The 141,325-nt window shown below is 49.4% G+C and overlaps 4 protein-coding genes and 2 pseudogenes across 5 annotated transcripts; 1 reads left to right on the top strand and 5 right to left on the bottom strand.

Moving 5' to 3' along the window:
- Positions 1-44,019: 44,019 nt before the first annotated feature.
- Positions 44,020-53,319, bottom strand: LOC141584684 (keratin, type II cytoskeletal 8-like; annotated as a pseudogene).
- A 138-nt stretch (positions 53,320-53,457) lies between these two features.
- On the top strand, positions 53,458-56,005 carry CDK5R2 (cyclin dependent kinase 5 regulatory subunit 2). Its single transcript, XM_039469932.2, has one exon. It carries the CDS (start codon positions 53,678-53,680, stop codon positions 54,779-54,781), a length of 1,104 nt encoding a protein of 367 aa, XP_039325866.1. The 5' UTR covers positions 53,458-53,677; the 3' UTR covers positions 54,782-56,005.
- An 18,760-nt stretch (positions 56,006-74,765) lies between these two features.
- On the bottom strand, positions 74,766-78,721 carry FEV (FEV transcription factor, ETS family member). The gene is made up of 3 exons (XM_010336495.3): positions 78,670-78,721; positions 77,865-77,939; positions 74,766-75,923 (listed from the first exon to the last, which is right to left on the bottom strand). The coding sequence occupies exons 1-3, from the start codon at positions 78,719-78,721 to the stop codon at positions 75,334-75,336; spliced, it is 717 nt and encodes a 238-aa protein (XP_010334797.2). The 3' UTR covers positions 74,766-75,333.
- A 5,324-nt stretch (positions 78,722-84,045) lies between these two features.
- Positions 84,046-87,599, bottom strand: CRYBA2 (crystallin beta A2). The gene is made up of 5 exons (XM_003925518.4): positions 87,552-87,599; positions 87,207-87,371; positions 85,950-86,091; positions 84,703-84,845; positions 84,046-84,255 (listed from the first exon to the last, which is right to left on the bottom strand). The coding sequence occupies exons 2-5, from the start codon at positions 87,365-87,367 to the stop codon at positions 84,108-84,110; spliced, it is 594 nt and encodes a 197-aa protein (XP_003925567.2). The 5' UTR covers positions 87,368-87,371; positions 87,552-87,599; the 3' UTR covers positions 84,046-84,107.
- A 9,389-nt stretch (positions 87,600-96,988) lies between these two features.
- On the bottom strand, positions 96,989-133,544 carry CFAP65 (cilia and flagella associated protein 65). Of its 2 annotated transcripts, XM_039470182.2 has the most exons (31): positions 133,111-133,544; positions 130,078-130,180; positions 129,209-129,375; positions 128,833-129,032; positions 128,407-128,552; positions 127,692-127,914; positions 127,101-127,366; positions 125,907-126,107; positions 125,358-125,717; positions 123,699-123,836; positions 121,431-121,676; positions 120,376-120,600; positions 119,339-119,497; positions 118,959-119,109; positions 118,327-118,455; positions 116,356-116,569; positions 115,895-116,023; positions 110,454-110,630; positions 110,105-110,171; positions 109,830-109,940; positions 107,160-107,351; positions 106,901-107,059; positions 105,288-105,431; positions 104,715-104,828; positions 104,417-104,524; positions 100,501-100,545; positions 100,068-100,270; positions 99,479-99,607; positions 98,084-98,596; positions 97,257-97,394; positions 96,989-97,144 (listed from the first exon to the last, which is right to left on the bottom strand). In XM_039470182.2, exons 1-31 carry the CDS (start codon positions 133,542-133,544, stop codon positions 97,060-97,062), a joined length of 5,676 nt encoding a protein of 1,891 aa, XP_039326116.2. In that variant the 3' UTR covers positions 96,989-97,059. The 2 variants fall into 2 exon arrangements, with proteins under 2 accessions (XP_039326116.2, XP_074255097.1); XM_074398996.1 differs by lacking the exons at positions 128,833-129,032; positions 130,078-130,180; positions 133,111-133,544 and having other exon boundaries at positions 129,209-129,268.
- Positions 133,545-135,861: 2,317 nt separating this feature from the next.
- On the bottom strand, positions 135,862-139,391 carry LOC141584540 (cilia- and flagella-associated protein 65-like; annotated as a pseudogene).
- Positions 139,392-141,325: the final 1,934 nt, after the last annotated feature.

Genomic DNA, 141,325 nt, shown 5'->3' with positions numbered 1-141,325 from the left:
ATTTTTCTATTCTTTGTAGAAACGAGAGTTTTGCTATGTTGCCCAGGCTGGTCTTGAACTCCTGTTGATCCACCCACCTCAGCCTTCCAAAGTGCTGGGATTACAGGCATGAGCCACTGTGCCTGGCCATTCTTGGAGCTTAAGATGTACTTCTCAATCCTCTCTACTCAGTAAACGGCAAATGCTTTTCCAGCTATTCCCATTTTAAAAAGCCCTGGTGTCACCAAACCCATTGGCAGATCCTGTTAGTTCCCCATCAGTTTCTATCTAGAGTCTGATCACGTCACTTCCTCTTCCTCCATCATTACCTTCCTGGTCCAAGCCATCATATCTTGCCTTAATTGACTACAGCTGTCTCCCAGTTGCCCCCCTTGATTCTGCCATTACACAACCCCAGTCTATTCTGTATCCAGCAGCCCAAGAGATCCTTCTAAAGTGTCGGTCATGTGGTGTGCCTCCTCTGCTGAAAAGTCTCTAAAGTCTTCCTATCTCATGCAGGACAAGAGCCAAAGTACCAAGTACAATTAGTCAGGCGTGGTGGTGTGCACCTATAGTCCCAGCCACTCGGGAGGCTGAGGCAGGAGAATCTCTAGGACCTGGGAGGTGGAGGTTGCAGTGAGCTGAGACTTACAGGTTATCATGACTTAGAAGGCTTGATAAGATTAGCTGCCTGCCACCTCTTTCATCTCATTTTCTCCTCCAACTCTCTCTCATACACTTTGCTTCAGCCATACTGGCCTCCTGCAAATTCTTTGAACAACCAAACACTGTCTTGCTTCAGGGTCTTTGCATCTCCTCCCTCTGCCTGAAATAGGTTTCATCCAGATAACCACTTGAGTGTTGCCTCCCTTCATTCAGGACTTCACTGAAATATCTCCTTATGAGAGGGGCCTTGCGTGGTGGCTCATGCCTGGAATGTCAGTGCTTTGAGAGGCTATGGTGGTAGGATCACTTGATCCCAAGAGTTCAAGTCTGCAGTGAGCCATAAGCGAGCCACTGCACTCCAGCCTGATTGACAGGGCAAGACCCTGTCTCAAAAAATAAAAATAAAAAAAATAAAAAAAATAAAATAAAAACAGAAAAGAGGGCCCTTGGCAAAACATCCTGTATAAAATAGCAAACTTCCTCTTACCTTTACCTTGCTTTACTTTTCTTCATAGTATACATCTTATATTTGACCATATTTGTGTATTTATTTACTCTCTGTGTCCACACTCTATAATGGAAAGTCTATGAGAGCTGAGACTCTCTTGTGTTTTTTTTTTTTTTTTTCGGTATTTCTAGTGGCAAGAATGGTATTGAGTACATAGGAGGCACTCAGTAAATATAAGTGAATGAGTGAATAAATACATAAATGTCTATAGAAATGACTACTAACTTCTGTCTTAAGGCCCAACCTTCCTTCCTATGATCTTTCTTTTCTTTTTCTCTTTTGAGACAGTCTCGCTCTGTCACCCAGGCTGGAGTGCAGTGGCATGATTTCAGCTCACTGCAACCTCTACCTCATGGGTTCCAGAGATTCTCCTGCCTCAGCTTTCTGAGTAGTTGGTATTACAGACGTGTGCCACCATACTGGGCTAATTTTTGTATTTTAGTAGAGACAAGGTTTCTCTATGTTGGCCAGGCTGGTCTCGAATTCCTGACCTCAGGTTATCAACCCATCTAAGCCTCCCAAAGTGTTGGGATTACAGGCGTAAGCCACTGCGCCTGGCCTCCTATGATCTTTCTTGAAGTTCCAGCTGTCAGCTGGACATGTTTTGCTGTGTGCCTGTGATACCACCAACTCAAGCTCTGTTAATGCAGATCCATTATCCTATGTATGTATTTGCTAAGGGTTGAGACTTTGTTAGTTTACTGCTGTTTTCCCAATGCCTAACACAGTGCTTGGCATAGACCAGGCATGTGCTATTTGTTGAATCAATGAATGAATGACTTTCACCTCCAAACCAGTTCTCCTTAACTTGCTTTTTTTTTTTTTTTTTTTTTTTTTTTTTTTTTTTTTTTTTTTTTTTTTTGTCACATCATCATTTTCTTTGTCACTGAGGCTCAAAACTGCTGTCTACTTGGACTCTCACCTTCTCTTCTCTTTTCTATATTCCATCAGTGGCCGAGATCTGCTTATTCTTCCACTTCATTCACACGGTCAATATCCTAGTTCACCACACACCTCGAACCTCACAATGGCCATCCAACTAGTCTCATTCCTCTTTCTTCCTCTTCAATCCATCCCTATCCTATTATTCTATTTTTCTCTCCCACAAAGTGCTCTGATCATGTCATTTCCTCTGACTGAAGCTCTCAATGGGTCTTTGTACCAAATTTGGGTTCTTAATTGCAAACAACAGAAACAGACTCTGGTTCACTTAGTAGAAGAGGAAGTTACGGCGATGACATCAGGGAACTCACAGAATTGACAGGAAGCCTCAAGGATCAGGCTCAGGAAGCAGGCAGGAGCCAAGAGAAGAGAGGCAGCCAGAACTTTAGCTAAGTCCTGTCTCAAGTGCAGCCTGATTAAGGGGTTTGGGGTCTGTCGCCCACATGGCTACCATCATCCTGAGCACTGGCTGCTGCCGCCTCTGAGATGAATTATAAACAGGCCTCTTCCTCCTTGGGTCACTTACTGAAGATTTAGGATCCTGATTGGAGCACTGATTTGGAGCATTGATCTTCCTTCTAGGGGTCAGGAGAGCAAATATTTGACTTCTCACTAAGACTCTAAGGAGGCTCCACCAGCATACGAAGGGGGCTCAGGTGCTGGGCAGCTAAAGACTCCAGTGTGTATCCATATGCAGATTCCTGAGCATTGAAGCCCTCCACCATCTGCCACAAATGGTCATCTCCTGTTTTTCTCACTGGTACATCATGTTCCACTAAAGCATGACTTGTCCCTTCCTGACTCGGCCCCTGTCTTGGCTGGGCCCCGAAGATGGTCCCCCTGCTTTTTTTTTTTTTTTTTTTTTTGAGATGGAATCTCACACTGTTGCCCAAGCTGGAGTGCGATGGCACGATCTTGGCTCACTGCAAACTCCGCTTCCCAGATTCACGTAATTCTCCTGCCTCAGCTTCCGGAGAAGCTGGGATTATAAGCACCCACCATCACACCCGACTAATATTTTGCATATTTTAGTAGCAATGGGGTTTCACTATGTTGGCCAGACTGGTCTCGAACTCCTGACTTCATGATCAGCCTGCCTCGGCCTCCCAAACTGCTGGGATTACAAGTGTGAGCCACCGTGCCAAGATGGCCCCCTTGAATAACGCTTCACACCTGTGTATTGTGCCCTCCCCTTGAAGGGGCTGGTCCATGCTTCATTTTCACTGAGTGTGCTGTGGAAGCAAAGCTGTATGACTGCCAAAGAGAGGGCATAGGAAGCTTTGCAATTTCTGCCTTAGTCTCTCGGAATGTTCACTCCGGGATAAGCCAGCAACCATGCATGAGGTCTGTCAACCCTTAGACCACCATGATATGAAGAACCCAAAACAAGCCACATGGGAAGGCTGTACGGAGAAAGTAATACCTGGGCAGGCTGCATCAGTTCCAGCCTATTCAGCTGAGGTGCCAGACATGTGACTTTAAAAAGTCATCTGAGGGCTGGGCTCAGTGGTTCATGCCTATAATCCCAGCACTTTGGGAGGCCGAGGCAGGTGGATAACTTGAGGCCAGGAGTTCAAGACCAGCTTGGCCAACATGGCAAAATCCCATCTCTACTAAAAATACAAAAAATTAGCTGGACCTGGTGGCACGTGCCTGTAGTCCCAGCTACTCAGAAGGCTGAGACATGAGAATCACTTGAACCTGGGAGGTGGAGGTTGCAGTGAGCTGAGATTGCCCCACTGCACTCCAGCCTGGGCAACAAAATGAGATGCTGTCTCCAAAAAAAAAAAAAAAAAAAAAAAAGTCATCTTGGATATCCAGCCAAGTTGAGCCTTCAGATTCAGATTCAGATGACTCCAGCCTTAGCTACCATCTGACTGAACTGCTTGAGACCCCACGTGAGAACTTCCCAGCTGAGTGTAGTCAACCCACAGGACTGTGGGATGTAAATGGTTATTTTAAGCCACTGAATTTTGGAGCGGTTTGTTACTGAGTAATAGAAAATGGAAACGGCCCCTCTGTGGGCCCATGTTTCCCTCTCTCTGGACTGTCCCCCCGCTGTCCTGTCTTAGCTCCGTGTCCACTCATATCTGCTCTTGTCAAAATCCTTTCAGTGAGCATGGCACAGTGCAGAGGAGAGCCAGGCTTTGGGGTGAGCCTGTGGGATGGAAGGGGTTGAATCCTAGGTTAGTCTCTCACTATCCCTGTGACCTAAAGCAAAGTCATGAAGTTCTCTGGACCTCAGTTTCTGTATCTGCTCTATTGAAATAAAAACATCCATCTGCTGAAGTTGTTTTGAGGACTAGATGTAATATATGTAAAGTACCTAGATGTCTCACCCATTTAGTCTCACTGAATGGTGGCCTTTAGCAGACTCGGCCTTCTAGACTTGCATCAAATGGCACTTCCAAGGTCTAATTCTCATCACTTATAAATTATATGGTTTTGGAGAATTTTTTAAATTTATCTGAGCCTTACTCTCATGTGTAACACATCTAGACCCTTAAGCCATGTCCCCTAACTGGCATGGCATCAGAAACCCTTGGAAGAGGAAGTAAACCATGCTCACAGTTAGGGCTCCCCAGTATCTGGTGGGCTGGGGGACTGTAGTAGATGGCAGACTGCAGGGGAGGAAGAGCAGAAGCCGGAGAGCTCACCACCCTGAATGAGAAAAAGGTTCACTGGATGAGGAAGGGGCCTGCCGAACAGAGCAGGGGGAGGAGTACTGTTTGGAATGTTATGAGGCTGGGCATGACCATCGTGGCTCAGTGACCTTCCACCCTCACTCCTTCAGGCCTCAGAGCCTTCCTGGTGGAAAGGGAAAGATTTGGGGTATATGGCAAGAACAGGGTCACCAGGGCACAGAGTCACCAGGGCACAGACATCTCTGCTGTGGGAACTCCTTATGAAAGAGCTGAGAATGACAAAGAGAAGATGCTGGCTGGGCGCGGTGCCTCACGGCTGTAATCCCAGCATTTTGGAAGGCCAAGACAGGTGGATCATAAGGTCAGGAGTTCGAGACCAGCCTAATATGCTGAAATCTCGTCTCTACTAAAAATATAAAAATTAGCTGGGTGTGGTGGTGGGCACCTGTAGTCCCAGCTACTTGGGAGGCTGAGGCAGGAGAATTGCTTGAACCCAGGAGATGGAGGTTGCAGTGAGCTGAGATCAAGCCACTGTACTGCAGCCTGGGTCACAAAGTGAGACTCCATCTCAAAAAAAAACAAACAAAACAAAACAAAAAAACCAAAAAAAAAAAAAAAAAAAAAAAAAAGAAAGAAAGAAAGAAAAGAAAAGAAAAAGAAACAGAAGATGCTTTTCCACCTCAGGGAGAGAGAGATTCCAAAGAAACATGGGCCACGGGGCAGGCAGAGAGGCAGCTGGGCAGTAGCCCTGACTATGTGGGGAGCAACCCCACCCAGCTTCTTATCAGACTCCCACTGAAGGTGAGGGGTCATGGAGATCTGGGAAGTTCCAGAAGACAGCACACTGTATGATCCCAGTGGCATCTGCAAAAACAGGCAAGATTAACTTACAGAGTTGGAAGGCAGGATAGTGGCCAGTAATCCCAGCCCAGAAGGTTGAAGCTACAGTGAGCTATGATTGTGCCATTGCACTCCAGCTTGAGTGACAAAGCGAGACTCCTATCTCCAAAAAATAAAATAAAACAGAATAAAATAAAATAAGGAAGGATAGTGGTCATCCCTGCAGGGGACGCAGTGACTAGAGGGAAACAGGAGAGGGATTTGGGGAGCTGGTAATGATTTGTTTCTTCCTCAGGGACCTGATTACACTACCTTGTTCATTGTGTTAAAAGAGCACTTAGGATTTGTGTACTTTTCTGTGTGTTACTTCAATAAAAAGTTAACACACACACACACAGCTGTTTTGGGAAGAAGAGGAACAGTCCTTTCCCAGTTCAAGCCCTTTGAGGTGGCACCACATAAAGAACTGGGTAAGAGATTAGGCGGCTGGCTGGGTGCGGTGGCTCATGCCTGTAATCTCAGCACTTTGGGAGGCCAAGGTGGGCGGGTCACCCGAGGTCAGGAGTTCAAGACCAGCTTGGCCAGCATGGTGGTGAAACCTCATTTCTACCAAAAAAAAAAAAAAAAAAAAAAAAAAAAAAAAAAAAAAAACAAAACAAAAAACAAAAAACAAAAAAATTAGCCAGGCATGGTGATATGTGTCTGTAATTCCAGCTACTTGGGAGGCTGGGGCAGGAGAATTGCCTGAACCCAGGAGGCGGAGGTTGCAGTGAGCTATCACGCTACTGCACTCCAGCCTGGACAACTAGAGCAAAAACTCTGTCTCAAAAATAAATAAATAAATAAATAAATAAATAAGATCGGGGGCTGGAGGCAAGGACCACTCAGTGTCTGGCCAGACTTTTCATTGCTTTCTCCATTCATTCACCATTCACTCTGGTTTATTAAGCACCGCCTGCACCTTGAACACTGTACAACATGTGAGAAGATAAAAGATTAACAGCAGTAGTTTCCATTTATTGAGAGCTTTCTACGGAGTAGGCACTGAACCCTCACGATAATCCTATGAAGTATTATTATTACCCTCATTTATCAATTGAAGAAAAATGAGCCGCAGAAAGGCTAAGCAAGTTGTTTAAGGTCACAGAACAAAGAAGGTGCCTGGATTTTCCTCTGCAACGGTATCTATGTGGACCCAAAGCCGTCAGCACTTCACGGACCAGCTCCAGCGTCCTCTAGAAATCTGGGGACCGAAAGACCTGTTGACAAACTGCTCTACGACAGTAACGAGGCCTTAGAGCTGCAGCCAGACTGACTTGGAGTTTCGGCCGCATCCTCTTCTGTGACCCTCGGCAGTTTCCTTCGCTCTTTGAGTCTCAGTTTCCCCATTTGTATAACGAAGGTTAAAAAAAAACAACAAAAAACACGCTTTTCTCTCGAGGTTATTGTGGGTATTCAATGAGAAGACGTGTGTAGGGCCGGGTGTCCGGCACCCAGTGAGAGCCTAAAACAGTCATTAGGATTTCGGAGTCCTTATTACTCGTACGCAGCACACGACCATGGGCACAGGGTTGAAGGCGGCTACCTGCCCCTAGTCTCCCGATAGGAACCTTTAGGGACGGGTGGTCTTAACAGCCGGTGGGCCTTAAGAGTCCAGTCAATGCAGCCACATAACGGTCCTGGGGAAAAGCCCCGATTGCAAGCGCCAGCAGAGCAACCGACCTCAGCCGACCTCAACCTACCCGCCAGCAAGGCTGCCCCGGGTCAGCGCCAGCGACGAGAAGACGCGTTATCGCGAGATTTGTGGGACTCAAGCGTTTCCAGGCCGGAAGCGAGGGGCGGGCCCAAGGGGGCGCGCTTCTTTTGAAACCTGAGATGGAGACCGGCGGAGGGCGGGGGTGGGTTGGAGGTCGCTGACCCTTGTGGGAACCGATCTGGGGTCGCGGGAGGGCGGGGATGGGTCAGCGGGGACCTGTGAGTGGGGTTTGGCTGGAAGAGGTCACAGCTTCATCTATGGGAAGCTACCCTGGGCCGGCCACACACCGTGAGCCGGACTGACAAGGCCCCCCGCTGCCTTCTCTGAGCTCCCCGACCCGAGAAACGACTCAGCCCGAGCCTCCCGGCAACTTCCCTTTGGCTCCGCCTTTTAAAGGGCCTTTACGGTAAATAAACCTAGACGCATAGGGGAGCTTCCTCTTCCGTGCCCTCACTTACCCAGGCCTATTCTATGGCCGTGGAAGAGGTCTTAGCAGCGTGTTCACAGGATCATGATTTTTAAAATACATATAAGTAGCAAAACTAAGATATTTTAAACCAAATCTGTTCTTAAAGATTTAAAGATTTTGACTCTCAACAGGTTTAAAAACAGGTTTAAACAGACCACTGTCTCTTTCCACTGTGACTTTCCCTATCTGGAGGCATTGGAGTGGCTGTGGGCATTTTTAGGCATTTTAGAGTAGGGAATACACTGAGTGTGAGTTTATATGGTTCGTGCGTATGCTTATTTTTGCTAGCCTTTCAGGAATACCCCTAGTCCCCACTGTGCTGAATTACAAGCACAGTGACCTGAGTGTGCCAGAGGTCTTTTGGTCACAGATGCCCAGCCTCAAAAAAATGGGGAGATATATTGGTCACTGTGCAAGGTAATGTGACGTTCCTTGATCGCTTATGGCTTGTAACAAAAGGCTTGGTAGTTTCCCAAGTTTGACAACCATCCTAAAATAAGGAGTTGGAAAACTGGATCATTTCTAAGCTAGCAGTGATAGCAAATTTTGATCAACCGTGAGAGAGGAATGACTGAATTATCTTCCTTTTCTCTCCATTGAATGACAGAAATGTTGTTAAAGAGGCCGTGAAAGAATACACAGCCAAAAAAATGTAGCGAGAAAGTGTTTAGTGATATGCCAGGCAGTTAATTTAACAAATAGTGTTATTTTCAATTTTTTGTATGTGATGTTTTTGGTATGAGCTTTTTCACTTTTGTAGAGTGATGTAATTTCTCATTTTAAATATTTATATTTGTACCTACTTTTGTATTTTAAATTTTCTATTCTTTTTCTTAAAGAATACCATGAGATTACATAAGCTCAGGCCCCCGAATCTAGATCTGCTTTGCATGGTTGTAACCCCACCTAACCACTCTGCTCAGGGCAGGGGATGTGTTTATTCTCCTAATTTTTGAGATGAGGAGATGGAAGCCCAGAGAGGTCAAGTCTCTTGCCCAAGGCTTTGCTACTGAGACCAGCAGAACTAGAACTAGAACCCAGCTCTTTTGGTTCAGTTCAGACATCTGGTCACCCCAGGGAAGTGTCCTAATCTAAAACCTTTTGCCATCTTCAGGGAGAGGGGTTGAAGTGTATCTACTTGGCCTGCCTTTGGGTTCTGGATTGTACCTAGTCCAGATGAGAGGCCCAATGAAGCTAAAAGGGAAGGAATTGTCTTTCTAAAGTGCCCCCCAAATCTCAGATGATGGCAGTCCTCTCTGTGTTCTCCCGCCCACTTCTCCCCCAACAATGAAAGAAGGCTAGCATCTGGTAGGAGATAACTGCTGATGAACTTCAGCTGTGGGACCTCTCTATCAGGGTGGGAAGTATGGATTCCTTGAACAGAAACAGAATCCGCCGGTGAACCGGCTGTGCGTGAATATGCATGGGAACATGTCTTTGTTATTTCTCAAGCCAAGTGTATTTTTGGTCTGTTTCCCTGGAGACTTATAGGGAATAGGGAGAGGCCTTACCAAGTGCAGTATAATTTTGCCAGCTCGGCTTCCTTTCCAATTCCCCAAATTAGTCACCCCATCTCTCCACCTGGGCTGATTTTTCCAAGGTCACTAACAACTTCTTGGTTGTTAAATCCAACTTTTCAGTCTTTATCTTTAATCAACTCTCCCCTGCTGCCAGCATTCTGCATCCAGGCTGGAGTGCAGTGGCACGATCTCAGTTCACTGCAACCTCTGCCTCCCAGGCTCAGGTGATCCTTCCACCTCAGCCTCCCTAGTAGCTGGAACCACAGGCTCGTGCCACCACGCCTGGCTAATTTTTGTATTTTTTGTAGAGATAGGGGTTTTGCTGTGTTGCCCAGGTTGGTCTTGAACTCCTGAGGTCAAGCAATCCTTCCACCTCAGCCTCCCAAAGTACTGGTATTACAGGTGTGAGCCACGGTACCTGGTCTACTAGTAGTCTTTTCAAATGCAAATCTGATCCACTTCCACTTAAAAACTCATCAATGGCTCCTCATTGCTTTTAGGATAAAGATTCAGCTGAACCCATTCATCTCCAGTGCAGTCCCAGTCATGCACATTCATCTTTCATTTCTCCCATGGGCCATGCCCGTCCCTGACACAAGGCCTTTGCACATGGTCCTTTTCTTTATACCAACCATTTGCCAGACATTGTTTTGGTGCTGTGGATTCGACAGCAAACAAAGCAGGCACAAATTCCTGCCATTCTAGAGTTCACCTTTCCGTGGTTGTTTTTTTGGCTGGAATGTTCTTGACCTTTTTGTTTTGTTTTTGTGGGGTTTTTGTTTGCTTGTTTGTTTTTTCATAGGAAGGAGTTTAGGATTTATCTATTTTAGAATAATAGCTTTATTGAGATATAATGCATGTACCTTAAAACTCATAAAATTCAGCCATTTAAAATGTGCAATTCAATTTAGAAAATTCAGTGTGGTGAGCCAGGTATGGTGGCTCACACCTGTAATGCTAGCACTTTGAGAGTTTGAGGCAGGAGGATCACTTGAGGTCAGGAATTCGAAACCAGCCTGGCCAACATGGTGAAACCCCATCTCTACTAAAAATACACACACACACACACACACACACACACACACACACACACAAAACACATTAGCTGGGTATGGTGGCTGATGCCTGCAAATCTAGTTACTTGGGAGACTAAGGCAGGAGAATTGCTTGAACCTGGTAGGTGAAGGTTGCAGTGAGCCACAATCGTGCCACTGCATTCAGCCTGGGTGACAGAGCGAGACTCCATCTCAAATAAATAAATAAATAAATAAAATAAAGAAAAAGAAGAAGAATATTCAGAGTTGTGAATATTGATGGTACCATCACCACAATCAATTTTGAAATTTTTTCATTACCCCAGAAGGAAACCTTAAACCCATTAGTAGTCACTGCCCCCACCTCCCCCAGCCTAGACAGCCAATCTACTTTCTATCTCTATGGATTTGCCAGTTCTGTACATTTCATATAAATAGAATCATGTGGGCTTTCGTGACTGGCTCCTTTCACTTGGCATAATGTTTTCAAGCTTCCTCCATGCTGCCATGCTGTAGCATGTATTAATACTTCATTTTCTTGCCAGGTAATATTCTGTTGCATGATAGACCACATTTTGTTGATTCATTCATGGAAAAACATTTGGGTTATTTCCACTCTTTGGCTATTATGAATAATGCTGCCCTGAACATTCATGTACAATTTTTTGTATGAACGTACCTCTTCATTTTCTTGGGTATATACCTAGGAGTGGAATGGCTGGATCATATGGTAGCTTTATGTTCAACTTTTTGAGAAACTGCCAGATTTTTACAAAGTGGCCGCACCATTTTACCTTCCCACCAGCAGTATATGAGAGTTCCAATTTCTCCACATCCTTATTATTGTAGGTTGAATTGTGGCTCCCCAGAATTCATATGTTGAAGTCCTAATCCAGCACCTCATAACGTGAGCTTATTTGGAAATAGGGTAATTACAGATGTTATTAGTGGGGTTAAGATGAGGTTGTAAGATGAGGAGTAGGTTAGGCCCCTTATCCAATCCTACTGGTGTCTTTTATTAAAATGGGAAATGTGAACACAGACGCTCACACAGAGAGATTGGTATGAGAGACTGGAATTACACTGCCGTAGCGAAGGAACTACTGGAAGCTAGGAGAGAAACCTGGAACAGATCCTTCCTTGGGCCTTCAGAAAGAGCATGGCCCTGTCCATAACTTGATCCTGAACTTCTCGCCTCCAGAACGTGAGACAACAAATTTCTGTTGCTTAAGCCACTCAGTTTGTGGGTACTTTGTTATGGCAGCTTTAGCAAATGGATACACTCTCTGACACTTGTTATTTTCCATTTTTGTAATTATAACCATCCTACTGGGTGTGAAGTGGTATCTCATTTGATTTTGATTGGCACTTCCCTATGCAAATGAAGTTCGGCATGCTTTCATGTGCTTATTAACCATTTGTTTCTTCAGATAAACATCTATTCAAATCCTTTGCTCATTTAAAAAAATTGGGTTGTCTTTTTACTATTGAATTTTAAGAGTTCTTGATGTTGTCTAGATAGAAGTCCTTATCAGATATATGTTTTGCAAACATTTTCTCCTATGCTCAGGTATCTTTCCACTTTCTTTTCTTTTCTTTTTTTTTTTTTTTAGAGACAGGGTCTTCCTCTGTCACTCAGAGTGGAGTGCAGTGGTACTATCATGGCTTACTGAGCTCACCGAGGTTGCAAACTCCTGGACTCAGGAATCCTCCTGCCTCAGCCTCCTGAGTGGCTAGGACTGCAGGGTTGTGCCACCAGGCTTGGCTAATTTTTTGTTTTTAAAGATGGAGTCTCACTATGTTGCCGAGCCTGGTCTTGAACTCCTGGTTTCAAGCAGTCCTCCCAGCCTCTCAAATTATTGGGATTATAGGCTTGAACCAGTGAGCCCAGTCCTGTTTTCACTTTATTGATGGTGTCCTTTGAAACATAAAAGTTTTCCATTTTGATGAAGTCCAGTTTATCTATTTTATGACTTTACTGCTTGTGGGTTTGGTGTTGTATCTAGTCCCCTTCTGTCTTGGCCTAGCTCAAATGCCACTTCCTCAGGGAAGATTGCATTTCTTTAATATATGCAAACTATCTTTGCAATTACAATTTTTTTTGAGTGAGATTTATTTGGTTGTCCTCCCACTGGACTGTAAACTCCAAGAGAGTCTTCTCATTCTGTCCCCATCACCCAGCACAGCACCTGCTGGGTAGCAGGTGCTCAGAGTTGCTGAATGAATAAATGCTGACTTGACTCTGTGGGCCATTCCCTCCATGAAACGCTCCTTATTTCATCTCAAGAATGCCCCCCTCCTGCTTCTCCTCCTACTTCTCCAACTGCTTCTTAGTCTGCCTGCTGGTTCTTCTTCATTTATCCATCCAACAGATTGAGACCAAAGGTTAAGCAGGATTGGGATTGGGTACAGGCCCTCCTCTCCTCTCACCCTTCACGCTCTTTGCCTCTACTACCAAGACTTTAATGACCATTTTTAGGCTAATGACTCTCAAATCTGTTTCCTACCTAGATGGCTTTCCTAAGCTGCATATCCAACTTGCCTACTGGATGCCTCTAGTAGAATGCCATATAGATTCCTAAAATGCAACATGGTCACAGCCTTTATCTTTCCTTACCCCCGATCCCAATCCTGCTTAACCTTTTATCTCAACCTGTTGCCCAAACCTGAGATCCAGGCATTGCCTGTCTTAGATCAGTTTCCCCAGAAATAGGCTCTGAGATGAAGATCAGCATGCAAGTGATTCTTCAAGGGCGTACTCCCAGGGGAGAGCAGGACAATGTGGAAAAAGCAGGAGAAAAAATGGGGGTAAAAGTCAAGCAAGAGTGCAATTTTAGGCCAAGACCCACAGAGGTATTTGGCCTGATGCCACCGGGGAACACTTGTAACCTGCCCTGACTCCATTCCAGTTGTCTGGAAGAGTTTGTATAGAATTGGTAATATTAATTCCTTAAATGTTTGGTAGAATTCACTAGGGAAGCCAGCTGGGCCTGAAGAGTCCTTTGTGGGATGGATTTTAGCTACACATTCAATTTCTTTGTTAGCTATTCAGTTACTTTGACTTTCTGTTTCTTGAGATTTTTGGTAAATGAACATAAAGAATGGTGGATTTTGGGTTTGTGACAACAGATGAGATAGAAGATTAAGCAGGATTGGAATTAGGGGTAAGGAAAGATAAAGGGTGTGGCCATGTTGCATTTTAGGAATCTATGTGACATTCTACTAGAGGCATACAAAGAATGTGTTCATTTTATCTAAATTGTCAGATTTATTGCCATAAAGTTATTCACAAAATTCCTTTTTAAACTTTTTAATATCTTTAAAATCTGTTGTGATGTCGGTTGTCTTATTTCTGACATTGGCAATTTGTGTCTTCCCTCTTTTTTTCCTGATCAGTCTGGTTAGAAGTTTATCAATTTCATTGATATTTCTCAAAGAAACAAGTTTTAGTTTCATTGGTTTTCTATATTGCTTTTAAAATTTTTCTGTTGAATTTAGTCAGGCGAGGTGGCTCACACCTGTAATCTTGACAATTTGGGAGACTGAAGCAGGTGGATCACTCGAGGTCAGGAGTTTGAGACCAGAATGACCAACATGGGAGACTGAAGCAGGTGGATCACTTGAGGTCAGGAGTTTGAGACCAGAATGGCCAACATGGTGAAACCCTGTCTCTACTAACATATAAAATTTAGCCAGATATGGTGGCACATGCCTGTAATCACAGCTACTTGAGAGGGTGAGGCATGTGGTGGCTCATGCCTGTAATCCCAGAACTTTGAGAGGCCGAGGGGAGTGTTCATGAGGTCAGGAGATTGAGACCATCCTGGCCAACATAGTGAAAACCCCTCTCTAACAAAAATACAAAAATTAGCCAGGTGTGGTTGTGACTGACTGTAGTCCCAGCTGTTTGGGAGGCTGAGGCAGGAGAATCACTTGAACCTGGGAGGTGGAGGTTTCAGTGAGCCAAGATCATGCCACTGCACTCCAGCCTGATGACAGAATGAGACTCCCTCTCAAAAAAGAAAAACAAAAACAAAAAACCAAAGTGACAATCTATGCCATTTAATCAATGAAATTACATTAATGTGATTTTAAAAACATGATTAGGTTTGTCAGCACCTTGCTGTTTGTTTTCTATTTGTCCTATCCATTCTTTCCTTTTCCAGCTGCTTTTGGGTTGACTATTTTTATATTTTTAAAAAATTATTCTTTATTTTCTTAATTGGCTTTTTGCTATAAATCTTTTTTATTTTTTTTTATTTTTTTTATTTTTTTTTGTACAGGGTCTTGCTCTGTTGCCCAGACTGGAGTACAGTGGCGTGATCACATTCACTGCAACCTCCAGCTCCTGGGCTCAAGCAATCCTCCCACCTCAGCCTCTCCAGTAGCTGGGATTACAGGTATGCACTACCACACATGGCTAATTTTTAAATTACTTTAGAGACAGGCTCTCGCTCTGTTGCCCAGGCAGGTCTTGAACTCTTGACCTCCAGTGATCCTCCCAAAGTGCTGGGATTATAGCTGTGAGCCACCACACCTGGCTTTTAACTCTTAATTTCATTATTTTAGTGGTTGCTGTATGGTTTATTGCACACATCTTGAATTTATCATAGTCTATGTATTCAAGTTCACTAATCTTTTCTTCTTTAACATCTAATCTTCTGCTAATTTCTTTCAGTGTATAATTCATCTCACACATTGTAGCTTTCATCTCTGGATGATCAATTTAGGTCTTTAATTTTATATACCTTCTATGTGTCTACTTAACTTTTGAACCTATAGAATACAGTTGTAACAATTGTGTTACTGTCTTTGTCTCATAATCCTAACACCTATGTCACTTCTAGGTTGATTGATTGATTTTTCTCCTCTTTATAGGTGATATTTTTCTGCTTCTTTGTAAGCCAGGTGATCTTTGATCCGGTGTACATTTTACTTTTTGGGTGCTAGATTGCTTTGTATTCCATTAATTATGTTTGAACTTTGTTCTGGGGTGCAGTTACTTGGAAATGGTTTGGTCCTTTTGAGTTTTGTTTTAAGCTAGTCTATAAAGGAAATGTCAGCAAATTTAACAAGATTGAAATCTCTGACAAATTAAGCTAGAAATCAATAACAGAAAACAATGAGAAGATTACTAAGTATTTGGAAATTAAGCAACACACCTGCTAAAAATATTCTCATGGGCCAAAGAAATCACAGTGGAAATAAGACAATGTTTAAAACTAAATGATAACAGAGAAATGGCATAGCAAAATTGTGAGTTCGTTGAAAATGCCTACAAGGAAAAGAAAAAAAAAATCTGTGGGGGCATTTTGGTAATTGTTCAGTATATATTGGAAAAGATGGCATTCTGAAGCTATGGGGTATGATAATTATATGTCATCTAGATCAGTGTTGTTAATCACATTATTCAAAATCTCCTATATACTAATGATGATTTCTTGTCTACTTATTCTACCAGTTATTCAGAGCAATGTGTTAAAAAAAATCTCCAACTATATTATGGATTTTTCTCTTTCTCCTTTTAGACCTGTCAGTTATTACTTTATGTTTTGAGGCTATTTTTAATTGCATATGTAGTTAGGATTTTATATTTTCCTATTAAAATTTCCCTTTCATTATTATGAAATGTCTCTCATTATCTCTAGCAATACTTTTTTCCTCATGTTTATGATACCAGTACAGATATACAAGCTTCCTTTTGGTGTTTTCATGACTTACTATTTTTTCTTTTTTTAAAAAAAAATCCCTTTCAGGCCGGGTGCAGTGGCTTATGCCGGTAATCCCAGCACTTTGGGAGGCCGAGGTGGGCGGATCACTAGGTCAAGAGATCAAGATCACCCTGGCCAACATGGTGAAACCCTGTCTCTACTAAAAATACAAAAAATAGCCGGGCATGGTGGCACATACCTGTGGTCCCAGCTACTCAGGAAGCTGAGGCAGAAGAATCGCTTGAACCCAGGAGGCGGAGGTTGCAGTGAGCTGAGATTGCGCCATTGCACTCCAGCCTGATGACAGAGCAAGACTCCATCTCAAAAAAAAAAAAAAAAAAATCCCTTTCTTTCTTTTCCTTTTTTTTTTTTTTTTTTTTTTTTTTTTTTTTGAGAGGGAGTCTCTGTTGCCCAGGCTGAAGTGTAGTGGTATGATCTTAGCTCACTGCAACCTCCAACTCCCAGGTTCAAACAATTCTTCTGCCTCAGCCTCGTAAGTAGCCACCACACCTGGCTAATTTTTGTATTCTTAGTAGAGACAGAGTTTCGCCATGGTGGCCAGGCTGGTCTTGAACTCTTAACCTCAGGTGATCTGCCCACCTTGGCCCCACAAAGTGCTAGGATTACAGGTGTGAGTCTCTGCACCCAGCCAAAAATCCCTTTATTTTCAACCTTTATGCATCCTTGTATTTGAGGTGTGTCTTCTATAAATAGTATATAGTTGTTTCATTTCTTGTCCAGTCTGAAAATCTTTACCTTTAATTGATTTATATTCTGGTAATTACTGATACTCTAGGGTTTAAAGTATGCCATTTTACTATTTTTTCCATTTTTCACATTTTTTAAAAAAAAATCTCTTTCTTGCCTTCTTTTGGATCAATCAATGTTTTTCTAATTATTTCATTTTCCTCCTCTATAAGTTAGTAGTCACGTATTTGCTATTATTATTATTTTATTACTTTAGATATGCATGCATCCTTGACTTAATAAAGTCACCCTTGAAATTAGTATTTTCACCCTTTCTAAATAATTCTAGGGAACTTATGACACTTTAATTCGATTTAGCATTCTCCTGGCTTTCATGTTATTGTCGTCCTGTATTTGTTTTTTTAAACAGAGTCTTGCTATGTTGCAGGCTGGCCTTGAACTCCTGGGCCCAAGTGATCTGCTATCTTCAGCCTCCTGAGTAGCTGAGATTACAGGAATGTGCCACCACACCTGGCTACAGCAAGGCTTTTGACAGAAATGGTTGAAAGAATTCAAAACTTAGGATCTTAGTGCTGAGAGTGTGATATTTTGTGTTACTGGTCAGTAAGAATGTTTGTTACTTGAGATATGAGTCTTGAAGGTGATAAGAGTTGATTTATTTAAACAGAGTTAATTTTGGTTAGTGAAAACTAAAGAACTGATTTGTATTTTGGTCTGATGTATGGTTGTTTCACCTTTGCTGCAGAGGCACCTACGAGAGGACCAGCGTTCTCCAGGAAACTCTGTCCTTTAAAACCATGAGATGAATAATCTTGGTCTGGAAGATATTCATTGAAAGAAGCTTAGAATGTTTGCTTTTTGAGTATTAATTAACTGTACAGACATAAACTAAATAAGCTGATCCATTGAGTAACTGTTGAGATTATCTTTCTGGATGCTGAATAATACTAGCCCCAAATGGGATTTGACATTGATATATTCTTTCCTATTAACAAATCCAGTTTTCTTTCTTCCACCCATCCCCCCTCCCTCTTTCTTCCTTCCTGTCTTTTCCTTTCATTTGCTTTCCTTTCCTTCCTTTCGTTCTCTTTCACAATATTTTATTTTAAAAAATTGTGAAATGCATCATGCACACTTCAATGTGTTAAATGTATATGTACCATTTAAAGATTAATAGTCCAGTGAACATTTATGTACCCACTACTCAGGATGAGAAACAAATATAACAATGGTCTCTTGTGTTCCCTGTGGGCCCTTCCCCAATTCTTCCTTCTCCACAGAGACCACTTCCACCTGCCTTGTGTGGTAGTTATGTTATAGTCCTCTTCATAATTTCTAACACCTCTGAATTCCTATGCTATATATATATTTATATACATAGGAATTTACTCTCTATATAGTGAATTTTGTGTACACACACACACACACACACACACACACACACACGCCCCTTGATCAGTAAGGAATTTACACTTGCTACTTTAGATGAAGACCCCCTGGAGAAGGTAAGATGACACAGTGTCTGTGTCAGAAGTGACCTCATTTTCCTTGAAAGTTTACAGGGCAAAGGCACAAGTGAGTCTGTTATGTTTTGGGTGTTTGTCCTCTTCAAATCTCATGTTGAAATGTGACCTTCAATGTTAGAAGTGGGGCCTCGTGGGAGATGATTGGATCACGGGGGTGGATCTTTCACGAATGACTTAGCACCATTCCTTGGTGATGTTTTCTCCCAGTTAGTTCACATGAGATCTGGTTGTTTAAAAGAATCTGAGACCTCCCCCTTCTCTCTTTTGCTCCCTCTATCACCATGTGATATGCTGGCTGCCCTTCATTTTGTGCCATGATTGAAAGCTTCCCAAGGCCCTCAGAAGAAGCAGATGCTGGCACCACACTTCCTGTACAGCTGGCAGAAACGTGAGCCAAAACAAAGCTTTTTTTTCTTTATAAATTACCTTATCTCAGGTATTGCTTTATAGGAGAACAAGAATGGACTAGCACAGAGTTTATGGGAAATAGGACTCAAAAAATTGGTGACAGGGTGAAGTGCCACTCAAATACTGGCCATTGGGTAGGAATATGGTCAGGGAGAGTAGGCTACTCTTATTTTCTTATTCAAAGTTCCTACAGCCTACTTTCAGCTCTCAGGAATGGGTCAGAACAAAACAGTTGTGTGTGAATGAAATAAATATCTTTAAATAATCCATCTAGGTGGATAAGGGGGGAAGAACAGGAACTTCATCAACACATGGTATATTAGTACGTTTAAATACTGCTATAAAGAACTACATGAGACTTGGTAATTTATCAAGAAAAGAGGTTTAATTTACTCACAGTTCCACAGGCTTAAAGGAAGCATGGCTGGGAGGCCTCAGGTAACTTACGGCGGAAGGGTTAGGGGAAGCAAACATGTCTTACCATGGTGGAGCAGGAGAGAGCAAGAGTGAAGGGGGAAGTGCCACACACTTTCAAACAACCAGACATTATGAGAACTCACTCACTTTTAAAAGAACAGCAAGGGGGAAGTCCACCCCATGATTCAGTCACCTCACACCAGGCCCCTCCCCTGACATGTGGGGATTACAATTCCACATGAGATTTGGGTGAGGACAGAGAGCCAGACCATATTATTCTACCCCTGGCCCCTCCAAAATATCATGTCCTCACATCTTAAAGACAATCATGCCTTCCCAACAGTCCCCCAAAGTCTTAATTCATTCCAGAGTTAACTCAAAAGTCTACATCCAAAGTCTCATCTGAGACAAGGCAAGCCCCTTCTACCTATGAGTCTGTCAAATAAAAAATAAGTTAATAACTTCCAAGATACAATGGGAGTACAGGCATTGGGTAAATGCTCCCACTGCAAAAGGGAGAAATTGGCAGAAACCAAGGGACTATAGGTCTTATGCAAGTTCAAAACTCAGCAAGGCAGTCATTAAATCCTAAAGCTCCAAAATAATCTCCTTTGACTCCATGTCTCACATCCAAGGCATGCTGATGCAAGAGGTGGGTTCCCAAGGCCTTGGGAAGCTTTGCTTCTGTGGCTCTGCAGGGTATAGCCCCCACAGCTGCTTTCACAGGCTAGCACTGAGTGCCTGTGGCTTTTCTGGGCACATGCTGCAAGCTGTCAGTGAATGTACTGTTCTGGGGTCTGGAGGATGGTAGCCCTCTTTTCATGGTTCCACTAGGCAGTGCCCCAGTGGAGAGTCCGTGTTGGGGCTCCAATCCCACATCTCCCCTCTGCACTGTTCTAGTAGAGGTTCCCCATGAGGGCTCTGCCCCTGCAGCCGACTTCTGCCTGGACATCCAGGCATTTTCATACATCCTCTGAAATGTAGGTGGAGGTTCCAAAACCTCAACTCTTGCCTCCTGCATTCCTGCAGGTCCAACATCACATGGAAGCTGCCAAAGCTTGGGGCTTGCAACCTCTGAAGTAATGGCCTGAGCTGTACCTTGGCCCCTTTTAGCCATGGCTGGAGCTGGAGTGGCTGGGATTCAGGGTGCCATGTCCCAAGGCTGCACAGAGCAGCTGGGTCCTGGGCCTGGGCCATGAAACCAGTTTTTCCTTCCAGGGCTCTGGGCCTGTGATGGGAGGGGCTGCCTCAGAGGTCTCTGAAATGCTCAAGAGACATTTTTTCCATTGTCTTGGCTATTTAACTCTTCTTTACTTATGTAAACTTCTGCAGCAGTCTTGAATTTCTCCCCAGAATATGGGTTTTTCTTTTCTACCACATGGCCAGGCTGCAAATTTTCCAAACTAGTATGCTCTGCTTCCCTTTTAAATAGAAGTTCCAGTTTCAAATCATCTCTTTGTTCCTGCATATGAGCATACACTTTTAGAAACAGCCAGGTTACCTCTTGAATGTTTTGCTACTTAGAAATTTCTTCCAGCAGGTATCCTAAACCATCTACCTCCAATTAAAAGTTCCATAGATCTCTAGGGCAGGGGAAAAATGCCACCAGTCGCTTTGCTAAAGCATAGCAAGAGTGACCTTTATTCTAGTTTCCAATAAGTTCCTCATCCCCATCTAAGACCACTTCAGCCTGGACTTCATTGTCCATATCACTATCAACATTTTGGTCAAAACAATGCAACAAGTCTTTAGGAAGTTCCCAACTTTCCCACACCTTCTTGTCTTCTGAGCTTTCCAACTGTTCCAGCCTCTGCCTGTTGCCCAGTTCCAAAGTCACTTTGACATTTTCAGGTATCTTTATAGCTAGTATAAATAATTTTCTGTATATTTCATTTTCAAACTGCTATAAAGAGCTGCCTGAGAATGAGTGATTTGTGAAGAAAAGAGGTTTAATTCACTCAAAGTTCTGCAGGCTTAACAGGAAGCATGGCTGGAAGGCCTCAGGGAAATTTACAATCATGGCTGAAGGCAAAGGGGAAGCAAGCATGTCTTACCATGACAGAGCAGGAGAGAGAAAGAGTGAAGGGGGAAGTGCTACACATTTTGAAACAACCAGATCTTGTGAGAATTCACTCACTGTCAAGAACAGCCAGGGGGAAGTCCACGCCCATGATTCAATCACCTCCCACCAGACTCCTCCCTTGACGTGTGGAGATTACAATTGGAGATGAGATTTGGGCGGGGCTGCAGAGCCAAACCATATCACCTAGTCAACACAAGCATCTTGGTGATGCTGCAAACTTCAGAACCAGCTAAAGATTTACTGTCAACCAGAAGAGCTGTGGGAATGAGCCTCCCAGAAAGAAGAGATGAAAGGGTTTTGGTGTCTGCAATGATGATGATGATGATGATGATGATGATGATGATGATGATGATGATCACGATGCTAGCTAAATGCTGACTCTGAGCCCTGCATGATGGCAAGCAGTGTCCATGAATTGGCTCATTTAATCCTCATAGCAATGTCTATCTAATATCTATCTAGAGGTAGATATTAAGATAATGCCTATTTTCAAAATGAAGAAGCTGAGCCTCCAAGAGATGAAATAACTGGCCCAAGGTTACACAGTTGGTAAATTGAAACCTGGGTGCTTACATGGATGTTTTCCAGGGATTGAGTCCACATTATCTGGTGCAGAAAGAAATGAAGAGCCCAGCACAAGGGGTGGACTGATGGGTGCATGTTTGGACTAGTGGGAATAATAATAAAAAACAATAGTCAGCATTTACTGAATGCTTACTAAGTGGCTGGCACTGTTCTAAGTAAGCACTTTTACATGCATTAACTTGAGGTGAAATAAAACCCAAATACTCAGCATGGGCAAATGAGGGTCCATGCTTGAGGCTTTGGAAAGACTTGGAAATATCCTTTGGGCACATCAAGCAGGCCAAAAAAAAAAAAAAAAAAAAAAAAATCCAGCTGCATTTTGGAAGCTTCCTCTGATCAAAGATACCCATTTATTCAACATTTATGAAATGCCTGTTGTTTCCCAGGCACTGTTGTAGGCACTGAGAACACAGCAGAGAATAGGACAGATTCCAGGAGAAGTCCAGAAACACAAAAAGATATAAAGAAATATTCAGAAGTGCCAGGCGCGGTGGCTCAAGCCTGTAATCCCAGCACTTTGGGAGGCTGAGGTGGGTGGATCACGAGGTCAAGAGATCGAGACCATCCTGGTCAACATAGTGAAACCTCGTCTCTACTAAAAATACAAAAAATTAGCTGGGCATGGCGGCGCGTGCCTGTGATCCCAGCTACTCAGGAGGCTGAGGCAGGAGAATCGCCTGAGCCCAGGAGGTGGAGGTTGCGGTGAGCCGAGATCACGCCATTGCACTTCAGCCTGGGTAACAAGAGCGAAACTCCGTCTCAAATTTAAAAAAAAAAAGAAATATTCAGAAGTGCCGTATTTTTGACCTCATCGACACCACCAGAAAAGGGAAACAATATTGTTTGATTTTGCCACCAGGCACCACAAAACTGCACCCTTACCTGATTTCATTCCAGCAAACTTTACTGGTGAAGTGTTTATGTGCCAGGCACCATGCGCAGAAGTGCTGGTCCAAAGATGAAGATGAAGTTTCTATCCTTAAGGCATTCAGTGTGGGAGACGAACAGGTAAGTGGATAATTACATTACAAGTGATTCGTGCCATGATTGAGGTGTGAACAAAATTCCATGGGAGCACTAAGAAGTGACTAATTCTGCCTGGGCGTGTCAGATAATGTTTAATGGAGGAGGGGCATTTCAACGAGGCCTTAGGGAGGTCTAGGAGATTGCCGGGTGGAGATGGGGGAAAAAGACCTCTAGAGAGGGGTAGTTTGTGGACAGATGATTAAATTGCAGATACTGAGTTCTGAACGATGGACTGTGCATGGACAGCCTGGTACCCTCAGACAACTGTGACGGCAAGGGAGTCCACAGAGATTAATAATTTATTTAAAAAGAGCATCGAGGCTTCTGTTGGTGCCAGTTAAAATGACTGAGTTGATAAACAACCCATCTTTGTTTTTCTCTGCAGAAATCACCCAGACACCTACTATAATTTTTTCTAGCCTATGTTTATGTTAAGGTGTCAAAAAGACTTGGCCAAGCACAGCGGCTCATGCCTCTAATCCCAGCACTTTGGGAGGCCAAGGTGGGCGGATCATGAGATCAAGAGATTAAGACCATCCTGGCCAACATGGTGAAATCTCATCTCTACCAAAAATACAAAAAATTAGCTGGGTGTGGTGGCACGTGCCTGCAGTCCCAGCTACTTGAGAGGCTGATACTGGAGAATTGCTTGAACCTGGGAGGCGGAGGTTGCACTGCACTCCAGCCTGGCGACGGAGTGAGACTCCGTCTCAAAAATAAATAAATAAATAAATGAAGACTTGAAGTGCTCTTGTACACATTTGGGGAGGGGAGTAGATTGGTACAATCTCCGTGGAGGACAGATTGGCAACATCTACCAAAATTACAAAGGCATATCGCTCATGACCCAGCAAATTCACTTCTAGGAATTTATCCTTGGATGCACTGTCACGTAAAATAACTTATGTGCAAGGATTCATCAATCACTGTAAGAGCAAAAGATTGGAACCAAGTGCTCATTATGAGGGAATTGGTTAAATAAATTATGATATCTCTTTAAAATGGAACACTATTCAATATAAAAACAAAGCAATAAGGTACTCTTTCTGTCCTGTTGGAAATGATTTTAAGGATATATTGTCAAATGAAAAAAGCAAGGGCAGAACCACACATAGAAAACAGGGATGGAAAGAATTCAAGTCCTCCATGGAGTATGCAAACAGCTCAATTAAAAGTCCCTGGGTTGCCTTATTTCCAGCCTCTTTGTGATGTGTGATAAGAAACTCACTGTTTAAGCCAGCTGAGAAGGAGTTTTCTGGTTTTTTAACCAAAAGCATCCAGACACAGAACTCTAAGGCCAGGGGAGGACTTTGTGTTTGGACCCAGAATAATGCAGAAACCGGAAGTAAATCTTTGACTTACAGAAATTCTTCCCCAGTGTACCCCATATTAACTAGTGGGCACTCTCAAATCCTTTCCCCTCTAGAAATTCCAAGCTCTGAACCACAGAGCAGCCAGGCATTCACATGATGCAGCCATGGGGTTTTCTGTGTAGAGATGCAATTTGGCAGGTTTCAACCTGCCTGGCTTCTTTTTAAAAAAAAAATACAACCTCATCAAAGCAACAAACTAAAAGCCTGGTGGAATCTATTTGCAGTGAGGGAGCAAGAGTGCAATGCAAAGAATGTTAGAACCAAGGCTTATGAGCTGGAACTTGAACAACTCACTCTGTCCACAGGAGGCCCCAGATTGCCCAGACTCGCTACAGTGACTAAAAAGCTGAGATCTCTGGGTCAAGCCACGTGGTCTGAGACCTTCTCCACATAGCTGAAATTTTCCTGTCAGTATCATCCAGACAATTTTAAGGAGTCTTTGGCCATTCATTCCAAAAAACCAAATGTTTGTCCCTTGCCCTCTGCTAGGTGCTAGGGCTACAGCAGTGAGCAAAACCGAGATGATCCTACTTTATTGACTTACTGTCTAGAGAAAGAGATGATTATTAAATTATATTAAATAAGTGTACAATTATAACTGAATGTTATAGAGGAAAGATTCGTGGCAGATCAGAGTGGCTAAAAGAAGTACTTACATTAGAATGGAATCAGAGGAGCCCTGCCTGAGAAAATGACAGCTGAGCTGACATCTGAAGAATGAGTAGGAGTTAACTAGGTGATATAGGAGAATAGCATTCCAGGCAGAAGGAATGTTTCATGTAAAGGTCCTGGGGTGGGAAGAAGCATGGAACATTCAAGGAACTGAAAGGCTGCCATGTGGTTGGAGGGCAGATAGTAGGGGGAGTGTGCTGGGAGGGGGAGGCTGGAGCAGCAAGCAGGGGCCAGGCAAGGCAAAGTCATAGAGGAGATAGAAAGTATTTTTGTGCTGGGTGCGGTGGCTTACACCTGTAATCCCAGCACTTTGGGAGGCCAAGGCGGCTAGATCACCTGAGGTCAAGAGTTCAAGACCAGTGTGGCCAACATGGTGAAACCCCATCTCAACTCAAAATACAAAAAAATTAGCTCAGTATGGTGTCAGGCACCTGTAATTCCAGCTACTTTGGGAGGCTGAAGCAGGAGAATTGCTTGAACCCCGGAGGCAGAGGTTGTAGTGAGCCGAGATTTTGCCATTGCACTCCATCCTGGGCCACAAGAGTGAAACTCTGTGTCAAAAAAAAAAAAAAAAAAAAAAGAAAGTATTTTTGTAAAAGCAGCAGAAAATCATTTGTGGTAGAGTGTCAGTTGTCTCCCAATATTCATTCCCCCTCTTTATACCTTTAATATTGGAACCCCTAAGCTTAGGATCAGCATGCGGCTATCCAATTAAAAATCACTTCCCAGACTCCTTGGCCGGTAAGCTTTTCCATGTGACTGAAACAACTTGGCCAGTTGCTCTGGCCAATGGGCTGTGAGAAGTAAGTGCAGGCTTCCATTTCCTCCTGTTCTCTCACAGTCTCTAATGCAGACATGATGGTGGGGGCTGGAGGAGCCATCCTAGACGAGGAGATGGAAGCCATATGTTGAGGATGGCAAGGCAACAAAACAGAGGGAACTGGATCCTCTCACCATGGAACAGTGATTGCAGCCCTAGACTATTAAACTCAGACCACATGTGACAAATTGAAACACTTCTAGCTGCTGTGTGGTGGGTAAAAGCAGTAGGCTCCATCTGGAGCCATCGCAGCCACCCATTGAGGAGGATGGTGTCTTGAACCTACCTGCAAAGTTGCCGTGAAGATGGGACTGGACCCCATTAGAACACCTTTTGCCTCATATAATGGAAACAGTACAAACTCTGGCCGCAGGGAGAGCCAAGTTCTGCTCTTGGGTTCACTACCTTTTAGCTGAGTGACCTTGAACAAGTTACTAAGCATCTGTAAGTCTCATTTATAAACACAAATTAAGGTTCTTTTTGGGGGGTGTGTAATGACTAATTTTGAGACAGCCTTTAGACAAACTCTAACACTGGCTCTTTCGTGGGTCTCTAGGCTGATGGTCTACTCTGGAGATTGTAGACATGCCAGCCTCTATAATTACATGAGCCAATCCCTTAAAATAAATCTCTGTCTCTAAATATCACACACACACACACACACACACACACACACACACACACCCCTATTGGTTCTGTGTTTCTGGAGAATCCTGACTAACATGGGAGTTAACTTCCTATTAATTTATAATATACGTAGAGCAAAGTGCACACACATGAAGGGCACAGCTCAGTGAAATTTTACCAAATGAACACAACCACTGTTTACAAGAATATCTAGAATATTAGAATTCTGTGAAAATAGCTGTAGCAGTGGCGTCATGTGTTACTCTAAATCCCTACATTGGCCAGGCGTGGTGGCTCACGCCTGTAATCCCAGCACTTTGGGAGGTCAAGGTGGGTAGATCACCTGAGGTCAGGAGTTCAAGACCACTCTGGGCAACATAGCGAGATCCCATTTCTGTAATTTGAAAAAATTAGGCATGGTGGCATGTGCCTGTGGTCCTAGCTACCTGAAAGTCTGAGGTAGGAGGATTGCTTGAGCCCAAGAGATCAAGGCTTCAGTGAGTTATGATGGCACACCTGCACTCCAGCCTGGGCAATAGGGCAAGACCCAGTCTCAAAGGAAAAACAACAAAACAAAACCTTGCAACCATAACTATTTAAAAAGAAGATAAAAGACATTAAGAATAATGTAAGACGTGGAATAACCATAAATCAGAGTTAGAAAAACTCCGAAATGTGATTTGACAGGAATCAGAAAAAAATTAAGAAATGAAAGAAAAAGTAGGCCAGGAGCGGTGGCTCATGCCTGTAATCCCAGCACTTTGGGAGGCCAAGGCGGGCAGATCACAAGGTCAAGAGATCAAGAACATCCTGGTCAACATGGTGAAACCCTGTCTCTACTAAAAACACAAAAATTAGCTAGATGTGGTGGTGCGTGCCATAGTCCCAGCTACTTGGGAGGCTGAGGCAGGAGAATCACTGGAACCCTGGAGGCAGAGGTTGCAGTGAGTCGAGGTTGTACCACTGCACTCCAGCTTGAATGACAGAGTGAGACTACCTCTCAAAAAAAAAAAAAAAAGATGAAAGAAAAAGTAATTTCAAAAATGAAATAGAAGATGAAAAGGAAGAAATTATGAAAAATTGAAATGAAATTTTAGATGAAAAAATTCAAAGAAAGAGAAAATTACAAATATTGAAGATAGACAATGTATTAGGGTTCTCCAGAGGGACAGAACTAACAGGACATATGTATATACGAAAAGGAGTTTATTAGGGAGAATTGACACACACCACCACAAGGCAAAGTCCCACAATAGGCCGTATGCAAGCTGTGGGGGAAAGAAGCCAGTCGTTGCTCAGAATCCAAAAGCCTCAAAAGCAGGGAAGCTGACAGTGCAGCCTTCAGTCTGTGGCCAAAGACCCTAGAGCCCCCAGCAAACCATTGGTGTAAGTCCAAGAATTTAAAGGCCAAAGAACCTGGAGTCTGACATCCAAGGGCAAGAGGAATGAACAGAAGCATCCAACATGGGAGAAAGATGACAGCCAGAAGACTCAGCAAGCCAGCTTTTCCCACCTTCTTACTCCTGCTTTGTTCTAGCCGTCTGGCAGTGGATTGGATGGTGCCCAATCCACTGACTCAAATGTCAGTTTCCTCTGGCGACACCTTCACAGACCCAGAAACAATACTTTACCAGCTATCTGGGCATCAATCTCATCAAATTGACACCTAATATTAACCATTACAGGAAAGTAAGACCCGGTACACAGTAAATGGAAATCCCTGAAAGGGAAAATCAAAGCAAGGGAACAGCCTGAATGTGGTGGGGAGGCCTGTGTGGTGAGGCGCTGAGTCCCCAGACCCCCTATTAGTAGGAACTGAGGCCTCCTGCCAATAGTCCCCAGGAGGAGGCCTGCCTGTGGGTATGCCAGCCCCAGCCAGGTCTTTAAATGACTGCAATCCCTTCACTGCAGCCCCTTTGTAACCTCATGAAGGTGCCTGCACCAGAGCCATTCAGCTATGATACTTCCAAATTCCTGATTTAGAGGCTATCAGATAATAATGTTTAGCATTTGAAGTCACTAAGTTTTGGAGTGATTTTTTTTTTTTACATGGCAATAGATAACTAATAAAATTAACATTAGGGAAACTTCCAGTATGAGATCATTTCAAATATCCCTGCTAAACACATCCTAATATGTGTCTTATGGTGAATGAGTGTGCATTTCTGTTGGGTATAAACCTAGGAGGGAAAATGCTGGATCACAGGATACACACAAATTCAGCTTTAGTAGATGCTGCAAAAGAATCTTTTCCACAGGGCTGTTATCAATTCCCACCCTCGCTAGCAGAGTATAGGATTGCTCATACTCTCACCAATACTTAATATTTTCTGTCTTTTTCATTTTGGCCATTTTGATGAGTTGTAGTGGAATTGCATCATGGATTTAATTTACATTTCTCCTTATGTTTAATTAGGTTTAGTACCTTTTTAAAAGCTCAATGGCCATTTAGACATCTCCATTTACCATACATTTGTTAAAGCCCTTTACCCATTTTAAAAATCGAGTTATCTGTCTTTTTCTAATGGATCTATTCTTTTTATAATTCTGGAATTCTTTTCATATTCTGGAACCAGTCCTTTAGTGTGTATGTGTGTGTGTGTATATGTACACACACACATACACATGTATATATATATATATACACACACACACACACATATACACACTACAGCACTGGCTTTAGTATATATGTGTATATATACACATACATATACACACATATACACACTATATGTGTATGTGTACCTATATATACACTAAAGGACGACGTACACACACACACACACACACACACACACACACACACACACACAAAAGGACTGGTGTCTCAAAAAGAAAGAGCAAGACTCTTTATATATATATATATTTCTTTATTTCTTTTTCTTTTTTTTTTTTGAGACAGAGTCTTGCTCTGTCACCCAGGCTGGAGTGCAGTGGTACATCTTGGCTCACTGCTCACTGCAACCTCTACCTCCCAAGTTCAAGCAATTCTCCTGCTTCAGCCTCCCAAGTTGCTGGGCTCACTGGTATGCACCACCACACCCAACTAATTTATGTATTTTTTGTAAAGATGGGGCTTCACCATGTTGGCCAGGTTGGTCTTGAGCTCCTGACCTCAAGTGACCTGCCCACCTAGGCCTCCTGAAATGCTAAGATTACAGGTGTGAGTCACCGAGCCTGGCCTATATATAATATTTCTTCTCCCACTATTTGGGTTTCCTTTTTACCCTCTAAACTGTGGCTTTTGGTAAACAGTTCATCATTTTAATGTAGTTTGGCTTATCAATGTTTTTTGTTTGGTTTCTTTTTTTTTTTTTTTTTCAGACAGTTTTGCTCTCGTCGCCTAGACCGGAGTGCAGTGGCACAATCTCAGCTTGCTGCAACCTGTGCCTCCTAGGTTCAAGTGATTCTTCTGCCTCAGCCTCCCGAGAACCTGGGATTACAGGCACCACCACCACGCCCGTCTAATGTTTGTATTTTTAGTAGAGATGGGGCTGGTCTTGAACTTCTGATCTCAGGTGATCCACCCGCCTCAGCCTCCCAAAGTGCTGGAGTTACAGGTGTGAGCCGCAGCACCCAGCCTACTTTATCAATTGTTTTTGAGGTGGTTAGTGATTTATGATCTGTTTAAGAAATTTTTACCTACCTACCCAAGGTCATGAAAATGTTTTCCTATGGTATCCTTGAGAAGCTTTATTAGGTCTATGATCCATATAGAATCGATTTTTATGTATGGAATGAGCTAGAGATGACAATTTACAATTACTCTAGCACAATTTTTTTTTTTTTTTTTTTTGAGATTGAGTTTCGCTCTTGTTGCCTGGGCTGGAGTGCAAAAGTGCGATCTCAGCTCACTGCAACCTCCTCCTACTGGGTTCAAGCCATTCTCCTGTCTCAGCCTCCTGAGTAGCTGGGATTACAGGCATCTGCCACTAAGCCTGGCTAATATTGTATTTTTAGTATAGTCAGGGTTTCACCGTGTTGGCCAGGCTGGTCTCAAAACTCCTGGCCTCAGGTGATCTGTCTGCCTCAGCCTCCCAAAGTGCTGGGATTATAGGTGTGAGCCACCACACCTGCACCGTGCACCACTCCAGCACTGTTTATTGAAAAAGAAAATATATATATTTTTTTCTTTTATGGTAAAAGTATGTTCCAATGACCCCCTTTCCTGGGGTCATTGGAACATACTTTTACCATAAATCAAGTGCCTATAAGTTTGGAGATCTGTTCATAGACTCTCTCTTCTGCTTTATTTGTCTATCCTTGCACCAATACCACATTGTTTTAATTATAATAGATTTATAATAAGCCTTGATATCTAGTAAATAAGGCTTCCAGCTTATTTCCACATAATTTTTCTTTTCTTTTATTTTCTCTCTCTTTCTCCCTTCTTCCCTCCTTCCCTCCCTCCCTCCCTCCCTCCCTCCCTCCCTCCTTCCTTCCCTTCCTCCTTCCCTCCATCCCTTCTTCCTTCCCTCCTTCCTTCCTTCTTTCCTTTCTGCAGTGGCATTGTCTTGGCCCACTGCAGCCTCCACCTCCCGAGTTCTTGACTCAGCCTCCCTAGTAGCTGGGATTACAGGCATGCACCACCACGCCTGGCTGATTTTTATATTTTTAGTAGAGATGGGGTTTTACCATGTTGGCCAAGCTGTTCTCAGATTCCTGGACTTAAGTGATCCACCTGCCTTGGCTTCCCAAAGTGCTGGGATTACTTCCCAAAGTGCTGGCATGAGCCATTGTGCCCAGCCCCATATAAATTTTAGAATCAGCCTGTTAATTTCTGTCGAAACATCTACTAAGATTTTTAAGATTGCATTTAATCTATTAATAAATCTGGGGAAAATTAACACTTGAGTTTTACAATTCATTAGTGTATTTTTCCCCGATTTGTTCAGATTTTCTTTAACTTGTCTCGCTAATGTTTGCTAGTTTCATGTGAAGAATCTTGAATATCTTTCACTGGATTTATTCCTGGGTATTTGATTTTTTGATGCTGTATCAATAATATCATTAAAAAATTTCAATTCCAATTGTTATTGCTCATCTGTAGAATACAATTAATCATTAAAATACTGACCCTTGTATCTACTGGCCTTGCTAACCTTATTTGTTCATTCTGTCCAGTACTTTTTACTTTCTTCATGCACAGTCATGTAGTCTCTTTTTTTTTTTTTTCGAGACAATCTCACCCTGTTACCCAGACTAAAGTGCAGTGGCACAATCTCAGTTCACTGCAACCTCCACCTCCCAGGTTCAAGCGATTCTCCTGCTTCAGCCTCCCGAGTAGCTGGGATTACAGGCGCCTGCCACCACATCCAGCTAATTTTTATATTTTTAGGAGAGATGGGGTTTCACCATGTTGGTCAGACTGGTCTTGAACTCCTGACCTCAGGTGATCCTCCCACCTCGCCCTCCCAAAGTGCCGGGATTACAGGCATGAACTACCGTGCTTGGCCACATAGTCTCTTAATAATGAACAATTTTATTTTCTCCTTTCTGTACTTATACCTTTTATTTCTTTTCAGTTCAGATCCCAGTATAATGTCAAACAGAAGTAATGATCATGACATTCTTGACTTGGTCCTAATATCAGGGGGATATCTTACAATATTTTATACTATTATGGTGCTTGATGTGGAGGGTGTCCAAGCCTGAGTAGGGAAGAGCGTCTGCATAGGATGTAGGAGGCTGAATGGGGTGAGAAGGTTATCTCCATGGAAGGGTGATCCAGGACAGGGTGTCAGAGCCCAGAAAAATGGACAAGGACATGGACATGTTAGGTGGTCTGGGGTTGTATGTTGGTGCACCAAGAGGGAAAGAAAATGTTCGTATGTGACACAGGTGTAAGACCCTAAAGGAGTGAGAAGAGCTTTGACATCAGGGGTGACCTGGAAGAGAGTGTCAGAACCCAAGTGGAGTTAGAAGAAGATTTATAGAAGGTTTGGGGAGGAGGGAATATGGCAGTGACAGGATATTGGTAACATGCAAAGGGATTTATATAGTAAGGAAATGGATTGAAGAAAATGGGAACCAGGTTTCTCACAATTGGAGAAAGAAGTTAAAAATATGGTCTGGGCACAGTGGCTTACACCTGTAATCCCCAGAAACCCAGCCCTTTGGGAGGCTGAGGTGGGAGGGTCACTTGAGCCCAGGAGTTCAAGAACAGCCTGGGCAACATGGTGAAACCCTATCTTTACAAAAAATACAAAATTTAGCTGGGTGTGATGGCAGATACCTGTAGTCCCAGCTACCTCAGAAGCTGAGGTGGGAGGATGGTTTGAGCCCAGGAGATCAAGGCTGTAGAGAGCCGTGTTTGTGCCACTGCACTCCAGCTTGGATGACAGAGATAACCACCCCTGTTTCAAAAAAACAAACAAAAAAATCCAGCCTCTCCCAAAATGGAAAGAGATGGAACTAGAGTGAATGCTGGAGTATTGGATTAGAAGTAGAGGTGTTAGTGTGAACTTAACGTTTTCAGTATAGATAGATGGATATAGAAGTGTGTGTGTCTGTGTGAGTGTGGAGTGTATTTCTTAGGTCTGTAGGAGCTAGGAAGAGCAACACCCCAATAGCAATAAGCATTTCTGGTATCTAGATCTTAGTTTCTAAACACCTTTCTTTCCTAACAGGAGCCGAGGCTCCTTGGAGAAATGGTTGGTTCCAGGCCTGAAGGAAGGAAATATATAAGATAAACGTAGAATACTTTACTGCGCCAGAAAATGAAGAAATGCTGAAAGAATAATGTCTATTCTGTCAAAGAAACAAAGAAACCAGCTTGAAGGAGCTCCCATTGGTCAAATCTGGGACAATTTAAGCGTTGAAATAAAGATAGTAACAGATTATAACACATTAAATAAAATGGGAATCCATGAATCCATTTGATAAAAATAAATTAATCAATTCAAAATTTTATGAGTAATGGGATATTTACTTAGTTTCCAAGCATCTTGCCAAGGGAAAAAGAGTAACTTTACAGGGGAGAAGCTAGCAGATACTATCTTCATCAAATGATCGAGGTTAACATCACCAATGAAGAGACATAGCAGCTAAGTACAATGTGGGATCCTGGACTGGTTCAAGGAACTGCAAAAATAACATTAGTGGGACAGTTGGTGAAATTTGAATAAGATGTGTAGACTGTTTAGCAGTAATGTTTCAAAGTTAATTTCTTGTTTTGATCATTAATTACATTGTGGTTAGTAGAAGAAAGTCCTTGCAACGCACTGAATATTTATGTTCCCCTGCCCCCAAATTGATTTGTTGAAATCCTAACCCCCAACATGATGACATTGGAAAGTGGGGCCTTTGGGTAGTGAATGAGGTTACAATGAGAAGACAACTAACTATGAGGAATTGGGCCCTCAGCAGACACAAAAGCTGCCAAGACCTTGATCTTGGACTTCCCAGCCTTCAGAATTTTGAGAAACAGATTTCTCAACATTTCTGTTGTTCATAAGCCACCCAGTTTATGCTATTTTGTTGTAGCAGCTTGAATGGACTAGGACATTTTTTTGTTGTAGGAAATGCATTCTAAAATATAAATGAATGATGAGGCAACTTATCCTCAAAGAGGTTAAGCAAAAAAGTTCTTTGTACTATTAAAAAAAGGGGTGGGGGGAGAAGCTATAATTATTCTGGACTTGGGAGAATGTTTATCTGAAGGACGGGTGCATGAGGCGGGGAAGGTAGCACCACTTCCTGGAGGAATGAAATCTTACCCAGAATAAGGCTTCTACTGTAAGCTGTGAAGGCTCCAACTGTGAATTCCTTTAAATAACACAGGGCGGGGCTTATTCTAAATAAGTGAATTTCTTTTCATTTATTTATTTAGAAATAGAAAAGAAATTACGACAAATTATCAATTCTATAAAGCTGTGCAAACATCACAAAATCTAGGGGGGAAAATCCCTCTTTTATTAGTTAACTATTTAGCCTATTCCTCTATAATACTTTTTTTTTTTTTTTTTTTTTTTTTTGAAACAGAATCTTACTCTTTTGCCCAGCCTGAAGTACAGTGGTGCCATAACATCACTGCAGCCTTGACTTTCCGGGCTTATGCAATTCTCTTATCTGAGCCTCTTGAGTAGCTAGGACCACAAGTGTGCACCACCATACCTGGATAATATTTTTTTTTTTTTTTTTTTTTTTTTTTTTGAGACGGAGTTTCACTCTTGTTACCCAGGCTGGAGTGCAATGGCGCGATCTCGGCTCACCGCAACCTCCGCCTCCTGGGTTCAGGCAATTCTCCTGCCTCAGCCTCCTGAGTAGCTGGGATTACAGGCACGCGCCACCATGCCCAGCTAATTTTTTGTATTTTTAGTAGAGACAGGGTTTCACCGTGTAGACCAGGATGGTCTCGATCTCCTGACCTCGTGATCCACCCGCCTCGGCCTCCCAAAGTGCTGGGATTACAGGCTTGAGCCACCGCGCCCGGCTATACCTGGATAATTTAAAAAATTTTTTGTAGAGACAGGGTCTCACTATGTTGCTCAGGCTGGTCTTCAACTCCCGGGCTCATGCAATACTCCTGCCTTGGCCTCCTAATGTATTAGAATTACAGTCATGAGCCACTGTACCTGGTCTATAAGACTTTTTTTTTAAAAAAAAACCATGTCTTGGCTTCACACTCTGTGATTACATCTTCATATGATATCAGTTTGGTAATAGCATCTTAAAATAGAAATATAATTCAGTCTTTCCTCTAGCATGGGTGATCAAATTTTGTTTTCTAAAAATTATTCATAGCTTTAAAAAGTTTGTTTTGGGTTCAGAAACTTATTGATAACATTACATAAATGTTTAAAATTGTTATCTAGTTTGGGAAACCACTACCAAGTTTCTTCCATATATGAGCTGTATGACTTCAGGATATAATCGAATGTATTCCTGACAAGTAAGAAGTTCTATTTTTGTGTATGAGAACTGAATTCTCCACATACAAGTTTACACACCTAATAATTAAAAGACCCTTCCACAGATAAGTGTCTGGCTCCACATTTCAAACCTTGTTTGCCTTCCTTACTTAGATACTTCTGGTGCTGGGCATTGTAAGACATATCCATTTTGTGGCACGACCTCTTATCCTACATTGCTTTGTGATGCTGGGGCAAGTGGCAAAGTGAGTAGGTGCTGGTTATATCCCTAGAAGACACTCTCATACCAGTATGCCAAGCAATAATTAACTACACATAGGAACATTTGCAGAATATACAACTAGAGCTCACTGTACAGGTTGAATGGTGGCCTCCCAAAAAGATATATTTGTGTCCTAACCTGTAGAAACTGCAAATGTGACCTTAGTACAAGGTTTCTGTGGCTCTAATTATCTTGAGATATGATCATCCTGGATTTAGAGTGTGCACTAAATCTAGTGACAGTTGTCTTTAAAAATCTTTTTTTTAATCAAAAAAATTCTTTTATAGAGACAGGGTCTCGCTATGCAGCCCAGGCTGGAATGTAGGAATGCAGTGGCTATTCACAGGTGTGATCATAATGCCCTACAGCCTTGAACTCCCAGGCCCAAGCGGTCCTTCTGCCTCAGCCTCTGCAGTAGCTGGGACTACAGACAAGCACACCGTGCCTGGGCTGCCAGGTGTCTTTCTAAAGGCAGAGGGAGATTTGAGAGCCACAGAGGAGAAGGTGATGTGAAGACAGAAGCAGAAATTGGAGTGATGCATCTTCAAGCCAAGAAACACCAGTCATCACTGCCAGCCAGCAGGATCTAGGAGAGACGCATGGACCAGATTTTCCCTCAGAGCTTCCAGAAAGAACTAACCCTGTCAGTACTGTGATCCTGGACTGTGAGAGAGAAATTTCTGTTGTTTTAAGACATCAAGTTTCTAGTGATTTGTTATGGCAGTCGTAGGAAACTCATCATTGACTAAATCCAAATTAAATGTTATCCCAATTTTTGCTTGATCCCAGAAATGGCTGTAGCGTTTTGACACCCTCTAGCATAAGAAAATTGTAACAGGAGAAGCTGGAGTGGAAAGAGACAGCAATCTGAACCAGTTTGGATGAAAATACTGGTCTTGCAAACTTTAGAAAAAGCACACGACCCTCTGAACACATGACTAGGGCCCCTTCCAGGACCTTAGAAGGGGCCCAGCCAAGGGAGAGTCCCTGACGCTTATGTCTAATACGTTTTACAGAAGAGCTGCCTTGGAAGCAGTGTAGTGTTACAAAGATAAGCTCCAGAGCCAGACACCTTGGGTTCAAATCCCAGTTTTGCAACTATCTAGCTGTTGACTTGAGAGAAGTTAGCCTTTCTGTGCCCCAGTTTCTTCCTCTGTAAAATGTAAACGGGAATAGCACTATCTACCTCATAAGGTTGTTTAACCAGAGAAGTAACATGATACATATAAGGCACATGATATATATATATATATATATATATATATATATATATATATATATATATATATGTCACACACAGAGAACTCAAGATACCTTAACCACTTTATTACTTACTCAACAAGTGTCTATAGGTCTCTTCTTCATGTCCACGTGTATTCAGTGTTTAGCTCCCACTTATAAGTGAGAACATGTGGCATTTAGCTTTCTATTTCTGTATAAATTCACTTAGGATAAAGCTTCCAGCTCTATCCATGCTGCTGCAAAGGACAGGATCCCATTTTTTATGGCTGCATAGTATTCCATGGTGTATATGTGCCACATTTTCTTTAGCCAGTACACTGTTGATGGGCATTTAGGTTGATTCCATGTCTTTGACATTGTGAATGATGCTGCAATGAACATATCCATGGATGTGTCTTTATAGAAGAACAACTTATATTTTTGGGGTATATGCTCAGTAATGGAATTGCTGGGTCCAATGGAAGCTCTGTTTTCAGTTCTTTGAGAAGTCTCCAAACTGCTTTCCCCAGCGGCTGAATTAGTTTACATTCCCATAATTGTATAAACATTTCCTTTCCTCCACAACATTATCAGCATCTGTTATTTTTTGACCTTTTTTTTTTTTTTTGAGACAGGGTCTCGCTATAACCCAGGCTGGAGTGCAATGGCATGATTGCAGCTCACTATAATCTCTGCCTTCCAGGTTCAAGTGACTCTTCCACCTCAGAGTGGGACCACAGGTGCGCACCACCATACCTAGCTAAGTTTTTAAAAACTTTTTATCGAGATGGGGTCTCACTGTGTTGCCTAGTCTGGTCTTGAACTCCTGGGCTCAAGAAATCCTCCCACTTCAATCCTCAAAGTGTTGGTATTACAGGCATAAGCCATTGTACCCAGCGACTTTTTAATAGCCATTCTAATGGATGTGAGATGGTATTTTATTATGATTTTGATTTGCATTTCTCTAGTGATTAGTGATGTTGAACATTTTTTCATATGATTTTTCCACATGTATGTCTTCTTTTGAGAAGTGTCTGTTCATGTCCTTTGACCATTTTTAATGGGGTTGTTTGTTTTTGCTTATTGAGTTCCTTATAGATTCTGGATATTATACCTTTGTGGATGTAGAGTTGGCATGTGTTTCTCTCATTCTCTAGGTTATCTGTATACTCTGTTGATAGTTTCTTTTGCTGTACAGAAGCTCTTTAATTAGGTCCCATTTATCAATTTTTGATGTTGTTACAATTGTTTTTGGTGTCTTCTCATAAAATCTTTTCCAGGGCCTATGCCCAGAATGGTATTTCCTATGTTTTCTTCTAGATTTTGATAGTTTTAGATTTTACATTTAAGTCTTTTAGTCCATCTTGAGTTGGTCTTTGTATCTAGTGAAAGGAAGGGATCCAGTTTCAATCTTTTGCATCTCTCAGGGCCTCTCCATGTGGTCTCTCTATTAGAATGTTGAGTTTCTCACATGGTGTCTCAAGGTTCCAAGAGCAAGTATTTCAAGAAACAGGAAATAGAAGATGTCAGTCTTCTAAGGCCTGGCCACAGAAACAGACATAGTGACACGTCTGAGGTATTTCCAGTAGATATGGGATTTCACCACATTGGCCAGGCTTGTCTCGAACTCCTGACCTTATGTGATCCATTCACCTTGGCCTCCCAAAGTGCTAGGATTACAGATGTGAGCAATTGTACCTGGCCACTTCTGCCATATTTCAGTGGTCAAAGAAGTCATGGAAGGGGAAATACCAAAATACCTTTCAATGGGAAGAGTGTCAAATAATTTGTGACTATCTTTAATCTGCCAGTAGGCCCTTGTAGGTCATAGTGAAGACTTGGGCTTTTCCTCTATCAGAGATAGGAGCCATTGAAGGGTGTTAAGCAGAGGAATGACATGATCTGGCTTTCATTTTAACAGGACCACTCTATCTGCCATTTTGAGAATGGACTGCAGGCAGGGAAGAAGTAGGAAGACCTGTTGGGGGCTATTGCAATAAACCAAGCAAGAGATGATGGTGGCTTAGGCCAGGGTGGAGGCAGAGTGGGGAGCAAGCAGTAGTTGAATTCTGGATATACTTTGCAGGCAGAACCATCCAGATTTGCTGATACATTAAATATGGGTGTGAAATAAAAAGAGGAGTCAAAGACAACTCCAAAACACTCATCTGAGATTTAGTAAACTAGAATTATTGTTCATGGAGACTGGGGCAGGAGCAGGAGCAGTTGAGGAGGGAGTATCAGGAGATGGTTGTGGCCATGTTGAATGCCTATAATACATCCAAGCGGAGGTCTCGAGTAGGTCTGGTGTTTAAGGGAGAGATCCAGGTTGGAGATGTAAATTCGAATGTCGTCAACATATGGGTGAATTTCAAGTAGAGAGTGGATATAGAGAGAAGAGCTCCAAGGACTGAGCCTGCAGCCTCCGACTCTGTCTTTTCCCCTTGCCAATCCCCCTTGGTGTCTCTGGTCTCAAAAAAGTTGGTATTTCAGATGTTGCTTCCATGCCACTGCTCTTCCAGTCTTTTGTGAAAGCCTAAACTAATTAAGAAGATCATGCTGGAGAAGAGAGGCAGGAGCTGTGACAGGTGAGGGGTGATATCACCAAGCCTAGGAGGGGTCAGAGGCTGGCTTGCTGACGAGCATCAGGAGAGTGGCTCTAAATGAGCTGGGTGTGGTGGTACGTGCCTGTGGTCCAAGCTACTCAGGAGGCTAAGATGGGAGGATCACTGGAGCCCAGGAGGTTGAGGCTGTAGTGAGCCATGATTGCACCACTACTTTTCAGCCTGAACATGACTCTGTCTCAAAAGAGAGAGAGAGCGAGAGAGAGAGGCTCTGATCTGGGAAAAAGGCTACACAGAGTCACCCAGGCCAGACTTGACCCCTTGGGTTCCCAGCCTTAGTAAAAAGTTCAGTACTGATTAGATAAGTAGACAATTGTAAGAGAAAAGAGCTCAGAGACAGACCCACACAAATGTGGAAATGTATTCATGACAGAGGTGGCACTGAAGATCAGTGGGAAAAAGGGCTAATCCATAAATGGTGCTGGGAAAAGAGGCTTTCTATCATTTAAGAAGAAAAAAAAAATTCCGATTTCACACCCAAATAAAAACACATAGCTTCAAGAAACAAATGTAAACCTTAAAACTTTTAAAAACCTTTTAAAGTTCTAGGTTTAGGAGAATATCGATTTCAAGTGAGGGGAGGACATCTAAAATTAGATGCACAAACCTTAAAGGAAAAGATACATAGCACGTAAAAAACTTCCCCTCATCTGGGATGCCAACTGTTCTTAAAAATTATTAAAAAAAAAAAAAAAGGAAAAAAGAAAAAAAAAGCCCAAAAACTTCCACTCATCAAAAGATATCATTAAAAAAAAAAAAAGTGACGTGTAGCCTAAGAGAAGATATAAACTATATGTAATTAACAAGGCACTGGCATCCAGGATTTGTTAAAAAAAAATTTTCTACAAATGAAAAGAGAAGATAAACCAATTCATAGAAAATCAGCAAAAGAGACGGACAGGTAATTAATAAAAGAGGAAATCCCAGCTGGTAAAAAAAAAAAAGGAAAAAAATCGACACAAAAAGATGCTCAATGGCAGCTGGGTGTGGTGGCTCATGCCTGTAATTCCAGCATTTTGGGAGGCCAAGGTGGGCAGATTACCTGAAGTCGGGAGTTAGAGACCAGCCTGATTAACGTGGAGAAACCCCGACTACTAAAAATACAAAAGTAGCCAGGTGCAGCGGCACATGCCTGTAATCCCAGCTACTAGGGAGGCTGAGGCAGGAGAATTGCTTGAACCAGGAGGCAGAAATTGCGGTGAGCCAAGATTACGCCACTTCACTCCAGCCTGGGCAACAAGAGCAAGACTTCATAAAAAAAAAAAATGCTCAATACCAGTAATAATTGGGAAATGTCTATGTTATCAAAGAGGCCTTCCCAGATACTATATGAAATAGAATGCTGCCTCCTCCACAGCATTTGTTCCCTCAACAAGTATTCACTGAGTTCTGGCACTTAGAATATATTAGTAGACAAAACAGACAAATATTCTGGATCTCATATTCTAGTATGTATGGTGGTCAAACAACAAACATAATAAATGAGTAAAATTATCTAGTAGGTTAGCAGATCACAAATTCCAGAGGAAAAAAATGGAGCAGGAGTCAGGAGATTGAGATGACAGACTGGTGGGGCCAGGGGCAGGATGCGATTGGAAATACTCTGTGTCTTAGCTCAGGCACTCACAGTAAAATACTATAGACTGAGTAACCGAAACGATGTACATTTATTTCTCACAGTTGTGAAGGCTGGAAGTCTGAGGTCAGAATGCCAGCATGGCGGGATTCTGGTGGGGACTCTCTTCTAGGTTTGCCTGCTTCGTGTGTGCTCACCCGGCAGACAGACAGCAAGCTCTCTTGAGACAGTAAACCCATCAGAGGGCTCCACCCTCAGAACCTCATCTAAACCTAATTACCCACTAAAGGCCCCATCTTCAAATACCATCACGTTGGGTGTTAGGCCTCAACAAATGAATTTTGGGAGCCACAAATAGTTCATAGCAGACTGATTAGGATAGACCTCATTAAGACATTGGCTTTTGACCAAAGAGCTGAATGAGATGAGGAAGTAAGCCTTGCCTGTAACTGGGAGAGAGTGTTCCAGGAAGAGAAAGACAGCCAGTGCAAAGCCAAAATGGGAGGCCAGTGTGGTGGGGACAGAGTAAGGGGTGGGGCTGAAATGGTAAGGGCAGAGGGAAGATCATTCTGGGTCTTGTAAGCCAGTGGAAGAGACACATGCTATTAATATATATAATACATTATAATAATAATTCTTTTATACAATACTTATATCAATATATAAAAATACATATTTTTTGGCCTTTCCGACTCTACAGGACAGAGACTTTGTCTATTTTGTTCACTGCCTGGTATGTAGTGGCACTTGATAAATAGTTGTTGAATAAGTAAAATTTATAAATCACTACAGTGAGTTATTGTACATATATCAGAATGACCAATGTTTTAATTTGACAGTATCACAAGTTGGTGGAGATATGGAGCCATAGAAACTTGCATGCATAGGCTGGGCGCCATGGCTCATGCCTGTAATTCCAGCACTTTGGGAGGCCAAGACAGGTGGATCACCTGAGGTCAGGAGTTCAAGACCAGCCTGGCCAACATGGTGAAACCCCGTCTCTACTAAAAATAGAAAAAATTAGCTAGGTATGGTGGTTTGTGCCTGTAATCCCAGGTACACCAGAGGCTGAAGCTGAGAATTTCTTGAACCTGGGAGGTGGAGGTTGCAGTGAGCAGAGATCGTGCCACTGCACTCTAGCCTGGGCGACAAGAACAAAACTCAATCTCAAAAAAAAAAAAAAAAAAAAATAGAATTTGGCTGGGGGCAGTGGCTCACGCCTATAATCGCAGCACTTGGGGAGGCCGAGGCCAGCGGATCATGAGGTCAAGAGATTGAGACCATTCTGGCCAACATGGTGATATCCTGTCTCTACTAAAATACAAACATTAGCTGGGCATGGTGGCGCGTGGCTATTATACTAGCTATTCGGGAGGCTGAGACAGGAGAATTGCTTGAACCTAGGAGGTGGAGGTTGCTGTTAGCCAACATCACACCACTGCACTTCAGACTGGGCGACAGAGCGAGACTTGGTCTCAAAAAAAAAAAAAAGAAAGTTGCATGCAGGTGAGGGGTGTAAGTTGGTACAACACCTTAGGAGAACAGTTTAGCAAGATCTAGTAAAGTTGATTATGTATACCCAATAACCCAGCAACTTCAGACTGGGTATATTCCTAGATAAATAATTGTACATGTGCACCAGAGACATATAAAAGAATATTTATAACACCATTGTTTGTAATAATAAAAAATTGAAAGCAACCTAATTATCACCAAGAAAACAAATAAATAAAACTTACTACATTCATACTGTGAAATGTTATGCAGCAGGAAAAATCAACATCAACGAGGTTATCAGCAAAAATAAGTCTTACAAACTTAATGTAAAGCAAAAAAGAAAAAAAGCAAGTATTAGATTAACGTAGTATGGTCTCACTTACATACAGTATGAACAACTGACCAGGTATGGGGGCACATGCTTGTAATCCCAGCACTTTGGGTTGCTGAGGTGGGAGGATAGCCTGGCCCAGAAATTAAAGACCATGCTGGGTAACATAGAGACCCCATCTCTACAAAAATTTTAAAAATTAGCCAAGCGTGGTGGCACACATCTGTGGTCCCAGCAACTTGGAGTCTTAGGCAGGAGGATTGCTTGAGTCCAGGAGATCAAGGCTGCAATGAGCCATGATGGCACGACTGCACTCCAGCCTGGGCAACAAAGACCATGCTTCAAAAACAGCAGGCCAGGTGCAGTGGCTTACACCTGTAATCTCCGAACTTTGGGAGGCTGAAGCTGGTGGATCACCTGAGGTCAGGAGATGGAGACAAGCCTGGACAACAAGGTGAAATCCCATCTCTACTAAAAATACAAAAATTACCTGGGTTTGGTGGTGAGCTACTGTAATCTCAGCTACTTGGGAGGCTGAGGCAGGAGAATCGCTTGAACCTGGGAGGCGGAGGTTGCAGTGAGCTGAGATCAAGCCACGGCACTCCAGCCTGGGTGACAGAGCAAGACTCTGTCTAAAAATAAACAAACAAAAGCAACAACAACAAAATGAAGAATTTTCTCCTGATTGATTGGTAAAGAGAGAAATATAGTGGTAGCAGGATTTCTAAGATGGCCTCCATGGTTTTTTTTCACCCCCTTAAGGAAATTACTTTTCCTTTAAGGAAGGGTCCTTGGAATCTGATGAACTCCAAACACCAGCCACCGTTTGGACTGGAAGTTTTGCGATTCCATCGGAAAAATAGGCCATAGGATCAGTACGCGGGTTGTGGTCCACAGAGCCTCTTCCAGATTTGTCCCATAATTATGGGAGTTTTGATTTAATGGTGGAAGGTGGAGGGGAGTGGGCAGCATTCGCCAAGTTTTGTACTCCCATAATTATGTTACATTATACGGTGAAAGAGATTGTTGCTGATGTAATTAAAGTTATCAATCAATTGGCCTTAAAATAAGAAATTTCTGGAAATATCCAGAAAATTTCTGGCCGTGCGTAATCATTGGAGGAAGAACAAAGTCCCCATACCAACTAAAACTGAATATCCCTTCACCTGCAATAGGATTAATCTACAAGTAAGATTTAAGTAAAAAAAGTTAAAAGAAAATTCCTCGGCCGGGAGCAGTAGCTCACTCCTGTAATCCCAGCACTTTGGTAGGCCAACGTGAATGGATCACAAGATCAAGAGTTCAAGACCAGCCTGGCTAATATGGTGAAACCCTGTCTTTACTAAATTTACAAAAATTGGTCGGACATGGCGGCGGGTGCCTATAGTCCCAGCTACTTGGGAGGCTGAGACAGGGGAATTGCTTGAACTCAGGAGGCAGAGGTTGCAGTGAGCCAAGATCGAGCCACTGCACTCTAGCCTGACAACAGAGTGAGACTCCATTTAAAAACAAAAAAGAAAGAAAGAAAGACAGAAAGTTCCTTGAACAAATTTCTATGGAGTAAATGAATGTATGGAGAAATGAAATGGTGAATTATGACTGTATGTCCACCACCCACTGAATTCTACCTAGTAGGATAGAAAAGTATTGTCCCATTGCAGACTAATCCACAAACTACTTGAAAATAGACAGTCTTGGAGTTTTTTGTTAAAAGGCAGGTGTGAACTATGTTATAATCAGGTAATTGTGGTTTGATCAGAGCCCCAACCAGTCCAGACACAGGGTCCTGGAGTCTTAGCCAACAAGAACTCTTGGGCAGCTTAAAGCTCAAACTCACCTCTGCCCCATTTCCCCAGAGACACTGTGCTAACAACCCTGACAAATAACAAACAGCACTGTGTGGCTACAGCTGCTTATTACATTGGTTGTGGACAAATGTGATTCAGAAGCATGATGGAGGGTAAAGCATCAGATTTCTTATTTGAACAGGAAGCTGATACCTAGGGAATGCAGGCTTGCAGCAGCCCCAGAAGACTTGACAATTGCACAGTCCTTAGGGAAATGATTTTTCCTTTAAGGGTTGGTCTTTGGAACCTGATGAACTCAAACACCAGCTATGGTTTGGACTGGGAGGTTTGAGATTCCAGCATAAAATAGGCTATAGGATCAGTACCCGGGTTGTGGTCTACAGTGCCTCTTCCAGATTTTGTCATTAACTGACAATCAGATATCAGGGACTGCCTTCCACATTTATTCAGACCAAACATGTACATCTCTGAAGTTACAAATTTTCAGAAGGAAAATCTCCAGGCAGGAAGTTCCATTCATCAGGATATTTTTGCTTGCAAGAATTAGATTTGCAACTCAAATTACCTTAAGATTAGAAAAAAGGTCAGGGGTAGGGGCAGCGTGGATTTATGGGGTCATACAACTGTATCAGGTTTAGCTGGATCTAGGGGCTAAAATTATGTTAGAAATCTCTCCCCCCATCTGTTGACTCTGCTTTCCTGTGCATTACTTCAGGCGACCTTTCTCCTTGTGGGGACAAGAGAGTCACCAGCAACTCAAGGCTTTCATTCCACCAGCTCCACAACCTTAGAGGAAGGAAAGCCTTTCTTTCCTAACAGTTCCTGTAAAACTCCAAGAACTGAGTCTCATTGGCCTGGTTTGGGTTACCAGCCCCTCCCTGAACCATTGTCACTAGGATGGGAGTTGGCTAAGTCTATGTCTTTAATCTGTGTCTTGTGGTTTAGGGAGGGATTAGCCCCATGTAAGCCACATGGATTGAAAATGTGGGAGAAGTGGTTTCCCAGCAGGAAGTTAGGGTATTCTTACCATGGAGTGGTGAGGCCGTAAGCTTGGCCAGAGAGACAACAGTGGTGCTCTCCAGAAAGAACAGGTGGGACCAAGCCATTTCCCAGAGTTTCATTCTTCCTTTTAATTTTTTTCTAACAGGGATTTCATCTTGAGCCCACCCAAAGAAATTATGATTCCAAAGGTCTGAGGTAGAGCCTGGAAATTATATGTTTAAGAAATTCTCCCAGGTGGTTCTACTGGGCAGGGTAGCTTAGGACCCATTAATCTAGTGGATGACCTTACTTGCCTCTGCTCCCGACTCAAAATCAAAAGTGAGTATATGTGGGGCTCTAGCTTATAAATTAAGAATGCCTCTTTACTCAAAGGAGGTCAACATAAAGCATCGTCTTTACATTTAGGAACCAGACAGAGGCAAGTGTAAATTAATAAACCTGCTTCAAAGCCTGTCCCCAACCTGCCCCCAATCCTGATAGGAAGTCAACAAAAGTGGCTCCTAAGACATAGGAGCAGTAAGCAGACCTACCACGCTCTTCACACAGAAGTTACTCATTAACCCTCATCATGCATGGGGTAGGACCCTTCGTCATTGTGAGCAGGGGGTCGCTGAGACCTGGTTCTACCTTGGGAACAGTGCTTATCATCACAGCCTGGGGTTGGACAAGGAAGGCCATGCACTGGAGCAAACAGAGTACCAGGTGGAGGAGCCAGACCCCAGTTAAAAATGGATTCTAACTCTGTGCATATGAATTTAGGGCAAGCTGGAGATGGATTAGCTGCAATGGTGGAAGGTGGAGGGGGGTGGGCAGGATTAGCCAAGTCATCAAATCCCATTCTCTGTAACTGGCCATAGGATACATCACTTTACTGCCATTTCTCATTATTTTTCATATCTCTGCCACCTATGTTGTCCATTCTTTGAAGGCTGGAGCCTAACTCACCTCCTTTTGTGCTCCCACCACCTAGCCCAGGACCTTGTAGGCTACAGTTTCTCAAATAGTATCTGCTCATGTGGTTTAATAATCTTATTAAACATTTTCCTCAAAGCTCCTGAGAAGCAGAATTGACTCTCCATAGAGTCTCCAGAGCTTTGGGGAGCCAATAGGGTGTGGAATGAGTAGCCAGAGTACAGCTCCCAGAAAGCAGAGTCAGGACTTGGGGCCAGCATGGAACCTGGCCCAGAATAGGTACTCAGGACTTCATAAAATTAATGTGGCCTGCAGCAGGACCCGAAAAAAAGACCTGATATGCTATCAGGTCTTCGTGACCCTAGGAAGCAAATCAAACCCCTCCCTGGGAACAGTCTGAGTAGCACTGGGCATGAGCACAGTAGCTGAGAGGAAAACACAGCTGTAAGTGCAGGTTTCAGAAGCCAAACAAAAAGAATTGATAGTACCACCCTGGCCCTTTAATGAAAAATGTTCTAATGAGAAAAAGAAATGCTAATGGCGGCACAGGTCAAGCAAACCTTTCCTGCTCTGTAAAAATAACGATGACAGTATAATTTGTTAACAATTAACATTTAGGAACACCATGCACATGTAATATACAAGTGTTGTTGAGCATTGCATGATTAAATAAAATCTTATAACCTTATGATGATGGTCCACTTTAATTTTTTTTTGACAGTTGGTAGAGCTATCTGAGGTTTTATTTTGAAAAAAATTGAATTGTTCTGTAGCTGGAGGCATGGGCAAGGGGGGTGCCCCAGGCAGTGAACTCCCCTGCGGGTCTGCTGAGGGTGAGGGCTGAGACTCAGGTGTGCCTCCCATTCCCTGTGCCCTCCTGCACAGCAGCCTCCCTCATGGGCTCTGGGGCAGCCCCAGGAGGGGCAGGCTGGGAGGGGCTGCTGTGGCCGTTCACTTGGGCAGGACGTCAGAGGACTCAGACACCAGCCTTCCATCACAGGTGTTGATCTTTCTCACAGCCCTGGTGGAGCTGATGTGGCTGAAGAAGCTGGAGCCTGTGGCAGAGCCAAAGCTGAAGTCTAGGCTATAGCTGAGGCCAGGGCTTGTGAGGCCCCCATAGGCCAAACTCAGACCACCTGCATAGCCACTGGTGGTCTTTGGATGGATACTTGTGCTCTGCATCCCAGACCCCAGCCAGTTCTCCTCACCCTCCAGCAGCTTCCTATGGGGGGACAATCTCTATGTCCAGGGCATCTTGACGTTCATTATCTCCTGGTACTCACCCATGTCCTGCCTGGCCTGCTGCAGGGCGGCCTCCAGCTTGGACAGCTTGGTGTTGGCATCCTTAATAGCCAGCTCCCTACGCTGCTTGGCATCTGCAGTGGTGGCCTCCAGGGAAGCCCTCTGCTGTTTGAGGTCCTCAGTCTCAGCGCGGGTCATCCCCATGCTTCCCAGCCAGCGTCTGCAGCTCCTTATCCTTGATCTGATACATGCTGTCAGCCTCAGACCGGCTGCGATTGGTGATGTCCTACTATGCCTGGGATGGTACTCTTTTACAGATCTCAGAAGAGATCGTGAAACTTGCCTCAAGGTCCCCAGGTCATAAGTGGAGGGGCTGGATTTGAACATAGACGGAGTGACCTCAGAACCCACATAGGATCCCCTATACTGCTGGCCCCTCTTAAGGTAACAAACATTTTTTTGTGTGTGATTTGTAGAGTGAGATTTCTTCTTTGCCCTTCCCTCTGTTGCTAAAGGCATCTGAGAGGGCCAGGTGCAGGGGCTCATGCCTATAATCCTAGCCCTTGGAGGCTGAGGTGGGTGTGTTGCTTGAGCCCCGGAGTTTGAGACCAGCCTGGGCAGCATGGTGAAACTCCATCTCTACAAAAAGTACAAAAACGAACCAGGCCTGGTGATACATGCCTGTGGTCCTAGCTGCTTGGGAGGCTGAGGTGGGAAGATCCCTTGAGCCCAGGAATGAGTGAAGATCATGCCACTGCACTCCAGGCTGGGCAAAAGGGTGAGACTTTGTCTCAAAAAGGGAGGGGGGTGGATCTGGCTCAGTGAGCCCCTTGCTCTGTCCCAAAGGAAGGCTGCACCTCAGGGTTCAGCTGCTTTGAGGAGGCAGCTTCTGAAACCCTAGAGCCCCTGAGTGACTCCTATAAATCAAGATAAGCAAGGCCTTCATGGTGGCGGCTACAGTCTAGGGGCTGAGTGCCACACAGGGGTTGTTGGGGGAAGATGAAAGAAGCGGGCCTTGGGGCAGAGAGGAGAGGGCTGCGGCAGCTCTAGGGAGCATTGAGCTAGAGTTCTTGAAGGCCTTTCTTTTTCTCCAGAGCCTCCAGCGAGGTTTGCACACCGCGCTCAGGCTACGCCTGATAGAAAGAGGAAACCTTCCACCCAGAGCACAAGGGTGACAAGGCTGGACTCTCAGAGGGTCTGTGTTCACAGATGAAATCAAGACAGATGAGGAAGGGACAGGGTAAGGGACAATGGAACTAGAAGAAGACCCAGTCACAGTGGCAGTTTCTGGCAGCCACCTGCCTGGTTGAGATGGAAACGCTGATTCCAGCTCCAGCCCCCAGACAGGCTAAGAATATCCCAGAAAAGCAACAGCTACCACCCCCGCCCTTCTTGATCTGCTCCTACATCTGTAGTGCTATGCTGGGCACCAGCGGGGCCTGGGAGGAGAAGGAGTGGGAGACGACAGGGAGGAGGCAGAAAAGGGGCTTGGGGGAGGCAGAAGGTGAACTGAGACTTAAAGCTTCTGGTGAGTGCTGGGAGGACTGGACAGAGAGAGCTGTTCTCAGGGGGCAGCAAAGGGAGGTGAAGGCAGGGGCCAGGGAGTTGGAGGGGATCAAGACTGAGGATGGGAGAGGAAGAAATGGCCCCCCTTCAATCAAGGAAAGCAGCAGAGCTTATGGCAGGGAAAAGGAGTCTCTAGTTCACCCCATTCTCTCTGTCCCTGTCACCCTGGGCCCTCCAGCATCTCAGCATTGGTCCCTTCTCTCCCCACCCCAGAGCATCACATTCTTCATCTGTGCTCCCAACCCTATTCACTGTTCAAAAGAAACTATATTTGGGCTCCTTAATTAAGTCCTTCTAGCAAAGAGCTGGCAGGATGGGAAAGACATGAGAATTCAGGTCTCCCTCCTGACAGCTAGCAGCACCTCCTCTGTCAATTTCCTCTCTTCTCTCTTTCCCCTCTCCCCCCTCCACTATTACCTGTAGAGGGGTTCTGCTCCCCTCCTCTGTCTTCACCACCTACTGCTCCCCTGGGGTGAGGTCTTCAGGAGAGGGAGGAAGGCTAGGCTGGTGCATACCCACCCCCTCTGCACACCTCAGGAGCTGAGACTGATGGGTAAGGGAGTTGGGGGTGGGCCAGAGGGCAGGCGGCAGGATGCAGGCATTCAGATGCCCAGGCTGGGTCTCCATCCTGACTATTTTAAGAGCTTGTGTTATCATCAGCTTCTTTGTTAGGGGCGCCTTGGAGACAGGGAGGTGCAATGACCTTGGCTTCTGGGGCCTTGATGGTTACTGGGAATATCCTGGACCTCAGCCATCTTTCCCTCATCTTCTTTGCCATCTCACCTTTCAGGGGCTCTTCTAAAGCTTAGAGGGACCTAGGAAGATTTACATTGCTGAGAACCTAAGCTCCCCTCCCCTTCATCTCGTGGGCTGAACTGCAGAAGTGCAGGCCTCACACGGATGCTGTGCACACAAAGACTGAGCCCATCGGACAGAAACAGATTAAAGAGAAGCAGACAGGGCTAGAGGTGGAGAGTGAAACAGATTCACAGGACAGAGTTTGTTGAGAATCAGAACTGTGGAATTGCAAGAGGCTTTAGGAATCCTCTTCCAGATCAGTTCCTGAAATGTTATCTTATTCTTTTAATATTCATTTTTTATCTGATAATAAGAGTCAAATCCCTAGAATCCCTGTACTTTAATATGAAGAACCTGAGTTCCAGAGAGCAGAAATGACTTCCCCAGGGTCATACAACTGGTAGCCATAGACTAGGACTCCTGTCTCCTGCCTCCCCGACTATGGCTTCTCAGAAGGGACATGAGAAGAGTCAAAGGGAGGCAATGTGCGAGCAGCATTGTATGGAGATGTTCCCTTAAAAGATGGGGCCCACCTGTCCAGGTGGGGTGAGTGAGGGAAGCATCTTTGGTGAATCTGATGGTGATACACTCATCAATAAGGCAAGATCCTATCCAGGCTAAAACCTCAGTCTAGGCCCTCCAGTTCTAGATCTGAGCCTGCGGTACTTGCCTTAAAGAGCTTTCAGGAACAACCGGTTATCTGAACAGGCACTGTTCTAGGTAACCTACAGAGAGATAAAGACACACAAGGAGCCTGGCCTCAGGGCCTTCCCCATTTAAGGGAGTCTGATACAACCAGCATTGCCCCAGAGGAACATAAGGCAGATGGACAGACAAGGAGCAGCATAGAGATACTATTATAATGAAGATAGATGAATCTCATAATATGAAGCCAAACTGTAACCTAACCAGAAGAGTACACTTGCAAATGTGGGAAAGCCACCACCCTTCTATGAAGCCCACCCCCTCCATGAAGCCTTTCTGGTTTCACTAGGCTTATTCACCTTTGTCTCTACCCCTGTAGAAACATCATAACCCTCCATCTCAGCTCTCAATGCCACTGGCTTATATACAACAGAAATGTTATTCTTTCTGGATCTCTTTGATTAACTTGCCTGCTTGTCTTTAAAATTCCATCCATTTCCATCTTACACATCTTAAACCCAGAGCCCAATCCTTAACCAGGTTGTTATGCAGCCACTGTTGCTGAGGGGAAGAGGTTGGAAAGGCTGAAGTCAGAAAGAGTATTAGATCCTTTCCAATCAATCAAAAAAGGCTTCTTGGAGGAGGTGAGATTTTAAGAACTTGACAGTCGGAGAGAGGGCTCTGGCCCAGTGGAAGATGCTCAGAGATTCCAGAGGGATAACCAGAGCAGGACCATGGGTAGCATGTGAGCCAGAAAAGGGGTTGGAGGCAGAGCAAGGTGGAAAGTGAGGAGGGGGAGTAGGACCCTCTGAGGTCCTGAAGCAGAGGAGGAAATTCTTGGTTCTGACCAAGAGGGCAATCAGAGGTTGGAGCTGGGCCAGGAGTAGGGTACCACAGTGGTGACACTGTGGGTGCTGCTTAGAAGATGTGGTCCTAAATGATCTATATGATAGGCCTTATGCCAGTGAGGGACTCCTGGGAGCAGTGCTGGAAGGACCCACGTGCCATCTAGATCCACGGGCCCAGTGTTTCCGCCAGTGCAACTCAGTCTCTATGGGGCCTATCCTTAACTACCGGTGAACTGACGATTTCTTGGGTGGCAAATAAAGGCTGACTCAGAAAGCCATGTAGGAGGAAGTAGGGCCAATTACAGGAGCTGGAAAGAGGGAACACTTTCCCACAACTATGGGGAGAATGAGAGGTTGGGCAGGTCAGCTTGGGCTGCAAGAAAATAAAGATTAGATCCAAGGGAGCAGAGAGATCCTGTTGAGAAAGTGCACTTTGGGTGCTGAGTTAGGGAGGAGGCACAAGGCTGCATGTGCGTGGTGGTGAAGAGGAGGGGATGGAGACAGGCAGACCACAGGCCTCCAGGAGAGTGTGAGCGAGCAGGGAATGGCTGGGAACTGCAGCCCAAGTGGATTCTATAACAGGTTATCTGCAGTGACACACACGCATGTGTGCGCAAATCAACCCTGACAGCAGTGGATCCTTGGAGCTATGTTGGTGGTCTGTGAGGAGCATGGAGGTGATTCCAGGGGCAATCCTAAGAATTTACTGAAATATACAGGCAGGGCTTTGTCTCCATACCAAACCCATATGCATTTCCAAGTTCCACTTACTTAAGAAGCCAGAAGACTCTTGTGCTGGGGGAGCCACAGAGAGCAGGCCCCAAGAAAGGTGGACATGATCTAACAAGGGAGGTAGAACAGGTCCAGAACCAGCTGGGCTCAGGACCTGCAGGTAAGACCTGGGAAGTCCAAAACCCAGGACAAAGGGCTGATGGGGGACTGAGGAGGGAACAGACAGACCCAGAGAGAAGTGGGCAGGACCCAGCCTAACAGCTTGCTCCTGGGAGTGGGAACAACTGGGACCTGATCTGCAAGAAGCATTTAATGATGAAACTCACCTCAACCTGGCCCCAGGGCTGGGGTGAAGGTTGGTCCAAACGTCTTGGGCTTCCATCCACACAGGAGGCTCCATTCACTATCCAAGACTGGGGAGACCAAGTGATCCAATTTCCAGCGTTTCCCCAGGGATTAAGCTTATCCATCACCCACCCAAGTGTGAGATCTGTGTGTGTTAGTGGGGATAACCAACCGAGAGGAGCTGCCCAGGGACCACAGCCAAGGGCCTGCCCTACAGACTCAGCGGCAGAGAATCAGGACCACAGGCAGAGGCCTCAGGAGCATATCTGAGATCTTGCTGCTCCCCGTCTCCCCCTCAAGCTGGAACCCCCAGGAGGCAGGTTATGACCTGCAAGAAGGCTCTGCCAGCACCCCCAGACGGGCAGGGCAGAAATGTGCCTGCTGCAGCCCTCCATAGTGATCTGGGGGGCGGGGGGCAAAGTGGGGTGGCTAAGAGGAAACAGACCTGACAGTCACATTGGAGGAGCCAGTGCAACGTGACCCAGCTGGGACCTGGGCATCCGGTGAGGGCACTCACTGCCCACACTGGTCCCCCACACAAATTCAAAGGCAGAGGGAAGAAGGACGGTTCCCACGATTTCTCTGCTACCGCGACCCAGTGCATCAGAACAAGCTGGCCAAGGATCCGGAGGAGGAAGTAGAAGCAGCCACCCCGCCTCCTCGGCTCTGACCCTGAAGAGGCCACTCGAACGACGACCACCGCCTTCCCCTTCCCCCATTCCGGTGAAGGGAAAAGACTCAGGGCAGAGGGTGGGGACTGGGGCGGGGATTGAAATTGACATGCGAGATCCTATTGGTCAGAGCAGCTGCCGGTCAGGAGTGCCACTCGGGAGAGGATTGGCCGCGTGAGGCGGGGCACAGCGCGGCGAAAGAAGCGGCCTAAGGGGTGGGGCTGACGCTGCAGCTGGCGCAGCTTAGGCTCAGAGCGTTCGAGCCGCCTAGCAGCCACCTTCCCCCGCCAGTCCGCGCGCCCGGGCCGGGGCTAGGCCCCCCACCGCCGGGTCCCCCGGGGCTGCAGCAGCAGCGGCACCGCCCGCGGTTCCCCCTGGGGCCCGGGCGCAGGCCCAGCTCTGCAGGATGGGCACGGTGCTCTCTCTATCCCCTGCCTCCTCGGCCAAAGGCCGGAGGCCCGGCGGGCTGCCCGAGGAAAAGAAGAAGGTGCCGCCCTCGGGGGACGAGGCGCTGGGGGGCTACGGGGCGCCGCCAGTGGGCAAGGGCAGCAAAGGCGAGAGCCGACTCAAGCGGCCGTCCGTGCTCATCTCGGCGCTCACCTGGAAGCGCCTGGTGGCCGCGTCCGCCAAGAAGAAGAAAGGCGGCAAGAAGGTGACACCCAAGCCGGCATCCACGGGCCCCGACCCCCTTGTCCAGCAACGCAACCGCGAGAACCTTCTCCGCAAAGGCCGGGATCCCCCCGACGGCGGAGGCACCGCCAAGCCGCTGGCGGTGCCAGTGCCCACTGTGCCCGCGGCCGCCGCCACCTGCGAGCCACCGTCGGGGGGCAGCGCGGCCGCTCAGCCGCCGGGCTCCGGCGGCGGAAAGCCTCCGCCGCCGCCTCCCCCGGCCCCGCAGGCGGCGCCGCCGGTGCCTGGCGGCTCGCCTCGGCGGGTCATCGTGCAGGCGTCCACCGGCGAGCTGCTGCGCTGTCTGGGCGACTTCGTGTGCCGACGCTGCTACCGCCTCAAGGAGCTGAGCCCCGGCGAGCTGGTGGGCTGGTTCCGCGGTGTGGACCGCTCGCTGCTGCTGCAGGGCTGGCAAGACCAGGCCTTCATTACGCCCGCCAACCTGGTGTTCGTGTACCTGCTGTGCCGCGAGTCGCTGCGTGGGGACGAGCTGGCGTCGGCCGCGGAGCTGCAGGCCGCCTTCCTCACCTGCCTCTACCTCGCCTACTCCTACATGGGCAACGAGATCTCCTACCCACTCAAGCCCTTCCTCGTGGAGCCCGACAAGGAGCGATTCTGGCAGCGCTGCCTGCGTCTCATCCAGCGGCTCAGCCCGCAGATGCTGCGGCTCAACGCCGACCCCCACTTCTTCACGCAGGTCTTTCAAGACCTCAAGAACGAGGGCGAGGCCGCCGCCAGCGGCGGGGGTCCAGCCAGCGGGGGCGCGCCCGCCGCTTCATCGGCCGCCAGGGACAGCTGCGCGGCCGGAGCCAAGCACTGGACTATGAACCTGGACCGCTAGGGATACCCAGGGGCCGCGCCCACCCCCCGCCCCAGCCCCCGACACACACTTGGAACCCCCGGGACCACCAAGCCACCGCCGCTCCTACCGCCGCTCGGCGCCCCGGCTGGGCGGAGGAGGAGCCGCCCATGCCCCTCAGGGGAAAGTGGAAGCCGGGGCACCAGAGGCCGCGGCGTCTGGATTTGCTGGACGTGGAGTGGGGACGGAAGATGAGCGCGGGAAGGGCACTCCAACCTCACTCTTTCCGTCTGTCTGCGCCCCCATTTCTCCATTTCTGCCCGGGTCTCCCCCTTCCCTTCAGTTCCTTTCCCCTCTATTTTGTCCATTTCCTTGCCTCTTTTCTGTGTCTTCACCTTTCTTCCTGTCTGCCTTCCTCTCTCTCTCTCCCTCTCCCCCCGTCTCTCTCCTCTTCCTCTCACTCTTCCTTCCTCTCCCTGCCTTTCCATTTCCGTTCCTTGGGTGTGTATCTGCATCTCTATCGTACCCTTTGCCTGACTGTACCCGTTTCTCCACCTGCACCCGTGTCCCCATCTCCCCTTCTTGTTACTCCTGTCGTGTGTCACCATCTTCTCTCCTGCCGCCTTCCTCCTCCACTTGTGTCAGCTTGCATTTTTTATTCCTGACTGAGTCCCCACATCCCCCTCCCCAGATGAAAGGGAATGTTAGTTTTTAATTTGGATCGACTGAGGTGCCAGGAGAAACTGCAGCCCCAGGCACCCAGACAGCCACCAGGATGGTCCCTCGCCCCACCCCCACCGCCTCTCCCCACCTTTTCCAACATGTTGCATGCTGGGAGCTTGGGAGGTGGGGGAAGGGGCTGCCGGCTTCTTTCAGGAGGCTGAGGTTTGGAGGCAAAATCAACCTGGGAGACCACCCCGGCCGTGGCGCCTCAGTGGACAGGTGGGAGGAGAAGAAAACTTCTTATCGAGGGGGAGGAACATCCCGCTTCCTTATCCTTAGCTTTTTTGTTCCCTTTCCCCGCTGCCCCTTTTAATTTATTCGGATGTTTGCGAAGGGAGGGGGGAGGGGGGGGCTGGCTGGGCCGGGAACTGTCCGAGGTGCTGGGCTGGGGCGGGACCGGAATCCTCCCGGTAGAGTACCAGGGACTGGGTTGGGCCTGGGGCCGTGTCCAAGGTGCCAATGATGCGGACCGACAGAACGGGCCGCACTGTCTGTCTGTCCGTCTGTCCCGGAAAGAACTATAAAGCGCTGGAAGCGCCTGCAGATTGTTTTGCGCCGGTCTTTCTTTGGGCCCCGGGAGGGAGGGAGCGGGAGTGGGAGTGGAACTGTCACAGTCAGGGCAGAAAGGCAAGAAATGGGGCTCTGGTAGGAAAGATCAAGTCCCTGAGAACTTCTCCTCCTCCCCGGCCCCACCTCCGCCATCAGCTTCCATTTTACAGTGGGTAAAGAGTAAAGCGAGGTAGTTGAGGGTGAGGCCTAGTGATAAAGCTGAATCCATTCCCGTACTAACGCCTCCATCTTGTCTGACCTAGCTCCTCATTAATGCCCGGGCCACTCAGAGACCGAATGATGGGGATAGCGGGAGTTATGCCCTTTCTATGATGTGACCCATTGAGGTAGAACTAGCTAGTCCTTACTGCTACTTATCCTTTCCTCCCATCTTTCCCCACCATATATCGGCCAAGAGTCCAGTCGGACCTGACTAAATCTGTGTTCACCACTCCCAAGTAGGACCTGTCTGCCACACTTCTCTCCTCACCCTCTAACCACCCCAGGGCTGCTTCCAGGCTGCCCCGGTCGCATGCCCACCCCGGAGTCTTGGGAGGCCCATCCTTGCTTGAGACTCAGACCCTTGCCCTTTATCCCCAAGAAGGGGCAAACACGGGCAGCTGGGGAGAAGGAAGCCATTCTCCGGGATTGAAACAAGAGGGAAAATGCGCTGTTTAGCCTGACTCCCTGCTCGGTCCCCGTTGCCTTCTCAGCCACGTGGCTAAGCGCCCCGTTCACTGTTTCATTGGCCCAGAGAGGCCTGGCTTCAACAGAGCGCTCCCGGCTCCGACCCTAGTCCAGCCATGGCCCAGAGGACCCGGAGAGAACCCGACGGAACCGGGCCAGAGGCGGCCCAGGTTCGCTGTCCGTGGTGCTGAAGGGCGCGCTCGGGCAGGGTCGGGGCTTGTAGGAGCAAGAGAGTTGCAGGCCTTAACTAGGTCTTCCGGATAATTTGGGGATAGGGTGTCATCTATTTTGGCGGTGTGTTAGAGAAGTCTGGCTCCAGAACCCAGGAATGTCGGTTCCCACTTGCCCTCCCGGGAGGACAGGACTCGACTCCCCTGGCCTCAGCCCTGTGCCCTTGTAACCGGCCTGGAGCCGGAAATTCCCAGTCCAGATTTGTGAATCGAGTTCCCGGGGGGAGGGGGAGAGCTGGCGGAAGGGAAGGCGGGAGCAGCCTGCCATTGGCTGGAATTTGGCGCAGTCAGCGCGGTGCCGTCATCTCTCTTGGTTTGGGAGGAGGGAGGGCTGATCACTTGGGTCATCCCGCGGCTGTCGCCATAGTAACCAGACTGAGCGGGCGGGGCAGTCGCTCTACTCTCCCAGCTCTGGCTGGGGAAACAATCCTAGTCCACCTTATTTGGAGCTAGCTAGTGAGACTAGCTATTTTGATTAGAATTTCTGAATTAGAGGAGCCTAAAGGGGATGGGAAAGAGAGCAGAGAGTCTACAGAGACGGCCCCCACAAACATCCTGCCTTTGGATACTGCCCCTGAGCCCTTAGACACAGCACCCACCCTTTACTGCACGCGCGCACACACACACACACACACACACCCCTTCAGGAACTTGAGGTCGGGGACTTAGAGACGTAAAATGAAAAAAAAAAAAAAAAAAAAAAAAAGCCACAGTGAGTAGCATTTAGTTAAATCTCACTTTTGACATGCCCCAAGGCATGAGACATTGCCATAATCCGATTAGGAGGGGAGGGACTGGAGAAGGATCAACAGGAATACGTGGAAGAATTAGCCTCCTGGGTCAGACTTGTCAGAGTCCTGTTTCCTCAGGGATTGACTGGGAGAATAGTAAGGAGAAGGGCCCAGAACGGTCTACTGAGAAGGCAAGTGGAGGACGAAGTAAGTGCAGAAACATAATAAGGTACCTTCTTTCCTGCCCTGGAGTTAACCTGGGGAAAGTGAGTCCAAGCTGCTGATGAGGTGATGAAGAAGGACCAGAGTTTTAGAGAGAAACCAGAAGGGAAGAGGAGTAGACTAAGGAAAAGATGGAGGTGGAGGGCAGGAGACAGAAACCCAGCTGGAGCAATGACTCAGCACTTCACCTAGGCAAATGGCTGGAATGACTCTCCCAGCACCGGGGCATCGGCAAGGGCACAAAAGCAAATGGACAGATGGACAGATAACCAGTAATTCACCCCTTTGCATGACACGTGTTGATAAATACATTGACACATAACCAAAGGCACACATTTTAACCCAGAAATGGGCACGAATGCATTTATACTGGTAAATCATAACATATACACACCTCCACTTCCTTCCTCCCTGACCCCCTTCCTGGAACAGAGGACATTCTGTTTTGGAGCCATGCTCCCCTGTCCCTGGAATACCTTGCTACTTATTAGAAAAGCAGAAATACAAAAAAATCACAGACATGTGGGGGGAGTTGTCATGGTAACTGCTTTGCCTGCTAGGCAAGGTGCCCAGCAACTGGAGCATCTAACAGTATTCAAGAGGACATCCTATGGTCTCCGCTTACTGGGATGCCTACCCCAGGCAACCAAACGGGCACCTTTAGAAGATGCTTGCAACAGAGACTACTGAAGAAGCCTTTTCAGTCACATCATCATGATCAGGGACAACTGGAAGACAGGTGTATGGGCCTGATCTTCTTTAGGTACCCCACTTTAAGTAGCACTCCTGGCCTCTTTAAATACAGACATTTGCTCTGAATGACTTCAAGACAGCAAGATTAACACTTCGAAGATCTTTATTTAAAAGCATGGCCTGTCTGGGAGCAGTGGCTCACACCTGTAATCCCAGCACTTTGGGAGGCCGAGGCAGGTGGATCACTTGAGGCCAGGAGTTTGAGACCAGCTTGACCAACATGGTGGAATCCCATCTCTATTAAAAATACAAAACTTTGCTAGGCGTGGTGGTGTGTGCCTGTACTCCCAGCTACTCAGAAGGGTGAGGCAGAAGAATCACCTGAACCTGGGAGGTGGAGGCTGCAGTGAGCTGAGATCAAGTGAGCCACTGCACTCTAGCCTGGGAGACAGAGTGAGACCCTGTCTCAAAAAACAAACAAACAAACAAAAACCCATGACCTTCCCTCTCAGCACCTTACCAGAAACCCTAGAAAGAAGGTCATATCTACACACAGAGGATAGCAGTGTGGATGAGGGGTAGAAAAGTTGCTTAGTTGGCCAGGTGCAATGGCTTATACCTGTAATCCCAGCACTTTGGGAGGCCAAGGTAGGTGGATCACTTGAAGTCAGGAGTTCGAAGCCAGCTTGGCCAACATGGCGAAACCTCATCTCTACTAAAACTGTGAAAATTAGCCACATGTGGTAGTGCATGACTGTAATCCCAGCTACTCCAGAGGTTGAGACAGGAGAATCACTTGAACCCGGGAGGTGGAGGTTGCAGTGAGCCAAAATTGCATGACTGCACTCCAGCCTGGGCAACAGAGCAAGACTCTGTCTCAAAATAATTAAATAAAAATAAAAAGCAAAAAATAAACAATAAGCTGAGCACAGTGGCACACATCTGTAGTCCTACCTACTTCGGAGGCTGAGGCAGGAGGATCACTTGAACCCAGAAATTTGAGGCTGTAGTGAGCTATAATCATACAACTGCACTCCAGGCTTAGTGACAGAGTGAGACCCTAACTCCAAAAGGAGTAGAAACACCTGGAGAAAATATGAATTATTTATTGTTACTTTATTGCATATTGGGGTGTGTGGAGAATGTCTTTTTTGGGGTAAAAAGACTTTAAAGGAACAGATTGATTCATCTGAGACTCCATTTAAGCTTTTGAATGTCAGAGACATAGAGAAGAAAAAAGTTCAACACATAACCCAATCTATTTTCTTCATAGCATTTGTTCCCACCTGATAATTTTTTTTGTTGTTATTTTGTATCCTCTCAATAAAAACAATGTTGAAACACCCAGTGACAAACAGAGAGAATGTATTTGCAACACAATATGTTTTTCAATAGAAAAATCGCAAAAACTGTAAACAGCTAATTCACAAAAAGAAACACAAGCAGGCCAGGTGCAGTGGCTCATGCCTGTAATCCCAGCACTTTGAGAGGCCAAGGCGGGCAGATTATGAGGTCAGGGGTTCCAGACCAGCCTGGCCAACATGGTGAAACCCTGGCTCTACTAAAAATACAAAAAATTAGCTGGGTGTTGTGCGTGGCACGTGCCTGTAATCCCAGCTACTTGGGAGGCTGAGGCACGAGAATTGCTTGAACCCAGGGGGCAGAGGTTTCAGTAAGCTGAGATTGCACCACTGCACTTCAACCTGGGTGACAGAGCAAGACTGTGTCTCAGGAAAAAAAAAAAAAAAAAAGAAAGTAAGAAAGAAAAAAGAAATGTAAGTAAATGATAAATAAAAAGAAACTTACCTTTACTATTGACCAAAGCAATTCAAGTCAAAACAGTGCTGGGATATTGCATCTCTTATACTGACATAGATTATCAAAATAGAAAATTCCATAGGGAAAGCATGGGAAAATGAGCATGTTAGTTGCGTCTTTTGGGGAGCTCCTCTGGATCAAAATGTGAAAGGCAGCATGCTCTTTCATCCAGCTACCACATTTCCAGAAATTTGCCCTAAGGAGATAGGTGGGAAAAGATCTGACACATGGATGCTTGTCATACTATTGTTTATCATAACAAAAAATTGGATACAACCTGAATGAACATTAGCAAGAGATTAAGTAAATTGTGACAAATTGATATTCACTGGGATATTATGGATCATTAAAAATTATGGCCGGGCGCGGTGGCTCAAGGCTGTAATCCCAGCACTTTGGGAAGCCGAGGCAGGTGGATCACGAGGTCAAGAGATCAAGACCAACCTGGTCAACATGGTGAAACCCCGTCTCTACTAAAAATACAAAAAATTAGCCGGGCATGGTGGCATGTGCCTGTAATCCCAGCTACTCAGGAGGCTGAGGCAGGAGAATTGCCTGAACCCAGGAGGCGGAGGTTGCGGTGAGCCAAGATCGCGCCATTGCAGCCTGGGTAACAAGAGCGAAACTCCGTCTCAAAAAAAAAAAAAAAAAAAAATTATGTATCAGGCTGGGTGTGGTGGCTCATGCCTGCAATCCCAGCACTTTCAGAGGCCAAGACAGGCAGATCACCTGAGCTCAGGAGGTCAAGAACAGCCTGGGCAACATGGTGAAACCCTGCCTCTACTAAAAATACAAAAATTAGTAAGGCATGATGGCTGAACCTGTAGTCCCAGCTACTTGAGGGGCAGAGGCAGGAGGATTGCTTGAGCCCAGGAGGTAGAGATTGCAGTGAGCCGAGATCAAGGCACTATACTCCAGCCTAGGCAGCAGAGTAAGACTCTGTCTCCAAAAAAAAAAAAAAATGTACATCAATCTATATTTATCAACATGAAAAAAATCTCATGATGAAGTGGAAATAAGAGATTGAAAACATTGTCATATCAACCCATTTCTGAGAAGGGGGGTGGGAAAGAGAGAGAAAGAGAGAGACTGATTTAAACAGCGGTCTTGGCCAGGCGCAGTGGCTCACACCTGTAATTCCAGCACTTTGGGAGGCTGAATCGGGTTGATCATGATGTCAGGAGTTCAAGACCAGCCTGGCTAAGATGGTGAAACCTCATCTCTACTAAAACACACACACACACACACACACACACACACACACACACACACACACACCAGCCAGGCATGCTGGCAGGTGCCTGTAATTCCAGCTACTTGAAAGGTTGAGGCAGAGAATTGCTTGAACCTGGGAGGTAAAGGTTGCAGTTAGCTGAGATCATGCCACTGCACTCCAGCCTGGGTGACAGAGCAAGACTCCTTCTGAAAGAAAGAAGGAAAGAAAAAGAAGGAAAGAGAAAGAAAGAAAGAGAAAGAAAGAAAGGAAGGAAGGAAGGAAGGAAGAAAGGAAGAAAGGAAGGAAGGGAGAGAAGGGAAAGAGAGGAAGGAAGGAAAGAAAGAAAAGAGAGAAAGAAAGAAAATAAACAGCGGCCTCCTTCTTGTCATTCAGATCTTGACTTAACAGCCTCCTTCTTATCATCATCATCTCCTGAATTCATCTCAGCCTGTCCCACAGTTACCCTCAATCACATGTCCCTAACTTATTTTCTTCATAGCATTTATCTCCCTGAAAATATATTATTATGATATAAAAAAAGAGAAGTATAAGGGAAGAAAGAAAAAGACAAAAGAGAGAGGAAGAGAGAGAGAGAGAGAGAAGGAAGGAGGAGGAAAAAAAATGAGGCTGGACACTGTCTGGAAAAGGAGAAATGCATGTCCGCAGCCATGCCCCCCTCACCTCTCTCACACATCTCCAAAGTCCCTTTGCTCCTTCCACCAATGTCAAGCTGTTTCTAATTTCCTAGGGTTTAACAATGCCCCTTGCTGGCTATGGAGGTTAAGCATCTATCCAGCCTGGCAGGCACATCTATATACATACAGGGCACATACAAGGTTCATGCCCACACACAGTATTAACACACATAGCTACACACCCTTACAAGGATCCATCCAAGAGCACTTAAAAAACACTTCTCTATTTTTTTCAAAAGTGTGTAGAAGATCCACTGTCCCTTATTCAAATAATAAAGCTAGGAGAAATTTTTCTCTTCACATTAATTTGTTCATATCCTTTGAACAATGAGAATTAGCACAGTGCCTGGGATATAGTCAGCTCTCAATAAATAAGAGCTAATGTTTATTCAGGTAATAGCCATTTTTTATTATGATACATGCTACGATAATCATCTGTGTGTCAGGTCTTTGCCCACTTATCTCCTTAGAGCAATGAATAAATGTACTAAAAAATGTGACAGTCTGCTTGTTTGCCTTTGGTTGCCAATAAGTGTGCCACCAAATATACATTTTTAGAACACAACAATGGTAACTAAATTCCAGATGTTTTATCTTTTCTTTTCTTTTCTTTCTCTTTCTTTTCTTTCTTTCTTTCTTTCTTTCTTTCTTTCTTTCTTTCTTTCTTTCTTTCTTTCTTTCTTTCTTTCTTTTCTTTTTTTTTTTTTTGAGACCATGTTTTGCTCTGTTACCCAGGCTGGACTGCAATGGCATGATCTCAACTCACTGCAACCTCTGCCTCCTGGGTTCAAGCAATTCTCCCTCCCTCAGCCTGCTGAGTAGCTGGAATTACAGGTGCTCGCCACCACACCCCACTAATTTTTGTATTTTTAGTAGAGATGGGCCAGGCTGGTCTCAAACTCCTGACCTCAGGTCATCCTCCCGCCTCAGCCTCCCAAAGTGCTGGGATTACAGGCGTGAGCCACCACTCCCTGCCTCTCTTCTCTTTTCAATTGTTCTTGATTTAGTCTGGGTTTGTGGTTGACTTTACTTTGCATTTTAAAACACTTTGATTTTTATTCTGGTACTTTTATAGTGTCTTTATTTCATTATTTAATCTATTTTGGAATTCAACTTTGTATGTGGTGAGAGGTAGAGATATAATTATTTTCCCAAATGACAAGTAAGTTGTGCCAATCTTCAAACAGCCTTCCTGTACCCCCAGTGAATACATCTTATTATTTATGAAATTCCCACACATATGAATCTATTTCAAGGCTCTACTCTGTGCCATTGGTCTATTTAACTATTGCTGTGCCAAACCACACCTTTAATAGTTTTGCAGTATGCTCATTATTCTTTTGCTAAAATTGTCTTGTCTATTCTTTTTTTTTTTTTTTTTTTTTGATATGGAGTGTAACTGTCACCCAGGCTGAAGTGCAGTGGTGCAATCTCAGCTCAGTACAACTTCCACCTCCCGGGTACAAGCTATTGTCCTGCCTCAGCCTCCCAAATAGCTGAAACTACAGGCACGAACCACTGTGCCTGATTAATTTTTGTATTTTTAGTAAAAATGAGACTTCACCATGCTGTCCAGGCTGGTCTCGAACTTCTGACCTCAAGTGATCCATTTGCCTCAGTCTCTCAAATGCTGGGATGTGAGCCACCATGCCCAGTCGTGTCTTGTCTATTCTTAATCATAGTACAGAAGAACTTGAGAATCAAACCTGTCAAGTTCCATAAAATTCCTCTGTGACTTGAATTGGGACTGCATCACTTTTATAGATCAATTTGGAGATTTGGCAATTTTGCAATATTGAGTCATTCCACCCAGGAACATGCTCAGTCCCTTCATTTATTCAGATCTTTTTTTTCTTTAGCGACTATTCATAGATTTCTTTATTTAGATGTTTTCCATGTTTTCATTAGGTTGATCGTGGGGCATATTTGTATTGCTGTTGTAAGCCTGTAATTCCCAATTCCTTTTCTTCTTTTTATGAGGTTATAGGGGAGCCATAGATTTTTATTTCTGTATGTTTATCTATACCTTACTGGAATTTCATTAGTTCTAATTGTGTTCTAGTTAAATCTCTTGGATTTCAGAGGTAGGCAGTTATATCATCTGCAAACAAGGGCATTTTATTATCTTCCTTCTCAATATTTACACACAGTGTGTATCTTTTCCTGTCTTGTTGCATTGTATGGGATCTGCAGTACAATGTTCAGTGGTAGCAGTGATGACAAGATTAAAAGAGATAAAAAAGATTCTTCCTTTTCCCTTTTACAAGAATGCTTCTCATATTTTGCCAAAGGCTTTTTAAGTGTGTCTTTTAAGTTTGAATATCTTCTTTTATATACATTGTGATATAGTAAGTCATGTAAAATCATTTTCTGGAAGCTGATATAATTTTAATCAAAATAATTATTCAAGTGACCTGTCCTGTATGGAGCACCAACTGAGCCATATTGGATGACATGGTCCTCGGCGTGTGCAATTTGGGAATATAGGAGTGGGGTGGCTGAATGTTCTCCTGGGGATCCTTTCTCCTCCCTGACATTTAAAGGTAGTATGATGTGAGGCACAGAACAAAAGACTATGAGTCGGAGGTTTCAGTCTCTTCTCTACCATGTATTAGCTACTAATCTAAGACAGAGATTCAACCTCTTAGAATTTCCGTTTTCTATCAGATCAGAACAAAGATCTTGGATTATTGTGTATCATGTGCCTACAATAAGGATGACAATATGACTGTTGTTAGAGTAACAACTATTGCTATGGCAGTCAGCACTATTAATAATTACTAACAGGGACTAAATAATGACCAGAACAGAGACAGAGTCCAGAATGGGGCTCTGGGGTGTTCTAACCAGGTTTGCTGGCCCCTGAGGCAGTAAGGAGCCCTGAAGACCTGGGCCTTCTGTGAGCTATCCTGTGACCTGGATGACTGTGTTTACTCCTTGCTGCCAGGCCTTGGTCCCAGTGTGACCCACATGCCTTTTTCTGGAATGCCAGCCAGGGAACTTGCTTCAGCTGTCAGTGCATAGATACCTTTTGCCAGCCTGGCCTAGCGTAGCAACATTCTTGAGTCTAGGTCTTTGGGCCAGCAAGCCAGGCCCCTTCTGGGACTCCCCACCCCAGAGATCCCCCCACGCTGGTTGGAACCAACAGGGAAGAACAGCTGAGTCCTTCACTCACAATTCACCTGCTGATCAGGGGTTAGAGGAGATGCATCTTTGGACACTAGGCCCTAAGAATGGCATGCACATATGTTGCTAATGCCTGTACTAATATCCATGCATCAAGGTGCAGTAGAACTATCCGGAGATTTGCAGCAATCTGTGGTCTGCTATTCTCTTACAGTGGGATATTGGGACATTGTTTCCCTCATCTGTTATATAGGAATCACAATAATCTTCCCACTATTATTTTTTTGAGAAGGAGTCTCGCTCTGTCACCTATGCTGGAGTGCAGTGGCACGATCTGGTCTCACTGCAACCTCCACCTCCTGGGTTCAAGCAATTCCCCTGCCTCAGCCTCCCAAGTAGCTGGGTTTACAGGCACCCAGCACCATGCCCAGCTAATTTTTGTACTTTTAGTAGAAACAGGGTTTTGCCATGTTGGCCAGGCTGGTCTTGAACTTCTGACCTCAGGTTATCCACCCACCTTGGCCTCCCAGAGTGCTGGGATTACAAGCATGAGCCACCATACCTGGCCTTTTCCCATTATTAATGAGGCTGTTGCAAGTATTGTTTGAAATTGTGTCTATAATGTGATCTATAAGTTGTAAAGCATAGAATAAATACAAGGTGGTCCTGAGTCTGGTCCTCATGTTCATGGTCATAGACACGGCCATTGCACAGATGTGTGTGCAAGATGCCCTAGAACAGTGTGTCAAAAGAAAACCAAGGGGAAAGGTTGGGGGATTGGGAAGGTGATCATAGGAAAGGAGGCTGAACCCAAGAGTTTATCATCAGAGCCTTGGATCTTTTGTCACTTTCCCATCCATCTCCCCATCTCTCCTTGCTCCAGATCTCTCCATGCTGCAGGATTAAAATGGACAGTGCTGCCTGAAGCCTCCCTGACAACCTCCTGCTGTGTTGCTAAGCAACTTGACTTCCTCTTTCAAAAAAGTGAACCTAATGCTCAAGATCTGACCTTTGAGCCCCCTTCAGCTACTTCCTTCTTCTCTGACCTCAAGGAAGGAAGGAAACTCAAGGGAAGAGCATCTCTGACTCATGGAGGGAGAACTGGTTATACAACTGGAGGATTAGACTGGTGGGAAATGGGATGAACTTGCAAGGCGGGTCTTTGCTTCTGGGCTAATCAATGTTGGGGATGACAGTCATAGAGCAGCTCTCTCTGCTGGACTCTCTAGGCACATGCTCTGTCCTTGCAGCAAACCAACAAGGTAAGTATGATCAGTGTTTCCATTTTACGAGGTCACTGAGGCTCACAGAGAATAAGTAACCTTCTCAGTCTCACAGGGAATAGGCAGAGGATGAATCTGAAGCCACACACATCTGGGTTCCTTCTACTCCATCATGCTGTTTGAGATATTTGCAAGGGTCACAGTAGACCACGAGACTTCCAAAATTCATTTCTCACTTTGCTGTTTGTCTGGAACCCCTGGTGAATGCTGAAATAGAGCACCTGACTTGAGGTTGAGCTGGGGTTTGGGCATATAGTTCTGCTAATTCCTTGGCCCCTCAGAATCTGCTCATTCTTCCAGTAGTGAAGATCAGGGAATGAGGGGCGGGGATAGAGTGAAAACTGTGTTGCCAGCATTTGAAAGGCATCTCTACCACTTGGCAGCTCTGTGATCCCATGCAAGTTATTTAACATTTTATGCCTCAGTTTTCCTATTTTATAGAATGGGAATAACACTAGAGCCAACTCCTGAGGGCTGTAAGAATTAAATAAATGTAAACCTCTTTGAATAGTGGCTGGCACATAAAAGTTCAATAAGTATCAGCCCTTATTATTATTACTTCTAGGAGGCTTTAGCATATAAACTTCTTTCATATAAACTTCTTAACCTAGTGGTTAAGAGAATTCACTGCCACTGAAATCAAACTAGATTCACATCCTGCACTGTTCTTTCTCACTGTGTGACTTTAGACAAATTTCTTAATCCTCCTGTGGCTCAGTTGTCTCACCTATAAAATGAAGAAAATAATAATGTCCACTTCAGAGCATTATTGTAAAGATCAAATGGGATATGGGTATTAGCTACAATAATGTTAGTTGCTCTAACAAGAAAACTTCCTACTTCCAAATTTCATGTACTAGTCTACAAAAGAATCACAGGAAGTAAGCCTTACTGTTATCTACATTTTAGAGGAGAAAACTAAATATTAGAACAGTGTAGACATATTCCTAAAGTCACATAGCTAGTAGCTAGCTGAGATCTTATCATTTGAAATTCAATACATTCTTTTGTTACTTCATAAAGAAATGAAGGATGTTCTGAGTATAGGAGGCCAACCGTGTGATCATGGTTGCAGACCCATAGCCAGTCAAGAGGCTTGTTCTTGGTGACGTTCTCTACGTGGGCCCAGGACAAGGTCTGGGCTGGCATGGAAGAGTAAGCCCAGGTTCCTTTCGAGGGCATGTGGAGGGCATCTGATGGGGATGAGAGGGAGAGGAGGCACGTGCTTGCTTTGTTTTGTATTGTTTTGTCTGCTTGTTTAATAATAGAAAGCACTGATATAAGTGGCAAGGTACTTAAATCGTTATTTAATCTTTATAGTAACTCTATGAGGTAGGTTTAATGGATATCATATTATCATTTTACAGATGAGGTCACTGAAACGCAAAGCAGTAAAGTAACCTTGCTCTAGCATTGGTAATTGAATGATAGAGAAAAGAAATAAAATTAAAACAAATAAATAAATAAAAGAAGTAAGATAACTTAAATGAGGTTACATAGCTTGTAAGTGACAGAGTCAGCATCCAAACCCTGGAAGTCTAGCCCAAAGTCTCTGCTGTTAACCACTGAGCTATGTTGCCTTTTGTTTTCAAAGAAGGGTATGCTAGGAAAAAAAAATAGCAAACAGCATCCAGTAGGAGAGAATTCTCAGAAATAGAAAAAGTCAGCTGGGGCCAGGCGCAGTGGCTCATGCCTGTAATCCCAGCACTTTAGGAGGCCAGTGGGGGCGGATCACTTGAGGTCAGGAGTTCGAGACAAGCCTGACCAACATAGTGAAAACTCGTCTCTACTAAAAATACAAAAATTAGTCAGGTGTGGTGGCATGCGCCTGTAATCCCAGCTACATGGGAGGCTGAGGCAAGAGAATCACTTGAATCCAGGAGGCAGAAGTCGCAGTGAGCCAAGATTGTGCCACTGTACCAGCCTGAACAAAAGAGCAAGGCTCTGTCTTTAAAAAAAAAAGAAGAAGAAGAAAGAAAAATTCATCCGGGCACAGTGTCTCATGCCTGTAATCCAAGCACTTTCAGAGGCCAATGTGAGAGAATCATTTGCAGCCAGGAGTTTGAGACCGGTCTGGGCAACACAGTGAGATCCCCGTCTCTAGAAAAACAAAATAAAATAAAAACTAGCTGGGCATGGTGGTGCATGCTTGTAGTCTCAGCTACTTGGGAGGCCAAGATGGGAAGATCTCTTGAGCCCAGGAGCTCAAGGCTGCAGTGGGCTATGATCAAGTCACTGCACTCCAGCCTAGGCAACACATGAGACTCTATCTCTAAAAAAAGAAAATAAAATAAATAGGAAACATCGCAGTCAATGAGACATTGAACCATTTGCCTCTAGATATGACATTCATCACCCCAAGATGGAGGAGTGGCATGGAGAAATCCTACTGACCAAACCAAAGTAGGAAATGGCACTCAAGTCAATATGTAGTCAGAGCCGCACCCCACCTCAGAGAACAGTGATCTCCAAGCCTGAAGTGCCTCAGTTAGGAAAGTGAAAGCTTACAAAAGGCACTGGGGGAAAAAAAAAACAGTCTCTATTTCTTGTCAGGGGCAAATGTACTTCCTTATCAAACAGAGGCCTAACCAAGGACACTCATAAGGCAAGCTGTCAGTTTGTCCTTTATAACCAATTGTAGGTGGCGTGTGCCATAATGGGCAAGCAGCAGGTCATTTTTACATGAGCAAGGCGCTATCCAAGAAGGCTAGCAAGAGAAGATCTGGTGAGATGGTAAGGATTTCAGTTGTCAGGTCATGGGCTGGCCCAGCCACTTCACTTCTGCAATCCTAGTTTCCCTCATTTGGAAATAGAGGTGACCATCCCTGTCTGGCAAGGTTGTGGCCAGGTCAAAGGAAACACCACCTGTAAAGCATTAGCATAGGGCAGAGCCTGGCAGACTTGTGTTCAGTGAGTGGCCAGGCATACTTTTATCATCAGCAGATCCACTTGACATGGATTATACATAGCTCAAGGAACAAGCTGAAGTGCATTTTGGTGCATTTCAAAGACACGTTAAAGGAAAGGTGAAGCCCAGAAGAACAGAAGGCTCTGGGAAAAGTACATCACAGTGGCCCATTGCGACGCCTGTCTATGGTCACATGCGCTGGCGTATGAGAGTGCTCTGTGAGCCTCAGTGCCTTTGACGGCATCATTGCACTGTGACTGTGCACATCCGAAACGGTATGAACACAAATGTCCTCAAGCTGCATGTTAGTTAGCAGGGCTTCTAAGTCCATCTGCAAGTAATAGCACATGGAACTTAGTCCCACCGAGCACATGTTCCTGGAGAAGATATGGGTCTGTGTCATCCTGCATGGGAATGATCCTAAAACCAAAGTGATCAATGACTGCTCAGGACTGTGGAAAAGTCACTTGGAGCCGTGGGAAAAAGTCTGGCAGAGGAATAAGAAGACATAGGTTTTAGAACCAGACCTGGGACTTCAACTAAGTCATTTAACCTCTGGCGCCTTGGTTTATTTATCCTCCTAGCAGATAAAGCAATACCTGCCCTGTCTGCCTAATCTTGGAGAGGTCAATACAACAATGGCTGTGAAAGCGTTTTGTAAACTGTACTTCAAGCACACGACGGGGGGCAGGGGAGTGAGCCATCCTTTCACTGGCAACTTGAATGAGGGGATAGAGAAAAGGCTCAGAACTCCAGAAAAGGCAAGAGGGGCTTGACCCTGGACTGGGAGAGGAAAGCAATGGTGGGATCCATACCTTGAAGGGCCAAGGACCAAGGGGTTAAGGGTCCATGAGGACAGGCTTGGATCATCAGGAAGCTGAGTGAGGTAAGAGCGTGGGTGCTTCAGGGGTTGGGTGGACTATAGTCCTATCAAGGCCACAGTAACCCAGGCCTTGGAGATATTACAGAGGGAGGGGCTCCCAGAGCTGAGATAATCTGCAGAAGAGGATACCCATTGACTGCATTCTGAGGCTGGGTTCAACCTTACACATCACCTTGGATAGATGTTTTCCAGCTCTTCTTTTTCTGGAACAGAGAGAACCTAGGTGACCCTTAAAGTTCCACAGAGCAGAGTTTGCAAATCTCTGGTTCAGCCTCGTTATTTTAATAAGATGAGAATGGAATCCCAGAAAAGAGATGTGATTATCTGAAGGTCACACAGCAAGTTAGTTGCCAAGCTGCAACTGGAACTCAGAATTTCTGGTTCCCAGTTCTATATCTTAGCCTCCCAAACTGGCTATGTGCACAGAAAAGAACAGAGGCATGGGTGAATTTGAAGGATCCAATTTCATAGGTAAGAAGATCCCTTAATCTAGCGATGGATTATCAGCTGCTCAACAATGGCTAACATCCCTCCTTTAGTGACTCCTTCACAGGATTCCAAGAGTCTCAAGGTCAGAGAAGTCACCTAGTCCACCTCCCCTCTCTGCTTCTCACAAAAGGGCCTGCTGAACTTTCCGGTGACAGAGAACTCACCCAATATGTTCTATAGCAGAGGCTCTTCGTTAGATCAAGGTGACATCTGATTTACTAGAGCTTCCAACCACGTGTCCCACTACTGCCCTTAGTCACACGCATCCTCTTTCTCAGGACAGCACTTTGAATAAATGAGGACAGCTCCCATTCCCCTTCCCCCAGTTGAAATTCCAGATACATCTCACATTGTTGTTGGCTTTCCACTGTTCTTCCTCTTCACTTCCTGGGTCATCTACATTGTGTGTCCTCCATCTGGTCTCCTCCTGAAAGTAACTGTGCACAATGTTCCTGGGGGCAGACTTACTAAAGCAAGTGGATCACTTCCTTCATCTTAGGTGTCATACTCCATCAATGCATCCTTGGATCACAATGATCTTTCTGCACTTCACCCTACAGACTCCCATTTAATGTTACCTTGGCTAGGACGTTACTCATTTGCACACAGGCTCTGCTGAGCCCTACCTTTGCCAAGACTCTGACTTCCTGTTGTTTTATTTAAAGATGTAAGAGCAGGGCCTCACAGTCCTTCTTGAGGAATTTTACTTTGTGGCCAGATGCGGTGGCTCACACCTGTAATCCTAGAACTGTGGGAGGCCAAAGGCAGGTGGATGACATGATGTCAGGAGCTTGAGACCAGCCTGGCCAACATGATGAAACCCTATCTCTACTAAAAATTCCAAAATTAGCCGGGTGTGGTGGCAAGAACCTATAATCCCAGCTACTTGGGAGGTTGAGGCAGGAGAATCACTTGAGCCTGGGAGGCAGAGGTTGCAGTGATCTGAGATTGCGCCACCGCACTCCAGCCTGGGTGACAGAGTGAGACTCCCTCTCAAAAAACAAACAAACACAAAACATAAATTTTACTTTGTTACATTCAGTCCACAATGTTCAGCAGCCCAGATCTTTTTGGATCCTGGCTGCATCTCCTCAGTATGTTTCTTCTTCCTCCCAACTTCCTGACCCCTGCAGGGCTGTAAAGGGACTCTGCCGAAAGTCACAGGGGAGCCCACAAGGCCAGACTGACTCACCTGCTTGAGAATGCACCAGCCCACTCTCCCACCCAAGGAAGTGTGTAGGGCATAATGATGTGGAAGATACTTATTCTCTACTCAGTTATGAAAGCAGGGTATTATCAAAATTTAAAAGGCATTGGCCAGGCACTGTGGCACACGCCTGTAATCCCGGGCACTTTGGGAGGCTGAAGTGGGTGGATTGCTTGAGCGTAGGAGTTCAAGACCAGCCTTGGCAACATGACAAAACCCTGTCTCTACAAAACACACAAAAATTAGCTGGGCATGGTGGCACATGCCTGTAGTCTCAGTTTCTCTGGAAGTTGAGGTGGAAGGATCACTTGTGCCTGGCAGGTGGAGGTTGCAGTGCGCTGAAATCCCACCACTGCACTCCAGCCTGGCAGCCTGGGAAACAGAGTGAGACCCTATCTCAAAAATAAATAAATAAAAGTCAGCGAGAAAAGAAAAGGGAGGATTTTGACAAAGAATTATCAATAGTAGCAGCGGTGTCTGTGTAACAGGACTGTAGGTTTGGGTCTTTTTTTTTCCTTCATGTTTCTTTACATGCTTCATCCAACCCATGTTTCATGGAGGAGGCCTTAGGTGTACGCTTCCAAAATGTCTATGCTGAGTGTGTGTTCTTTGGAAAACTAGAAAAAATAAAGTGAAAAATAAAATGAAAGTGAATAAAGACTCTTTACCTAGCTAAATGCTTTGGGAAGCGGCATCAGGCCCACACCACACCCCGAACTGTCCAGCCTGGTGCCTGCATTGCCCCTTTCTGTGCCCAAGAAGAGGTGTGCCAGTGGGAAAGAACAGCCAGGGGGCGGAAAGGGGAGCCAGGGACTTGCCTTGAGGCACAGTTGCCTTGAGGTTGGGGCTGTCCCTTTAGGCACCTCCTCCAGGGTTGTTTTCCTCTAAGCTAAGGCGTTTAAGGTAGTTTTCCTGCCAACAGGTTTTGGAAAATGTGCGAATAGAATTTAAGGGGCCAGGCAGGTGCAGTGGCTCAAGCCTGTAATTCTAGCACTTTGGGAGGCCGAGGTGAGTGAATTGCCTGAGCACAGGAGTTCGAGATCAGCCTGGGCAACACAGTGAAACCCCGTCTCTACTAAAATACAAAAAATTAGCCTGGCGTGGCCGCGCGCGCCTGGAATCCCAGCTACTCGGGAGGCTGAAGCAGGAGAATTGATTGAACCCTGGGGGCAGAGGTTGCAGTGAGTTGAGATTGCACCACGGCAGTCCAGCCTGGGCGACAGCGCAAGACTCGGTCTCAAGAGAAAAAAAAAAAAAAAAAAAAAAGAATTTAAGGGCTGTGGACCGGGTAGGCGGGCTTAGTCTTTAGAAGGGCCTCTAGGTGGTGAGGAAAGAGGCCCAGTCAGGAGAATAATCCACTAGACCCACTTCCAGGGCTTCCAGAGGTCGGATCGGGGAGGCAGGGTTCCCTTTTTCACCCTCCTCTCTGAAGGCCAAAGGAGACTCGGAAACGACTGGGTCCCGCCGTCCTCAGTCTGGCCAGGCACCTGAGTTTGCACCGCGCCGCGCACAAAATCCACCCCGGTTTAGGTACAACGCCCTCCCCGGCGTACCCTCCTCCGACCAGCAGAGGGCGCGCACCGCCCGCGAGAAGGAGGTGCGGCCGCTAGTGCCAGTGGGGAGGCTGCGAGCCCCTAGCGCTGGAGCGAAGAGGGAGAGAGACCCCTTCTTCTGCAAAGGAGGAAGCCGAGCCAGAAGAAAGTCGGCGACAGATGCTGGGGGAAGGGGGCGGTTTGTGCGGGACAGGGAGAGAAAGTCGAAGTGAGAGCAGGATGAGGAGGGGAGGGTGGCTGGGGAAGGGGATGAAATAAAGTGGCTGAGGGAACGGTGAGGTAGGGTGAAGCTGAGCCAGGAGGGGTGAAGGTTGGGATGAGGTGGGGGCGGGTGGAATGACTGAGATCGGGAAGAGGTGATGTTGGTGACTGTTGGGTTGAGGTGGGGTGAGGGGCGGGCGGAAGGATGGGTGAGATGGAGGGGGGGGTGGGGTACGGGTGCCTATTGGGAAAAGGTAAGGTGAGGGGCTAGTGGAAGGTGGGTGAGATGGGGATGGTGGGGTAGGGGTGGGGTGTCTATCAGGATAAGGTGGGGTAAGGGGCGCGTGGAAGGGTGAGTGAGATGGGGAGGGTGGGATGGGGTGTCTGTTGGGATTGAGTAGGGTGATAGGCGGGGTGGAAGGATGGGTGAGATGGGGACGGTGGGAGGGGTGGGGGTGGGGTGTCTGTTGGGATGGAGTGGGGTGAGGGGAAGATGGAAGGGTGAGTGAAATGGGGAGGGTGGGGTGCTGTGTCTGCTGGGATGGAAGTAGGGGTAGGGTGGGGGCGCCCGGCAACTGAAAGATAGAGTGAGGTGAGCTGGGGCCGCCTGGCAGGTCACCCTGTGAGGCAAGGCGGCTCCCTCAGGCTAAGCCCACCCTCCAGGCCCCTCACTCCCTGCAGGCAGCGCCCAAACCTCCTTCTCGGGATCTCTTTCTTGGCAGATCTCTGCTCTGGCCCCAGATGAGCCTCTCCCTGCTTTTCCCTATCCACGGGTTCTGGTGCAGCAAAGAACAGAAAGAGGAGGCAGCGGGGAGCTCAGGAGCTTTAATGAGACTGGAAGGGTCAGAAATGCACTGGGCCCTCCTGCGAGAATGGGGACAGGAGGAAGGGGACCATGTGTCCTGGGGACGTGGCTCTCACCAAACCTGCTCAGGTCCCAGGAATGAGGACCGTGACAGGCCTCCACGTGCTGGGGTGGAACCAGTTCCGTGGGGGAGAGCAAAAGTGGGAAAATATTTGGCACTGGATAAAGAGAAGTGATATTGAATGGGGCTTCTAGGAGCCAGGCGGAAATGCACTGGAGTAGTGGGGAGAAGGAACCCGATCCGGGACCTGGAGACCGAAAAGAATAAAAAGTCGAACAGGGCGCACATGGCCCTCCTCAGGGGATTATGGGGTGGGACAGGGGCAAATCTAGTGTCAGACGAGGATTGAGTGGGCTCTGTCCCGTCCCGTCCCCAGTGCTGGGTGCGGCAGGTGGAGTAAACTCTGGGTTAAAGGACGGATGGCGGAGGCTCCAGGGCCCCTCCTCGGGATGCGGATGGAATCGGGCGAGACTCTAGGCGTGCGGGCGAGGCCGCAGGCACCGGATTGCCCCGTCTAGTGGTAATGGCCCCCTAAGTGCGAGGCTGCAGCCACGGCCCCGAAGGGTCCGGGCGGGGGCTGCAAGCTGGGGCTGGGGTAGAGCGCGGCGGTGGCGGCGGCAGCGGTGGCGGCTGGGCCCGGGCCCGGCCAGTAGGAGAAGCCGGCGGGCGCGACTCCGGCCGAGGCGGCCATGAGGTTGAGTTTGGAGAGGCCGGGGAAGGGCAGCGGGGCGAGGCCGGCTGGTAGCTTGTAGAGTGCCCCGTCCTGGGCTGCGGCGGCGGCGGCGGCGGCTGCAGCGGCGGCGTGGGCGTGCGCGGGCGGCGGCTGGCAGGCCTGCGCCAGGCCCTGGAAGTCGAAGCGGTAGGCGTAGCGCTTGCCGTGCACCTTGCTCATGATGTTCTTGTCGTAGTAGTAGCGCAGGGCGCGGCTCAGCTTGTCGTAGTTCATGTTGGGCTTACTCTTGCGCTCGCCCCACCGCCGCGCCACCTCGTCCGGGTCGGTGAGCTTGAACTCGCCGTGGCCGCCCTCCCACGCGATGCAGCCGGCGTTCCCGCGGTCAGCCAGCAGCTCCAGCAGAAACTGCCACAGCTGGATCTGTCCGCTGCCTGTGGGGAGGGGGCGGTCAGCCAGAGGCCGGGGCGGGGAGGTGGAAACTGAGGGAGAGTGCAGTCGAGAAACCGACCCACCCTGGGAGGAACCGGCCCTGGGGAAGGAAAGGGCACGTCCGGCTGTGAGCTACCAGCGGCCGGCCGGAGTAGCCGGCCCGGGAGGGGTTGATCCGCAGAGTGGTCTTTAGCCTTTAACGCGCTTTTGCACAATGCAAATGCGGCTTCCACCAAAGAGCACTTAGCTTTCCGGATGCAAGGTTTTGTGGAACTTAGGGGGAGAAGGGAAAACATCGCCTCCCCGACGTGGACGCAGCCAGCGCGCCAAGACACTCGGCTTTCCAAAGCGAGCAAGGTCAGATAACCGCCGCCACTCACCGTCTCAGCCGGGCGCCCTTATTCATGGAAAAGCCCGCACAACTGTACAGGCGGCCTTGGGCAGATGGTTGTACTGCCACATCCCAGCTGGACCACCTCCAGAGATGGGGAGGGACAGGCGTGCAGCGGGACGACCCCAGCCACTGCTGGACAAGGTCCAGCCAGGCCTTGGTCCCCAAAGACATAGTTGGACAGGGTACTCCCGAGGTGGAGTGGTGGCTGGTTTCCTTGCGACACCGCATCGGACAGGAGTAGGAATAGTGGCCCCCTGTACGTGACAGGAGGGACAAGCTCTCAGAGGCTCCCTGTCCTAGCCACCCTCGGGTGCGCAGCCTCTGTGCTGGTCCTGAGAGTTTGGCCTCTTTTTTTCGGAACAGGCGGGATTCCCTGCCCAGTAAGATGCCATAGTTCTTGGGGGCCTGATGAACAGCTCTGGGGAGGAGAACTGGACTGATCAGCTGTTATGTTTGGCTAACGACCTCCTCCTGTCTTTGTGCGATCTCCCTCCTTGCTGGAGGCAGCAAGGAGGTTTTTCCAGGATATGCGAGTGGTGAGAGAGTGGGTCCCAGAATTCCTGTTCCTCTGTCTTGGAGCCTCAAGTAGACAGGCAGAGAAAAATCCTGATATAATTACCCCCACTCCCTTTTAGAATAAAACGGATTTTCCTTGAAGTGGTCTGTTTACTGCCTCAAATAGAGTCTGGTGAACCCCTCTTCCTTTTTCAGCCACTGGCTTAGAAACCAGATGCTGCCCTCCCCCATAATTTAAATCCCAATCCTTTCAAGCCAGCCCAGCAAAGAGCCTCCTGGCTCCTGGACCCCAAAGTTAAGTTTTAAGATCAGAAGCAAGGAAAGATTTGTGTACAAAGGTACACCTGCACCAACAGCGGAGCGACCTCAGTTGCTTGGATGCGTGTTCCTGTTGGGCATCATTTCCTTCTGGATAAAACAGTTGCCAACCTCGTTTGTGGTTCCTGTCTCTTGGTGAGATCTAGGGTAACGACTGGGAGGGGAATGGGGGAGACACTGCCGTCAAACGGGTAATTTAGCGACTACCAGCGGAGAGTTGGTGGTGAACCTGGAAATCAATTGCTATCATCTGACAGACTTGGCCGGCAGAGATCAGCCAGCGTGGGTCAGCGCGGGAGGGTGAGGCAGGCGGCAGTGGCCAGGGTCTAGTGATTGGGAAGCCCGCCGTGTTTGGGGAGTAATTCCCCCCGGTTTTCATTGCCGGCTGGTGCTGCGGCCTTGAACTCCTACTACCAGCAGGGAAAAAACGCTAAGTGTCCCAGCCCCAGCCCCAAAGCCTGGAAAATCGTACACAGCAGCAAAGGGGCCTGGACTGGGATCCTCTCCATCTGCCTTGCCCTGCAAGTCTTTTCCTGGTGCTCAGAAGATGCAGGAGCCAGAAACCAAGTGAATGTCTTCCCAAGGCCTCCCCACAATCAGGCCAGGGCTCCGGGCTTCCCAGAACCCTGGGTGCACACTACTCCCACCTTCTGTCCGCCTGTGCCCTGACCCCAACTGCCCCCGTCTCCGCTGCGCAGCGGGCCAGCCAGCTCACCTTTCTGAACCGCGGGGCTCAGCGGCCCCCAGCTCGGGTTCTTCCCTTCCTTGAAGAGACCGTCTCCGACGGTATCTGCAGCAGCAGAATAAAAGAATCAGGCGAACCCCGGGCGGAAGTTGCGGGCTTGACCAAAGGGCCCCGGGTCAAGGCTCAAGGGGGGTGCCGTGGTCCCCAGGCGCGAGGCTGGGGGCCCGGGCCACCCGGCTCCTCCTCCCGGAGCCCGGTCCAGGCGCGCCGCGCGGAGCCCCTCCGTAGAGCCCAAGTCAGGAAACGCGTCCAGGAAAAAGGAAATCCGCTTTCCGAAGGGGCCGGCTGGAGCCTTATAAAGCTGAGCGGGGAACTGCTCCAGCCGAGCCGGAGCGCGGGGAGTCCATCCGAGAGAAGAGGAGGGCACCTGGAGGGCCGGGCTCGAACGCTCGTAGCAGGAAGGTGAGGAGCCGTGAGGGCGCAGGGGCGTCGCCCGCGGGCCACAGCCTCCTAGTACGGCTTAGCCACAGAGTCCTCCACCAAGCCAGAGACCCCTGCTTCCCCTCTTAGGCTCTTGCAGGTCCCTCAGTCCCGGCTGTCAGCCCCCAGGCTCCCATTCTGCTCATTTCGAGTCCTCTAGACCCTGCACTGAAACCCCAGAGCTCCATTTACCTTTAGGTCCCCCCAGTGCCCTAAATTACAATCGGCCCTCCCTGCAACCCGAATCTCCGGACACCTCCCCTTCTCCTGGACCCCAGCACTCTATTCCGGAGCCTGAGCCTACACTTCCCGCCCCAGGTTCCGGTGCCACCAGCCCCCGGCTGCTCCCTGGTACCTGGCAGGTACATGTTGATCAGCAGGGGCTGGGAGGCGCCGCTCTGTCTCATCGCCGCCGGGGACTGGGCGGTGGGAGATGGGGGGGACGGGGAAGGGGGGCGAGGCAGGCTTTGCGCTCCGGGGCACCGATCCCCGCCCGAAGCGACCGCGGGTGACAAGGAGGAGAAGACGGCGCCGGGTCCGGCAGGGCCTGGCGGGAGGGGGCAGCCCGGGCGTGGCGGGGGAGGGGAACAACGGGGGGGGGACAACGGGGAGGGGGTCCTGGAGCAACGCTCCCAGCTACGGGGCCGCTTGGAACCCTCCGGCCCCCGCGCGGCCAGGGGCCGCAATTTCCGTTTTAATTAAAGCGCGGCCGCCTAGGCCCCCAGGACCCCGCCCCCGCCCCTCTTATCGTCCCATCGCAATAAAGTCTCCAACGCGCCGCGCCATAGCCGAGCGCACCCGGCAGCCCCCCCGCGCCCCGCAGCTGGGGAGACGCGCGGGGGATGGGCCCTGGCCAAGCGCTCTGATGGGGGCCGGGAGCGCGTGTCTTTCCGCCTCCCTGACTCTCTGCAAACAGTGATGGGGGTGGTGTACCCGGCCACACCTCGGACCCTAGCGGTCATAGCCCCCTCCCCAGTGCCATTCTTCCAGTCGACTCCCGCTCCCCTCGCCGCTCACTCTCCTCCCCCTACTTCTATCCCCACCCGGGTTCCCGTCTCCAGGCTGCGTTATCTGCATCTTCACTTTTAAATTTCCGCTTCCCTCCCTCTCGCCTGTCGCTGAGCTCCCGGCCCTGCAGCCGTTGCTCCCTTTATCTCTGCCCCCACCCCCGCTCCCTCCTCCTCTTCTCCCACTCTCTGCCCTTCCCTAGAGACCCGAACCCCTTCCCTGTCTCCCTCTTACTTTGGCCCGTTTCCTGCCTTTTTGGGGCCCCCAAGCCTCAGGCACCTTATGGTGGGCAGCTCCCTCCTCGGTCCTCCCCACCCCCTTTCTAGGTCTCTCTTTCCCTTCTATTCTAGGCTGCTTTTCTCTCCCACTCCCATCTCCCCTCCAGCCGTCTCTCCATCTCATCCCTCTCCCTCCCTTCCTTTTCTCATTCATTCAGTCCCCACAAATTAGTAGTGGCCTGGATTGCTGAAGGCCTCTATAGATGTTGAGAGTCTGTCTTGGCTTCTCCTGATGAGTTCCTGAGCCCCCTGCTACTTCCCTGTACAACCGTTTCTCTCTCATCCTTCCCCATCCCCTGTCCTCCCAGTCGGCCACCCACCCTCACCACAACTCCCATTCTGGGCACCCCAGAACCAGGCTGGAGAGGTGGAGGGATTAAGGCAGGGCTGTGCATTGCACAGGGCTGAAATCCACTCCAAGAAAGGGATTCCTGTTTTCAACTCATTCAGAGATGTTGATGTGGCTCCCATGTGGCCTAGAGTCTCTCTGGGAACTTATGGGTCGTCCTGGCTCTGGAGAGGCAGGCTAAGTAGGGGTGCTGGCTGAAGATGAGGCTCCTTCTGAGCCCACCTTCTGAGCCTTGCAATATGGAATGGCTACTGTCAAAACCGGGATTCTCAAAGTCCTCTCTCACTACTTGAGCCCAGGGGTGAAGGAAGCCCAGGTTTCCTACTAAGTACCTGGTCATGAGGTGCCTGATTGAGGATGGATGGAAAGACCTATGCCTGAGGTTCTGCAGGCCCCTGTCCACTCTCATTTGCTGAAACTGGAGTGTTCATCTCTGCTGGTGGAGAGTACAAAAGAGCCAGGGAGAAGTGTGGGAGGCAGTGTGGAGGGAAAACGAGGGATTCCAGGACCTCAGAGGATCCTAGCGGGACAGGGATAAAGCCTTCAGGACGTGGACCTGGAATCTGGTAGGAGCAAAGTCTAGAAGTTAGAATGTTCCCTTTGGACCAAACTCAGGGCTCCAAAGAAGTGGAGGGCCTTGAAGGTGGCGTCAAGATCCCAATCCTTCTCCTTCTCATTCCTCTTACTGCTTCCCCCACCCACTGTGGACAGAAAACAAGGAGCAGGAGGCAAGCACAGAAAATAGCAGGGGGCAGGAAGTAAGAGCTGGGGGAGCTGGGAGGCCCACTTAATGCTCTCAGTGGGAGGCTGAGGTGTAAGGAAGGGGCTCCTAGAGAGGAGGTCCCGAATATCCCAGCTCTTAGCTGGGCAAGGATCAATAGTACAGGCTTTATGCCCCAGCTTTACCAAGAAGCCAGTTGCTGAAGGGGCGGGGCACCAGGAAAAGTGTTTATGGGGGCAGTCCCCTCTACCCCCCCCCGTACCCATCTTGATCTCCATCCCCTCCTGCTGCAAGTACAGCTGGGAAGGCGGACAGCAGCGTGCTGGGCAGTTTCCCCTTCATCCCCTTTCTACCCTGCTGGGCGCTGGTCCCAAGTGGTTCTGCAGGTGATCAGCCTGCTCAAAAGGAACAAAGGACTGGAAGGTGAAAGCATTAGAGTTTAGACTGTCCTCTGTGACCCCCACTCCTTAGTTGTAGACTGATATAGGGAGCAGAACATGACCCCTGTGTCCAGAAAAACCTAGAAGGTCCAGGGCAACAAAAGCTGCAGCAAATATTAGCTCCCCTGACTTCTGCATTGCACAGATGGGGAAACAGAGACCCAGAGACCTGTGCTGGTTTCAGAGTCATCTTGTTGATTCTTCCCTGCAACCACAGGTCCCCCATAAGGAGGGCAGCTCAGTCAAGGGCAGATTCCAGATCTCCCTTTGCTCATTGCCTGCTCCCCAAAGCAAGCGGTGGGGAAATGGGCTGCTGGGCTCTGGAGCCAGTTTGCTTGGTTCTAGGTTCAACTCCTGACTCCCCCATTTCCTGGTTATGTGCCTTTGGGGAAAGTAACATAACCTCTGTACTATACTTGGGGCTTCTCATTTGTAAAATGGGTATGGACTGGGCACGGTGGCTCATGCCTATAATCTCAGCACTCTGGGAGGCTGAGGTGGGCAGATCAAGACCACCTGAGGTCAGCAATTCAAGACCAGCCTGGCCAACATGGTGAAACCCCGTTTGTACAAAAATACAAAAATTAGCCAGGCATGATGTTGGGTGTCTGTAATCCCAGCTACTCGGGAGGCTGAGGCAGGAGAATTGCTTGAACCCAGGAGGTGGAGGTTGCAGTGAGCCAATATCGTGACATTGCACTCCAGCCTGGGCAACAGAGTGAGACCCCTTCTCAAAATAAAAATAAAATAAATAAAAATAAAATGGGTATGATAGTACCTGCCATGCAGAATGATGAGGTTTATATTAGAAAACGCATGTGAAGTGCTTAGAACAGATTCTATACATGTAGCTATCGTAAATATAGCCATTCCACAAGGGGATGGGGAGGTGCCCGTGACCAGCCAGGAACCCCAGATTCTTCTGGGGCCCACAGAAGTTTGGGTCTCTGCTGGGGCCTGAGGCTTTTGGCCACAGCTCACTCAATTCAGGCTCCACCTAACAGCCTGGATTTAGGGCCAGGAGTCCTGTGTTCAAATCCTGGCTTTGTCACCAATTAATTGGGTGATATCATCAAAACTACTCCTTGGACCCCCAGTTTGGTTAAAAATAGATGAAATTGGAGAGTATTAGGAGGATTGAATGCAACAAAGACCATGGACTCTAGGGCCCATTCAAGTGTAAAGCAAAATTTATATCTCACCCACAGCTCTCTCCCTTGGTCCTCCAATCCAACACTAGGATCCATGGGTGGAGGAGGTAGGGGAAGGAGGCCCTACACTGACTATCCCAATGCTTTTCCAGAACGCCATAAGCATTTGCAGGGGTTTCTCATGGAATCCTCCCAACAGCCCCTGCGAGACAGACAGGACAGGGGTCAGTAGCACCAGCTTACAAGGTGAGGGAATTGGGTCCCAGGAGTTCTGACTTATGGTGCACAGCTCTTCCCAAAGGAGCAGCCTGACTTTGCACAACTGAACCTCTGGGGACTTCAGGCCCAAGTCTGACTACCCCCTGACATTGCCCTGCCCTGCCTGGCCTGGGGCAATAATCAGAGCCACCCTTCCCCACTGATAGGTCCCCTGGGGACTTGAAAACACGAGAATCTGGCCAGGCGTGGTGGCTCACGCCTGTAATCCCAGCACTTTAGGAGGCCAAGACTAGGGGGTCACGAGGTCAGGAGTTCAAGACCAGCCTGGCCAACATAGTGAAATCCCATCTCTACTAAAAACACAAAAAAATTACCCAGGTGTGGTTGTGTGTGCCCGTAATCCCAGCTACTTGGGAGGATGAGGCAAGAGAATCACTTGAACCTGGGAAGCGGAGGTTACAGTGAGCCGAGATCATGCCATTGCACTCCAGCCTGGGCAACAGTGTGAGACTCTGTGAAAAGAGAGAGAGGGAGAGAGAGAGAGAGAGAGAGAGAGAGAGAGAGAGAGAGAGAGAGAGGAAGGAAGGAAGGAAGGAAGGAAAAAACACAAGAATCCCCACAGGATAGGATGAGGGGAGTCCCAAGAATCTTGAGAGGTTCTGCCTGTGTGGGAGTCAGGGGAGGGGCATCACTAACTGCACCAAAGAGGGAACTGGTAAAAAACTCACACTAGTGCCAGAGGTTCTAATGGCTGCGGCCATACTCAGCCCTGCCATGCCTGTGGGTGCCTGCCACTTGCTCCCAACCCAGGCTTACTGTGTCAGCCACTGAAGGTTGGCTTCTACAGCTCATCAGTACTTCGAAGGGTAGGGAGGGAACGGAAGACTGAAGAGGGGGTGGTATGAAGCACTGAGAGGGGGATATGAAGAAGCTTTGTAAATGCTGGAGTTCAACAACAATGCAAGGGATTGTCATTGTTCAAAGGGTCTGGGGGCTGGGCTCAGAGGGTGGAAGTCTCCCCTTTGAAGGCCCTGGGAGGCAGTGGGATTTCCCACTACTGCCCCTCCTACGGATGGAGGAAAGGGGACAAATGCAGGAGGCTCAGGCTTCCCTGGCTGGGCAGTGAGCCAGGTGAGGGTAAAGGCTGAAAATGCTCTGGGGTTACAGAGGAAGCCCAGACCTAGTGCATATGCCCTGCATCATGGTGCCTGGGCTGGGGGTGTGTAGAAGCTGCAATCCAGCTATGAGCCCTGATGTGGGGGTGTGCCCACCCTACCTGCAGGATGGCAAAGGTGCCGTCTGAGCTAGCAGAACCCCTGGCTCATACATAGTGATGGACCTTACCAAGGAGAGGTTTGGGACTGGTGGCATTTAACAGAATTGCTAAGATTCTTACCAGCCCTTTGCTGTCAGCCCCACCAGAGCCTACCCACACACAACCTCAGCCAGCTGATGCTCAGTAGCCAAGGTCCTGGAGCCTGTCGGGGGAAGTCAGCTTGGCAGGGAGGGACCCTTGGAAAGATGAGGATGGAGATCACAAAGCAAGACACCAAGGAGGCCAGAGGGGCAGGAAGATTCAGGAACCTTTATTGAGGGTCCTCAGGGAAGGTGTCTGGGACCGAGGAGCCTAGTGCTGGACTCTCCGGATGGACTGCAGCTGCCCTGTGTGGGCCTGTGTGCCGAACTCACTGTAGGTACGGAACTCGCCGCTGTGCTGGTCCCGCTCCAACACATACTGGTAGCCTCGGTAGCCTGGGTACTGGTAGGCCACCCACCTAGGCCAGTGAGGGCACAGGGGTGGGGAGTAAGCTGTTCCCCCCCAACCTCACCCTGTGTTCTCCACTAGCAGCCCCCCTTTTGTAGCTCCCAACCCCCAGCTCCAAAAGCACTGCTTCAACTTTCCCCACGTGGCTCTCTCCCTCCCCCGCCCACTGCTCCCAGTCTTCCTATCACCTCTCTCATCCTGTTTCCCAAATCCACCCTCCATTGCTTCCATCACCTCATGTTCTCCATCCCTTCCCCACATTGTCCTCTGCCCCCATTCTCCTAGGACCTCCTCCTTTCCTCCCTCCCAGTCTGACTCCATCATCTCACTTCCCCTCGCCTCCAAGTCCCCAGTATCTCTCTTAGTGCCCTCCCCACACTGCTTTCCTCCACCCTTTCCCTCAGTCCCCATTGCTGCCCTGCTCTTCTGTCTTCCCAGTTCTAGTTCCAGGACTCACGCTCCGGAGCTGACTTTGAGAGAACCCACATCCTTGCTGGCCCAGCCCATGGAGGGCAGGGATGGGTAGTCATCACTGAGGTCGAACTTGCAGCCCTGGAAGTTGTCCCCTTCAAACAGTGTCACGCGGCTGTCACTGTGGTTCTGAGGCCCAGGAAGGTTGGGACAGAAAGGTCAGGGCTTCTAAAGGATGGTCAATGAATACAGCCTCAGCCTTGCCCCCCCACACACACACACACTGCCCCCATGAAAGCTGTGCAGCTGTCTAGGACCTACAGGCACTCCCAGACAGACTCACCCCATCAGCTCCCTGGCAGTCTGGGATCACATAGAGGCTCCCTCGAACCTGGCCCCTCCCATGGCTTTGGGCTAAGGAGGTGATTGGGGGAATGGGGTTCCAGAGACCCTTTCAGGTAGGGACTAGTGAGCATCTTGTGACATGGACCTGTTTTGCAGGAGCAAAATTAGAGGTCCTTAGAGAAATCTGGCCCATTCACCAAGATAGTTCCCTGAGGGACTCACTGATTGACTACCCAATACCCTGCCCAGCCCCTCAGCACAGCCTCTCACAGATTAGTGCCCAGCTAAGGGATACTGGATAGCAGAATCAGAATAGACATGTCAGGGCATCAATACCAATTGCGTCTTGGCCCCAGGGCCTTCCCACTGCAGGGCTCTTCAGCCTCTTGCAACAGAGGAGCTTCGCCGCCCTGGGCTGGGTCCTCTGCTCTCCACCCCTCATCCCTACCATTACCCAGGTCAGCACAAATGGAAAGTGAGATCCTCTCTTCCAGTGTAGTTGATTCATTACTGACATCCTCACACACACAATAACACACACAAACATACTGAGACTGACTCTTTTCAGTGACCTTAGGCAAGCCACTTTGTCCCCATTTCCACACCTGTGTATGGAGCCAACAGCAGCCATCCTGACCTCATAGGGCTTTGTGACAACAGAGTCGCTCCCTCACATGTGTGGTCGATTGGATGTGAGGGAGCCCTGGACGCCCAGGACTGAGATGGGCTTGGCGCTGTCCGTGGTGATGATTTCTGGACTTCTGGCCTACGTCCACAATCCCAACTTTCTTAGAGACACCCTTCTGATTCTGAGAAATAATGCTATCACCACCCACCTTGGAGTTTGCTTACACACCCCCATGCAGGGCTTGGATGGCCTTTCTGGGCCCCATGGTGAGGCCAGGGCCTAGAGCTAGGAGGCAGTAGAGGAGAGGTGGCTGTGCTCACCGCGCAGAGCACTGGCCGGAAGGAAAGCAGCTGGTTGCTGTTGTGGCTGCTGCTGCCACTCCAGGCGCTCCAGCGAGGATAGTCTCCTTTCTCTAGAATGAACTGCTGTCCCAGGAAGTCGGGGTACTCAAAGGCCACCCAACTGGAAAAGAAGAGCTGGGAGGTGTCTGCCCCAGGCGCACCCCCTCTGCCTCCCCCTTGCTTGCCATGATTGAAAAGACTGAGAGGCACAGTGTTTTTCTCCAGTCCCAGTCCCTTCCCCTGACATGCCCATCGCATGGCAGTCCAGCCCCTCTGGGGCTAAACACCCCAAACCTGCTGCTATCAGGGGTTTGAGGAGCCCAGGCTTCCTGCTCAAGGACCCCAGGTTGGGAAGGAATTTTCCTGGTTATGAAGATCACCCCACCACCAAATGCTTCCACCTCACGGGTTCAGGCCTTTGCATAGGGAAGCATTGGAGGACCCTCCCGAGTATTAAAGCAGGAACTGGGAGATGGGGGATGGAGGATGAGGCACAGGGGCTGGGGGTGGGTGGTAGAAGATGGGAGGGTGGGAAAAACCGGGCTCTTGGAGACCAGGGTGGGGCCAGGGAAAGGGATTGGGTTTCTTTTGTTAAGCCAAGGGCAGAGCCTTCTAATTTTGCACAGAGAAAAACTTTGGGAAGCATGTAGGTACACTAGGAACCCCTTCACTGTGGGGCCCCATGGGGACCCTTAAAGGGTCGCTTCTCGCTTGCATCTCTCTCTCTCTCTCTCTCTCTCTCTCTCTCTTTGAGATAGTCTCCTTCTGCCGTCTAGGCTGGAGTGCAGTGGCGCTATCTGGGCTCGCTGTTTCCTCTACCTCCTGGGTTCAAGCGATTCTGCTGCCTTAGCCTCCTGAGTAGCTGGGATTACAGGCCTGCACCACCAGGCCCAGCTAATTTTGGTATTTTTAGTAGAGGTAGGGTTTCACCATGTTGGTCAGGCTGGTCTCGAACTCCTGACCTTAGGTGATCCACCTGCCTCGGCCTCCCAAAGTGCTGGGATTACAGGCGTGAGCCACCGCGCCGGGACTCGCCTGCCTCTTTAACTCGCACAAAAATACACGCTTTCCCATGATTTGTCTTGCGATGGGTGGGGAGTTTGGGGAGGCTATGGGGTTTTCGGTGTTGACAGGTCTCTCCAGGGCTCACAGGACAGGGGTCTGAGGCTCTGAGCCTGAGCCGGTGGAGCCCAGCGCCCCTCAACCGAGCCCAGCCGCGGCCAGGTAATCACTCACACGCCGTTTTCCACCTTGACCGAGCGCACCCTGCGCAGGCCTCCGCGTTCACAGATGTTCGCACAGTCGCTCAGCAGCCGAAAGCGACGGCCCTGGAAGTTCTCCTCGTCCCAGAGCGTGAGGCTGGCGGGCGCCGGGCCCGGCGCGGGGGTGCTGCTCATGCCGCTGCGGACAGGAAGAGTGGAACCAGGCGCTCAGCGTCTCAAGAGCCCCATTCCGAAACACAGCCTGTCCAACCTGAGTTGGACTGGGGGCAGGACCCAGCCTGGCTCTGGACCCGGCTGCCAGGGCCTCGCCCTCTTCCCGTGCTCCCAGCCCGTCCCCGCCCCAGTAGCGGGCATTCACCGGGTGGGTGAGCTTGGCACAAGAGGGAAATGGACAGGCCAGGAGGCTGCGCGCGGCCGGGCGGGCCTGGCTTTATACCCCGGCCTTGTCCCCTGCCCGCACCCTTTCCCTCTGGGGTGGGGGCGCTGAGTCAGCAGGCAGGCGGCGGTCGGCTCTGGTCTCCGCTGGGGAGCCGAGGCCTCGCCTGCAGCCGCCGCTGTGGCCCCAGCCCATAGGGAGGACAACAGAAAGTGCTGAGGCGCACACCCCGCGCCGACCGCAGCCCAGGCTGACTCCGCGCTTTCTTTCTTTCTAGCCTGAGCCAGGCAGGGTGCGCCAGGCCTCAGGTCAGGACGCGACCTCCCTGGCCCGGCCCTCGGGGACGAAGGGATCTGGCCTCCGGGGGCCTCGGTCTAAGACCGAGCTACTGACTCTCGGAGGGGAAGTTCTTTCCAGAGTCTAATCTACAGCCTTCCTCGGCCCTAGTCCCGGCCTCTCTTTTGGGAGACGCTAGGGCGGAAGTAGAGAAAGCTCTGCGCAAAGGACTCGCTTCACGTGCTCAGCCCTCTTTTTCCTGGAGGATCGGTGCACCGCGGCCCCTTTCCTCTCAAGCGTGCGTTCCCAGATCCTGGGCCGCTCCCCTGGGGCCCGGGAAGGAGAGGAGGCGGTGGCTAGGAGGTGCCACCTCGCGGCGCCGGGCGCTAGAAACCACCTCCCGAGCGCCCCGGGGTTTACTCCGGGTTTAGGCTTAATGGCCACCCAGGGAGTGGCTTGCCGCGTGAGGTAGGAGGAATGCTGGGCCTTAGCTCTGCCCAACTGGTACCGCTGCGGGTCTCCCACAAAGATCCAGGCCCTCGGGGCTCCGGCCCCGACGTCTGCCTGAGTGTTAACCGCTGAGGATGAAGCGCTTGGTTCAGGTCCAGCTCTCTCCCCAGGCTTTCTGGTGCCTGAACTCCAATAACTCACACCGAACTGTGAGGAAGGTGCCGTTATTGTCCTGCATTTCCCAGACGAAGAAGTGGAGGCCCTGAGGGCTTTGGAACGTGGTGGAGGCGTCACAGCTAAGAAATCTCCCAGGGCTTGGGGACGGCGGCTGACGCCTGTGATCCCAGCACTCTGGGGGGATCTCTTGAACCCAGGAGTTTGAGACCAGCCCGGGCGACCAGGCAAAACCCCGTCTCTACAAAAGCAAACAAACAAATTAGCCGGGTGTGGTGGCATGCCCCTGTAGTCCCAACTACTTGAGAGGCTGAGAAGGGAAAATTGCTTGAGCCCAGGAGGTGGAGGTTGCAGTTAGCCGAAATCAAGCCACTGCACTCCAGACTGGGCGACAGAGTGAGCTGAGGAAAGGCAGAGGGGGATGGGGGACGGGGCGGGAGGGAGAGGAGGAAGAGGAAAATGTTGGGACCCCCAAGGGGTAGCTGCAGGTAGGAAATTTCCTCACCACTTGCAGTGGAATTTTCTAGCCACAACAGCTGTTAATGAGACACAAAGACTTCTTGCAAAATCGTGAGTTTTCCTTAATGGTGGTGGGGGTGGATGGGGATATTCCAGCAGAGGCCAGAGGGCAAGTGAGAAAGGAGCTAATAGGTTGCTGCTCCCATGAGCTGCATGCTCCGTTTATGGGTGCTCACAACAGTCCAGTGAGTTAGGTTTGCATGTACAGATGTGGAAATGGAGGCTCAAAGAGGTCTAGGGCCTTGTCCAAACTCACACAGCGAGCCAGTTTCAGAGCAAAAATCGACCTCGGACCTTTGGAAACCACAGTCAGTGCTCTGCCGCTGTCCATCCAAGCTCCTGTGCCAAAAAGTGCTCACAGGCCAGCTGCGCCCACCCCAGCTCCCAGAAGCCTCGCCTCACCAGCCTGCCTTCTAAGCCTTCCCAGTGCTCCATGCTCAGCCCATCTCAGAACCTTTGCATTTGTGCTGCTGCTACCTGGAGTGTCTTGGTACAAGATCCTGGCATGGCTGGCTCCTCTGTCACCTCCTCGGTGATGCTGTTTCAGGCACTCTTCCATCCATCATATCAGCCTTTTTTTCTTTCTAGCATTGATCATTCTGTAAAGTTATCTTTTTCATCTTGTGTTTATGGGTGCACCAGCCTCTCCCTTACTAGAATGTAAGCTCCATTGAAAGGGGCAGGGACTGTGTCTTGTTCTCAGTTGTTATCCTCAAACCTAGCACAGTGCTGGGTGCATAGTAGGCACTCAATAAAACTTCTTGAACGAGTGAGTGAACAAGGCGGTCAGGCGTGGGCCAAATGTCCACGGGAAAAGGGGTGTAGAGGAAATTCTCCAATGGAAGCAGTGGGGTGGGGGGGGCTTGGCCTCCCACTTCTGAAGTTCAGGGTTGCTGAGAGCAGGCACTGGGGACAGACAAAGGCTCCCTTGGGCCTCTCTTTTCTCTGGTGAGGAGTTACTGTTGGAGCTCACAGTGTATATGAAGGTGGGTGCCAAGAGTACAGGACCCTAGAACTGGGCATGGAGGTAGAGTCCAAATGAGAAGGATATGGATCAGAGATGGGACAGTCTCAGGCGGGTTTGATTGGGGGTGAGATCAGAACCATGTCCTGATTCCTTATCCTTTGGGGGATTTGAGCAAACACAAAAAAGGTGTAATTTCCCCCAAACCGCAAGGAGGGAATATAAATTACAGACTGGGGTGGGGCAGAAGCCAGTTCTGGACCCTTGGCGTCCCAGTCTTTGTTGTCAATATCACCAGCCGGGGCAGGGGTGAGGGGTGAAGAATCGAGATTTCGCCTTCCCTCCTTCCCTCATCTCTATCCGACAAGTCTGGATTCTGCCACCAGAGGGCGCGGGCAGGCCGCGCTGGCCCGAAAGCTGGCACCGAGGGCGGGGTGGAAGGGGAGGTCGAGGTCGGGAGGGAGGCCGCGGGTGCGGGTGGCTAGTGCGTCAGGCTGTGCGTCTGCGCTGTCCCTGACGCGGGCGCCAAGTGTCGGTCAGAAGGTGCGTGGGTGTCTGTCGGAGACTGGACACTGCACCGAGCGGGGCTGGGGTCAGGGTGTGCTCCCGAGGGTCGCGTGCGTCGGACGGCGGCATTCCGCAGGAGGGTGTGTGTGTGCGCGCTCCTTTTCTGGGGTTAGGGGAGGAGGAAAAGCGGGGAGGCCGTCCAGCCGAGATCCAGGTTAGAATTAGGAGTCCCGCCTGGAGTTGGGGAGGGGACCCCTTGTGTGAGAAGTGCCCCTGCTCCTCCTCCAGTGCGAAGCTCTGGTCTTCGAGACATCCAGCCTCTTCCCTTCTCTACCTCGTCCCTACTCGTGAAAATAGTACGGAGGTCCCACCTCCCACCCATAGGCTTTTAGTTCTAGCAGTTGCGACCACCTCTCTCAGAAATGGGCATACCCACCACCACCACCACTAGTCACTGGCCCAGAGACCTCTAAACATCTCAGGTGTCCCCAACCCCCTCAGGCCCCTCCTGACTTTGGGCCTCACAATCACTGCCAAAGAGAAGAACCACTGAGGGGAAGGGGCTTCCGGGCAGCCTTGCCTGCTGTGTCAGCGGCGGACTCTGGGATCGCTACCCGCCTTGGGTTTCACAGACCCCCGCCGGGTCTCCTTCTCCACCAGGCTGGTCCAGCTCTGCCTCTCTCCCCAACTGCGGTGCCCCCACCCCTAGCAGCTGTTCCTGTTTGTTTTCCCAGATCAGTTGCGCCCAGAGCTTCCTGAAGGATGGGTGCCCAGGTGGCTTTGTTTGCCAGCTCAGCAGTCACCCCTACCCCCTCCACATCCACAGCCTGGCCTTGGGGCATGGAGCCGGGAGTTAGGTAGACAAAAGCCAGCAACCCCAGTCGACACCTCAAGGAGTCCTCAAAATCTCATAGAGATCTGAGCACTCTCGGGGACCCTCACCTTGACCACCTTCAGTTTCCATCTCATGGCAGGACCTTTGCATTCTACGGGGAAATCCTCAGGACCTCACCCCACCCCCAGTCAACATCCCCTGCCCACTGATTTCACCAAAATGAAACCCCCATCCCATACAGACCCGTAAGATCCCACTGAGAATCCCTCGAGCCTGAGTCCCCTCCATGAGGCCCTCAGATCCTATCCAGACCCCCAGCCCATGTGGTGACACGTTGGTCCTGCAAGGAAGCCCTCAAACCAGCACTTAAGCTCCCGTCCAGATCTCCATCCTAGGCAGAGGCCCCGAGAATCCCAAAGAAGTGGCACGTGTCTCACCCAGCACCCCACCCCAGGAACAGCCTGTACTGCTCAGCACTGCTGGGCAGCGGAGAGGAGCTGGTGGCCAATGTCCTCTCCTTGAGCCGGTTGCCTCCCAGTCCTCATCCCTCATTTTACTGGGAAATCATCCAGGGGTCCTGGGTACTGAAGATGCAAATTCAGGGAAGGCTGCCCTCCTCCACACTGCCACCCTCACCAGCCCCTCCTTTCCACCCCTGCTTCTCTGGCCCCTGCCCCCACCCCGATCTGGAGCCCAGAACTGGCAGAAGAGCACCTTCCCTGAGGCTGTTCAGGACTGGTCTCCTGGGAGACAGAGATAACGGGTACAGAGACCAGCCCAGTTCGGCCCAGTTGGGAGCCCCACCCACACAGACACATTGTTCTCTCCCACTAGAAACAGACCCCCTCTCCTCCGCCCCTCAGTGGGACTGGAGAACTGGCTACCATCCAGGGAGATGGCAGGCAGCTTTCACAGTCACTCACACACCCGGACACAAAGCCACAGGGCTGGCACAGGGTGACAGGGAGAGGGCACACACAGACACATGTTCAGTCAGGTGGAGACAGAGTCATTCCAGGCACAGAGGTGTGATCCCACAAGCTTCAAATGCGAATAATCTCATTCTGGGATCTGATAGAAACCTCAATGTCAGATTCACGTATGGGCAGACATTTGTTCACTCATTTCTCAAAGATTTAATACAATGTACTATGTGCCACGGACTGTGCTGGGTGCTAGATTCACACACGAATATGCCTCCTTGATGTCATGTGCACATACCCACTCCACGGTCACTCAGGGAGGCAGCAGCTCAGCCACCCACGCAGGGTCATAGAGACACTGAAGGGTGAGGAGAGTGGGTTAAAAGGCTGTTGTGATGATTTAAATGCATGTAAAACAGATGTGGCCTGCAATGTGCACCCAATAAATATCCGCGCTGCTGCTGCTGCTGCTGTGGTTGTGGTTATGACTGGCTCTGAGACACGTGCTTCCCACCACCCCTGGGCTGAGCCTGGTCGGGGGAGTGATCAGGCCGTAAGCATGGCTATGGGAGCTGTACCCTCCTTCTCATCCTCATCCGCAGAGGCCAGCCTAGTGCTCAGGACAGAGCGCCTTCCTGCCTCACCCTATTTAAACCACTCCTCAGCTCATGACCTCAGTTTGGGAAGCCTGAGAGGGTCAGAGGGGAGTGTGCCAATTTCCTTTGTTCTTGCGTAGGCCTCTGCTCTCTAGGAAAAGATGCTTGGGAACGGAGCCGACGACCTGGCTTCTAGTATCAGTGCTTGTTCGGGCGTCATTTGCGTCAGTCCCCTCTTGAGGCTTCCGTTTTTTACCTGTAAACTAAACTGGCTGTGGGTCCTGGAGGGGCCTCCCAGCCTTGATTCCTGTGATCCTGTGATGCCTCTGGAAGGTTCCTTCCCCTCCCTCTCCAGCCCCTGCCTGCCCCACCCTCCCACCCACCTGGCCTAGCCAGAATGAGGGGGCGAGTTGCCACCGTCTCCATGGGGACTAATCTCCAAGAAGGTCAGCGAGGCTCTGGTACTGCCTTGGCCGGATGGGGATTAGCACCTGGGTATGAGCCTCCCCCCACCCCACCCCACCACCCAGTGCCTCCGCTCCCAGGTCTCCCCACTCTCACACAGACCCTGGGGGGCCTCCAAGCTCAGAAATTCCAAAGCTAGGCCAGAATCATTGAGGAGGGTGGGGGCAGGGTAGCTGCCATAGCTGTTGGCTTGTCCGGTTGTGGCCAAGAGGGAAATGGAGAGATGGTGTCAGATCCATGTCCTCCACTGCTCATGGCCCCCAGGGTCCAGCCATGGCCTCGGCCGGGCCCCTGCCTCACGTTCTGTCCTTTAATAGGAGGAGATGGGCTTTCAAGACAGGGGTATCACGCTCCCCCACCTCCAAACCTGGTAGCCACCTAGAAGCTGCCTCTTTATGCTCTGCTGGGGCTAATTCCTGCCCCAGTTTGGGGAGGGATGGGCTGTTTCGAAGCTCCCCTCTTTCTGCATACACACTGTACCTGCTGCCCCTTCTGGTCCCCCTGAGCTGTAACCCTTGTCTCCACATGCCCCCATCTCAGAGTACATCTCCTGTTATCTTGAATTGTCTCTGTGTCTCTCTCTGTTCCTTTTCCCTGCTTTCTCTCTGGTCGTCTCTGCCTCTGGTCTCGATCTCACAGTCTGGGGTCTGCCGCCTCTGGGGCCCCTAGGATCTCCTCTGTGTTCTCACACCCTCCTGTCCTTCTGCCTATGTTGCTGGTCTCTTTCTCCTCCTTCTCCATTTCTCTTCTGCTGTTTCTCAGCTGCTGCACTCCAACTGCTCAGTCCCTTTTCCACTTCCCCCACTACCTGCTCCCTCCCCCACCCAGGGTGCTGACAGAGACGACAGGAAGCAGGCTCCAGCTTTGAGCAGGAGGGGGGAGGGGGCCTGCCTCGAACACCAGCTGCTTAGTGCCCCCCTTCCCTTTCAGCTGTGCACCTGCAAGCCTGCCAGGCACCGGGAGACTCCACCCCCAGCCCGGCAGTGGAGGAGAGACCTGGATGAGAGGCCAGATCCCTGGTAATGGCCAGCATATTCAGTCTTAGGGATGGATGGAGGGGGGTGGGGGCCTGGGGAAATTAGATCCTGGGGTGAAGGGGCAGTAACTCTCAGGACAGATCCCAGACCACTGGATGGCCACCTCCTTCTCTCCACCCTCCCCTCAGGGCCGCTGTGTGTGTGTGTGTGTGTGTGTGTGTGTGTGTGTGTGTGTGTGTGTTTGGGAAGGGGTCATTCCAGGCAGATTTCTCTTTGTTGTACAGCCCCAGGATCTGGAATCCTGGCTCCAGCCATGGTTGGGGAGGGAAGAGGAAGCCCTCGAAGACTCAGGGAAGATGTGTCAGGACCATGCCAGGCCCTGACAGGCCAATCTCAGTGCCTGGCAAAGAGCAAAGGGCTGGCCCAGAGAGGACTGCACACATCCTTCCCCCCCGGCCCCTAGGGCTGCTCTGTGAAGCCCTCCTGCAGCCCACCCTCTCCCCAGATCTGCCTGGGATCTGTCCAACGACATCTTGCCCCCTCCCTGCTCCTCCCTCTGTGCCATGGTCTCAGGCTCAGCAGATCCTTTGGGGCCTCTGGGTAGTTGGGTGAGGTAGGGGCGCTGGAGCAGGTGGTGGTGGAGGGGATAAGCCAGCACCTCTAGGAACAAGCAGTTTGGAGGGACTTCTGACCCTGGTTCCCATCTCCCAGGGCTGCCTCTGCCTGAGCTGAGGGCTACCTACCTACCCCGCCCCAGCTGATGGAAACCAGGATGTGGAATTCTGAGTTTGAGGAAGGTGGTGACCGGCGGTACCTGGGGCCCTATCAGGCAAGGGTCCCGTGCTTGTCCTTCTCAGCTATTCTGACTGCCTCAGACAAGGCTAGACCGAAAGAAGGACCAGGGAGGTGTCAGGGAGTGACATCTCAGGATATCAGCAGCACCGGAGAGATCCAACAAGTAAGTGGATTTGAGGCTCCATGGCGGCCCTGAGCTTCCCCCGCCCAGATTTTCCACACCTCAGCCTCGGCTTCTACCCCATGAGGGCGTCCATCTTCCCGGCATGGCCAGGAGCCCAGGAACCAGGACAGGAGGTGGGGGAGGCCCTAACCCCTGCTGGAGGCCAGAGCAACCCTTCACTGTGCCAACGGGAAAACCAAGAGGCCGGGAAATGACTTGCCCAAGGCCACAGAAGTCGCGGGGAGAGAGGTGGACTAGAATCCGGGTTTCCACCTCCAGAAGGACTTCGGTTCTGGGTCAAGGCCTCCTTCGCCACCCGCTGGAACCGGCTCAGCCCGTATCACGAAGCGGAATCGAGCCGGGCAGCCCAGAAGCTGCGGGCAGGGCAAGGCAGGGCGGGTGGGACCGGATGGGAGCCGGATCTCCACTGGAGCAGCGCACTGCCTCTCCTCTCCCACCCGTATGGTGGCGGTGGCGGTGGCGGCCGCAGGTGCCTGCGTGGCGATCAGGCCGGGCCCCCGGGCTGGTGCTGAGAGGCCGCCCCTGCCTCACGCGAGCCGAACGAACAAAACGCTCAGGTCCGGTTTGTGCGAGGGGCTCGTCGCGGGGCGGGAGCGGAGGGCCCGGGGCCTGGCGGTCGCCCTCGGTGATCTCCTGGTCCTGGTCTTCCGCGCGCGCAGTGCAGCACAGCGCCCGCTAGCCTCCGCCCTCACCTGAGCGCATCTGCGACTGACACGTCGGCGGCCGCGGCGGCCACCGCGGGTGCACACCTGGCCCGCCCCTCCCTTCCCAGCCACCCTCCGCTCGGCTTTCCTGGCCCCTCTGCCCGGCCCAACCTAGCTTGGCTTTGTCCCCAGCCCACGCCTTGGAGCTTGTCCGGGAGCCCGGGCTCAGGGTACTCTTATACTGCTCGTTCAGTCCCCGCCCCCAGACACACACTCACACCTGTCCGGGCGCCCGTTTGCTCGGGGCAAATATTGACTCATGGAGGCGGAGCGTCCCCTCCCTCCCCCGCCCGGGCTCTGAGGCCGGAGCTTCTCCGAGGCCTTGGTGGCGGGGGTGGAGGGGAGGGTGCTGGGGACCTGGGCGCCTCTGGAACAACACCAGATGTCACTTTTCCACCCACCTGCCTCTGGGAGGGAGGAGCTGAGAAACACAGGACAGAAGCTCCCGGGCGGGTGGGGGTTAGGAGGAACCGAGAGGTGGGTATCCCCTGGTCTAAGGACTGACTCACAGTGGGAGTCGCTTAGCAGGGTCTGTGACCCGAGATCTGGCGGTGACCTCGACCCGCCCCAGCGTCTAGTTTCTGGCCCTCCGCGGCGTGCCTCAGTTCTCCTTCCTCCCCAGCCTCTTGGGCACCCGGAGCCGGGCAAATGCCAAGGGGCTGGCCATGGGGGTGCCGAGCCTCGGGGCAGACGCGGCGCGGAAAGGTGAGGGGTGACCGCCCGGTCCCGTGGCCACCTGCTTCGCTGGCCAGGCCTGGCGCTCAGTTACTGTGCACTAAACTAAGCTGGGGCAGAGGCCAGCCAGGCCCCGCCCGGAGCGCCCTCCACTGGCCAGACTCGGTCCAGCGGCCAGCAGAGAGCGACGAGGTCTCAGGCCAGCTGCAGCGTGGACCGAGAGGTGCATCCTCCCAGGCTCTAAGTCCCCGCCGCGCCGCTGCAGTCAGCCCGGGCTGCTCTGACCATCCTTCCCTCTCAGAGCGCGCGCGCGCCTTTCCCCCTCGTCGGGGAAATAAAGTCAAGGCAGATATAGAAAAAAGACTAGATGCTTTTACTGGCGGGGCGGTGGAGAGGGGCCCAGGCGGGACCTAGGGCGGCTTGTGGGAGAGGCTGGGCGCGGGCATCTACAGAAGGTCGGTGGGAAGTGGCCCCACCGGGTGGAGTACCTCTGCTTGCTGCATCGGCAGCAGCACGTCCGGGGTCAGAATCCTAGAAGACAGAAAGTCCCAGGTAGGCTTGGGGGCGAGGCTTCGGGCAGAGCCTGCCTGCCCCGTCGCCCCTCTGGCGCGGTCTGCGCGGCCGCTGGCCCCGGGGCCCCTACCTGGGCATGCCAAGCGGTGGCAGGGCGATGACGCGCGGCCGCGAGGTGAGCACCACCTCTCCGCGGCTCGCCTCCACCAGGATGTTCTGGATCATATTCTCCAGCAGCGCCTCCTGTAGGTTGGCGAAGGCCGGGAGCCTGCGAGGGAGCGGGGGCTAGCGTGAGCTCGGCCGCAGTGCCCGCGCGCCTCCTTGCTCACGGGTCAGTGCAGTGCGGTGTGCCGCGAGCTGTACGGAGATTCCCATTCGACTCCCCCGATCCACTACACTGTGGGGCATCCTTGTTTCAATGTTACAGACGTTCCAAGTGTGGCTAAAAGATTCCAAGTTGTCAAATATGCTGTTGATTTAAGGAGTGGGATTCAAACCCAGGCGGTGTAGTCCGCATCTCAGGGCCAAGTTTGGAGAAAGGTAGGGAGGTGGCGTGAGGGTGCGGAAGGGACTGGGCGGGGCCTGGGCAATCTCCGCGAGAACGTAAATCATCTGCAGGGCAGCCCCAGTGGGATGGGAAGTCCCACCTGCAAGACAGGTGGTCCTTTTCTGGCTCTAGAAGGCCATTTCAGAGACTTGGAAGACTATAACAATTCTCCTGGTAGTCATGTGCTGGTAAATGTCAACAACCAGCTCTCAGAGAAAAAAGAATAAAGTTCAGTGTTGTTACCAGGCTGATACTCCCACAGAGGCCTTAAGCTACCAACATGACCTCACTAAGCCCTGAGTGAGGATGAGATGTGCACACAGGCAGCGCCAGCCTCAGCATCCATTGCCTTCTAGCAACCTTCTGCACTCCCGCCTCCCTCCCATCCTCACCGGGGCCTGGCTGCCCACCTTCTGATGGCCTCCTTTTCGTCCTGTTCTTGCTCCTCCTTCATCATGACTTTCAGCTGCTGTTGCCACTGCCATTGCATGGACTCCTGGGACTCAGGCTGCGGTGTGGGCCCGATCCCTGTCCAGCTCACTTTCTCTTCCTTCTCATCCCTCTCCTCCTTCTCCTCCTTTATCTCCTCCTTGCTCAATTTCTCCTCCTCTTCTGTCTCCTCCTCTTCCTCCTCTTCCTCCTCCAACTCCTCTTCTTCGTCTTCACCCTTCTCCTCCTCCTCCTCCTCCTCCTCCCCCTCTTCCTTCTTCCCCAACCCTGGCATGTGTTCGGGTCTGTCCTCCAGCTGCTTGCCCTTCCCATCCTCCCAGCTGCTGGAGGGCGGGATTGGTGTTAAGTACAGGCTGTTTTTCTGGTCCACGAACATAGTCGACTGCTTATGCCAGAACTGGCAGAAGTACGGCACCTGCTCCACCAGGGTTTGGTCCACAGCTTCATGGAAGTTCTTGTCTTCCAGAAGACCCCTAGATGGCAGCAGCGGGGGAGAAAGCCTTGCTGAGGGGCCCTGCAGCCCCTGGGAGCCCTGGCTTCAGGGCTAGGTGCTAGGTGGGAAATGGGGATGCTAGGTGGGGAGAGGGGAGCCCTTGGTCAGTTGTTCCTCCTATTCTTTCTTTCAAGGAAGACATCTTGGAAACGAACATGGTCTGGTGGAGGCACAGCAGGTCAGAATGACACAGCTGATGGGCAGGAGCCCTGGGGAGATATTGAACTGGCTCCAGACTCATCTACTAGCCCAGAAATGGGGCAGAACTCAGGACCCAGACCTGAGAATCCCTCCAGCCAGCTCCATCAGAGCTCTACTATCCTGAGGCGCGTGGGGTAGGGGACAGTGGAGGGATCTTGCAAAGATGTTCTGTTTCTTTTTTTCTTTTCTTTCTTTCCCTCCCTTCCCCCACCCCCTCTCTTTCTTCCTTTCTCTTTTTCTTTTTTTTTTTTGAGCCAGTGTCTCACTCTGTCTCCCAGGCTGGAGTACAGTGGTATGATCATGGCTCACTGCAACCTCAACCTCCCAGTTAATTAAGTTAATTAATGGTCTCAAGTAATCCTCGAACCTCAGCCTCCCAAGTAGCTGAGACTACAGGCATGCACCACCACATCAAGCTAATTTTTGTATTTTTTGTAGAGATGGGGTCTTGCTATGTTGCCCAGGCTGGTCTCAGACTCCTGGGCTCAAGCCATCCTCCCACCTCTGCCTCCCAAAGTGTTGGAATTACAGGCAAGAACCTCCGTGCCCCATCAAGTTCTATTTCTTAAGAAAGGAAGAGTGCTGGAATGTAAGGGGCTCTGGCTGAATGAGCTGGAGGGATGGGGAGGTGGCAGTGAGAGCCCAGGGTGTGAGCTGGTACCTGATGATGGTGGTGAGAATGTCAACCAGGAGCTGCTGCTGCTGTTTGGAGACAGGGCCCCGCTTGGTAGGGGATTCTTCCTTGGAAGTCTCTGACTCTTCCCTGGAGGCCTTCCTCTCTGGCAGCTCCCTGTGGCAGCCATGACACCCTGAGTGGCCTGGGCAAGCCACCATGCTGGGGTTGGGGGCATAAACAAGTAGTGGTAGCTACCCAGTGATAAGGGCACAGATGAGTTTGAGGCACTCCCAGACTTAACCCAACTGTAGTGCTACTGGGTTCAGAGAACCAAGCTCAAATCCTCGGAGTCAGCACAGGAGCCAGAGAGACTCCCAGTTGGAAAAAGAAAGAACAAAGATGGGCAGGGGATGCCTAGTTGTGTTCCCCAGGAGGCTCTGGCTTCTTGGTTCCCCTCTCACAAAGGCCTAAGCAGTAATGGGGGCATCGTGGACCCAGTGGCGCTCAATGAGTCCCACTGCCACTATCCATGCTCCACCCCTCACCATGGGTTGGATCTGGGCAGCCCCTGCTCTGGAGTGGCAGAGAGGACAGAGAGAAGAGGAGGGTGACCCCTGCTTTCCCAAGAGCTTACCGTTGCAAAAAGTAGCAGGGAAACTCTGAGAAGAAGTTAGCCAGAAAGTAGTCAGTGGCATGGGCTCGGGCGGTGAGGCCCAGGCACAGCATGCCTGGCGAGGGTGGCCGGGGGCAGGACCAGGACATCTCCTCCTTTGGGGTGTGCAGTTTCCAGCTGGCAGGCCGGCTGGCAGACTGCTGGTTCTTGATGGGAGGTAGCGTCTTTGGGAAGGGAGAGACATGGATGACAAGGGTTTGGGGACCACACTTATATCACCAATGGGGTCCCTTGACTTAGTTTCCCATCAGGCCCTTTGGGCCACCTAAGCATGTGACCCCACTCATTGCCACTTTCATCCCTCCTTTCTGGGAGGCTGGTCCAGGAGTTGGGGGAGCAAACAAGGACCCTCCCAAATTGTCCCAAGAAGTTGGGCCTGGGGCTCGTGCCTCACCTTGTACGTCCTCGCAGGTTCACACGCTATGCAGCATGTTCTCCTCTGTGAAAGAATAGAGAACCTTGCTTGAGATGCGAAAGGCCCAGCCAATTGCAGTGGCTCACATCTGTAATCCCAGCACTTTGGGAGGCCAAGTCAGGTGGATCACCTGAGGTCAGGAGTTCGAGACAGGCCTAGCCAACATGGCGAAACCCGATCTTTACTAAAAATACAAGAATTAGCCAGATGCAGTGGCACGTGCCTGTAGTCCCAGCTACTCAGGAGGCTGAGGCTGGAGAATCGCTTGAACCTGGGAGGCAGAGGTTGCAACAAGCCAAGATCTCAGCACTGCACTCCAGCCTGGGCCACAGAGTGAGACTCTCAAAAAAAAAAAAAAGATGCAAGAGGTCTGAAGAGATTTCCCCTTCTGATCACCTTGCTGCCCGCTTGGTCCTGCCCAATTCGCAGTCACGCTTTCTTCTAGAACCTTCCCTAGGGAAGTGCTGCTTGCAGACCAGGAAATTCTGGTTTCCTGAGTGAAGGAAATGCCATCAAATGTGGGCGGGCAGCTCCAAGCGTGCTTGCCCTGGTGCCCTGGAGCTTTGTGGTTTGCTGAGATAAGAATGGTTTGGTAAGATGAGAAAATAGTCTCCCTTATTAAGATTTAATTCAGAAATTCCTTCTCTCATGCCCCCAAGAAGAAATTTTTGTTTTCTTTTGACAGGATCTCACTCTGTCGCCCAGGTTGGAGTGCAGTGGCATGATCATAGCTCACTGCAGCCTCGAACTCCTGTGCTCAGGTGATTCTCCCAATTCAGCCTGCTGAGTAGCTGGGACTACCGGTGTAAGCCACCACACTCAGCTAATTTTTAAAATTCTATTTTGGTAGATGCAGGATCTCACTATGTTGCCCAAGGCTGGTCTTGAACTCCCAGGCTCGAACAATCCTCATGCCTCAGCCTCCCAAAGCACTAGGATTACAGGTGTGAGCCACTGTTCCCAGCCTTAGGAAGTAATTTGTATTCACAGTTGAGCCAGAGCTTCAGAGGGGAGCGGTGACTCCCTGGGGTTTCGGCATGGCAGACACCGAGGTGACTGAGGAGCAAGAATACCAGCTGGGATGGCTGTGAAATTGGGGGAGGAACAAAGACTGTCTCGTGTTTATTGTCTGACCCCCACCTCCAAAAACACATACTAATAACTCACATTCAGTGAGCGCTTCCTGGGTGCCAGAATCTAATTAAAACTACTACTCCCGGGAATAAGAAGTATTGGGGATTTATTTTATTTTGAATTGGTTTTAAGTATGTAATAATTGTCTTTATAGTTATAAAAAGTAATCTGTGGTGTTTACAAAATATTGGGAATTTCTGCTATGATAAACAAACAGGTAAGTCCCATGGCCTTCAGAGAAGCAGGCAGCATAGAAACTTTCAAAAAACTTAACATTTTCTCTGGATTTAACATGGAGATAAAAAAAAATTTAAAGAATATTTTAAAACCATGGTAAATGAAAGTTGGTGATTATATGTGGTTTCATATGTTAACCCTGGTTGAGACAAGAGAGAAAGCATAGCAGGTAGAAGCAGAGAACAGGATCATCAGAAGGTACCTGAGAAATTGCTGCCGCATCCATTTCAGCAAACTTGTTAGCACAGCATGTACCAGTGCTAGGATCTTGAGTGAGAGTGTGTGAGTTTAGCTCTGCCTAATATATTACTACTTGTGGGATCGTTGGGAGACTATACCCTCTTTGAGATTAATTTCTTCTATAAAATGAGCCTAATGCTACCGTACTCAAATTTAAGGGTCATCATGAAGATAAACGAAATAGTAAAGGACTACTAAGGACCAAGCAAATATGAATTCTTTTTTGCTGCGGAGAAACAAGCGCCTGGAGAGAATGTATGACCTAACGTTTCTGTAGTTTATGACATAACCAGGCCCAAAATTTAGTTTTTCAGATCCTAGAAGTGTGTTTTTCTGCTGTGCCAAAAAGCAGCACACCTCAGAGAAGGGAAAAGGTGTAAATTGTGGGCATACTGGGGTTCGCAGTGTGTTTCTGAGGGAAGACAGGCATCTATTCCCAGAGATGCCCCTGGAAATGATACAGAAGATGCTGAAGAATCCAAAATGACGATGGAGTGAGGCATTTGTAGTAATGCTGAAGACAGAAAACTGGGCTAAGTGGAAAATTTAGAAGCATGTCTTTGTAGATATGTTACATGAACAAACTACTTAGTTTATTTTTAGTTCAATACAATAATTGTTTTAAGAACATATGAAATAACGACTCAATATCAAGTGCATTTTTAAACTCCTGTAAATCACTCAAACCTTTATTCCTTTTATAATGGTCACTAGTTGAGTCACTAATGCAAGTCCACTCTATTTCTGAGCCAACTTCTCTATTCATTAAAAAAATCTAATTTTAATTAGATTCTATCGATTCATTATTTTCTCCTGTGTGCCTTTATTTGGGAAATACTGTTAGTGCACCTTGCTATTGAGTCTCTTTCCCTGACCAGAAAATGTCAGTTTTAAGACTCAGGAAAGCTTTTATTTTCACTATCACATATGAAGAATGAACTGAACACTTAACTTGGAAAGTAAACCCTAAATGAGGGATTCAGGACATTTTCCTTAACTCACTTAATCCTCACAACAATGCTACTAAGCAGATATCTCACTCGAATTAAAAAATATTTTTAGACTTTGATCTTTTTTTTTTTTTTTGAGACAGAGTCCTGTTCTGTCAGCAGGCTGGAGTGCAATGGTATGATCTCAGCTCACTGCAACCTCCACCTCCTGGGTTCAAGCAATTGCCTCAGCCTCCCATGTAGCTGGGATTACAGGAACCTGCCACCACGCCCAGCTAATTTTGATATTTTTAGTAGAGATGGGATTTCACCATGTTGGCCAGGCTGGTCTCCAACTCCTGATCTACCCGCCTTGGCCTCCCAAAGTGCTGGGGTTATAGGAGTGAACCACTGCGCCCAGCCTAGACTTTTATCTTTTTAATATGGAAAATTTCAAATGTATCCAAAAGTGGAGAGGATGCTACAAAGAACCCTCCATTGCCCATCGCCAAGCTTCAACAACTAGCAACTCATAGCCAGTCTGGTCTGAGCTGTGCCCCACCTCTGGATTATATTGAAGCAAATACCAGATGTCACAGTACCCACCTCCACTTCTTATCGCTGAAGGAACTGAGATGTTCCATAGGTTGACTGAGATCACAGAGCTAGATCATTAACTCCAGGAATGAAACCTGGGGAATCTGTTTTCAGAGCCTTCCCCTGAAGCCACACTGTCTTCTATAAGAAGGTGAACTCCAGGCTGGGCCTGGTGGCTCACACCTGTAATCCTAGCACCTTGGGAGGCCAAGATGGTCAGATCACCTGAGGTCAGGAGTTTGAGACCAGCCTGGCCAACATGGTGAAACCCTATCTCTACTAAAAATACAAAAATTAGCTGGGTATAGTGGCAGGTGCTTGTAGTCCCAGCTGCTTGGGAAGCTGAGGCAGGAAAATCGCTTGAACTCGAGAGGCGGAGGTTGCAGTGAACCGAGATCGCGCCACTGCACTCCAGCCTGGGTGACAGAGGCAGACTCTGTCTCAAAACAAAAAAACAAAAACAAAAACAAGGTGAACTCTGCATTGTCTCCCCTGTATCCGCAGTGTGCAGCACATAGTAGCCACTCATTAAATGCTAGCTACATGAAGCAGGGAATGGACAGACAGCCTTCTCTACCCAGAGACCCTCTCTGGATGGCTGTGGAGATGCTAAGCTAAGTCCAGTGAATGGAATCTAGTCTCTTAGGGCAGGCTGGCTGGTTTAGCCTGGAGTGCCACCTTGGCCCACTACCTCTGTCCCCTCTGGTAAGACCAGTCAGAAAGATCTGGGTGTTTGAGGCCTACTCAGTCCTCCTCACCTTCACTTTCCTGTCGGTGATGGTGAACTCCACTTCCTGCCTCGCCTTCTCATCCTTCCACTCCTGCAGCTCCTTGTGATACTGCTGCATGAGCTGCTGTGGATACAGCTTTGGCCAGGACAGAGAAAGAGAAGATCAAGGTCTGGAGCTTGCCCTGGGCCTATGCTGTGGGCCCTTCCCTTCCAAGGGCTGACTTCTGCCTTTTGCTGGGGTCTACGGATCTCATAGCCCATCTCACCCCACTCCAGCACTGGGAGCTGGGCCTCTATCCCACCTTACCTCTGGGGCTGGTTCCTACCTTGCATACGAGGTCTACACTGTAGAAGCTGGCATGCACAGAGGCCCTCAAGGTCACCACAAATGGGACCGTCTCTTCAGGAGCCAGCACCCCTATCATGGGACTCACAGACACCTGTTGATTTGGGGAAGGAGTCTCTGGAGATTCACAGGGGTGGAATTGGATAGGATGGGATGGGATGGGATGGGGTGGTGTCGGGTGAGATGGGATGGGATGGGGTGTGGTGGGGTGGAATGGGGCGGGATGGGATGGGATGAGATGGGATGGGGTGGGGTGGGATGGGATGGGATAGAATGGGACGAGGTGGGATGGGATGGGATGGGGTGGGATGGGGTGGAATGGGATGGGGTGGGGTGGATTGGTGTGGGATGGGATGGGATAGGATGGGATGAGATGGGATGGGGTGGGATGGGATGAGATGGGATGGGGTGGGGTGGGGTGGGGTGGGGTGGGGTGGGATGGGATGGGATGTGATTGTATGGAGTTGGGTGGAATGGGATGGGGCAGTGTGGGGTTGGATGAGTCTGAAGCTCTGATGGAGGTTCCAATTCTGTGGACTCAGGGTACTCTCACCTCCCCAAAATCTAGAGGACTTGGCTGCCAGGCGAAGACAATTTCCTCATTCTTAGAGATGTTGTTGAGGAAGAGCAGGCGGCTGCACTTGCTCTGCACAGGGATGTTTCCCAGGGAAATGTGAGACTGGGACAGGAAGACATTCTGTGGGTGGAAAGGGGAGGTAAAGAAAGAACCACACAGCTACTGCTGGTTACAGAGTGCCGTCCCCAGGCCAGGCACCGTGTTAGGTGCTTCCCATGCATGTGAGCCTCATGATGGCCCTCTGACATAGCTACCACTACTGCCCCATTTTACAATGAGCTGCTATGGTTCAGAGAGGACAAGTAAATTGTCCAACAATCTCCCACACCTGTAGCTGGGAAAAACCAGACAGTCACACTCTAGTGCCCATGATTTCAAATGTTAAAGTAGGCTGGAAGGGCTGAATCAGAATCAGCTTAGAGAAGACAGAGCTAAAGCCAACATAATTTGAGTCTCTCTGATGGATAATTGTAAAGGAATGGCTGATCAGCTGTTGGCATCTCACTGGGCATAGAATAAGAGTGTGTTGTAGGGATGTCTGGAACGGCTGAGACCACATGGAAGGGACACCTTCACTCTGTCCAGACTGAGTGATTCCAGGGCAGGAATGTTGTCTGGCTCTTCTCTGTCCCCAGAGCCTCTGAGGTGCTCATTCCAGAGTTCAAGTCCAACAAGCATCTGGAAGGGTGGACAGGTGGATGGATAGTGACTGAATGGCTGGAGAAGGGGGGCTGGCTGGAGGGGTGGATGGGTACTTAGATGAGTAAGTACCCATTTACCGGTGTGGATCACTGGGTAGATGCATGAACGCACGGGTGTGTAGGTGGATAAATGGACACATGGATGGGCGGGTCAGACCTTCCAACAATGAGGAGCATGTGGACTAAGGTAGCATCACTGACTCTAGATATTTTTCATCAAAATCCATCTAGGTCCAGGGGAAGAACTTTTTTTTTTTTTTTTTTTTTTAGATGGAATTTTACTCTTCTTGTCCAGGCTGGAGGGCAGTGGTGTGATCTCAGCTCACTGCAACCTCTGCCTCCCGGGTTCAAGTGATTCTCCTGCCTCAGCCTCCCCAGGAGCTGGGATTACAGACACCCACCACCACACTCAGCTAATTTTTGTATTTTTGTAGAGACAGGTTTCACCATGTTGGACAGGCTGGTCTCGAACTCCTGACCTCAGATGATCCGCCTGCCTTGGCCTCCCAAAGTGCTGGCCTTCCAAAGTGGTGGTGTGAGCCACTGCGCCCTGCCCTTTTGACACCTTTTAAACACCCCCACTCCTATGCCATCTTTTAACATCCTCATCCCAGAGAAGTCGGTGAAATGGAGGGTCCTGCACAGGTGCAGCAGCTTGAGCAGGAACACCCGTGGGCGCTAGGTGGCAGGGTAGGCCTCTCACAGAGCTGGAGCTGGTGTCGCCTCCTGAATCTGGAGGAGGGCAGGTTCCAAGGCCTCATCTCTGCCTCTGTCCCTCTTCAACTCCATCTCATTTACCTCCCAGCCTCCCCATCGTTCTGTTCCGGCCACCCTGGGCGCTGAGGCTCTCTCCCAAGGCCTCAGGCCTTCCAGGTCCCGTCTCCCCACCTGTCCAGGCACCATCAGCCTAGAGTGTATGGAAACGTTGTCCCATGAGGAGATGTTGTGGAATGGGGCTGTGTCCCCCATCTTATGGGGGTCGTAGCCCACTCCCTGGAAGTGGATGAGTGCCGAGTTCCATCCCAGGATGTGTATGGGCACGTCCACCTGGAGAGTTAGGAGGGGCGGGGTAGGGACTGGTCAGAGGGAGGCCTGCTGGGGAAGCCAGCACCACCCCGCCTCCCACGTCATCCAGGCTGCTGCTCACAGCATAGGTCTTAGCCTCGATGGGTGAGAAGATCCACAAGACGCACACAGTGGTGCCTGGCTGGATTTCCCCTTTGGGGTTGAGGCAGCAGAAGATGGGGTGATCGAAATTTTTTTCCTGAACCCGTGACAGGACGTCGGTCTGGACCTCATATGTCACAGGCACTGAGCCACCGTTATACAGCTCATAAATCTGCAGGGGACAGGAATAGGAAAACTGCCACATCAGCTCAGGACTTCAAGCCAGAGAACATGGGACGCTATGCCCACGGTGGGAGGAAAGGCTGATCTCCATGATGTCACCTTTGAGTCTGTGAGCTCCGCTAAAGACCTCTCGTTTCCTGTGTGGCTTGATCACCCAAGAAATATGTAACTGTAGGTTCATCCTGTGACATTTTAGGATCATCTGTCATCTTAGTTGTAAAGAGTAGCTTATTTTAGGTCTTCAATTTAACTTCATTCAGTATTTGTTTTTGAGACAAGGTCTCACTTCGTCACCCAGGCTGGAATGCAGTGGCATAATCATGGCTCACTGCTGCACCAAGCTCCTGGGCTCAATCAATCTTTTCACCTCAGCTTCCCAAGTAGCTGGGGACATAGGCGTGCACTGCCACATCCAGCTGCTTTAAAATATATATATATATTTTTTAGAGATGGAGGGTCACACTCTGTTGGCCAGGCTGGTCTTGAACTCCTGGAATCAAGCAATCCTCCCACCTCTGCTTCCCAAATTGCTGGGATTACAGGCTTGAGCCACTGTGCCTGGCCAAGGCAGTTCTGCTTAAAGGTTATAAGGGGGCAGAAAGGTCTGAGGGACTAAAGACTAACTTCAAAGTTTGGGAATTATAGAATGTCCTAGAAGAAACCAGAGATCTTCTAGTCCAATCCTTCCTTTTAGAGATGAAAAAATTTTGAAGCCAGAGAGAATGGAGTTCATTTCAGTCCTGGCCCCTTTCCCCCTTTCTGAGCACTCACTCGTGAGCATACTGACTCTATTTGCCTAGCCTGGACCACCCTTTGAGCTCCAGACCTGGTGTTATGGGCTGAATGCTTGTGTCCTTACAAAACCCATAGGTTGGAACCTAATCCTCAATACAATAGTATTAAGAGATGATCAGGAGGGGATTCGGTCACAAGGGTGGAGCCCTCATGAGTGGGATTAGTGCCCTTATAAAAGAGGCCTGTGGAAGCTCCTTTGCCCCCTACACCATGTGAGGACACAGCAAGTAGCCACCATCTATGAACCAGGAGGTGGGCCCCCACCAGACACCAAATCTGCCCATGCCTTGATCTTGGGCTTCCCAGCCTTTCTAATTACAATCAACTGTAATAAATTAAAATAAATTTGTGTTCTTTATAAGCCACCCAATCTATGGTAGCCAGAATGGACTAAGACACTTGGTGTCCAGCTTCTACCTGACAAGCCCTCTTGGTTGTCTCATTAGCATCTCAAACTTAGCCAGAACCAAACTCTTCATTCTAAAGCCTATTCCTGCTCCCAGTTTATCTCCTTTTAGCAAATGGCACTACATATTCCCAGTAATTCAAACCAGCTTCACTGTCACAGCCCCTAGTTGGGCTGCTGGGAAGCCAGAGGGGTATACGGAATTGAACAGAGTTAAGGATGACAGACTCCCCTCTAGATCCAGGGAGTCCATTCCTTGGCCTCTTGGCTGAATGGCTGGAGGCTCCTGTTCAGAAACACAAAGGCTTCTAAATGGTTAGAAATTGCACAGCAGTGAAATATTTGGGAAAATACTATGTCCCCCTCTTGGAGATTACCAATGTACATTTCAAGAGCAAGGGAACTGTATTCCCTTCAATCGGCAAAGAAAGAAAGATCTAAACCTTCCCAAGAATTCACATTCCAGTTCTTCACACTCCAGAAGGACGTCCTTTGTGGAGCAGTGATTTTCAAACTGTGGCTAAGACCTACTGGTGAGCAGATCTAAATCGATGCTGTGGGTCATGTCCACCATTTTTAAAACTGGACAGAATAGAATAAAAAAGAAAATATCTCCAGGTGCGGTGGCTCACGCCTGTAATCCCAGCAGTTTGGGAGGCTGAGGCGGGCGGATCACCTGAGGTTAGGAGTTTGAGACCAGCCTGGCCAACATGGCGAAACCCCGTCTCTGCTAAAAACACAAAAAAATTAGCTGGGTGTAGGTGCATGCCTGTAATCCCAGCTACTTGGGAGGCTGAGGCAGGAGAATCACTTGAACCCGGGAGATGGAGTTTGCGGTGAGCCGAGATCATGCCACTGCACTCCAGCCTGAGCAACAAGAGTGAAACTCCATCTCAAAAAAAAAAAAAAAAAAAAGAAAAGAAAAGAAAGAAAATATCAGTATACTTTACAGGTAGTAGAGTAATTATCAATTTCCATTTTGGTTGTATGTGTATGTATATACTGGGGTCTGAGCATATATAACATAAAATATATTAGTGTGATTCATGGTCAAAAAAATTTGAAGAACATTTTGCTAAAGGAGAAAAAAAAAATCCTCATTTTTTAATTGAAACTGGGCCAGGCAAAGGGCTCAGCACCAGGCACCAGAACACTGCAGCCTCTCCCTTCCATTCTCTCCCAGTTGCCCAGTCCACCTGCTGGCCCAACCTCTCAAGTGCCTCCAGAGGGCGTGTCTTTATCACCCTGTCAGCGTGGACCACTGACCTGCCGTGGGGGTAGCGTGTCACCAATGGGAACGGGGATGAACTGGTGGCTAGTGGAGGTGAAGTGCACATACTTCTGCTCCGGCTTCACTGTCACACCTATGAAATTAAGCTGGAAATAAAAGGCCGAGGGTAGCATCCTTCCCTGGCATGAACTGACACAACCAGCAGAGATCTGGATGCCAGATCCCCAGGAGAACACAGATCCCTGCTCCTGTCCAGCAAGCCCCTCCTCCAGCCTGAAACCAGGGCAGGGCCAGGGTGCTGGGGCCTCACCAGGATCTCCCGGCCATGGGACACCTTGAGGAGCACCGGGAGGCGATCAGTGCCAATGAACAGGTGGCTAAAAAGAAATAGATCAGACTGGGAATGAGTTCTGGAGCCCTGGTACAAGTAGGAGAGCAAATGGACAGGACATTTCTGTCAAATGGACAGGACATTTCTGCTTTTTGCTAGCTAGCCCCTGGGAGCAACTCGCCCCTGGGTTGGGATCCGGTAAGAAGGAAATTAGACCTCCCCTGCAGGTGAGAAGGTGATCCTCCCAGGTGATGGCCATTTGGGATGCCCTGGAGTCACACAGTGAAAAGCCAGGGGTAAGGGTCTCTATGATTGGGGTGGGGAACACCTGTATTTTAACTCCACCATCTGTTCCTCTCCGGGACTCAGGCTCCCCGCCTTGGGGCTAACAGAGAAGATGCAATTGTCCTGCACACGCATCTGGTGGAGCTCAGTGGAATTCAACTCTGCTTGCTCTGCCCAGGGCTCCACGTCAATCTGCTGGTCACTTGGAAAGAGGAAGGCCCTGGGAGAGGGATGCAAAGCCATACAAAGGACCGGTCAGGCAGACCAGAGAGGCAGGAGCTCTAAGATCCCCAAGGAGTGGGAGGCGGCCTCCCCATGACTCCTGTACTTCACTCCCCCGTTTGGCAAACTGTCCCATGTGTGCCTGAGCAAATGTGGCTGTTGTGAATTCTCATTTCATAATTGCCCCCAAACCCAGTAACAGACGCAGGGCCATGGCAACTCACGAAGCGAAGAGTGGGGCTCCCACTGTGGGTGCCAGGAGCCAAGGTGTTGCTTGAATATGGGAGCCACTTTGAGCTGGCCATGATCCCTTCTGTGACAAAGCTCTTGGGAAGGGGTCATTCCCAAATGGCCATTCCTAGGAAGGCTGGCAGCACAAGGCAGCAGCCCCAGGGGGTGGGGTGTCCAGGCCAACTTGAGCACAGGGTGGAGAAGAGATGCCCCAGTGGGCCTGATGCTCTTTAAACAGAAGCAAGGCTGTGCACACAGTTAATGTCCCTGACATGCCTAGAACAGCAGTAAAGTAGATAATGCATCTTAAATTGCTGACAAAACAAGTGACAAAGGTCCTGAAGTCAAAATCTGAAAGGAGAACCCACTTCACTCTCAGAGATGACACAGAACTGGTTTCAGCTGCAAACTGGGTGGAGGATATGACAGGGAGCATCCAGAAAAGGAAAAGAAAGCACATAACACACACCTGAGAGAAAACGTGCAACACACACCCGAGAGAGAGCATACAACTCACACCTGAGAGAGCGCAACACACACCTGAGTGCGCATCACACACCTGAGAGCGTGCAACACACACCCGAGAGAGAGCACGCAACACACACCCGAGAGAGAGCACGCAACACACACCTGAGAGCGCACAACACACACCCGAGAGAGAGCACGCAACACACACCCGAGTGTGCAACACACACCCGAGAGAGAGCACGAAACACACACCCGAGAGAGAGCACGCAACACACACCCAAGAAAGAGCGTGCAACACACACCTGAGAGCGCGCAACACACACCTGAGAGAGCACGCAACACACACCTGAGAGAAAGCGTGCAACACACACCCGAGAGAGAGCATGCAACACACACCTGAGAGAGATCATACAACACACACCTGAGAGAGAGCGCACAAGACACACTAGAAAGCCTTACTAGGAGTCAGGAAGGTGCAGGTCCAAACCCTCAGAAGGAACCAGTGTAAAATTTTTTCACCTCGGAAGCAGGAAGAATAGTAACATTCAACACTGGTGAGTTTACAAAGAGCAGATTCTAACATAGGTGGACGGAGAGCCAACTGCTCAACCTCTTGGACGGAATTTTGGCAGCATATGCCCTTTGACCCGGAAGTCTCTGTTTGGGAAACTAATTCATAAAAATAAAAGCACATATGTGTGCATGCACACATACCCACGGATGTCTATCACGCTTTCTTTGTAATGGCTATGAAAAAAAGCAGCTGGGAACAATTAAAGTTTCCAATAAAGGAGCGATTTAACAATTTAAGGTCCATCCATATTACGCCATATTATACAGCTATTTAAAAGAATGCATTAGATAACTGCATTGATCTGAAGATGTTGTTGATATAATGCTGGGTGAAAGCATCACTATTACTGAAAGTAACAGGTATAGTATTGTGCTATTACCGTAAAAAATAAGAGAGAAGCACTCCGTAAATGTGTGCATGTCTGTACTTTGTGTAAATGCTGAGCATAAAAGGCACATTCCAAATCCTTATCACCCCAGCAGCGGGACTTGGAGAGGGAGCTGTGGAGTTTCTTACTTTTCTCCATAGTTCCTATGTTGTCTGACTTGTTACAAGTGAGTAAACCACTATTGTCATTTTATTGGGGATATTGGCAAAATTGGAGACCATGCTAGTTGGGGGTCCTTGAGTATTTCAGCCTCTCCTTTGACCTCATTGCCTTCTGCCCTTGTCCAATCTCCTTCCCCCTGACCTTATTTTTTGAGATAGTCTCACTCTGTCACCCAGGCTGGAGTGCAGTGGTGTGATCTTGGTTCACTGCAACCTCCACCTCCCAGGTTCAAGCAATTCTCCCGCCTCAGCCTCCCTAGTAGCTGGGATGTGTGTGTGCCACCACATCTGACTAATTTTTGTATTTTTAGTAGAGACGGGGTTTCACCATGTTGGCCAGGCAGGTCTCAAACTCCTGACCTCAAGTGATCCTCCCACCTCAGCCTCCCAAAGTGTTGGGATTATAGGCATGAGCCACCATGCCCAGCCCAGTCTTCCTCCTAAATAATTCCAGGCCCCTTCCCTGCCAGCCCTCAAGGGTGGCCTTCTACGCCATCTTGCACCCCTCCCTCTGGAGGACCACAGCTAATCCCCTTGCCAACCTATCCCCTTGCCTCAGGCTGCTAACTCATTCTCGACAGCCCCGTGTGACAAGGCTTGAAAGCTGATCATGTCTTTGCTCCTAACTCCCTGATGCACCTCCCATGACGCCCTCAGGAAGTCCACACTCTCTCAAGCATTCCAAGGCCCTGCACTCCTGGCCCCTGTCTGCCTCCCCTGCCTCATCTGAGACTCTCCCCTCTCTCCCACTCACTGCTCTAGCCACACGGTGCACACGCCAGGCCCTCTGTCTGGAAGGTGCTTCACAACCTTTCTGCCTTTTCCCACCAGGCTGTAGGTCTAGCTTACTTGTAGCTTCCTGAAGGAAGCCCTTCGGAAGTGCCGCACACACCTCCTTCACCGCACACGTGACCCCGCAACAGGAGGCTAGTCTGCAGCGCCTGGAAGGAAGGGACTAGGCCCATCCACATTTCTACCCTGAGGACCAGCCCAGAGCCTGGATCCAGGAAGCGCCCAGTAAAGGTTTCGACAATGAGTTAAAGACTGGATGAGTGAACAAATGACATTAACCAGACGACGTGACATCTGAAAAGAATCTCTCCTTAAGTGCAAGACCCTACAAACGCCAGGCAAGGTGGCTCAGGCCAGTAATGCCAGCACTTTGGGAGGCTGAGACAGGTGGATTATGAGGTAAGGAGTTCGAGACCAGCCTGACTAACATGGTGAAACCCCATGTCTACTGAAAATACAAATTAGCTGGGTTTGGTGGCGGGCACCTATAGTCTCAGCTACTCAGGAGGCTGAGGCAGGAGAATTGCTTGAACCCGGGAGGCAGAGATTGCAGTGAGCTGAGATTGTGCCACTGTACTCCAACCTGGGTGACAGAGCAAGAGTCTGTCTTAAAAAAAAAAAAAAAAAAAAAAAAAAAAGGAAGATCCTACAAAGCCAGGGCCAGGCAAAGCAGAGGCGCAAAGGGGAGAAGGCATGGAGTGGGTGGGGCAGTCCCACGGTTCCCTGCTTCCCCTGGAGCTCCCCCTCCTGCTGGGGGTTCCTGCCTGCTGCTGCCTCCTTGCCCTCTCTGATGGGCCTTGGCAGGAATAAAACCCTTCGTCTGTTCTTCATGAGCTCAGTAGAGACAGACTAGAATTTTCAAAAATAGCCTTCTAAGAAATTGAAAGGAAACAACACCACAAAAGGCATAGGAGAGCCAATCTGCTTAGAATCCTGGACGAGGCAGGAACTGCCTTCCTGTGCCTCGAATGATCTGGTGGACGGGCCTGGCTGAGTGGGCATGCTGCCTGGCTTTCCCCCGCCTATGTTTCCAGCAGCCTGGACCCTCTCCACAGAGAGTCTGAGCCGGTTGCTCCTACACAAACACCAGCGCGGTCCACTCCAGGACACAGGCCAACACTGCTTTTTTGGCCCCCACCCCTCTCCCTGGAGCCCTGTAGGGCCTGGCTCCGGGCCCATTCAAAGAGCCGAGTGAACGGCAGGTCTGCAGCTCAAGGCAGGCCTTGGCCAGGCTGGCAGCTCTGCCAAGCTTCCCAGTCATTCAGGGCTGGGAACCCTCAGTTACTCACAGTTCCGGCTCTTCTCAGGAGCCCCTGAAAGAGCCAGTTTCCCCATCTTCCTCCACCACGGAGGAGAAACGGGACAGTCGGAGGGTGAGGGGCTGCTAGTGCACACCCGATGATGCAGACCCCAACCCTTTCACCCCACATTCCCCAAGACTCTCTCTGCTCAGGCCAGCAAGTTCCTGATCACAGACACCCCCACCTGCATATTGTCACTCTCCCCCACCCACTGCCATGCCCTGGCCGGGCCCCTGGATCCCTCTCCCAAGTCCGATCCAGATGGGGAGACTTCTTTTTCACCTCTCTGTAGCCAAGCAAAGCTGGAAGTCATCAAAAGGAAGTTTACTAGGAAACCAAGGCACACGGTGGAGGGAGGAGGAAGAGGAGGAAAAGTCCTGGCATGGAAGCAGGATGTTTGCTGGGCACAAGTCCTGAGCCCCCGTGGAAAGGCCAAGCTTGGCCGGCTCACATCCCCAGGCCTCAGCCCACCTGCGTCCCATGAGGCTTTGTTCAGCCAGGACCCTCAGAGGCAGCTCCATCCCCCGCAGCAAGTCCCTGTCCTTCCACACCAGACAGCCTCAACGCGTCCCCATTCAGGCCCAGCCTCCACTGAGCTGGAGCTCTGTCAGGCGGGAAGCACTGAGGCATGAGTAGAAGCAACTCATCCTTCTTGCTGAGTAACTGGGGTAGGCAAGGGCTCCGGAGTGGACAAATCCAGCTTTGGACCTGGCCCTGTCCATTCATGGCTGAATGGCCTTAGCCGATTCCTTAACCTTGCTGACCCTCAGCCTCCGTGTCTATGAAAAGGTCTAGAGAGGAGGATTTTTCCCACAGGACTGGAGGAGAAAAGGCTTATAAAGCGCAGGTCCTGATGTGCCGCGGATACCCAGTGAATGCATCTCATTTGTTAAGTGATTAAGGCCACTCTGCCCAGGCTCCAGTAAGGCAGTCCCACCACTTCTGAGCCTACCACTGCATCTCAGCCAGCGACAGGCCCCAGGTCCTGCTGGCAGCTGGCCTCCACAGCCATCAGTTCGAGGCCCACTCTTCACAGAGGCCATGCACTCAGACCACCACTGGCAAGACAACGCAGCTCCTGTTCGCCTTAAGCCTCTAAGGCAGGCGTCCCCAAACTATGGCCCGCGGGCCACATGCGGCCCCCTGAGGCCATTTATCCGGCCCCCCGCCGCACTTCAGGAAGGGGCACATCTTTCATTAGTGGTCAGTGAGAGGAGCACAGTATGTGGTGGCCCTCCAACGGTCTGAGGGACAGTGAACTGGCCCCCTGTGTAAAAAGTTTGGGGACGCCTGCTTTAAGCACTTGTCTTCCGGGCCCCCCAGTGACCCCCCACCCTCAAGCCATACCAGTCCAGAGACACCACTCCGCTGTTCTTCAGGGCCAGGAATACCACGGAAGGTGGGGCCTTGAATGGTGCGGCCCCAAAATTGAAGTCAAGCTTTAAAGGGGTGAGGACGGTGGGGATCTGGCTCATACTGTGTGGAACAGAGAAAGGGGCTCAGGAATGGGCATGGGGCCAGTGCAGGGCCCTCCCAGGGTAGCTGGCTTGGGCACTCCCCTCCCTCCAGGTGGGAATTGGAGAGTCTGGGACTCAGGGGCAAGGGTGGGCTGGCTCTTCAGACCGCAAGCCAATTCCTCTCTTTCCTGGGCCCCTCCAGGGATAGGTGACCATTGGGGAGCTCTTCTCTCAAAGAGATAGGAAACAGCTTCCTGGTTCTGGGGGTCTGGGCAGCAAGCTCCATGAACATCCCTAGATAGGCCCTGCCACCTACCCGCCATCCCTACCCCCGCCCCAGGCTCAGCTCACCTGTGCCTGGTGGGCACCTTGTAGGTGAGCTCCCCAGGGGTGGGATCATGCTCCAAGTAACTGTTGAGCAGGTCCAGAGAGAAGAGGCGCCGCAGGTGCTTCCGGGTGATGCCCTCGGCACTGCCCATGGAGCTGACATCCAGGATGGAGAGCAAGGGGTACACGGCCACCAGGGAGACGCAACACAGCTCCTTTTTCTCCCCAGCCTTGTTATCTGGGAAGAGGGTGAGGAAGAGAGAAGCGGGCTTGCCTCCCACCTTCCCTGGAAGGGGTGTGCAGGCTGAGGGCGCAGGAGTCCTGGCAGCTGGCCTGAGGACCTGCATCAGGAGCAGTGGGTCCCTCTCAGGCTCCAGGCCATTTCCAACAACAGCCAGCCCTTGCCTGACACTTTCTGTGTTCTGGGCACTGTCCTAAGTGCTTTACACACATGGCTGCACTTAAGGTGCCCCGTGATTTGTTTTCAAACTACTTTTTATTTATTTATTTTTATTTTATTTTTATTTTTTTAGACGGAGTTTTGCTCTTGTTACCCAGGCTGGAGTGCAATGGCACGGTCTCGGCTCACCGCAACCTCCGTCTCCTGGGTTCAGGCAATTCTCCTGCCTCAGCCTCCTGAGTAGCTGGGATTTCAGGCACGTGCCACCACGCCCAGCTAATTTTTTGTATTTTTAGTAGAGACGGGGTTTCACCATGTTGACTAGGATGGTCTCGATCTCTTGACCTCGTGATCCACCCGCCTTGGCCTCCCAAAGGGCTGGGATTACAGGCATGAGCCACCGCGCCCGGCCTTCAAACTAATTTTTAATAACAGCTTTATTAAGACACCATTTATACACTGGGCAATTCACCCTTTAACACATACAATTCAGTGATTTTTTTTTTATATATATTCACAGAGTTGTGCAGCCATCACCACTATCTAATTTTAGAAAATTTTCATCATCCCCGAAAGAAGCCTAGTATCAATTAGCCATCCCTCCCCCATTCACCCTCCCCAGGTAGCCGCTAACCTACTTTCTCTCTCTCTCTCTTTGTCTAATTCTGGACAATTCGTATAAATGAAATTATTCAGTATGTGGCTTTTGTGCCTGGCTGCTTTTACTTAGCATAATGTTTCCAAGGTTCATGCAAGTGGTGGCAGGTATTGTGACTTCACTTCCCTTTTCTGGCCTGTGTGACATTGTCCCCATTTTTATTTTTTTATTTATTTCATTTTGTTTTTGAGATAGGATCTCACTGTGTTGCCAGGCTGGAGAGCAGTGGTGCAATCACAGCTTACTCACTGCAGCCTTGACCTCCTGGGCTCAGCTAGGACTACAGGCGCATGCTACCACACCCCACTAATACTTTTATTTTTGTAGAGATGGGGTCTTGCTATGTTGTCCAGGCTGGTCTTGAACTCCTGGCCTCAAGCAATCCTCTGACTTCAGCTTCCCAAAGTGCTGGGATTACAGGTGTGAGCTACCCTGCCCACTTTATTATCCCCATTTTAGACATGTGGAAACGGAGGCACAGGGAGGTGAAGTAACTTGCTAAGATTACAAGGCTAATAAGTGCTGAAGCCAGGATCCAGTTCCAGACCAACCCTCTGGCCCCAGTCCACACTCTTACTTTCCTCTCTCTGCTGCCCTGGACTCCTTCCAACCTGCCAGGGGCAGGCTAATAAGAACTCCATTTTACGGAGAAGAAAGCTGAGACCCAGGGAGAGTTCGAATCTAAGATTACACAATAAGTCAGCAGAGCTCCTAACTCTTTGCACTGGGCACACACACATATGGACACTCATCTGGACAGACACATCTGGTGTGTGACATTTACACTGGACACCAAAAGCACACTCCAGCATGTCCCACTCACTCTGCCAGCTGTGCCTGATGCTCAGCATCTGCCGCCTCACGTCCTGCCTCACACACTCTACCCCCCATCCTGCACTTCCCTGGCCCCGACTTTCTCGCCAGGTGGCCTAGGTACCTCTGTGGGAGAGGAGAGAGTAACTGATGGTCCAGGAGTACTGGGACCGGTGCTTGGGACAAGCAGTCAGGCAAATGGCGTCCTGGGACCGGGGTGGCATGCTCCCCTCTGTTCGGTCCAGCTGCAGAGCTGCTCAGGGATGATGCTGGTGAGTCAGTGGGTAGGGGAGGCCCAGCCTCTTCTCCTGCTGCTTTGGAGATACCCTCCCCTGGGCCAGGAGAGCACTGGCTGCACAGCAGGCTCTGAGGCAGGAAATGGAGCAGAGCCCCTCCTTCCAGCCTGGGTCAAAGGGACCACACCTAACTTTGTGTCATTGGCACCTGCTAAGCACTTTTCCCCACCTAGCAGCCCTGTGAAGTAGATGCCACCTGTGGCCCCTTTTTACAGATGAGGAAGCTGAGGCTCAGGGGTGGGGTCTCGCTATGTTGCCCAGGCTGGAGCACAGTGGCTCTTCACAGTTGTGATCACAGTGCACTGCAGCCTGGAACTCCTGGGCTGGAGCAATACTCCCACCTCGCTTCTTGAACAGCTGGGACTACAGGCTTGTGCCAATGTGCCCAGAAGGTTAACCAGTCTTAACCAGTACCTCCTCCCACCTCCCCTGGCCCCAGTCCCAGCCCGGGCCCGAGTACCGAGGGGGTGGTTGTCAACGACCTCAGGGCTGCCCTGCTCCAGGTAGAGGCGGTAATAGAGGGTGCAGTTGCCATCATTCAGGAGGACAAGGAACCTGGACTGCTTGCTGTTCACCAGCACATTCCCAAAGGCCAGCTCCTTTTCCTTTGCCTGGAGGCCACAGTCAGCCAGCCGGGAGTGGGGCTTCCTCCAGGCCCACAGCCCCACTCTCCCAGCCCCATTTTCAGAGCATCCCCCAAGGACGGGCAAGTTTGGGGTGTCTGGGGGAACCAGAGGGCTCCTATCCCGTGCCCTCTTGGAGTCAGGTTCCCTGGGGCCTTCCCTCCCACCTGTCTGGCCTGCTGCCCCAGCCCCCTCCTGCCAGAACCCTCCCACTCACAGAGAGGCTGCTGGTGAGCCCCATGCCCACCAGCCGGAGCTTGTAGTGGGTCGTGGCAGGGGGCTTGGCATTTGGAGGCAGGCCGGCTTCCCAGACCCAAATCCCCACTTGGAACAGGTACTTGGTCTCCTCCAAAGGGCTGAAGGTCCACGTCAGCGTCTGGGGTCACAGAAATGATCCCTGCAGGGGACTTTGGAAGCCCCTCCTCGGGTCCCTGGCCATCCGAGGCCCCCCTGCAGGGCGTCACACTACAGCAGCCCTTTCTCAGAATTTACCCTGTGCCAGGCACTGTACCTGGCACATATATGGCATTTCCCCAAGTCCTGCGCTCCTATATCCCCAGGGGCTCAGTGGCCGTATTCCCATGCCTCATTTTCTGGTGAGAAACTGGAGGTTCAGAGAAGTGGGGTCCTTGCCCAGGGCCAGAAACTAGTGAGGGTGGGAGCGGGGTGTTAATACTCCAGGCCAACTCCACAGGCTTCTCCTCCCCCCAGGCACTGTTTCCTGGGCTCTTACAGACGCTTATACTGGTGCTTTCTTATCCCAAGTTTGGCCTCCCCAACCTGCCTAGAAGGTTCTAGACTAGGGACAGGGGTCTGCTATGTTGAGTCCCAGCCAGAAGCCCCGCTGTGACTCAAAGTCCCCTTCCTCACCCTCACTGGTGGCTGGCCATTTGGACCCCAATCCAACTGCTGCAACCCAACCTCCCAATGACCTCCCAGCTTTGGGGACCATGGTTGGGGAGGTGACATGCCCCAGGTCCTGGCATTAGACACACTGGTTCCAGTCCCAGTCCTGCATGTCCTAACTTATGATCTTAGTAAATGGCTTCCAGGCTAAGCCTCAATTCTTTGTAAAATGATGGGGCGGGGGGTGGGGAGGATGGTGGCAGTAATAATAACACCTCATTGCCCGGTGCAGGAGGTGAGTGTGGAGGGAAATAGGGGGTGCACATGGCAAGTCTGGACCATGATAGGCACAAGTAAGAGATGACGGAGGTGAAGGTTGTGTCACTCAGCAGGAGGGGAGCCACTCACAAGTCTCTCGTTGGGCTGGATTAGCCCCCTGGAGGGCTGGACAGCCAGTAGCTTTCGGTACTGCTCAGAGACCCTCCACTCGAATCGCAGGGGCAGACGTGAGGGGTTGCGGAAGGTGAAGGGGCTGGTGGAGGAGCAGCCCACCCAGGTGGGCTTGAAGTAGAGGCTTTTGTGGGTGTCCAGCTTCAGCTGCAGGGGCTCCTCCCGGCTGTAGATGCTCACCTCCTGGAGCCAGAGGAAGGAGGGCAGTGCCCTGACCTCACTGCAGTTTTGGCTCCCCTGACATGTCCAGGAAGCCATGGGTAGGCAGCTTTCCCCCCTTGGAGCAGGCAGTGAGAGGCCCTCTGCCAGCCTGGGTACTGGCAGTTTTTGTCAAAAGCAGAGTCAATGGTCACTGGCCCAGGAGATGATTCTTGAAAAGAACTCAGGGTCTGAGAGAGGATCCATAGACCATTTCATTGGACCACCACCCCAGACCCTATTGTTGGCCTGGCCCCAAATAGCCCTCTACCACCTGCAGATGTCTTTTGCTGCCCCCAGATCCATCCCTGCAACACCCTCTTTCTTGGCCTCAGACCCCATGAGGTGGACAGGCAAGGCCCTGAGGGGTGGGAGACTTGCTCACAGATGTGGTTCCTTCCTTACTATCCTACTTCCCGGAGGAGAAGTGGTCCCCTGGAAATCTTAGGGGCCAGCCCTAGCATGTGGCCTTGAAAAGGGCACACGACTGTAATCCCAGCACTTTGAGAGGCAGAGGCGGGCAGATCACGAGGTCAGGAGATTGAGACCATCCTGGCCAACAAGGTGAAACCTCATCTCTACTAAAAATACAAAAATTAGCTGGGTGTGGTGGCAGGTGCCTGTAATCCTAGCTACTCTGGAAGCTGAGGCAGGAGAATTGCTTGAACCTGGGAGTCAGAGGCTGCAGTGATCCTAGATCATGCCACTGCACTCCAGGCTGGTGACAGAGGGAGGCTCCGTCCCAAAAAAGAAAAGGGTGGTTCAAGATTATGGCCCATTCCCAAGGACCTGGGTCCGCTACCTCTGCCTCCTACCTTGAGATACTGCGGGGAAGCATTGCACTGCAGGTGGAAAGTGTGCTGCTTCCAAGAGCTGCCTTTGGGGTAGGTGCAGATGAGGAAGATCTGGTGGGCCCCGGGTGCCACTAGGCCCGAGGTGGGCCGAAGGATCATGTCCGAGCCTCTCTGGGGGGCCAGGCTGAAGGTCAGCAGCATGGAGTCTGTGTTGACCAGTAGCAGACTGCGGTAGGTGGGCTCACCAGAGGACACTGCTGGAAATAGCTGAGGGCAGGAGAAGATGAAAGCGGTCCCCGCTCAGAGCTCCACCCTGAGACACACACTCAGGGCTCTACGTGGGGTTGGGAGGAGCTGTCTCCAAGGAGATCCAAGATGCTGCCCCGCAGCCCAATCAACGTCCTGGGAACAGGGAATTGAAGGAGGCCTGACACAAAAGAATGTTTTGGTCGGCCAGTTGCGGTGGCTCACGCCTGTAGCCCTAGCACTTTGGGAGGCCAAGGCAGGCAGATCACAAGGTCAGCAGTTTGAGACCAGCCTGGCCAATATGGTGAAACCCCATCTGTACTAAAAATACAAAAGTTAGCCAGGCGTGGAGGTACGTACCTGTAATCCCAGCTACTCAGGAGGCTAAGGCAAGAGAATCGCTTGAACCCAGGAGTCAGTGGTTCCAGTAAGCGGAGATCGCGTCACTGCACTCCAGCCTGGGCAACAGAGCGAAACTCCTTCTCAAAAAAAAAAAAAAAAAAAAGAGAATGCTTTTGTTCTCCAGAGACCTCCAGACATGGAGAATGGAGGCCACACAGGCCCCTGGGAAACTCAGGTCTCCAAGACCGCTCCTCAAGGATAAAGTAGAAGCTGTTTCATTTTAGGGTGTCTTTGCATTACCCTTTGGAGAACTCATTCTCAGAGAGCCTGGTCCAGAAACTCTGGGGCCACAGTAAATAGCCCCTTCAGACTGGGCACGGTGGCTCACACCTGTAATCCCAGCACTCTGGGAGGCTGAGGTGGGCAGATCAGGAGTTTGAGACCAGCGACCAGCCTGGCCAACAAGGTGAAAGCCCATCTCTGCTAAAAATACAAAAATTAGCCAGTCATGGTGGCGTGCATCTATGATCTCAGCTACATGGGAGGCTGAGGCTACAGAATCGCTTGAACCTGGGAGTTGGAGGTTGCAGTAAGCTGAGACCATGCCACTGCACTCCAATCCGGGCAACAGAGAGAGATTCTGTATCAAAAAATAAAAAAGTAAGTAACCCCTTCTAGAAGATTCTCATGCAGGCAGCTGATGGGAACCAGCCCAAACAATCTCAGCTCCCAAGCACTCTTCAGGCCTCCAGGGTGTGGTCAGCACCAGCTGAGAGCTGAGCAGGCTACAAATCACAAAACCTGTAATCCCCATCCAGCTAGGGTGACAGCGCCTGTGTGAGCCACTAAGGGAGTGACGCCACATCTGCTGGGCTGCATAAAGGCCACAACCCAGCAGGAGGAACTCCCAAGGGAAGGGGGCTGAGGGAGGCTTTGAGGGGACCCTGTGAAGCAGGCAGGCCTTTGGGAAGCAGCTGCCTCCAAGCTGAATATTGGGGTGGTACAGGTTTGGGATAGGAGGGCAGAAGTGTAGGTAGAGGGGGGAACAGAATCACCCCAAAGCACATTGTCCCAAAGTGGTGCTTTTCCAGCAACCAGAAGTCTAATGCAAAACCTGGTGATGGCAATGGAGACTGGAGGAGAAAGGTGAGCTGGATTGGAAGCCGACGGTCTGGCCCCAGGCTCTGTGCTTTTCAGCCCTATGTCCGCCTGCTTGTCAGGTCAGACAGGGCTTCTGAGGGCCTTGGGATTGCCTGGGAATTATGACTCTCTGAGGATGGGGCTGGCTCTACCTCTCACAGGGAGGGGTGCTCCCCAAAGGCAGGAGGTGGTGGTGCAGCTGTCATATCCCTGAGCCCAAGCCCAGGACTTGGGGCACCCAGGTGTTCGGTAAACGGGACACAAACAGTCACAGGAGCTGGAGAGTTTTCAGCCTGAGAGTCACAGGAGCTGGTGAATATTTCCAATGGAGCAGTAAGCGGGCAGCTGTGCAAGTCCCAGACTCTCCCCCGTCCCAGTGTTGGGGCCCAGGAGCAAGTCTTCAGGCCCAGATCCCCAGTATTGGCACAGCGGAGGTGGGGACAGCCAGGGAGGGTGCAAGGATGTGTTTCTGAGGTCAGCAGAGGAGAGAGGGATGTGCAGGCCAAGCCAGAAGCTAGGATTCCCCTGTCTCCCTCCCACTGCTATTGGGGCCACGCTCACCTTGGGGACATCTAGGGAATACTGGGGTATGTGGTGCTCAGAGCCAGCGAAGTAGCTGTGGCCTCGCGCCCGCACCGTCAGGCACCAGGAGGGGCACACAGTGCAGTCCTCCTCAATATTACTGTAGCTCTGCAGGACCTGCAGGGGGGCCAGACCCACAGAAAAGCTCAGAGTCCTGTGTCTGTCCTGTGGGGCACCCCTGCTTGCCCCCACCCCGCCCTGGTACTACAGGAGTCCTACACTGGACATAGACAGGAGGGCCTCCCTGGGAAGACAACGCAGAGAACAAGAATCCCAGCCTAGCCCCTCCCACAGGGAACAAGGCCCTGTGTGCCTCTGTCCAACAATGCTCTCTTTAGTCCTCACACCCAGGAGGAGGGTGAGGCTGGGATGTGAAGGCAGCATTCATTCTGTAGGAATGAGCCTAGAGAGGTGCCAGCCAATGGAAATATCATGTGAGCCACAAATGCCAGCCGCAAATGTCATTTTAAATGTTCCAGTAGCCACATTAAAAAAGTAAAACACGTGCAGTTAATGCTAATAGCATATTTTATTTAACCCAATAGATCCAAAATCTTATCACTTTAACGTATAACCAATATAAAATTAATAATGAGACATCTTACATTCTTTTCATACTAAGTCTTTGAAATCTGGCGTGCATCTTACACTCACGGCATGTCTCAATCGGGTCCAGCCACATATTCGGAGCTCAGTAGCCACACGTGGCTGACAGTAGCCATAGCAGACTGCACAGGTCTAGAGGCTGCAACCTAAATATCTGACAGGCTCAGCCTCAGCAGAGCCAGCATCTACAAGCCTGCACATCACCCCACTGCCAAGGCATTAGGACGGGGGCAACTACAGCCTCTGCTTTGGAAAGCCTCCTCAAAAGACCGGATGTGGTCCCAAGTTTAGAGATGAAAAGATCAGGACTCAGAAGAGTCCTGAGTTAAGGAACTTGCCCAGGGTGACATAGCTGATAAGTGACCCTGATCTTGACCGCACAGCCCTACTCTTCTCTGGACCCCAACACCTTGGCCACTGGGCAAGGGCAGTGGCATGGGCAGAGCCAAGAAAGAAGGGACAGGTAGGACTAATGGATGAGGAGGGGGCCGGGGACAGCTGGCACTCTGAGTTCCCTGACCCAGGGAGGCTGAGCTAGACACCCCTCCCAACGCAAGTATCTAATGCTGCTGACTTTGTCTCCAGGCCCAGGGTCCTGCCCTCTCAAAGCTCCTTTACTTTTTTTTTTTTTCTTTTTTCTTTTTCTTCCTAACATAGTCTGTCGCACTCAAAGCTCCTTTAGAGGGACCACTTCTTAATTCAAGTACTAGTAAAGAAGCCAGGAGGCCTCCTAGCCAAGAACCCCAGGGAGTGTCTCCCTGTGCACTGAATCCTCCCAAACAGCTTGATCCCAGCTGAGTTCTCCCCTGGAAGGGAGGGGAGACTTACACATGAATGAGAAAATCGATGGACCAAGCTGGGCCAGGAGGTTGGGAGAAGACAAACCCATCGAGGCTGCTGTCCAGCCAAGAGAAAGCCTGGCATACAGAGGATGGAGCCTGAAGTCGCCCTCGGTCACCCCCGTCACCCCACCCAGCTGTTCAGGCTCCCAGTAGAGACCCCAAATTCTTCCCTCTCATCGCATGCACACACCTTATAGATGGCGAAGGCTTCAAGCTCCACTGTGTAAAGGCAGCTGGGGTGAGGCGGCTGGAAGTGCAGGCGCATGGCCATGGACTTGAGTGGGGGCACGTCACAGGTCTCAGGGGTCACCCAGAAGGGGCAGTCAGACCTTCGCGTCCAGACCACCGTGATCTTGCCCTTGGTGTGGTTCATCAGGCACAGGGGGACAGGGTTGGGGGCTTCAGGCCCAGGGCAGGCACCAAAGTCTACCTCGACAGGCTCTACACTGACAGGCGGGGGGAAGATGGTCAAGTCGCTGGTGCCGTCGAAGAAGAACTCAGTCATGGGGGGGATATAAGGGTACTGCGGGGCTGGCATGTCCTCCAGGTCCTGCATGGGGAAGATAGGTGGACAGGGCCTGACTGCCATTCCTCTTGCTGTTGCCCCTCCTGGCACACTCTTGTCTGGACAAGGCTGCACTAGTCACCCCGACAACTAATGGTGCCCATGGGACCCTGGGAGCGAGGGATTCCCAACAATCACTAGGGAAGAGACGTGCAGCTGGGGAGGGCACTGAACCTGGATGGGAATCATGAGGGCCCCATTCTGGTCCTGCGCCAGCTTCTTCTCCTTCAGCATGGCATCCAGGATGTCAGGGGGGTAGAGCGTCAGGCCCCGGGCCAGGTGTGTGTGATACCAGGTGAGGTGCAGAGGCTTCAGGATGGCTGGCTTGGTGCTGTCTGAGTGGCAGGTCCCCATCAGGTCCAGGAACAGTGGGTCCTGTGACATTTGTCTATGTGTGATGAGGCATGGGAGGAGTGGTGGGGCAAAGGGGTTGCTGGGGGTTGAACTGACAGAAGCTGGGCAGACAGGGTAACAGAGGCAGCAGGGCAGAAGCTCCAGGTGGCCAGTGAGTGAGCACTCAGGTGTGGCCTGGCTCAGCCAGGGCACCACAGGAGTCTAGGGCAAGTCAGGAGAGAACACCCCTGTCCTTAGGACACTCAGCCATTGCCCACCCTTCCCCTCTGCTATGGCCCCTGGGCATTCTCTTGCCCACCCTACTGCCAGCCCAAAGGCCTGCAAAACTAGAATTCAGGCCCTCCCAAGGGAGGAGAATATGGGGGCTGCCTCATCAGGCCTCCCTCTGGGCTTCTGTTCTTTCCTCCATTCCCAAGGATCCCCCTAGCCCATACTACACTGTCATGAGAATTAGAGAAAGGCGTCCATTCCTCCAGGGACACAGCACAGCCCGAGTCTGGGCACCAGCTCAGGAAGGGATCGTGGGTTACATTTCAGCCCCGTTTGCCACCTTGGCCAGGCACCTGCTGGTCAGGGCACAATGTGTCTGATCTTGCCCAGGGGCCTAGGGTTGGGGTCTAACTTGAAAGCTCTCTGACCTAGGCATGCTATGTGGGGTGGCTCCCGGGAAAAATTAGTCTGTGGAGTCATGGAAGGCAAAGAAACGGCAAAGCCTGCAGGGCTCGGGGGAGGGCAGGAGGCCGGGGGTCCAAACCACCCTCTCCCAGCCCATGAGTGCAGCAGCAGCAAAGCGCCTGGCCTGGTAGCAGGGCAAGGCTGGCACAGAGTGATCTCTCCTGTACCCAGCCCACACGACGGCTCCAAAAGCCAGGGCTGGAGCCCAGGAGTGGGACAACCAGGCAGAAAGCCCTAGAAGTTCCAGAGCACAGGCGAGTGCCCACCAAGCCCTGTCATCATTGCTGGGCCCCAGGGGAGCCCCTGCCCCTTCAGCCTCATGCCCTCCCCACCGCTCACCTGGTGGTGGATGAGACAGGCCACACGCCGAAAGCAGATGATGGGGTGAGTGGGCTGGAAGGCACAGCGCAGGGTCATGCGGGCCTTGCCCACCAGGGTCCCAAAGGCAGGCCTGATGGTAAAGACACTCTCCAGGCAGTCAATGGCAAACTGGAAGTGAGCCGTGCAGTCTGACTGGTTCTCAATCCACAGGGCCTGCTCGGAGCGCTCTCCAAGGTTGACCCAGCTGAAGTCGACACAGTAGTGCTGCAGGGACACAGCAGGGCCTGGGCACAGGAGATGGAATATCAGCTTCCCCAAGAATGCCTTAGACAAGGACCCACTGATGGGCGGTGCTGCTCTCTGGGCCAGGCTACAAAGGCCTAGAGCCCTGGCAGCCTGAGCAGAACTCCAGGGTAATTGGGTGGGTATCTGCGGGACTGGGATTCTCTAGGTAGTTGCAAATGATTCCCCACAGGGCCACCAGGGGGCAGCAGACACCCAGGCTTGAGGCAAGGTGGCCTTGGCTCCTAGAAGCGGGGGGAAGGAGCTCTTCAGAATCCTCAGCCAACCACTCCTGTCCCCGGGGGAGACCCCTGGGGTCACCAGTACCTCCACAGAAACCAACGACTTTGAGCAGGGTCTTGGAGGCACAGCCAGAAGGCACGATGGAGAAGTAGTCCATAGTCCTGGTGTCCAACGTCTTGGGGTGAAAGAACACAGACACGCATTTCTTCTCTCCTGGGAGCACGACGCCGTGGGCCGTGGGGCATGAGAAGGCCTGGTCTCTGGCCATTTCATCTGGGGAAATTTCGATCCTGAAGGGGGCATTTACCTGTGGGGCCAGGTGGAAGGACAAGGGGTCAGGTCACAGAGCAGGACATTGTACGATGCGGCACAGTCTACACATTGTACTGGTGTGCCCAGCCAAGGAGGAGGGGGCAGCTGGCATCCAACCTGTGCCCCACTAGCCAGGCTAGCTCCAGCAGGAGGAGGGAAGGGGCCGAGTCATGTGCACTGCGCTGGGCCTGCCCAAAGGGGACACGTTGGAATCTCCCCAAGGCCCCATCACAGCTAACTGTGGTTGTCCTGGGGTCAGAACAGTCTTAGAGCTGTTCTTGGGATGGCTCTGGGGAGCCGAGGTGCACCCCAGCCCAGCCCCCAGCAGAGGGAAAGGACACCCTTGCGGACAGTTGACATGGGTTACATGAGACTTGGGGCCAAAAGTGTAGAGAGAAACGGGGACATTGTGTAAGGGGGTGATTTTAGGAAACTCCGGTCCTGGGGGCCGTGAGTCCTGCCGCTGCCCCTCCCACCCAGTGCCTACCGCCGACGGGTTGTGGAGCCTGATCTGCCTCTCCAAGGTGCAGCCCACAGCAACAAAGCCGAAGTGCAACAGCTTCTGGAAGCCCTCGGCATCCTGGTCCTCCAGGCGCTTGTGCCTTATGCTCACCAGCAGCTGGGCGCACTTGGCTGGGGCAGAGATGGGAGATTCTTGGGGGAACCACCAGGGCCTCTGTGTCCCCAGCTGAACAGCCCCTCGAAGAAGGCAGGTGGCCCCAGGGAACATTTAGTCTGCAACATCATGGAAGACAAAGAAACAGCAAAGACTTTGGGGCTGGGGAGAGGGCAGGAGGCTGGCGGAGGCCCTGTGGGGCCCAGGCCAGGTGGGAGGTGGGGGACACGGAGGCCCTAGAGGCCCAGGGAGGTACAGCAGGGGCGGGTCTGCGGGTGGTGGGAGGTCGGGCCTCACCCACAGCCTGCAGCTGGATGCTGGTCCTCTGCTGGCTGCCCTCCCCATACCAGCACGTGGCCTGTACCTCGTGGATGACAGCTATAAGGGGCTGAAAGGTCACTTTGATCTGAGAGGCCTGGCCTGGCTCCAGGAGCCCCATGGTGGGCAGCATCTGGAATGGGCTGGAGAACTCCCAGGTGAAGAAGGTGGGCAGGTCCCTGGGGGTGCAGAGCAGGTCAGGCCACTGGGCTCCCGGCCCCTGCTCTTGCGGTAGCAAGTCAGGAACGCTGGCCAGAACCTCAGACTCCCCCCAGGGGTATGCCATCTCTCCCACTCCCAGATGCCCTCCTCACAGCTCTTGCTCTCCCCACCCATGCCTCAGCCTCTCCCTCACCCTGCATTATCCAGGCAGAAACAGGCCTCGGTCGTGTCCCCCACAGCACACATGGGCAGCTGCAGGGACGGTGGGCAGATCAGCCTGTGGCAGGGCAGGGTGGCCCGCAGGCCCACACAGAATGTCCCCTCCGCTTTCTCAAACCACAGCTGGTCCACGTACTCCTTCTGCAGTGCGAGGCGGGCAGAGGCAGTCGCCCATCAGCGGCGCTCAGGGACTGCACATCCCACCCACCCTCAGCCACCCCCAACACAACTGCCAAGAGGAAGACCGGGCCGTGGCCTCCACATCAGACTGAAGGGAGGGTCAGCTACCTGGGCACCTACGTTGTCTTGGTCTCAAAGATTAGAGCCTCTTTTGGGGAAAAAAGCATTTTGAGGAAATGTGGGCAGGGGGTGGCAGGAAGAGGCCGAGAAATACAGGGTTTCTTTTTCTTTCTTTTGAGATGGAGTCTCACTCTGTCACCCAGGCTGGAGTGCAGTGGTGAGATCTCAGCTCACTGCAGCAGCTGCCTCCGGGTTCAAGCGATTCTCCTGCCTCAGCCTCCCAAGTAGCTGGGATTATAGGAATGCGCCACCACACCCAGCTAATTTTTGTATTTTTTAGTAGAGATGGGGTTTCATCATGTTGGCCAGGCTAGTCTTTAACTCCTGGCCTCAAGTGACCTGCCCACCTCACCCTCCCAAAGTGAGGGATTACAGGCGTAAGCCTCTGTGCCTGGCCACAGAACATAGGTCTTTCTGATGGTCAATATAATATCGCAGCCTTTACCCCCAGCATCCCCTGGGGAATGCCCTCTGTCTAATGAGACGAGGGAGGTCACTGTTCCCAGGTGCCTTCCTACCCTTGCTTGCGATGGCAGACCTTACCTCCTCCAGAGGCCGGAAGACGATGGGGAGCGTGAGGGTTATGCCTGGGCTCAGGAAGATGGGCTGAGGGATGACCGTGAAGAAGAACTTGGTTTTGGGGGGCCTGCAGGAGACAGCCTGGGAGTGAGTACCTCAGATCAGGGCTCAGAACAATCGGAAGAGGCAGGAAATGAGAGAAGCCCTGTAGCCAAAGGCGCTTGAGTCCTAGGGACCACACAGAAACAGACCAGGAGATGAGTATGTGCAGGTGGAAACTCAGGGGTTTGGTCACAGGAGGACCCATCCTCCTCCTCCCCCTCCTATTCTCAGAGATCTTCACTCTAAACAAAAAGGGGGTAGTGTTTGTATCTCTGATGAGCACGGAGGCCCAAGGAGGGCAGGGACAGGGAAGGGCTGCCCAGATTTAAAGAGTTCTTGAGCACTGAGGTAGGGGAACCAAGACTGACGAGGGTGGGACTTAAGGTGCCTTTCCAGCGACCTCAGCAGAGCAGCAGCAGCCCACAGTGGGTCAGAACCACAGCTGCTGCAGACTTTCAACACACTAATAAGACGGTGACATTGTCAGCAACTTTACACCAACAAATGCTTAAATTTAGATGAAAAAAACCGATTCCGATAAAAATATAATTTACCAAAACTGACCCAAGAATTGTTCAATAAATATTATGGCTGTTCTGCCTAAAAACATCAAAGAAATAGAATGGGTGGTCAAAAATCTTTCCACAGGCCAAGTACAGTGCCTCGCATCTGGAATCCCAGCACTTTGAGAGGCTAAGGCGGGAGTATCACTTGAGCCCACAGGTTCAAGACCAGTCTGGGCAACAGGGCAAGACCCTATCAATACCAAAATTTTTTAATTATCCAGGCATGGCGGTGCATGCCTGTAGTCCCAAGATACCTGAGAGGCTGAGGTGGGAGGATCACTTGAGCCCAGGAGTTCAAGGCTGCAGTAAGCCACGTTAATGCCACTGTACTCCAGCCTGGGCAACAGAACAAGACCCTGTCTTCAAACAAACAAACAAACAAAACAAAAACCACGCACACACACAAAAAAAAATGAAAGAAAGAAAAAGAAAGGAGGGAAGAAAGGAAAGAAAAAAAAAGAAAAAAGAAATTACATAAACTTCAATGTGTGTTTATGAGAAAAACTCTCAGCAAAGCAGGAATAGAAGAAGGCTCCCAGAATCTGACAAAGTGTACAAAAAAACAAAACAAAACAAAACCACAAACCAATCCTACAGGAAATCAGTTCTACCAAACAGCTGAATGGTGAAACATTGCAGTCCTTCACTTTGAGATGATGAACAAAACAAACATCCTTCTATAACCACTTCTGTTCAACACTTTTCTATTTAACAACCCACTAAGGAAAGACAAAGTGTATAAGGATTAGGGAAAAAAATGTCATTTTCTATATAAAATACAAATGTGTGCATGAAAAAAAACGAGAATACTAACAAATAAATTATTAGAATTAATAAGAGGATTTGCCAAGATCACTGAACACAATACCTATATAAAATGACATTTTAAAAACTAACAACAAACAAATAAAACAACTAAAAATATGTCATATATAACAACAGCAAAAATATAAAGTACTTATGAATAAATCTAACTAAAGATGTGCAAAATGTCTATGGAGAAAACTTTATACTTCATTGAGATGGACATGAAAGATAACCTAGTAAATACAGAGATAGCCCATGTTCATGGATTAAAAGACACAATATTGCAATGATATCATGTCTCCCCATATCCATCTATAGGTCCAATTAAATCCCAATCAAAATCTCAAGAAGTGTTTTATGTGCATGTATGTTAAGCTGATTTGAACATTTATATAAAAGATCAAAGGGCCAAGAATAGCCAAGATGATCTTGAAGAAGAATTAAGAGGACTTATACTACGAGATATCAAGATGTACTATTCACAAAAATCAATTCCATACAGATAAAAGATAAATATAAAAGGCACACCTATAACATCTTTAGAAGATACTAGAGGAAAATATCTTCATGACCTAGGGGTAGAGAAGGTCTTCTTAGGAAAAGCATAAAAAAGCACCAACCATTAAAAAGACTGATAAAGTTGATACCTTTAAAATTCAGAACTTTTATTCTTCAAAAGACAAATAAAGAAAGTAAAGACAAATCATAAGACGAGAGAAGATATCCACAATTTATAACTGGAAAAGGGTTTGTAACTGGGATAAGAACTTATACCAAAAAGAAAAAAGATAAGATAATGTAATAGAAAAATGGCCATGGACTTGATCATAAATTTCACAAATGAAGAAATGCAAACAGTCAATAACCTACAAAGAGACAGTCATCCTCATTAATCAGTAATCAGGGAAATGCAAATTAAAACCACAAGTTACCATTATTGGCAAAAATTTTAAATTCTGACAATAGCAATTATTGGTAAAGATGTGGAGGAATGGGCTCTCTGCTGCTGCTGGAGGGCGTCTAAACAGGTCCGTGTACTTTGGGAAATCATTTATCTACAGAATGTGAACCAGCACATGTCCTAAGCCTCAGCAATTCTGCTCCTATGTCTATACCCCAGAAAAGACAGAAGGTAGAGCAAGGAGGCAGAAGAGAAGGCTCCACCCGACAAGGACACCAATTTAACAACTACCCAGAAACACACAAAAAAACAAAAAACTTTCATAAGTGCCCCAAATCACGTGAGCCTTCATAGTACCTGGTATTCCCCAGAAAAACTCTTGTACTTATGCAACAGGACACATATACACAAATGTTGGTAAGAGTCTCCAACTAGAAACAACCCAAACTTCTTCAACAGAAGAATACACGAATACTTTATGGTACAGGCACACAGTGGAACACTATACCACAATGAAAAAGAATGAACTATACCTGTACAATTATTCATACTGCACGTTTTAAACACTCACTGGCTTTTATACGGCATGTTAAAGGTTTTTTGTTTGTTTTGTTTTTTAAGAGAGCCTGCTTTAGTGGCTCAAGGCTCTGGTGCTGAGTCCTTGATTCCTTATACTGGTACCTGTACTTCATCTTCTGGAGTTTCAAGGATCGATTTCTCAGAACCAGGCTCCTTGTGGTCTCCTTTCCTAGCTCCCAGCCTTTCCAGTGCAGCTCCTCAGCCACCTCAATGCCCCAGATGACCCTATTCTTCACTCTCTCCTGCTTCTTTGGGGAGCACATCTGATTGTCCATGGAGCTTGCAGGCTGTTCAGGTGGCAGGGAGAAGGGGCAGCGGAAAGCATGCATCAGCTGGGTGGGATGCCAAGACCTGGAGAACAGACGAAGGTCTTCCCCTCCAACACCAAGAAAATAAAGGACAAGACAGAAAAATGATGATTGATACCACCCCTCACCCCTGGGGGATGGCCTAGAGATAGACATCACCTCTTCCAAGACTGGAACTGCTTTGCAACTAGAGCCCCTGCCCCTGCAGCCTTCCCTGGGCGGCCCCATCGGCCATTCTGTGCAAGCACACAAATGCAGGTTTCCGTTCTGTTCCTCAGTGCACCCTCAGATCCCACCTGGTCAGGCGCCTCCTCCCCTCTTCTTCCTCCCAGTCCTGCCCCTTGCTACAGATGCCTCTCCTAGCTAGAGCAGTCTATCCCAGGCCCCTTTCCAGACCACAATTCCCTCTGCACCATTCCTTCTCCCATTCCTCAATTGGCTGGTGAAGCAGAGGAGGAGCCAATTTGCCTGCTATTCACCCCTCCTATTCCCCTGACTTCTGTGGCCACTCCAAGTGCTGCTCCTGGTGATGCTGGTGCTGCCACATGCGGTGTTTCCATCTATAATGGAAAGTCTTTCTATAGGCTTATCCATCACCCCCTTCTAGATGAAGAAGGAGGGAGCATGGAAGCCCCCCAGGGCAGTAAGGTGGAGGGAGGATGAACTGGATGCCTCTTCCTACCATGGTCATTGCTATGAGCACTCAACTCATTGGCATTTTATCTTTTTTTGGTTTTTTTTTTCTTTGTGAGAGTCTCACTCTGTTCCCCAGGCTGGAGTGTAACGGCACGATCTCGGCTCACTGCAACCTCTGCCTCCAAGGTTCAAGTGATTTTCCCACCTCAGCTTCCTGAGTAGCTGGGATTACAGGCACCAACATCATGCCTGGTTAATTTTTGTATTTTTGTACAGACAAGGTTTCACCGTGTTGGTCAGGCTGGTCTTGAACTCCTGACCTCAGGTATCCACTTACCTTGGCCTCCCAAAGTGCTGGGATTATAAGCGTGAGCCACCATGCCTGGCCAGCATTTTATTTTATCTTTGACCAAGTATTGCTTTTATATTGTTGCATAACATAAGGATATAGTTATCCATTCAACAAATATTTTTTGACCACCTATCATGCACCAGACACTGTGCTGGGTGCTGGGACTATAATGGTGAACAGGACTTACAAATCCCTTTTTTCTTGGAGCTTACATTCTCAGTTTCAATATTTACTGAGTGTGTCTGATGGACAATATACTATTTTCATTCCTGAGTCACCTATGGAAGAAAGGTTACATGGGTGATGGGAGGTAGTTTATTATAAATATCAGTTGGTGCATCAGTCAGTGTCCAGGCAGGAAAACAGAAGCCACTCTGAATGTTTAAAGTGGAATTTACTGTGGCCAGGTGTAGTGGCTCACGCCTGTAATCCCAGCACTTTGGGAGACCGAGGTGGGTGGATCACAAGGTCAGGAGTTCGAGACCAGCCTGGACACATAGCGAAACCCTGTCTCTACTAAAAATAAAAATAAAGATAAATTAGCTGGGCATGGTGGTGGGCCCTTGTAATCCCAGCTACTCAGGAGGCTGAGGCAGGAGAATCACTTGAAGCCAGGAGGTGGAGGTTGTAGTGAGCCGAGATTGCACTATTGTACTCTAGCCAGGGCGATAGTGTGAGACTCAGTCTCAAAAAAAGGGAAAACAAAAACAAAAAACATGGAATTTACTGCACAACCACGGGTAGTGAAGGAACCCAGGAGTTGGCAACATCAAGATGCTGCCACCACACCTAGGTTAGAAGTGGTGGGGTCAATATAGCCTTGAGGCCTGTCTGGTGGGAAATGGAGCCCCAGAGGAAACACAGCTGCTGACAGAGACACTGTCAAAAGGAGAGGGATGAAGAGAAACGCCCTGGCTTCTCCCTTCCTCCCACCCTCCAATCTCCTGCCAGCTCAGAGCAGAGCAAGGGAGGGCAGTGAGTGAATCCAAGGGCAAACAGGTCCGGAACGGCACAGAGGACAGAGATGTCTTCTAAAACACGACCCTCAGTCCACAAGGAGGCCAGGGCAGCACACCTAAGGAGCTGCACCACACACCACATAACACAGACACACACTGCTTCATACACAAAGCTATACCCACAGTCACACCCCTGGACAGCACAGCTGCATCATCACATACAGAGAACCACAAAGAGCTGCAAAGAGTAACAGCATCCGTACATTGGTCAAACACAAAGTCCTAGGGGTCGAGGCCGGAACTTTCTGAGGAGAGAAATCCTGGCCATCCAACCAGCCTCTGGCTCATTCCTCCCTGGCACTCTCCTACCCCACAGCCTCTCGGGAACTCACTGCTCCCAGCACTCCAGTGTGCTTGGTGCTACAATGGTGAACAAGACTGACAAATCTCTTTTCTCTTGCAGCTTACATTCCCAGTTTCAGTATTTACTGACTGTGTTCCGTGGCCAATATGATATTTTCTTTCCTGAGCGACCCATGGAAGAAAGGTGACAAGGAAAGTCTAGACAAGGTCTAGTGCTAAGATGCAGAGGGAAAAGTCAAGGCCTCTCAGATTCCCACCCCCCTGCCCTGCCGCCCATGCCCCGCCCTGGCTCTGCCACACCCTGCTCTGCCTGCCCTGGCTGTATTCCCACCCTGGCACTGATGGTGCTGCAGGCACTCATGGCTGCACTGCTGTCGTTGACAGTGGGGATGGCCATCGTGCTGGCACTCAAGCGGAATCCGCCAGAGTTCATGGTGTGGTCCCTGCTGTTCCTGGACCTCATGATGGAGCTTGGAGCCTGGGTGAGCATCAGGCCTTTGGGACACAGTCCAAAGGGAGCACTTTGAGTGTGGAGCTGGGAAGAGAGCAGAGGGAAGGAGAGACAGCAGTGATATGAGAAAGAGAGGCTGAGGGAGGGGACTCTTGTGGCCATCCTTGTCATGGAGAAGAGGGTCGGCTTCCGAGCTCTGGCAACAGGTGCAAGGTGGCACCATGAGGAATGAGGCTATACACAAGATCCAGGGCTTTTCCTGAGAGCCTAGGAACTCACCATCAAGGAAAGGGACTCCAAATAGGGACTTGGGGACAAGGCCCACCCCATCATGCCCCTCTGTGGCCATAGTTGGCTCTACTCAGCTAGCTCCAATGGGTGTCACAAAAGCACATGCATTACCTTTATCTGGCTTTTACTCTCTGCTTGTTTCCTCTAAACACTCTTGCCTCTTGAGAGAAGAGGAATAAGGGAGAAAGAAGAGGCAATTGAGACTGACGGATTCTCCACCTTCTGGGTTTCCTTCACCAGTCTACAAACATCACTGAAATAGATCAATCGAAGCATAAATCAATCCATCTCTAGAGAAGAGGGATCCCCAATGACTGTAGCTGAAATCACATGCACATATATGTGACACATATGTAAAATATATACCAGATGTTATGTATGCATACATGTCTGTTTTCCAGGAGGAACATCTACAGTTTTCACCAAATGCTTAAGAGGATGCTTGACCTTGATTTAAGGGACACAAAGTATCTCAGACTAACTCTGGCTCCATCATCTTGAATCCCCTCTTCCTTTAGCTGGCTTCCTTTAGCACACACACTCAATTTTCACACTCACACAGCAAAACTAAGCCAGCCCCACTCGGGCACTTGTGGAAGTGGTGTGCAGAACTGTACAATGACTTACCACAATGGTTCATCTCTAATTTCCCTTTACACTTGATACAAAGCCATCATCCGTGAAATCATAGAACATGGCACTGTCCCCAAAATATAATGCAATCCATGTGTGTAGTTTAAAACATTCTAGTAGCCACATTATAAAAGTAAAAAGACACAGGTAAAATCAATTATAACAATATATTTTATTTAATCCATATCAAAAATACTCTCATTAAATATGTATCGATAATTATTGAGATACTTTACTTTCTTATTTTGTATTAAGTCTTTGAAATCTGGTGTGCATTTTACACTTATAGCACATCTCAGTTTGGATTACCCTTTTTTTTTTTTTTTTTTTTTTTTGAGAGATGGAGTCTCACTCTTTGACCCAGGCTGGAGTGCAATGGCACAATCTCGGCTCACTGCAACCTCCGCCTCCTAGATTCATGCAATTCTCCTGCCTCAGCCTCCTGAGTAGCTGGGATTACAGGCACCCACCACCATGCCCAGCTAATTTTCATATTTTTAGTAGAGATGGGGTTTTACCATGTTGGTCAGATGGGGTTTCACCATGTTGGTCAGACTGGTCTCAAACTCCTGATCCTGTAATCTGCCTGCCTCAGCCTCCCAAAGTGCTGAGATTACAGGCATGAGCCACAGTGCCTGGCCGGACTACCCATATTTTAAGTGCTGAATAGCTATATATGGCTATTGGCTACCCCATTGGATGGCATCACTCTAATACCTTTTTTGAACATATGCATATTTTTCAGACTACTCAGTATCCTCCCCCACTTCTTCAAATAAGAATCTCAAAAAAAAAAAAAAAAGTCTATTAACATGTACTAAGAACCTACGTGCCAGGCAGTGTTGTAAGGTCCTTACAGGTATTTTAATTAATTTATATATTTACTTATTTATTTTTGAGACAGAGTCTCACTCTGTCACCCAGTCTGGAGTGCAGTGTCAAGATCTCAGCTCACTGCAACCTCCACCTCTCAGGTTCAAGCAATTCTCCCTCGCAGGCATTTTAATTCTTGTAACAGTTTATGATTATGTGTGACTTGCCCAGTTATTTGGCCTAAAATGATCTCTTTTCAAGTTTGTGGTTCAGTTCCTTATTTCAATGTATTCATATTTAGCAACCAATTTTATGATCATCCTTTAGGAATTTATACATTTCCATCAGACACTCTCTTATTCCTCCTCCACCATCTGCCACCACCCTTTCAAAGTGGAAGATTCTGTTGACCCTGTTTTTCCTAGTTGGCACCATGTCCAAACCCCCTAGAGGGGACGATCTAGATTCATTCATTCATTCATTCATTCACAAAGCACTTACTGAGTGCCTAATTAGGTACCAGGTACTGTGCTAAGCACCAGACAAGGCAGGCAAGTCTCCTACCTCCAACTGTGAACTGGACATTCAGATGAAATCAAAGTAATGTAAGCTGAGGAGACACAGAGAGAGTCCATTACTTTTCTGCCACGGGATGGTCTTGCAGTCCTGCCCTGACTCATTAATGCCTCTGACCTCAGCGGATTGTACAGACAGCTCCTGCTTCGGGGCTCTAAAAAAGTCTCCACTCAACACATGAATATTCCAGAGAGTGCCTAGAAGAGCTGGTCCAACCCAGGTCACAGGGGAGTGAGCACTGGTCCCAGGGCAAGAAAGCTGGGTGCCAGCATCTTCTCAGACTCTACTGAGATAGGCAAATTTCTCCTTCTCCCGGAGCCTCAGTCTCCTGCCTATAAAATGTGGGTTATCCTGACGATTTCACAAAGTTGATGTGCAGCTCGAATGAAACAGAGGATTTTAAAACGCAGTAAACACAACCTAGGTTACAGTAATTAACAACCGTAACTTCCACACTAGCCTGCACCATTCTTCCAAAAGACTCACACATCTGCAGTCGTTGTGAAGAGACTGGGCAAACGAGGTTTTTTGTTTTTGTTTTGGATTTGTTTTTGTTTTAAATCGAAGTTTCCAATTTCGAGGACTTAAAAATACATATTATGAGCTTCCTTTATTTGTCTAATGGCGGATCTAAAAATCTCCAAGATGACCACTGGAAAAAGTGGCAGGTCGTCGTGTAGAGGGACAAAGAAACAGGTGAAACAAAGGGGGACAAAATATACTTAGAGCTGTTTCTCCTTTCTCTTTGGGCTCCTTAGCCTGATCTCGCCCAAAAGTCAGTCCCACGGGGCTCTCTGAAGGGCATGGAGGGGACCTCTGGCCACGACTTCCCTAAGGAGAGGGTCTTCCGGGACAGATACCTTCCCTGGCCACCCGCGCCGCTTCCTGCGACCCTGGGACCCTGGGACTAACGCTCGGAACTTACATCTCCGCCATATTGCCGTCTCCATAGATACAAGACGCGCAGGACACGGCGTCTTCAGACATCCCAGGGCAACGACGGCAGCCCGAATGAGTCAAGATTCATGGAAGGCGACTGTGCCGCCCAAATTTATTCCCGATATTCAATTTTGACTCCCTGACTTTTCCTGCCGGTAGTAACTGTGGGCTTCTACCTGTCGCGACATGGTAATGTAGCGCCCCCTAGTTGTCGTGACGTTCCAGCAATCACGACTTTAGTTGACGACCAAATTCACGGGAAGCTACTCGGTGGGCTTGACACTCTGACACACAGAGACAACCTCATTCTCTGTGACTGCAATTGTTAACTTAAAAGCAGCCCGTAGTTATTTCTTATTTGGATATTGCTTTGCAAATAGCTCCCTTTTGCTGATGAGACGGACTGTGTCCTCTGCGTTTTTTCTCAGCATTTCTTCTTGCTCAGCAACAAGAAAAATAACTCTTTTGAAGGGATGGGAAGGTTAATGTATGAAAGGATTATTAACATAATGTAGACTTTTGGAAGCCCATTGGTTCATTTGTTGGTATGTGTGTTGGAGGAAGCGTGCCATTCTGTAAGACTCCTTAGTAGGTGAAGCTGAAAGTCTTAAAGTTCACTCGTGAGCAACCAAGGATGTTTTTGCTCCCCAAGACAGTGAACCGGTTTCCTTTCGGATGGAAGGAGGGGCGAGGTTAGGGGGAGATAGCTTAGTGAGTCTATGGGTAAACGCAGAAAATAAGCTATCATTTTGGTACAGTTGGAGTTGACATGTGAAAGGTGAAAAATGGACTGAGATGACAAAGTGGCCTGAGCTGGCCTGGCAGATCACATGGCCAGAGACTGGCAGGACCAGAGGGAAGGGGCAGGCAGGGTGCCTGGTAAGTTACGCCAGCATGATTAGGAGTTTTCCGGGGATCAAGGAATGTGGAACTCAGTGAGCTTTTCTCTGGTTTTAACAGGATTCTCAGAATCTGAAACCTGCACTTTGGACATGATGACTTTTATGCTGTTTGTAGTTTCTATAATGATTTCCTTTTTGTTTTCCCCCAAATTCTTTTTGAAATGGTCAGCCTGACTCAGCTGGCCCTTAGGGACAAGGAAAGGAACCAGTCCATTCTTAGGCTAAAAAAAAATAAGAGACTTTGGGGGCAGGGCTTGTTCTTGGCCCCAGGGATCTCAGTGGGAAAACCCCAAAGAGGAAAACAGCTCTTGGAGAACAGCTAATGTTAAAGGCGTCCTTGTGTCTCTTCACTGGAAAGCCTCTTTCCAGAGTTCTTGCCTGCTCAAACTTTGGTGGATTCTGGGTTTGGGAAAATTAAAGGAGATGGTTCCTCCTCTTAGCAGGACTCCTGTAGGCTCTTCTTCTGTAGGTGTCTAGCTGCTTCCTAGAAGCCCTGATGCCTAGTGATCGCTCCTGACATTGGTGGACTGCTAGGCAGAAGCCTGCATGCTGGAATTTGCCCAGGGAGGCAAACACATGGAAAAAAGCTTCACAAGGTGTTGGGTCTGAGGAGAGGAAAGAGGAAGCTGGGCTCGCTTCGAAACTCTCTCTTTCCAGGAGCCCAGAACCAGTGGAATAATGGATCCTGAGACCTATTGATCATATTCTTCCTGGACCTAAAAATAGATCATGGTGGAGGGGGCCAAACCTAGTGGCTCACACCTGTAATCCCAGCTCTTTGGGAGGCCAAGGCGAGTGGATCAGGAGTTCAGTCAGGAGTTCAAGACAAGCTTGGCCAACATGGTGAAACCCTGCCTCTACTAAAAATATAAAAATTAGGGGAGAGATCCAAGATGGCTGATCACTAGCAGCTCGGGATTGTAGCTCCCAGTAAAAGCGCAAAGAACGAGAGGACGCCACACCTTCACATGAATTCTTGTTGCTCACGCACCAGGAGATTCCCAGCAGAGGAGCCCCACGGGTCGCCAGCGCGACTCTTGTGACCGGCGAGGCGGTTTTGCCGGCGCCTTGGAGCGACGGTTCTTGGTGCAGAG

This window comes from Saimiri boliviensis, chromosome 5, assembly GCF_048565385.1.
Source record: "Saimiri boliviensis isolate mSaiBol1 chromosome 5, mSaiBol1.pri, whole genome shotgun sequence".
NCBI classification, from domain to species: Eukaryota; Metazoa; Chordata; class Mammalia; order Primates; family Cebidae; genus Saimiri; species Saimiri boliviensis.
The sequence above is the reverse complement of the archived record's forward strand: the minus strand, read 5'-3'. Positions and strand labels throughout refer to the sequence as shown.

Coding starts and splice junctions, on each gene's coding strand:
- CDK5R2 (XM_039469932.2), top strand. CDS start 53,678: ATGGGCACGGTGCTCTCTCTATCCCCTGCCTCCTCGGCCAAAGGCCGG.
- FEV (XM_010336495.3), bottom strand. CDS start 78,721: ATGAGACAGAGCGGCGCCTCCCAGCCCCTGCTGATCAACATGTACCTG. Junction 77,940..78,669: donor GATCAACATGTACCTGCCAG/GTACCAGGGAGC, acceptor CTGCTGCTGCAG/ATACCGTCGGAGACGGTCTC. Junction 75,924..77,864: donor GAGCCCCGCGGTTCAGAAAG/GTGAGCTGGCTG, acceptor CCCTCCCCACAG/GCAGCGGACAGATCCAGCTG.
- CRYBA2 (XM_003925518.4), bottom strand. CDS start 87,367: ATGAGCAGCACCCCCGCGCCGGGCCCGGCGCCCGCCAGCCTCACGCTC. Junction 86,092..87,206: donor GTCAAGGTGGAAAACGGCGT/GTGAGTGATTAC, acceptor CTTCTTTTCCAG/TTGGGTGGCCTTTGAGTACC. Junction 84,256..84,702: donor CTCAAAGTCAGCTCCGGAGC/GTGAGTCCTGGA, acceptor TCACTGGCCTAG/GTGGGTGGCCTACCAGTACC.
- CFAP65 (XM_039470182.2), bottom strand. CDS start 133,544: ATGGGGCCGCCCAGGGAAGGCTGCAGGGGCAGGGGCTCTAGTTGCAAA. Junction 130,181..133,110: donor CTCCAGAAGATGAAGTACAG/GTACCAGTATAA, acceptor TGTCTCCTGCAG/GCCCCCCAAAACCAAGTTCT. Junction 119,498..120,375: donor TCCAGCCCAACGAGAGACTT/GTGAGTGGCTCC, acceptor CTGTGACCCCAG/ACGCTGACGTGGACCTTCAG.